This window comes from Mus caroli, unplaced genomic scaffold (genome assembly GCF_978045245.1).
Source record: "Mus caroli unplaced genomic scaffold, Mus_caroli_1 scaffold_11, whole genome shotgun sequence".
NCBI classification, from domain to species: Eukaryota; Metazoa; Chordata; class Mammalia; order Rodentia; family Muridae; genus Mus; species Mus caroli.
This window is the reverse complement of record NW_028227266.1, coordinates 33,908,539-34,052,717: the sequence shown is the minus strand read 5'-3', so window position 1 is coordinate 34,052,717 and position 144,179 is coordinate 33,908,539. Positions and strand designations below refer to the sequence as shown.

Below are 144,179 nucleotides of genomic sequence, written 5' to 3'. Positions count from 1 at the left end.
TACCTTTGACCCCTAAGTAAATTTCTCAATATCCACTATCCCAGATGCTTTCTGGTCACCATAACCAATCTCCAGCAATAACCCTGTTTTAGAACCTCCATCTATCCATCCATCCATCCATCCATCCATCCATCCATCCATCCATCCATCCTCCCTCCCTCCCTCCCTTTTGCTGACTCCCACCCTGCTGCTCAACTATAAATTTCCACTTGCCCTTGCTTTTTTGTGAGCTGAGATCAACCTTTTTCTCCTATGGCAGAAATCCCACTAAGGTAATCCCTATGCCTATTATGATGGTCCTACGGAAATTCTGCCTTTAACAAGTACTGCAATAAATATCACTGAATATTTTTTAAAGTGTGTGTGTTCAGGAGACGTCAGGCTTTCGGGCAAGTGCCTTTACCTGCTAAGCCATTCCACATACCCCACAATGTTTAAGTTCTCTTAAAAATATGAGAGATGAGAGATGAGAGATGAGAGATGAGAGGGGAGAGAGAGAGAGAGAGAGAGAGAGAGAGAGAGAGAGAGAGAGAGAGAGAGAGAGAGAGAGAGAGAGAGAGAGGAAAAGTTCAGTGTTGGCTGTAGATTGGAGGAGGCCTATGCTGTGAGAGAGAAGTCCGTGTTGTAAAACTGCTGTCTTAGAGACACACAAAGCCACTGGGCACAGGATGAATAGAAAGCCAGAAGCTTTGGGAGGCTTGGCAATCTCAGATTGTTGAAATCTGCATATTCAAATAAATCCAGATTCGTTCCAGGTTAAGAATCTGTTCATTGTGTGTAACAGTGAGCTAAGAATGAGAAACAAAACATACCAATCAAAGTCTGCTCAAGCATCACCTTTTAGAATAGATTCCACCCAAGTCTGGGAATAGCAACCTTCTTTTCAGTGGAAAGAAATGAGCAGAAATCACTCTTAAATCTTTTTGCTTACCTTGTTTAGAACAGAATTCTATCTCAATGTCTACTACTGCTTTTGAGACTTGGAAGAATTCCCAGTGTGGTGTTTCATGTAATTGTGTGGTTGTGGGTGACCCAAGCAAATCACATTAAAAGCTTTCCTGAACTAAAGGGGAAGTACAGGGCTCATTGGTAAGGGATTGGGGCTTCAACAGTTGTGTTACCATGTTACCACTAGCTATCTGTGTGACCTATGGAATCTTACCCTATCTTACTTTTTATTTTTTTCTAAGACAAGTCTGACTCTGTATTGTGAGTTGATCTGGAACTAATTTACTATATATCCCATACTGGCCTTAAACTTATAAAACTTATAACAACCTTTCTGCTTTAACCTCTTGAGTACTAAGAATTTGATTTTCAATTTTGTTTTTCTATGTTTTGGGAAGAGGGGCTATTTGTTCCTTGTTTTGCTGTTGTTGTTTTTCTCTTCCTTCTTTCTTTTTTTCTGTGTAGCCCTCCTGGATGTCCTGGAACTTGCTCTGTAGACCAGGCTGGCCTCAGACTCAAGGATTCCCCTGCTTCTGCCACTGTGGTGATGGGATTAAAGGTGTGCACCGACACCTTTCAGCTTGTTTCTTGAACATAAAGTTGGATGAGCAGGGAGGTTGGGAGGATCTGAACGAGTTGGGGAAAAAGAGAACATGACCAAAATATATTAAATAAAAAACATGTGTGAGACATTATACCAAATAAAAGTTTTCCAAATGTTAGTTTTCCTTAGATTATAAAACACACACACACACACACACACTCCACTAAATCAATAAATGTAGAAGAAAATATAGTTTAAATTAATGGATTTTAATAATAGACATGTGTTTAAATTTGTCTTTTTAGTTAGAGAAAATTATTGAAGAAAATGGAATTTGGAGCTAATTTATAGATTTAATTTTCTTGGCTCTTGACATAGGATATAAACCTTTCATTTTACTTCCTCTTAATATCCCTATGAAGTATGTGTGTACATGTGGAGAAACAAACACAAAGAGATTAGAAGATAGTCCATGATCACACGGTGGCTTTCATATGCCTCAGCACTGAGGATATAGCTCAGTGGGAATGTTGCCTCACCTAATCAAAGTCCTGTGTTCAATGTTTAGCACTGCAAAAACAAATCAAAATAAAATACAGTAAGAAAAGAGTTAAATTTAAATAATGTTGAAGGCAGTTTGGGACTGGGTTTATTTGATTTGATTTATTTATATATCTTTGAGTCAGAATATCACGTAGACTAACCTGGCCTTGACTTTACTATGTAGTCTAGCCTGATTTTGAATTTCTGATCCTCCTGCCTCAATCTCCTTGCCTGATTTTATGTGGTAAGGGGGATTCAGACTTCCTACATACAAACGAAGCAAGCCTTCTACCAACTAGGAACATGATGGAGGCTAAGACAAGTGGCATGTCTCAGGAGGTTACAGTACTCGTCACCAAGCCTGATGACTAAAGTTTTCAGGACCCACATAGTGAAAGGAAAAAAGTGTTGTCCTTGTGGCAAGTACCTATGTACTAATTTTTTAAATCTAAATATTCTGTTGTTGAAGTGGGAGGATCACAACCAACCTAGATTAGAGTGAGACCTTGTCTCAGAACACAAACAATAATAACAAAAATTTGAAACTTAGATAAACAATGAGCAGTGGATTTTTGTTGTTGTTGTTGTTATAGGGTCTCAATATGTAGTCAAAGGCTGGCCTTGATATTTCTCTGTAGCTGAGAATAACTTTTAATTCCTGACCTTCCCTGAACTTATCTCTCAAGCTGGGAGTGTACCTATGCCCTATTGCTTAATGTTTTAGAATGAATATATATTGGGGCTCAGAAAATGATTCCTAGTTTGATCTCTAGTGTGTGTGTGTGTGTGTGTGTGTGTGTGTTGCTCCTGTAAGCATTCATTTATTTGTATTTTATGTGTATAAGTGTTTTGCCTGTATGAATGCAAGTGTGGACCTCTGCTGACCACAGAGCCCAGAAGAAGACATCAGATGCCCTGAAACTGGAGATACAGATGGTTGTGAGTCACAGTATGAGTGCTAGGGTCCAAACCTGGATCCTCCACAAGAGCAGCAAGTGCTCATAACAACAGAACTGGCTCTCTAGCCACTGTGTGTGTGTTTGTACACATGCCCTCTGAAGCCAAAAGATGATATTGGATCCCTTGGAGCTGGAGTTACAGGCAGTTGTGTGCCTCCCAACATGAGTGCTGAGAAGAGAACTTGGATCTTCTTCAAGAGCAGTGCACACTCTTAACAACTAATCTGTCTCTCCAACCTTGTGGTGATTTGAATAGAATAGCCCTAGTAGGCTTATATATTTGAATGCTTAGTCACCAAGGAGTAACAGTATTTGAAAGCATTAGAAGAATTAGAAAGTGTGGCCTTGTTGGAAGAAGTGTGTCACCAGTTGGGCTGTGAGGTTTCAAAAATCCAAACCTACACTAGAGTCTCTCTCTCTTGGCCTCTGGTCCAGGATGTAGCTCTGAACTATTGCTCCAGAACCATGCCAGCCTGACACCATGTTCCTTGCCATGAATGATGATGATGATGAACTAACCCCTGAAAATGTAAGTAATGCCTCAATTAAATGTTTTCTTTTTATAAAAGTTGCTGTGGTCCTGGTATCTATTTAAAGCATTAGAGCAGTGACTAAGACAAACCCCAAGAATTTTTTTTTGAAAGATAGTCTCGGGATTAGAGAAATGGATTACTGGTTAAGAGTCCAGGCTGTTTTTCCAGAGGAACTGAGTTTGATTCCAAGTACCCACATACATTCAGGCAAAACACCTATACACATAAAATAAAAAAGTTTTAAAAGATTTATTTATTGTATGTATATGAGTACATTGTTGCTATCTTCAGACACACAAGAAGAGGGCATCCGATCCCATTACAGATGGTTGTGAGCCACCATGTGGTTGCTGGGAATTGAACTCTGGAAGAGCAAGCAGCCAGTGCTCTTAACCACTGAGCCATCTCTCCAGCCCATAAGAAAAAAATTTTAAAAGGGGGTGGGGTGGAAGACTGGAGAAATGACTTGGTGGTGAAGAGCACTTAAATGTTTTTCTAGAGGATCTAAATTCAATTTCCATCACCCACATAGGACATCTTACAACTGCCTGGGGATCCAACATCTCTGTCCTCTGTGGGCATCTACACCCAACACACACACACACACACACACACACACGATTAAAAATAAAATAAAAATGAATTTTTTTTAAAAAAGCAAATTTTCAAAAGGGATAGCCTTTCACATGCTCAGCTGGCCTTGAACTTTCTGTGTAACTTAACTAGAACTTGAACTTCTACTCTTTCTGCCTTTACTGCCCAAATGTGGGGATTACATGAGTATGTTGCTATCTCTGGCCTTTATAGTCACCATTTCTTTACCTAATCCTATTATGCAGCCTGTGATACCTCATATGCCATAAAATAAAATGTGTTCTGTATACATACACAAAACCTGGTGTCCGAATGCTCATAGCAACTTTATTTAGAATACCGCCATCCCTGTCTTAGTTAGGGTTTCTATTGCTGTGAAGAGACACCATGACCATACCAACTTTTAAAGGAAAATACGAAATTGGTTTAGTTCATTATCATCATGGCAGGAAGCATGGTGGGATGCAGGCAGAAATGGGGCTGGAGAGGTTGCTGAGAGCTCTACATCTGGATCTTCAGGGTGATGAAGGAGACTGTGTCCCACACTGGGCAAAGCTTAAGCACATGAGACCTCAAGGCCTGCCCACACTGTGACACACTTCCTCCAAAGAGGTCATACCTCCTAATAGTGCCACTCCCTATCCACCTATGGTGACCATTCCTATTCAAGCCACCATACCACACCATCCTCCCAAAAAGGCTGAAGAGATGGTTAAGATCCTGTATTGCTCTTGAAGAGCACCAAGGTTCAGTTCTGAGCATCCTCATGACACTCAATAGCCATGGGTAAGTCTAGTTCCAAGGGGTCTGATGCCTTCTTCTGGACCTCAGGCACGAGACATGCATTCATGCATACACCACCACACATACACACAGGCAAACATACATAAACATAAAATAAAAATAAATCCTTAAAACAAAGAACTTTGAATAACTCAAATGTCCATCAAAATATGAGTAAATACATATGGATATATATTTCCAGCACTTGGGAAGCTGAGGCCTCTAGAGTATGCCAGCCTGGACTAAGCAGGAAGATTCTTAACACACCCTCTTCAAAAAAAGTAATGTTATATCATTTTGGTGTGTTCTTGGCTCCTTTGTTTGTTTTGTTTTTATCATATCCCCAACCGTTCTCAAACTTATCAAAAGATTAATTTCTAACTTAAGTGCTCATTGAAGATTTCCTCATTCCCTAGACAACTGAAATAAAGATCCTTTTTATTTGGCAATGCAAATGATGAAATACACTAGAGATGTAGCTCAGTGGTAGAAAGCACTTACCTAGCAAGCATGAGGCCTTGGGTTCTATCTGCAGCACTACAAAAGGAAAACAGAACTTACAAAAAGCATGTGTCGAGATAGGATACAAGTACTGCAAAGGCTCACAGCCTTCCACCGGCTCTGACTGGTATTTGCATCTGAACCCAGCCTTTGGCCCAGTGCTCTGAGATCCCTCATTCTGTCTGGTAGACTCTACTCCCTTTCTGGTGCAACCAAATCTCACTTTAGAACCAAAGAACCATCAGTAGATTTAGGTCTCCATGCCCAGGTTGGCATATGGCTTTTCTCCACCAACCTCCTGAACTAGATGGAGATTTGAGGTTTGAATTCGAGCAGAGCTTCTTGTCAGTGCCAGTCAGAGAGAGAGCTAAAGGACCAGCTGGCCATTTTTCTCCTCTTTTTCTTTCCTCAGCACGATATAAAGCTGCATCCCCCTCCCCTCTTTCTCAGGACTACAACACTTCCCACTGCCTTCTTCCTTTCCACCCCCCACCCTGGCTGCCTCTCTCAGGGCTGCCAGGTTGCCATGCCAATAAGGTTCCCATGGTTACCAGGAGGCCACTGCTGCATTCCCATAGGCAGCTTCTATCTACTCAAAGGAAGGGGGAACGTTATTGCCTCCCGGGGTCAAACAAATAAATATATAAGTGAAAAAGGACAGAAGTTGTTTCAGCCCAGGAACTTCTGAAGGAAGAATGTTGTAAAAGTCCGACGTCTCCGGGCCATACCTCAGACAGAATCCTGCTTCCTCCACTCAAGTTGTCTCTCCTAAATCTAGAGAGAGAGGAGCCTGGCACTGCTTCAAGCCCATTGTTCTGCCTATGGTGGGGTCCAAATAGACACCACATTGTGATGATCATGTTAATATGTAAATAATGGATACATCTGTGCTTCTGTGTAGCAAGGAAACTGGCAATGCAAAGCAGGCCCTGGCCTCTCCTCTGTTGGGTGTCTTGTCTGCTTATTTCCACATGGTGCTTTGTGGTGGTCTTTCCTGCACTGGCTGTCTCCAGCCACACCTCGGGGGTTTTTCGTTTGCTTGTTTGTTTGTTTGTTTTTCTTTTTAAAACAAAACGTGTTTTCTTAAAATAGAAAGAAATAATTTTAGTGTAAAATTCAAAAATAAAATAGGAAAAAAAAATTTACAGTTTCAAAATGACGAGCTGTTTCCCAGCACTTAGGAGGTAGAGGCAAGGAGGGTCAAAGTTATCCTGGGCTACATAGTGAGTTCAAGGTCATTGTGAGCTATATGAGACTTTGTCTTAGAATGGAAAACAAGAGCCAGGCAGTATTGGCACACACCTTTAATCCCAGAACACAGGCGGTTAAAGCAGGAAAATCTCTAAACCACCCTGGTCTACATAATGAATTCCAACAGAAAAAAAAAACAAAAACAAAAAAACCAAAAAAACAACAACAACAACAAAAAAAACACCCCAGGCCTGGTGGCTCATGCCTTTAATCCCAGCACTTGGGAGGCAGAGGCCGGAAGATTTCTGAGTTTGAGGCCAGCATGGTCTACAGAGTGAGTTCCACGACAGACAGGGCTACACAGAGAAACCCTGTCTTAAAAAACCAAAACAAACAAACAAACAAAAGGAAGAAAACAAAAGAAAATAAACAAGTACAATATATAACTTAAAATATTTCATTTTGACTGCAGCACCGGGGTTCCTGGCCCAGGGAGTCTCCAAACACCCGCAAGGACCCACACAGGATCTCCCACGGGATCCTAAGACCTCTGGTGAGTGGAACACAGCGTCTGCTCCAATCCAATCTCTCGGGACCTGAGACTGCATTAACTAGGGAAGCAGATAACCAGGCCTGATCAGGGGCACAAGTCCCTTCTGGTCCACTGCAGTACCGGAGTTCCTGGCCCTGGGAGTCTCTGGACACCCGAAAGGACCCACACAGAATCCCCCATGGGATCCTAAGACCTCTGGTGAGTGGAACACAGCATCTGCCAGGAGGCAGGTTCGAACACCACATATCTGGGCACCTTCCCTGCAAGAGGAGAGCTTGCCTGCAGAGAGTACTCTGACCACTGAAACTAAGGAGAGAGCTAGTCTCCCATGTCTGCTGATAGAGGTTAACATAATCACCTGAGGAACAAGCTCTAACCAGAGACAACTATAACAACTAGCTCCAGAGATTACCAGATGGCGAAAGACAAACGTAAGAATCCTACAAACAGTAATCAAGACAACTCACCATCATCAGAACACAGCACTTCCACCCTACCTAGTCCTGGGCAACCCAACACAACCGAAAAGCTAGACCCGGATTTAAAAGCATATCTCATGATGATGGTAGAGGACATCAGGAAGGACTTTAATAACTCACTTAAAGAAATACAGGAGAACACTGCTAAAAAGTTACAAGTCCTTAAAGAAAAACAGGAAAACACAACCAAACAGGTAGAAGTCCTTAAAGAAAAACAGGAAAACACATCCAAACAGGTGATGGAAATGAACAAAACCATAATAGACCTAAAAAGGGAAATAGACACAATAAAGAAAACCCAAAGTGAGGCAACGCTGGAGATAGAGACCCTAGGAAAGAAATCTGGAACCATAGATGGGAGCATCAGCAACAGAATACAAGAGATGGAAGAGAGAATCTCAGGTGCAGAAGATTCCATAGAGAACATCGGCACAACAATCAAAGAAAATACAAAACGCAAAAGGATCCTAACTCAAAACATCCAGGAAATCCAGGACACAATGAGAAGACCAAACCTATGGATAATAGGAGTGGATGAGAATGAAGATTATCAACTCAAAGGGCCAGCAAACATCTTCAACAAAATTATAGAAGAAAACTTCCCAAATCTAAAGAAAGAAATGCCCAAGATCGTACAAGAAGCCTACAGAACTCCAAATAGACTGGAGCAGAAAAGAAATTCCTCCCAACACATAATAATCAGAACAACAAATGCACTAAATAAAAATAGAATACTAAAAGCAGTAAGAGAAAAAGGTCAAGTAACATATAAAGGCAAGCCTATCAGAATTACACCAGATTTTTCACCAGAGACTATGAAAGCCAGAAGATCCTGGACAGATGTTATACAGACACTAAAAGAACACAAATTCCAGCCCAGGCTACTATACCCAGCCAAACTCTCAATTAACATAGATGGAGAAACCAAAGTATTCCACGACAAAACCAAATTCACACATTATCTCTACACGAATCCAGCCCTTCAAAGAATAATAACAGAAAAAAACCAATACAAGGACGGGAACCACACCCTAGAAAAAACAAGAAGGTAATCCCTCAACAAACCTAAAAGAAGACAGCCACAAGAACAGAATGCCAACTTTAACAACAAAAATAACAGGAAGCAACAATTACTTTTCCTTAATATCTCTTAATATCAATGGACTCAACTCCCCAATAAAAAGACTAAGACTAACAAACTGGCTACACAAACAAGACCAAACATTTTTCTGCTTACAGGAAACTCATCTCAGAGAAAAAGATAGACACAACCTCAGAATGAAAGGCTGGAAAACAATTTTCCAAGCAAATGGTATGAAGAAACAAGCTGGAGTAGCCATTCTAATATCTGATAAGATTGACTTCCAACCCAAAGTCATCAAAAAAGACAGGGAGGGGCACTTCATACTCATCAAAGGTAAAATCCTCCAAGAGGAACTATCAATCCTGAATATCTATGCTCCAAATACAAAGGCAGCCACATTCATTAAAGAAACTTTAGTAAATCTCAAAGCACACATTTCACCTCATACAATAATAGTGGGAGACTTCAACACACCACTTTCACCAATGGACAGATCATGGAAACAGAAACTAAACAGGGACACAGTGAAACTAACAGAAGTTATGAATCAAATGGATCTGGCAGATATCTACAGAACATTCTATCCTAAAACAAAAGGATATACCTTCTTCTCAGCACCTCATGGTACCTTCTCCAAAATTGACCACATAATTGGTCACAAAACAGGCCTCAACAGATACAAAAATATTGAAATTGTCCCATGCATCCTATCAGATCACCATGGACTAAGGCTGATCTTCAATAACAAAATAAATAATAGAAAGCCAACCTTCACGTGGAAACTGAACAACACTCTTCTCAATGATACCTTGGTCAAGGAAGGAATAAAGAAAGAAATTAAGGACTTTTTAGAGTTCAATGAAAATGAAGCCACAACATACCCAAACTTATGGGACGCAATGAAAGCATTTCTAAGAGGAAAACTCATAGCTCTGAGTGCCTCCAAAAAGAAACTAGAGAGAGCACACATTAGCAGCTTGACAACACACCTAAAAGCACTAGAACAAAAGGAAGCAAATTCACCCAAGAGGAGTAGACGGCAGGAAATAATCAAACTCAGGGGCGAAATCAACCAAGTGGAAACAAGAAGAACTATTCAAAGAATCAACCAATCAAGGAGCTGGTTCTTTGAGAAAATCAACAAGATAGATAAACCCTTAGCCAGACTCACTAGAGGGCACAGGGAAAGCATTCTAATTAACAAAATCAGAAATGAAAAAGGAGACATAACAACAGATCCTGAAGACATCCAAAACATCATCGGTTCCTTCTACAAAAAGCTATACTCAACAAAACTGGAGAACCTGGATGAAATGGAGAAGTTTCTAGACAGATACCAGGTACCAAAGTTGAATCAAGATCAGGTTAATGATCTAAACAGCCCTATATCCCCCAAAGAAATAGAAGCAGTCATTAATAGTTTCCCAACCAAAAAAAGCCCAGGACCAGATGGGTTTAGTGCAGAGTTCTATCAGACCTTCAAAGAAGATCTAATCCCAGTTCTTCACAAACTATTCCACAAAATAGAAACAGAAGGTACTCTACCCAACTCATTCTATGAAGCCACAATTACTCTGATACCTAAACCACAAAAAGACCCAACAAAGATAGAAAACTTCAGACCAATATCCCTTATGAATATTGATGCAAAAATCCTCAATAAAGTTCTTTCTAACCGAATCCAAGAACACATCAAAACAATCATCCATCCTGACCAAGTAGGTTTCATCCCAGGGATGCAGGGATGGTTCAATATATGGAAATCCATCAACGTAATTCAGTATATAAACAAACTCAAAGACAAAAACCACATGATCATCTCATTAGATGCGGAAAAAGAATTTGACAAGATCCAACACCCATTCATGATAAAAGTCTTGGAAAGATCAGGAATTCAAGGCCCATACCTAAACATGATAAAAGCAATCTACAGCAAACCAGTACCCAACATCAAAGTAAATGGTGAGAAGCTTGAAGTAATCCCTCTAAAATCAGGGACCAGACAAGGCTGTCCACTTTCTCCATACCTATTCAACATCGTACTTGAAGTCCTAGCCAGAGCAATTGGACAACAAAAGGAGATCAAAGGGATACAAATTGGAAAAGATGAAGTCAAAATATCACTTTTTGCAGATGATATGAGAGTATATATAAGTGACCCTAAAAATTCCACCAGAGAACTCCTAAACCTGATAAACAGCTTCGGTGAAGTAGCTGGATATAAAGTTAACTCAAACAAATCAATGGCCTTTCTCTACACAAAGAATAAACAGGCTGAGAAAGAAATCAGGGAAACAACACCCTTCTCAATAGTCACAAATAATATAAAATATCTTGGCGTGACTCTAACTAAGGAAGTGAAAGATCTGTATAATAAAAACTTCAAGTCTCTGAAGAAAGAAATTATAGAAGATCTCAGAAGATGGAAAGATCTCCCATGGTCATGGATTGGCAGGATCAGCATTGTAAAAATGGCTATCTTGCCAAAAGCAATCAACAGAGTCAATGCAATCCCCATCAAAATTCCAACTCAATTCTTTAACGAATTAGAAAGTGCAATCTGCAAATTCATCTGGAATAACAAAAAACCTAGGATAGCAAAAACTCTTCTCAAGGATAAAAGAACCTCTGGTGGAATCACCATGCCTGACCTAAAGCTTTACTACAGAGCAATTGTGATAAAAACTGCATGGTACTGGTATAGTGAAAGACAAGTAGACCAGTGGAATAGAATTGAAGACCCAGAAATGAACCCACACACCTACGGTCACTTAATCTTTGACAAGGAGCTAAAACCATCCAGTGGAAGAAAGACAGCATTTTCAACAAATGGTGCTGGCACAACTGGTGGTTATCATGTAGAAGAATGCGAATCGATCCATTCCTATCTCCTTGTACTAAGGTCAAATCTAAGTGGATCAAGGAACTTCACATAAAACCAGAGACACTGAAACTTATAGAGGAGAAAGTGGGGAAAAGCCTTGAAGATATGGGCACAGGGGAAAAATTCCTGAATAGAACAGCAATGGCTTGTACTGTAAGATCGAGAATTGACAAGTGGGACCTCATGAAACTGCAAAGCTTCTGCAAGGCAAAAGACACCATCAATAAGACAAAAAAAAAACACCAACAGATTGGGAAAGGATCTTTACCTATCCTAAATCAGATAAGGGACTAATATCCAATATATATAAAGAACTCAAGAAGGTGGACTCCAGAAAATCAAATAACCCCATTAAAAAATGGGGCTCAGAACTGAACAAAGAATTCTCACCCGAGGAATACCGAATGGCAGAGAAGCACCTGAAAAAATGTTCAACATCCTTAATCATCAGGGAAATACAAATCAAAACAACCCTGAGATTCCATCTCACACCAGTCAGAATGGCTAAGATCAAAATTTCAGGTGACAGCAGATGCTAGCGAGGATGTGGAGAAAGAGGAACACTCCTCCATTTTTGGTGGGATTGCAAGCTTGTACAACCACTCTGGAAATCAGTCTGGCGGTGCCTCAGAAAATTGAACATAGTACTACCGGAGGATCCAGCAATACCTCTCCTGGGCATATATCCATAAGATGTCCCAACCGGTAAGAAGGACACATGCTCCACTATGTTCATAGCAGCCTTATTTATAATAGCCAGAATCTGGAAAGAACCTAGATGCCCCTCAACAGAGGAATGGATACAAAAAATATGGTACATTTACACAATGGAGTACTACTCAGCTATTAAAAAGAATGAATTTATGAAATTCCTAGCCAAATGGATGGACCTGGAGGGCATCATCTTGAGTGAGGTAACACAATCACAAAGGAACTCACACAATATGTATTCACTGATAAGTGGATATTAGCCCAAAACTTATGATACCCAAGATATAAGATACAATTTGCTAAACGCATGAAACTCAAGAAGAATGAAGACCAAAGTGTGGACACTGTGCCCCTTCTTAGAATTGGGAACAAAACACCCATGAAAGGAGTTACAGAGACAAAGTTTGGAGCTGTGAGGAAAGGATGGACCATCTAGAGACTGCCATATCCAGGGGTCCATCCCATAATCAGCTTCCAAACTCTGACACCTTTGCATACACTAGCAAGATTTTGCTGAAAGGACCCAGATATAGCTGTGTCTTGTGAGACTATGCTGGGGCCTAGCAAACACAGAAGTGGATGCTCACAGTCACCTATTGGATGGATCACAGGGCTCCCAATGGAGAAGCTAGAGAAAGTACCCAAGGAGCTAAAGGGTTCTGCAACCCTGTAGTTGGAACAACATGATGAACTAACCAGTACCCCGGAGCTCTTGTCTCTAGCTGCATATGTATCGAAAGATGGCCTAGTCGGCCATCACTGGAAAGAGAGGCCCATTGGACTTGCAAACTTTATATGCCCCAATACAGGGGAATGCCAGGGCCAAAAGAATGGGAATGAGTGGGTAGGGAAGTGGGGGGGGGTGTATGGGGGCCTTTTGGGATAGCATTGGAAATGTAATTGAGGAAAATACGTAATAAAAAGTAAATGAATAATAAAAAAAGAAGAATATGAAAAATAAATCTATAAAAGCAAAAAAAAATAAAGTTTCCTTCCTCTCTTAAAAAAAAAAAAAGAAATTAAAGAAGATCTCAGAAGATGGAAAGATCTCCCATGCTCATGGATTGGCAGGATCAACATTGTAAAAATGGCTATCTTGCCAAAAGCAATCTACAGAGTCAATGCAATCCCCATCAAAATTCCAACTCAATTCTTCAACGAATTAGAAAGAGCAATCTGCAAATTCATCTGGAATAACTAAAAACCTAGGATAGCAAAAACTCTTCTCAAGGATAAAAGTACCTCTGGTGGAATCACCATTCCTGACCTAAAGCTTTACTACAGAGCAATTGTGATAAAAACTGCATGGTACTGGTATAGTGAAAGACAAGTAGACCAATGGAATAGAATTGAAAACCCAGAAATGAACCCACACACCTACGGTCACTTGATCTTTGACAAGGGAGCTAAAACCATCCAGTGGAAGAAAGACAGCATTTTCAACAAATGGTGCTGGCACAACTGGTGGTTATCATGTAGAAGAATGCGAATCGATCCATTCCTATCTCCTTGTACTAAGGTCAAATCTAAGTGGATCAAGGAACTTCACATAAAACCAGAGACACTGAAACTTATAGAGGAGAAAGTGGGGAAAAGCCTTGAAGATATGGGCACAGGGGAAAAATTCCTGAATAGAACAGCAATGGCTTGTGCTGTAAGATCGAGAATTGACAAGTGGGACCTCATGAAACTGCAAAGCTTCTGCAAGGCAAAAGACACCATCAATAAGACAACAAAAAAAAAACACCAACAGATTGGGAAAGGATCTTTACCTATCTTACTTAAATCAGATAGGGGACTAATATCCAATATATATAAAGATCTCAAGAGGGTAGACTCCAGAAAATCAAATAACCCCATTTAAAAAATGTGGCTCAGAGCTAAACAAAGAATTCTCACCTGAGGAATACCGAATGGCTGAGAAGCACCTGAAAAAATGTTCAACATCCTTAATCATCAGAGAAATGCAAATCAAAACAATCCTCAGATTCCATCTCACACCAGTCAGAATGGCTAAGATCAAAAATTCATGTGACAGCAGATGCTAGTGAGAATGTGGAGAAAGAGGAACACTCCTCCATTGTTGGTGGGATTGCAAGCTTGTACAACCACTCTGGAAATCAGTCTGTCAGTTCCTCAGAAAATTGGACCTAGTACTACCGAAGGATCCCGCAATACCTCTCCTGGGCATATATCCATAAGATGTCCCAACCGGTAAGAAGGACACATGCTCCACTATGTTCATAACAGCCTTATTTATAATAGCCAGAAGCTGGAAAGAACCCAGATGCCCCTCAACAGAGGAATGGATACAAAAAATGTGGTACATTTACACAATGGAGTACTACTCAGCTATTAAAAAGAATGAATTTATGAAATTCCTAGCCAAATGGTTGGACCTGGAGGGCATCATCCTGAGTGAGGTAACACAATCCCAAAAGAACTCAAATGATATGTACTCACTGATAAGTGGATATTAGCCCAGAAACTTAGTATATCGAGATATAAGATACAATTTGCAAAACACATGAAACTGAAGAAGAACGAAGACCAAAGTGTGGACACTTTGCCCCTTCTTAGAATTGGAAACCATCACCCATGGAAGGAGTTACAGAGACAAAGTTTGGAGCTGAGACAAAAGGATGGACCATCTAGAGACTGCCATATCCAGGTATCCATCCCATAATTAGCCTCCAAACGATGACACTATTGCATACATTAGCAAGCGTTTGCGGAAAGGACCCTCATATAGCTGTCTCTTGTGAGACAAGGCCGGGGCCTGGCAAACACAGAAGTGGATGCTCACAGTCAGCTATTGGATGGATCACAGGGCCCCCAATGGAGGAGTTAGAGAAAGTATCCAAGGAGCTAAAGAGATCTGCAACCCTGTAGGTGCAACAACATTATGAACTAACCAGTACCTCGGAGCTCTTGACTCTAGCTGCATATGTATCAAAACATGGCCTAGTCGGCCATCACTGGAAAGAGAGGCCCATTGGACATGCAAACTTTATATGCCCCAGTACAGGGGAAAGCCAGGGCCAAAAAATGGGAATGGGTGGGTAGGGAAGTGGGGGGGGGGGCTATGGGGGACTTTTGGGATAGCATTGGAAATGTAATTTAGAAAAATACGTAATAAAAATATTTAAAAATATTTCATTTTATATTTAATTAATAGATAAGTGTACATCTTTGTGGACTATAATGTGATTAATTTAGATATATGTAGATACATAGACAAAATACAGTGGTCAATTCTGAGTAATTAGCATTTCCATCTTAAAGAGTTCTCACATCTGTGTTGAGAAACTTCAAACTCCTGTTTGTTAGAACTCTATAAAATTGGGGCAGCTGCTTTGGCTCAGTAGATGAAGGTGTTTGCAGCCAAGACTGACAATTGAGTTTGAACCCCAAAACCCACATGGTAGAAACACATGTTCATGCGCGCGCGCGCGCGCGCGCGCGCGCACACACACACACACACACACACACACACACACACAGCCACTTATCTCGCCCACATACAAATGAATAAGTGTAGTTTTTTATATGCAGAGGTCTAGCTTCAGCTCTGTGGGAGAACTCTTGTCTAGCATGTGCAAAGTCTTAGATCTGACATCCTGACCTCATCTACAAATGAACAAATGGATATGTGCATGGGTGAAGCAGTTCTACTGTATTCTATGATACTTGAACTTAATTCTCCTATGTCATCCCCCTAATTCCAATTACATTCTCCTAATGTGAATGCATTTTGATACTCGCCCAACTCCTACCATGTAATTGTGAAAAAATCATTTGAAACTTATTTCTTGTTGTATATATGTTTTTGTGATTGGGGAGGGGTAGACATGACACAGAACACATATACAGAGGTCAGAGGGCTACTGTAAAGTTGGTTCTCTCCTTATACCTTTATGTGAGTTTCCAGGGATTAAACTCAGGTCTCTAGGCTTATATGACAAGCTCCCTTATCCACTGAGCCATCTCTCCTGTCCCAACAGCTTTTTAAAAATTATTTTATTTTTATGTCTATGTATGTATTTGTGTCTCTCTGTGTGTGCACATATGTGCAGGTGCTCAAGAGACCAGGAGAGGACGTTGGCTCTCCTAGAGCAGGAGTTAGAAGTCTTTGTGAGCCTTGCGACATGGGTGCTAAGAACTAAATTTGAGGTTTTGGTAAGAGCAACAAACACTCATAAGCATCAAGCATTCCTGACTACAGAGCCAGCCCTCTGGCTGTCTGAACAGTTTTTGGAATGAGTATATTTTATTCAGAGTTTTGCCATTATGAAAATTATGAAAAACTCTTTCTTTTATCAGCAATAAATAAAACATGATGATTACTCAAATCAAAACCAAAACAAACAAAAACAGTTACTTGTTACCAGAATCAAAGATCTGGGTTGCCAGACACTCAAAATTATCAAATTTGGGAAAAGAGAATTGGTAGGAAAAAAAAGTCACATGGATACAAAATTGGCACAGATGTTGGTCCAGCTTCTCAGAACTCTAGCAAGAGGCTCAGGAGCCTGAAGGGCTGTGATGGCTGGAGGAAGGAGGGTCAGTGAGGCTGTAGATGGAGTGGGTAGGTCTTCCTGAGGCAGAACATGAAAATAGACAAGAGACCTGGGCTTTCAGTGGCTCCTGCTGAGGAAGCAGGCTACAAAGGCCATTTGGGTTAGGTGACTAAATACAGATTTGGCAGATAATGCCTTTACCATACGGACAGCTTGACAGCCAGGGGGTTAGGAATGTCAGGAAGTCAAAAGAGACAGAGGCTGAAGGCCTACTTCAAGGCAGCCTTTGTCACATTACTGTACCTTCTAGGTTTCATGTCAACTTGACACAGCTAGAATTATTGGAGAGGAGGGGTCCTCAATTAATAATTTGCCTCCATAAGATTGGGCTGTAGGCAGGCCTGTATGGCATTTCCTTAATTAGTAATTGAGGGGTGAGGGCCCAGCTCATTGTGGGCTTGGGGTGCTATAAGGAGTAAACCAGTAAGCAGCATTGCTCCGTGACCTCTACATCAGCTCCTGCCCACAGATTCCTGCCCTGCCTGAATTCCTATCCTGATTTCCTTGGTTGATAGAAGTGTAAGCAAAACAAGCACTTTCCTCTTCAACTTGCTTTTGGTGGTCTACAGAGTGAGTTCCAGGACAGCCAGGGCTACAGAAAGAAACCCTGTCTTGACAAAAAAAGAAAAGAAGAAAAGCAACTATTACTAAGACAGTTACCCTCTGACCTAGAAATTCTATTATTGGGTAAGCATACACCCATGACAAATGAAAGTGCATGTCAGCATTAAAACTCATACTGAAAGCCAGGTGTAGTGCTTGTGCTTATAATCCTGTTACTTGGTAGTTCAAAGCTAGAGGGTATCTAGAGGCCAGCCTGGGCTATATACTGAGTTCAAGGCTAGCCTGGGCTACTGAGTAAGAGATTCCATCTCAGAAAAAGAGAGAGGACAAATAGTCACCAACAGTTATTAAATTGACAAGGAAAATGTGGTATATTTAAATTAAAATAGTATCCAATCATAAAAATGAATTAAGTACAAACACATACTACAACACAGACAAACCTTGAAAAACAGTAATGTAAGTGAAAGAAATCAGACACAAAAGTCTTATTCTATTATTCCATGATATGAAATATCTAGAATAAAAAAAGAATAGAATCTGGGCATGGTAGCATGAAGTTGTAGTCCCAGACCTGAGGGTGGGGCTGACACAGGAGGATCTAGGGCTTAGGGTCAGTCTGGGCAATGTCACATGATCATGTCTTAAAACAACATGGGGATGAGACAACGCTATAGGAAGTAAAAAAGACTAAAGTTCATTTTATAGTGTATGAAAATATTGAAGAATAAAATGTAAACAAATAAAACAACAACAACAAAAAGAGGTTAGAACCACTCAGTGTCAAGGAACTTGCCTAAACGTGCACAAGACTCTGAGTCCAATCCTCAACATTGCAAAAAAAAAAAAAAACAGTAAAATTAGGCAAAACCAGAACACTAACAAAAACCATACATTCCAGAGGGTGGTAGATTCTCTCTAGTGTTGGAGTCCGTCAATAGACCCTCACTCACAAAGACCACAAAGACCGACACCACTGAAAACCGCAAGAGGTTTTCTTATTAATCCAGTCAGAGTGTTGGGAACCCCCCTCAGCACGCAGGTGAGAGGAGAGACCCCAAACAAACAAAGAACACACTTTATACCTTGTAAGGGGCAGATTTAGGCAACAGGGCTAGCTGGCTTATTCTAATTGCTTTAGCAAGTAACCCTTCCAGGCATTGCTTGGTTTGCATAGAGTGACTCCCTTTGGCCTGTTCCCTCACTCTGACTGCCCTTATGGATTTTTAAAAAATTATTTATTTATTATTATTTTTTAGCATTGTTTAGTCAGTCAGCTTCCTTATCTGGCTCTGTACTTGGCCTGCTAGTATAGTTTGGAAAGTCCCTTCAGAGGGGGACTTTCCAAACTAGGTGGTCTTGAATTTATTTTGGATTCTCTACTAGCTCAATAAAACTGATTTTGAGAGGTGAGCATACCTGCAACCCTAGCACTCAGCAGGCTGACACAGGAAGACCTGGAGTTCCAGGCCAGTCCTCTGGTCCTCGCTATACATCCCAGAGTCAAAACCAAGATAGCTCAGTAGGTAAAAGTACTTGTTGCTAAGCTAATGACATCCCAGGACCCACTGGGTGGAAGGAGAAAACTGACTCCTGCAAGATGCTCTCTGACCTTGAAATGGCTATTCCTGGCTGTCAACTAGACTATATCTGGAATGAACTACAAACCAGAAACAAAAGGCTCACCTGTGATCCAGCTCTTGAGGCTGGAAGTCACAGGTTTCTGACCTGGATCTTGGCATAGAGATCTTGAGGCAGCAGCCATGAAAAGCTTAGGTCCAGGCCAGGTTGTACATGCCTTTAATCCCAGGACATGGAGGCAAGCAGATCTCTGAGCTCAAGGTCAGCCTGGGACAAAGCAAGTCTCAGATCTAGGCATGGTGTTACACACCTTTAATCTGGGCTACAGCTTCTGCTGGAGACCTAAATAAGGACATTGGAAAAAGGAAGATTCATTCTTCTTTGCCTGCTTGCATTTACTTGCGAACACATCTGTTGGAACCTACTTCTACAGAAGACCAGCTGAAACAACTAGCCTCCTGGAACTGAGCAACTACTAGATTATTGAACTTCCCATTCACTGTTGGCCATCGTTGGGGTAGTTGGACTATAGACTACAAATCTTCACAATAAATGTCAATATAGAGAGACATTCCATAAGTTTTGTGACTCTAGAGAACTCTGACTAATACAGACCTCTACACACACACTCAAGTGCCTCCATCTACACAAGCTTTCACATACACATATGTGTGGAGATGTCTCGGGAGCTCCGGGCCAGAGAGTGTGCCAAGATGAGAATAGTCCACTTGAGCCATGTGGCCTACTGGTGCCCAGTGTAGCACTGGAACTTGCCAATCTTTTTAATATTTTCTGCAAAGCACACAAAACACACACACACACACACCAACTAAATAAATAAATGTGAAAACATTTAAAGACTAACCTTGTTTCATATTTTTATTTTTTATTTTTTTATCTATACTGTTAGAGACCAGAACCCAAGACCTTAAGCATACTAGCCAAACACTCCACTGTTGAGTTATATCTATATCCCTAACATTTCAGAATAGAGATAGGAGGACCGGAAGATTGAGGTTATCTTCAGCTAACAGAGAATCTACAGGCCAGCCTGGGCTACAACAAAGAAAAAGTCATAAGATGGTATTTAATTCTTAGTAAACTTCAGGGTAGGAAGTAGGGAGAGAGAGAGTAGGAATAGAGGTAGAAAGGGAAGAATGTGGAGGGTCAGGGCAGAGGAGGGGAGGGAAGGGGAGGAGTGAAGGAGGGGAGGACAAGACTATGAGTCCTGGCCTCAGTCTCTAGTACCTCAAACAACAAAATACCAGCAATAAATAACAAGCACTCCTCAGATCAGCTATACTATGGTATGTCCTTGGCTCATGATGCCAGTGACTGGAAGGTCCACACAGTGTGTGCCTGCTGCATCCTGGTGAGGAACCCATATCCGAATCACAGCATGGCCTAGAGGTGGAAAGGGAAACAACTGTGTGCAGAAATGTCCAGACACAGAGGTGCCCTTGCTACTCATTTGTTTTTGCCTTTCCTCTTATATTCTCACTCCCTTTTGTATCTATTTATGTACTGGGTTTTGTTTTGTTTGAGATGGCATCTACTCTGTGGCTAATCCAGAAAGATCTGGAATTCACTAAGTAGCTTAAGCTGGCCTTGAACTGGTGGTAATCCTCCTGCCTCAGCTTCCCAATGATGGGGATTCACCTTGATGAATGTCTTTACAACAGCCTGCTCTTACAAGAGCTGACTCCCTTCCAAGGACAGTCATAAACTAATCATCCCAGAGTAAGTGCCCTCTTTCTAAGCTTCTTCTACTCCTCACATGGGGGTGTGGACTAAACCTCCCACATTGAGGCAATCATTTCCAGATCAGTGCATTCCCAGCCACATACCATGATTTCCTGGCAAGAAAAAAATGTGTTGGTTTTCACTTCATTATAGCAATAAATGAAGATTAAAAATAAGTATAATATAGCTCAAGAAAGTTGAGGGGCTGGAGGTTTAGCTCATCAGTTAAGAAGCCTGACTAAGCCGGGCAGTGGTGGCACACGACTTTAATCCCAGCACTTGGGAGGCAGAGGCAGGCAGATCTCTGAGTTCAAGGCCAGCCTGGTCTACAAAGTGAGTTCCAGGACAGCCAGGGCTATACAGAGAAACCCTGTCTTGAAAAAACAACAACAACAACAACACACACACACACAAAGCCTGGCTAAGGACTGGGGATTCGATTCCCAGAATCCACACGAAGGCTCACAGCCATCTGTAACTCCAGCCTTAGGAAATCTGATGCCCTCTTCTGGCCTCACAGGCACCAGGCATGCACATGGTTCACAGTAATGCATAGGGACAAAATGCCCACACACATACAAATAATTAAATGCATAAAGTTGAAAGAGGAAGTATGGAATGAGCCAATGATGTTTAACTAATTTATCTAATGGAAAAAAGCTACCGTTTAAGGAATATCAGTGGTATCATGAAAGACACATATTCAGTTCCTGTTCCCAGCTCCCAGCACAGCACTCTAAAACCCTTGGAATTTACCAAACGGAAGCATCTTGTAAGTTGTAAGTGTTCATAATGAGCTTCTTTCAATCATACATGAGTTAACTCAAAGAATATATGAGGGGCTGGAGAGATGGCTCAGTGTAGGAGCCTTGGCTGCTCTTCCAAAGGACTCAAGCTTGGTTCTTGGCACCCACACTAGGCAGTTCACAACAAACTCCAGTTCCAAAGCATCCAACATCCTCTTCTGGCCTCCCTAGGCACTCTACACATGTGACACACACACATATACCCACACATATGCATGGACCACACATGTGCATGTGCTTGAACACACACACACACACACACCTCAGAAAAAATAATTAAAATCTAAAATTAACCTTATCACAGGATTTTTTTTTAAGTACAAAAGCTAGGAATGGCAGTGCACACCTTTAATCCCATCACTTGTGAGGTGAAGACAAGTAGATCTCTGAGTTTGAGGGTGGTCTGATCTACATAACAAGTTCTAGGACAACCAGGGCTATATAGTGAGGCTTCATCTAAAAACGAGGAACCAGCACAGTGGTTCAGTAGGTAAAGGCACTTGTTGTGAAGCCTGACCTGAGCTCAAGTCCTGTAACCCACATGGTGGGAGAAAGTGAACTCTTGAGAATAGTTCTCTGACCTCTGTGTGCTTCTAGTGATAGACTTCAAGGTACACACACACTTCTAAAATATGTATAAAGTTAGAAAAAATAGGGCTGGTGAGCTGGCTCAGCAGGTAGGAGCATTGACTGCACTTCTGAAGGTCTTGAGTTCAAATCCTAGCAACCACATGGTGGCTCACAACCATCTGTAATGTGAGATCTGATGCCCTCTTCTGGTGTGTCTAAAGACAGCTACAGTGTACTTACATAAACCTTTTTTTAAAAAGTTAGAAAAATAATATATGATATATACAAATTATAACCCATAATACAATGTGTGGCGAGATTATTCTTGCTGGGTCCCTAGATAACATCAGGATGTTCACCTGAAAGACCTCACAATGAAAGGGTTAGAATTTTCACCTCTCGCTACTCTTCTCAAAGAACAGGAAAGGGACTAGAGATTGACTTTACTACTGATGATTTAATAAATGCCTAAATTACAGGGGCCACACAATCTTCTAGGTTAGTGAAGGCATCCACATGCCAGTAGGTGGCATCCTATAGGGATGTGGGAGCTGAGAGGGAGCCTCTTACCCATACCTCTCTCTTTGTATCTCTTCTAATTGCTAGGTTTTTTGTTTGGTTGGTTTTATTTTGTTTTTTGAAACAGGAGTCTCACACTGTAGTGCAGGTTGATTTGGAACACAGTATGTAACCCAGGTAAGCCTTGACAGGTTAGCAGTCCTCCTACTTTAGTTTTCTGACTGCTGGAATTTACAAGCATGAGCTGCGATTCCCAATTCCACTTTGCTGATTGTACTAAGTTATATCCTTCTCACCCTTTCTCACCCCTTCTCTCTCTCTCTCTCTCTCTCTCTCTCTCTCCAAGGCCCACCTTGGTCTTGCTATATATCTGAGGATGACCTTAAACTCCTAACCCTCCTATCTCCAGGTTATACCTTTGTATACCTTTGTTTACTTGGAGATACAGACCTGCTATGGGTTTTAAGCTGTTTTTGACTGTTCCACATCAATCTTCTGGGTGCCAACAGAAATTATAGACACATACCCATCACCATGCCAGGCAGCATTTTATACTTCATATTAACCCAGTATTCACAGCATTCCCTTGAGTTCTGTGAGCCATTCTAGCAATTACCAATTCCTGGGGAGTATGTCATGAGAGCCCTCAGTTTATAGCTGGTTAACTGAAAGTACAGGTGTTGGGGATATTGACTAGCCTCACAAGTGGTTCTGTCTTTTGGGACTGAGCTTAACAAATGGCATTTGACTCAAGGTACAAAGTGTTAGAATTTAATTGAATTGTTGAGTCCTATTTGGTGTTAAATGATTGGAAAGCAGATGTGAAAATAGATATATTTATTCTTTCTTTCTTTCTTTCTTTCTTTCTTTCTTTCTTTCTTTCTTTCTTTCTTTCTTTCTTTCTTTTTTCTTTTTTTCTTTTTGGTTTTTCAAGACAGGGTTTCTCTGTATAGCCCTGGCTGTCCTGGAACTCACTTTGTAGACTAGGCTGGCCTCAAACTCAGAAATCCGCCTGCCTCTGCCTCCCGAGTGCTGGGATTAAAGGCGTGCGCCACCACTGCCCGGCAATAGATATATTTAGTACCACAAAGAACAGCAGCATAAGTTTGTGGATATCTAATTCTAAACTATCAGTTCTGAGACCTTACACTATTGGAAATTGTCAGTAACTGATAGTTGTGCAGATTAATACATGTAAATTAATTCTCTGAAAGTGAAGGATAACTTTGTCTTCTCTAACCCTTAAAAATGGTGGATTAAGTTGTCCCAGGAGTCCACCCTGGTGCTCTCGGCACATGAGTCGTGGAAACGGGAGGACTGAGAATTGCAGGCCAGATCAAAACATGGTACTTCATACCTGTAATCCCTGCCCTTGGAAAGCTGAACAGGAAGCTCACAAGATGATGGACAACCTGGGCCACAATAGGAGGCTCACAAGATGACAGACAGCCTAGGCCACACAGAGACCCTGTCTCACAGAACAGAACAGAACAACAGAACAGAACAGAACAGAACAGAACAGAACAGAACAGAACAGAACAAAACAAATGATAAAGACAGATTACTGTCTCTTGAAATTTCACTCCAACAGGGTGAAAGACATTGCTCAGTAGCATAACTCTAGCCTGTCAGTTTTTTATTCCATATAAATCTGTAGGGAGTTTTTTCTATTGAATTGTTTATAATACCTTACTTGTTTCTTCACTGATAATTTATTAAACCTTAAATTTAAAAAAATTCTGATAGATGCAAGGTGTAGTGGCTCACATTTAAAATCCCACTACTCAGGACACTGATACAGGAGGATCACCATCAACTGGATGCTAGCTTGGGCCACTGAGTTCAAGTCTAGCATGGGCTAGAGAGTGAAACCCTCAAAAAAATGTATAAGAAAAAGTAAGAACAACGAAATAGACGTATTTCTGCTTCCATTAATTCATTCATGTACTCTTTCCATAAATTTGAGTGTGCACTCTGACTCTAGATATCATTTATCATGAGCAGTAGAGATGTAAAAAATAAAAAGACAGTAAAACAAGACTTCACCTAGTCTAATGGGACAGACAATAATCTGTCTAAAATAAAATAAAATAAAAGAAAGAAAGAAAGAAAGAAAGAAAGAAAGAAAGAAAGAGTAGCCGTAACGCCACAGGATTAATATTTTAACACCAATTATTCAGGATGTTCTTGATGATCAAAGAAGGAATGGGGAAGTGGGTGGGGAGTGTCTTGGTTACTGTTCTATTGCTGTGATGAAAATACTATGACCAAAGCAGCAATTAAAGGAAGCATTTAATTGGAGGCTTGCTTAAAGTTTCAGAGGGCTAATCTATGACCATCAGGGTACAGAGCATTGTGGTACGCACGCAGGTAGGCATGGTGCTGAGAGCTCTATCTGGTGTGAGAACTAATATCTGATGTGCTAATTGCAGGCGGGGGGTGGGGTGGCTTTTGAAACCTCAAAGCCCACGCCCAATGGCATACTTTCTTCAACAAGACCACACTAAAGGCAATAAGGCCACATACTTCTTTTCTTTTTCCTTCCTTCCTTCCTTCCTTCCTTCCTTCCTTCCTTCCTTCCTTCCTTCCTTCCTTCCTTCCTTCCTTCCTTCCTTCCTTTCTTTCTTTCTTTCTTTCTTTCTTTCTTTCTTTCTTTCTTTCTTTCTTTCTTTCTTTCTTGTTGCTCTGACGGGATTAGTCGAAGAGACCGAATCCCATATCCTCATCTGATTCCTCCCACTCTTCCTTTGCTTCAGCTTTAGCAGGGGCTGCCGCAGCCACAGGGGCAGCAGTAATGGCGGCAGCTGCAGGGGCAGCAGCTGCAAATGCAGATGGATCAGCCAGGAAGGCCTTGACCTTTTCAGCAAGTGGGAAGGTGTACTCAGTCTCCACAGACAATGCCAGGACGCGCTTGTACCCATTGATGATGGAGTGTGGCACCGAGGCAACAGTTGGGTACCGGATCTGCAGACACACACTGGGCACGTTGCGGACACCCTCCAGGAAGCGAGAGTGCAGGGCCTGCTCTGTGATGTCGAGCACTTCCGGGTTATAAATGCTGCCGTTGTCAAACACCTGCTGGATGATCAGCCCGAAGGAGAAGGGGGAGATGTTCAGCATGTTCAGCAGTGTGGCCTCGCTGGCTCCCACCTTGTCTCCAGTCTTTATCAGCTGCACATCACTCAGAATTTCAATGGTGTCTCTGGAGATTTTCGTGGTGATGCCCAAAGCCTGGAAGAAGGAGGTCTTCTCCGGCCCCAGACCAGTGTTCTGAGCTGGCACAGTGACCTCACACGGGGCGATGGCACCAGCACGAGCAGCAGCTGGCACCTTATTGGCCAACAGCATATCCCTAATCTCAGTGAGGTCCTCCTTGGTGAACACGAAGCCCACGAAGCCCACGTTCCCCCGGATGTGAGGCAGCAGTTTCTCTAGAGCTGGGTTGTTCTCCAGGTGGCCCCTGATGGCCTTGCGCATCATGGTGTTCTTGCCCATTAGCACCACGGCCTTCCCTTGGAGGGACATGCGGATCTGCTGCATCTGCTTGGAGCCCACGTTGTCTGCTCCCACAATGAAGCAACTTTTGGATGATTTTGAGGAAGTAGTTGGACTTCCAGATCGCCCTGACTTCCCTGGGCATCACGGCAGTGTGTCAGGGATTGCCACGCGGGGTTTAAAGACGTTGTCACTCCAACGAGGATGCCTGGCGAGAGGCCACATATTTCTAATCCTTCCCAAATAGGTCCACTAAACTGGGGACTAAGCATTTAAGTATATATGAGCCAATGGGTTTTGTCATTCAAACCACCACAGGGAGAGGTCTACAGATAAGACTTATGGAAGGAAGTTGTAGGAGGAGGCAGAGGGGTATCAAATAGGCATCAGAGAGAAGAGAAACATTGGTTCATCTTAGAAATTATGACTAAAATATAGAGTTTAAGGGGGCATATGATCAGAGAGCGGTGGAATTTCCAAACGAATAGTAAGGATAGATAGGATGAGGAGTTATTTCTATGGAGATATGAGACATGGAAGCAGATGAAGTGTTTAAGGAAGAGAGATAAAGTATTGGCTTTTCATTTTCTAAAGCTCTTTCAGGGGTGTGGAGAATAAACTAGAGATGGCTGATAACAGAAAGACCTTTGCAATAATTTAACTGAAGGGCAATGGTGCCAGAAGATTCAGAAACAAGTGATGGACTCAAGGTGTGTGTGTGTGTGTGTGTGTGTGTGTGTGTGTGTGTGTGTGTGTGTGTAAGAAAGAGAGGACACACACAACACACACACACACACACACAGAGAGAGAGAGAGAGAGAGAGAGAGAGAATGAGTATCAAAACTTCTTGGTGATTGTGGATGCCAATAGAAGTAAAAGAGGAATTCAAACATAATTTAGTCATATTTGCACCCACACTGCATTGTTTCTGTGTCTGCTATTCAGCAGGCAGATTTTGCCCTGGTTGTTTATTGGAACTCTCTATGTGGACCAGGTTGACCTCAAACTCAGAGATTTACCTGTGTCTGCCTCCTGAGTACATAGATTAAAGACTACCACCACCACTACCACCACACCCTACTGACCTTAAATCATGACATAGCTGGTCTCCCTTTTCTCCTGAATTCAGATCTTAACATAGTCAACTGCTCAAGTGTGACCCTTTGGATAGCCAATGGCAGCTACCTGGGCAGTCATTTTGTATGGTATTTCTATGTTTTGTTTGTCATTATTTAATACCATTAAACATTATCTTGTTTTGTTCCTTTGTGTTTTTTTTTTTTCAATCTCAGAAATCCTCCAGCCTCAGACCCAGATTTTATTTCGTTCTGTTCTACTTTATTTCATTCTACGTCTACATGAACTCTGTTAAGGCAGACTTGCCGTCTGCTTTGCTTACCACTAAATGTTATTATTTGACAAGAGCCTGGCAATTAGAGCCTGGCAATAAAAAAAGGAAGTGTATCTCTTGCCAATTCTCCTCCTATTCTAAGTCCTAGACATAGCGAATAGATTCCAGTGCTCCAAAGAAACCCAATAGCTTTCCTGGTGCTGCTTGCATGGAGCATGGTTCCCTTTGTATCTAGCCTTTTGCTAACCTTATGTTCCCCTAATACTTTGTTCATTTCATTACCTTGTGTGTTTCCCTGTTGGAAGAAAGCAAGTTGAGAACATCGTGTGTCTGAAACACCTAGCTAAGAGAGATAACAGGCACTTAGTAAATGATTATTGGGATCACTTGGGAAACTGTTGGAACTACAGAATCTTAGCCCTCACCCCAGATCAACTGAATCACAATCAGTATTGTGCAAAGTCTAAAGGCATTTTCACATTAAAGTGAGAAGAACACTACCTTAGTGATGATGATATACAGTCTAAAGTTAATAAAGGCCTGTAGTGACCCACAAGGGAAAGTAGATGTGCTAAATAAAAGGGAATGACACTGGGCACTGGAAAAACCTGGTTGTAAACAATATAATAGGCAGTGCATGCCTGTTATCCCAGCACTTGGGAAGTAGAGACAGGAGTATTAGGAGGTCAAGATCATCCTCAGTTAAACAGCAAGTTTGAGACTACCCTGTGCTATGACACTCTGTCTCACAAAACAAAAGTGAAAAAGAGAAGGAGGAAGCAAAGAAAAAAAGAGGAAAGAAAGGAACAAAGAAAGAAAGAAAGAAAACAAGAGAGAAAGAAAGAAAGATAGAGAAGCAAAGAAAGAAAGAGAGAGGGGGGAAGAAAGAAAGAAAGAAAACAAGAGAGAAAGAAAGAAAGAAAGAAAGAAAGAAAGAAAGAAAGAAAGAAAGAAAGAAAGAAAGAAAGCAGAAGAGGAGGAAGATTCTGCCATGTTTGGCTTGGTGGCAAAAGCCTGTAATTCCAGCTACTCAAAAGGCTGAGGTAACAAGATCACAAATTCAAGGACTGCCTGGGCTAAAGAGTGGGATTGAGGCCAGTCACAGCAATTTAGCAAAACTTTGTATCAAAACAAGGAAATAAAAAACAAAAACAAAACAGGGAATATATAGTTTAGTAGTAATCTGCCTAGTATCCATGAGACCTTATGTTCATCCCTGTAAAATACACACAGACATACACACACAGACACAGACACGCACACGCACATGCATACACACACACACACACACAGAGTAAAATAAGGAATGTGAAAGGCCTGCTACATCTTAGATTCCTAATAAATCTTAGTATTGTTCTCCTTTGGAAGAGTCTAAGCCTAGAAGCTAGAGCATCTGGACTCTAGATCTGGTATTATTGATGGTTTACTATGCCGTAAAACCAAAGTAGGAGAGAACGTCTTCTAGATTCTATGCATGTAAGCAGCTTAGTGGGATATACACACATGTATATCTTGTTACTGTATTGGACCTTGACTATTTTTTATACTGAATTACATGAGCACATTTTCATGCAAATAAACAATATACTTTGAATATAAGAGGCTCCCTTCCCTTTTTGCCATCCTGCGTCCATTAACCCTTTGCTTCTGTTTTCATGTCATCTGTACATACATGATTTTATGAATCTATAAAGTCTAGGATACATACATGAGAGAAAACATGTTACATACTTAACTTTTGGAGATCGAGTTTGTTAATGTGCTTTTCTCTAGTTGCCCCCGCCATGCAATGACATAACTTCAATTCTTTATGACTGAGACATTTTCATTGCATATGTGAATAAACTCCATTTTCTTTATCCAGTCCTCTGTTGGTGGGCATTAGGTTGCAGACAATGCTGCGATAAAGATGGTGTGTAGGTATGTCTGTGATGTGTTGACTTGGAGTCATTTGGGTAAATTCCATGAATGGCAGAGCCTAGTCCTATGTAGGTCTATTTTTAGGTAAGTTTTGTTTGTTTGTTTGTTTGCTTGCTTGCTTGCTTGCTTTGAACATGAAGGGCTGTAGCAAGCCCGAACATGGCAAGCATTGCAGGCAGGTCTTGCCTACCCCACTTCCTTCTCCCTTCCTAACCTTTAGATTACATTCCTAAAGCTTGCCTACAAGGTCTATTCCCTTATCTGGCCACTGACTCATTCCTGAGATCAAACACCAAAGCCCAAACAACAAAATTCATTATTTATTTGGCTATACTGGCTAACCTGCCCAATCAGGACTTACCAATACATACATACATACATACATACATACATACATACCATACATACAAAAACATTCTGCTGGCTGGCTGCCTTTGCCTGGATCCAGAGGCAGCCCTACACCACCCCCAGCGTAATAAATCTCCTTTCTGTTGAGAATTTGGTGCTTCAGTGTGACTTGTACCTCGAGGAGCCACACCCCTTTCAGAAAAGTCTCCTAGAATTCACAGACTCGACCTGATGGACCCTGAACTTCTGATACTCTTGCCCAGGCTCCTAAAACTGGGATTACCGGCAGATAGCACCATGTCCATTTTATGAGTTGCTTGAGATGGAATCTAGGGCTTCGTGTATAGTAGGCAAGCACTCTGCCAACTGAAGTACATCTTCAGCCCTATTTTTAAATTTTTGGAGGTAGCTCCGTGTTGATTTTTCACAGTGGAAGGGCTAGTTTACATTCTTACCACCAGTGTGTAAGAGCTCCTTTGTCATCACTTCCCTGCCAACATCTTTCTGAATGGAAAAAAAAGAAAAGAAAGAAAGAAAGAACTGTGCCTAGGTGTGATGGAGGAGAAAGTTTATTATCTACATGTGAGATAGTAGCCAGAGACAGACACATCTGGGAGAGTTCAGAGTGGTCATGACCCTGAACCATGTGGTGAGAGGGGGAGGGGAGGGGAGAGCAGAACCAAGTATAGCAGCCAGAAGGTCAAAGGTAAAAATAAAAAAGCGTTGGCTAGCAAAATGTCAGGATTATACAGTGAAAGTCCTCTGGGGGAAGGGGACCCCAGCCCCTGGGCTAGAGAGTTCATCATAGCCAGCAGGATTTGCTTACATGCATAGAATCTAGAAGACGTTCTCTCCTACTTTGGTTTTACGGCATAGTAAACCATCAATAATGCCAGATCTAGAGTCCAGATGCTCTAGCTTCTAGACTTAGACTCTTCCAAAGGAGAACAATACTATGATTTATTAGGCATCTAAGATGTAGCAGGCCTTTCACATTCCTTATTTTACAACTTCCTGTGGGAGTGTGTGTGCATGTGTGTATGTGCGTGTATCTGTCTGTCTGTGCCTCTGTATGTCTGTGTGTGTTTTACATATCAAACATACCAAAGCAGACCTGCCTTCCAGGTTCTCCCAGCATCCTTCAGTTCCTACCTGTTACTGGGTATGTTAAATGGGCACCTCAGCCACTCGTCCATGGGTTTGAAACTAACACTTTCCTTATTTATTCTCTTGCTGGTTGCCTGGAAATGTCTATGTAGTCTAGATTGTCACTGAACTGGAAGTGTTAGACCCGAGGAAAAACCATTTCCACTACTCTCTGATTAAAGCAAGCTGTAGTTAGACTTGCACAAGGGGCTGGCTAGATGACGGCCTCCCTCTAAGTCAGGGTTTTAGAAAGCAACCCTTCACTGGCTTTTGAGGTCACTTTTATGGGGAAAGGTTAGAGTACAAAATGGCTCTTGAGATAATTGGCTGTTAGCACTTGGACAGAAAGAATGGAGGACTCAGGGTTCAAGGCTGACTGAGGGTAGATGAGGGTAGGAATACATCAGACAGAAAGGGAGCATCACAGAAGTTTTAGCAAGGCAAACGGCGTGGGTATACATCATGGGGTTACAGGATCAGCATAGGCTGAAAAACAAGGCTGGAAGGATACAGTAGGAAACAAAAATGTATAGAGAGTTAATAACAATGTATGGCAATGTGACTCTGGTTTGATTTCACAGAAGCAGTCCTTCTGCCACAGCCTGTCAAGCGGTTAGACCGGGGAGAATGAGCCACTATACCCAGGACTATCACCTAAATTAAAAACATGAGGGATTCTCTAGTGAATACGGGTATTTATTTTGGAATAGCATTATAATTGAAAATAGCAGAACATTGCAGTGAGAATGTTCATGCTGTAAACTGTGACTGTATTCAAGGTGGTGGAGGTGAGTCTTCTTCACCCTCTCCTCTTCCTCCCCGCCCCCCACAGAGCATTGTTCTGCCACCCCATCCCCACCCCCAAGGCTGGCTTGGAATTTACCTCAACTCCACTGCCTTCATCTCTCAAATACTAGGCTTACAAGCATGGTGATATCATACCTGGGTAAATGGGTTACTTTTAAAGACAGAAATCTAGAGGATTACATTGTATATGTTGAAATGACAATTCTTGGTCACAATGACTAATAACAAGAATGGCATCATTATCCCAGCACTGGGGATGCTGAGGCAAGAATATTTCTGTTAGTTCCAGGCCACCATGTTACAAGTTACAAGCCAGCTAGAGCTACATAAGTAAACCCATTTGTGTGGGTGTGGGTGTTGGGGGGTTCAGTCTGAAGTTGAGCCAGCACTTGATGAGCATAAGTACTTGTAGTCGAAGGTTTTGGCAGTCTTGTGATAGATAAACATTCTCTCTCTCTCTCTCTCTCTCTCTCTCTCTCTCTCTCTCTCTCTCTCTCTCTCTCTCATAAGGAGTCATTTATTTTATTTATATGATTACACCTTGACTGTCTTCGGACTCACCAGAAGAGGGCATCGGATTCCATTACAGATGGTTGTGAGCCACCATGTGGATGCTGGGAATTGATCTCATGACCTCTGGAAGAACAGTCAGTGCTCTTAACCACTGAGCCATTTCTCCAGACTGATAAACAGCTTGCTTGTTCCTCTCTGCCCCCTCCCCTTCCCCACCCCTTTCCCTCCCCTAACCCCCCCTCCCCTCTCTCTCATGGTTGACACAAACAACTCCATCTTTATTTTGACTCCATCTTTATTCTGACACCTTTTATATTACTTTGGCGTTTGTTTTGAGGCAGGGTCTCATATAGAGCAGGCTAGCCCTGAGTGCACTATTTAGCTGAGGATGAACTGGAGTCCTGGTCTTTCTGCTTTCCCCCTCCCCCTACGTGCTGCCGAATCCAGATGTGCACCACCAAGCTTGGCTGAAGCTTTTTTCTTTCATTTTATTTCTTTCATGAGCTCATCCAAGCTCCGTCACTGAAGACAGAGTCTTCTGAATTAAATACTGTTTTTATGAGCTTCTTCCATAGCAAAACCACTACAATAATGATCTCCCCTGCTTGTCTGACAAGTGGTGTCTAATTCTACAACAGTAAGTGAATGCTCTTTGGAAACAAAAGGTATTAAGGCAAAACAGAAAAACAGGAAAACAAAACAAAACAAAACAAACAGGGACACAAGAGGGAAAAGAAGCCTCTCACAATGGGATCCAGTTTGTCTTTCTGTTGAGAAGAATCAAAAATTTTAATACATAATCTCAGCCCTCAAAAGGCAGAGGCAGTTAGATCTTTGTGAGTTCAAGGTCAGCCGAATGCACATAGTGAGTTCCAGGACAGTCAGATCTATATAATAAAAAGACCCTGTCTCAAAACAAAAAGACAAAAAGAGAAAGGAAGAAATTTCTTTCTTTTCTTTTTATTAGATATTTTCTTTATTTACATTTTAAATGCTATCCAGAAAGTTCCCTATACCTTCCCCCCACCCTGCTCCCCTACCCACCCACTCCCACTTCTTGGCCCTGGCGTTCCCCTGTACTGGGGCATATAACGTTTGCAATACCAAGGGGGTATTGAGGGCCCAATGAGGGCCAACTAGGCCATTTTCTGATACATATGCAGCTAGAGATATGAGCTCTGGGGGGACTGGTTAGTTCATATTTGCTGTTCCACCTATAGGGTTGCAGACCCCTTCAGCTCCTTGGGTGCTTTCTCTAGCTCCTCCATTGGGGGCCCTGTGTTCCATCCTATAGATGACTGTGAGCATCCACTTCTGTATTCACCAGGCAAGGAAGAAATTCCAAAGTAGCTAATAAAGCCAAAGCCAAAGTGTGTTGTTAGCTAAGAATCCTCATCACTTGTCCTTTCACGTGCTTACTTTAGTGGAACATCCTTTCACCTGTGTCTGCTTCAGAGAAATATTCTTTCATGTGCTTATGGCAGCAAAACACTATCTGACACAACTGACTTTCCAAAGAACCCTAAGTTTCCACTTCAACCAATTTTGACCTCTGTTTTGAAGTTCAGGGAACTAAACCTAGAGCCTCCTTCATGTTAGGGTAGTGCTGTAGCATATAGCTACATCTTCAGCCCTATGTCTGTCTCTCTCTCTCTCTCTCTCTCTCTCTCTCTCTCTCTCTCTCTCTCTCTCTCTTCCTTTTTTTTTTCTAAACAGGGTTTCTTTATATAAGAGTCCTGGCTATCCTGGAACTCACTCTGCAGACCAAGCTGGCCTTGAACTCACAGAGGTATGCCTGCTTCTGCCTCCTGAGTGCTGGGAGTAAAGGCGTGTGCCACCACTGCCCAGCTTCTTTTTTGTTTTTTAAAGACAGATTTCTCTTTGGCTGTCCTGAAACTCACTCTGTAGAACACGCTGGCCTTGAGCTCTGAGATCCACCTGGCTAAATGCTGGGATTAAAGGTGTGGTCACCACCGCCCAGCTTCTTTTTATTTTATTTTTTTCCTTTATCAGTTAGATTTGATCTTGCTGCCTTTATTCTACCTGGAACTGAAATTGTGGGCTCAGGTGATCCTCCAGCCTCAGACTCCCAGTTTCTAGAGCTATACCTGGCTTTAAACTGTGATTTTATTTTATTTTTTTAAAGAAAGAATAAAATTTGGAGGAAGAGCTGCTGCTTTGTAATTGATAATTACAAGAATCAGTTTATTATTAAACCACTTAAATCTTCTTCTTCTTGTTGTTCTTCTTGTTCTTGTTCTTCTTGTTCTTGTTCTTCTTGTTCTTGTTCTTCTTGTTCTTGTTCTTCTTATTCTTCTTGTTCTTCTTGTTCTTGTTCTTGTTCTTGTTCTTGTTCTTGTTCTTGTTCTTGTTCTTGTTCTTGTTCTTGTTCTTCTTGTTCTTGTTCTTGTTCTTGTTCTTCTTCTTGTTCTTGTTCTTCTTCTTGTTCTTGTTCTTCTTCTTGTTCTTGTTCTTCTTCTTGTTCTTGTTCTTCTTGTTCTTGTTCTTCTTGTTCTTGTTCTTGTTCTTGTTCTTCTTCTTCTTCTTCTTCTTCTTCTTCTTCTTCTTCTTCTTGTTCTTCTTCTTCTTCTTCTTCTTCTTCTTCTTCTTCTTCTTCTTCTCCTCCTCCTCCTCCTCCTCCTCCTCCTCCTTCTCCTTCTCCTTCTTGTTTAAAATCAACAGATAACACAATTGCTGGGCGCAGAACCTAGCATCTTAAATTTATTAACTATTCTATGTTAGAAATCTTCCGGTGGATCCGCCACCTGAACTAACAGCCTCTGGCCTACATTGTTTCTGTCTTGCTCCTGCAGTCCAAAAACCACTTAAATGTTCTTATAATAAGATTTCTAGGGGCTAGAGAGATGGCTCAGCGGTTAAGAGCACTGCCTGCTCTTTCAGAGGTCCTGAGTTCAATTCCCAGCAACCATATGGTGGCTCACAACCCTCTGTAATGGGATCTGATGTCCTCTTCTGGGGTGTCTAAAGACAGTGACACTGTACTCATATAAATTAAATAACCAAATAAATAAATAAATCTTAAAAAAATATTTCTAAGCATCAGCAGATGAATTGCTTGTTTTAGTAAATATAAAACCCCTAAATAAAAGTCCAGAGGGTGGGGTGTCGGGGCAGGAACATGCTTTAATCCCAGCACTCAAGATGCAGAGGCAGAAGGTTTGAAGCCAGCCTGGTCTACATAGTGAGTTCCAGGACTGCCAAGGCTACACAGAGAAACCCTGTCTCAAAAAACAAAACAAAACAAAAAAATCCATTTTTTGTTTGTTTGTTTTGTTTGAGACAGAGTCTTTCTATGTAGCTTACATAGCTCAGGTTGGCCTCACTTTTCTTGCAATCCTCTTTCTTGGGCCTCCTGATTGCTAGGATTATAAACAGCCCATATGTGCCTGTTTTATAGCTTATGGGAATCATAGTGGTAGGGTAAATGAGTCAAAAGACTTATGAGAATAGAAACTTTGAGAGGAAATCCCCAGGTCCAGATCTATTTCATCAAAGAAGAGATTATTGTCCATGGCTGAATCAAACAAGAAAACAAGAGTTTCTCCCCTTAAGTGTTTCCATATGTAAATCCAGAATGATGATATGATTATCATTATTATGTTGAATCGGAGTCTCACTATGGAGTCCTAGCTAGCCTGGAACTTACAAATAGACTAGACTGGCTTTGAACTTACACAGCTCCACCTGCCTCTGTTTCTGTCTTCCTGTACAGGGCAAAAGTCTTGAACCACCACCATCAGGATATGTGTATATATATATATATATATGTGTGTGTGTGTGTGTTTAATATATATATTAAAAGCAGGGTTTTCTCATATAGCCCAGGCTAGCTTTGAACTTGGAATCCTCTAGTCTTTATCTTTCCAATGCTATGATTACAGATTTGTGCCAAACACGGAAACCAGCAGGGACTTCACTTCTGGAAGCTTTGATCCCTTATCCATTTTATCTTGCTGATTTGAACAGGAAGCTAAGATTTTGGCACACCAGGGAAAGGGGAAGTTTATTCTAGAATGGTTCTTGAACTTGGGTGGGGGAATAATGTTAGTCCACTGAAATAGAAGAGAGCTGTCCTGATTAGTTCTTTGTCAGTTTGTTAGGTAAAGAATCACCTGGGAAGAGGACCCTGATTGAGACTATGTCTCCATCAGATTGCCTGTAGATAAGTCTGTAAGGCTTGATTTTCTTGAATAATGATTGGGGTGGAGAGCCCAACCCCCTGAGGGCAATCCCGCACCTGGGCAGGTGGGCCTCCGTGTTATAAGAAAGCAGGCCAAACAAGCCTCATAAAAGAAGTCAGTAAGCAATGTTCCTTCATGCTTCACTTCCTGCCTCAAGTTCCTGTCCTGACTTTAACTCATTGACAGAATATGATATAAAAATGTAAGCCAAATACATTCCCCTTTTGGACATGATGTTGTATTGTAGCAATAGCCACCTCACTGATACCATATCTGAGAGGTCTGGACCCAGACTTTGACATCTGGGTCTCAGGTTCTTTCCACGTAGGTGGCTGAACTAAATGGCTTATAATAAGCATTTGATTCTATAGATGGCCTGATCAATAGCAGGTCTAAGCATTGGTGAAGGCAAAGGGAAATAAGAAGAAAAAGAAGTGAAGAGTCATAGAAGAGGTTGGGAGTAGGTAACAAAGTTTTCTAGAAGAGACAGAATAGTTCAGAGAGTAAGCAAATAGGCCACCCTAAATGATGCCATTTTTCCATAAGGGCAATTGTGAGCTAAGGGCACTTAAAAGTGAAACAAAACCAGCAAGAAAAGAGTTCTCTTAAAGGTAGGGCCAGAGGAAGACTAGTCAGGTTTCTACCACTGGGCTACACTGCCAGGCCAAGAGGGTTTCTCTGTATAGCCCTAGCTGTCCTGGAACTCACTCTGTAGACCAGGCTGGCCTCGAACTCAGAAATTCACCTGCCTCTGCCTCCCAAGTGCTGGAATTAAAGGCGTGCGCCACCACACCAGGCTTCGAACTTAATCTTAATCCTCAGCCTTCCCTGTGCTGGAGCTAAAGGAGTGAGTACATCCCACCACACCCAGCTTCGAGGACTTCTAATCAAGATCTTTTAAGGTGGAAAGACTCTTTTTAAATATGCGCCACACCTCCTGTTGGCAGCCTATATAAAGAACATGGATGAAGGAAACTCACACTTTGCCTGCTTGCTCTTGCTCTCACTGGCAAGTCCATTCCTCCACTGGCATTAGAGCCTACTACTTTGGGATTCCAGTGTGTACTGAAGACCAGCTTCAACACCCAGCCTTGTGAAGTGTACAACTGCTGAACTCTTGGACCTTCCATTCACAGGTAACCATTGTTGGTTTAATTGGACCACAGCCTGTAAGTCATTCTAATAAAGGCCATATATATTCATTAAGTTCTGTTCCTCTGGACTAAACTAACTGGGTGGTGGTGCACGCCTTTAATCCCAACACTTGGGAGGCAGAGGCAGGCCAGTCTGGTCTACAGAGTGAGTTCCAGGACAGTCAGAGTTATACAGTGAAGCCCTGTCTCCAGCCTCCCTCCATCCCCCTCCAAAAAAGAAAAGAAATCCCATCTCCAATCTTCTTCATTCTCTTCTCAGGGTTTATATGTCAGTCACTACTAACTCACTAGATAACTTGTATGTTTTTCTTATACTTGACTCTTTTTGGGTTTTGTTTCTTAAACTCAAAGGAGAAACCTGAAAAAGGTAAAAGTGGCTTTTCCTACAGTTTCATGACAAGAAATTATGGAGCCAGGCTAGAACTGAACCAGTTGGAAACAGCAATCTCTACTTGGTTTTTATCACAGCCATTCCATCATTACAATCCATACTAAATGCTGCCTAAGTGGTTGATGCCTTATATTCTGAATCACTCAAACTTCTGATCTCTTGCCTCCAAATCCCAAGTGCTGAGACTGTACTATCATGCCCTGTGTAATATAATGCTGGGACTTGAAGCCAGGGCTTTTTTTTTTAATTTTTAATATTTTTTATTACATATTTTCCTCAATTACATTTCCAATGCTATCCCAAAAGTCCCCCATAGCGCCCCCCACTTCCCTACCCACCCATTCCCATACTTTTGGCCCTGGCATTCCCCTATATTGGGAAGCCAGGGCTTTTTGCACGTGCATGATAACTGATTACTCTATTGAGTTTTTGTTTTTATTTTTTCTGAATCAAGATGTTGTTACACAGCCCTGCTAAGGGCTGGGCTCGAATTTGGACCATTTCTTCTCTTTAGTTTTCCAAGGGCTGGGATTTCAGGTGTGCATCACCATACCTGGTTTATTAGTCTTTATAGAAAACCTCCAAATTATCAAGGTGTCTCCTATTTTATTGTTTTCATCGTTTGTTCTTAAAGGACATCAGAAAGACCAGCACTGATGTGAAGATAAAGGAGGCTAATGATGGCTCAACAGTGAGAAGGGGTTTGACGAGGAGGCAACAAAGGGCTAGAATCCTGGACGTGAATACCCAGAAAGAGTCTGCACTCTGAGGTCTCCCCAACTACAATTCCCAGGCTCCCAGACCACGCCCCCCAGTATGGCCCCGCCCTACCTCGCTAGCCCCGCCCCTGCCCAGCGACCGGCAGGCTGCCCGCCCGACTTCCCAGCTGCCCCGTGCGGCCCGGGCATGCCCAGTGTGGGCGCAGCCCCGGCTCTCCGAGCGCCCGGGCGGAGCGGGCAGCCGGGCGCGGAGCAGGCGAACCGAGCCTCGGTGGGCGAGCGCCCTGGCTGGAGCTGCGGCGGTAGGGTGGCGGGGTAGGTGCAGGCCACGACGGGCAGTGGGCTCGAGCCGCTTGCAAATCGCAGCCTGGGCGGCAGGGCCCATCGAGGGCTGGCAGGCCGGAGCTAGTTCCTAAGGTTCTGGAAGGGGCTGCGGCAAGGACCCCGGCCCCCGAAGGGCCCGGGACGCGAAAGGCGGCAGGGGCAGGCCTGGCGGCGGCGCGCGGGGCTCAGGCTTTCCCCAGGTGCGGCGGGGCTATCTTTAGCTCCGGTGACCCCCAATGAGCGTGGTCCGCACCTTGTGCGCGGCAGTGGCTGGGGAGGAAGACGGGTTCTCACCCCAATTGCCCCGACGCTGCGGGAGAGAAGGGGCCGAGTACCCCAGGTTGCCCAGGAGGCAGCCTGTGGCCCGGTGATGCGTGAGGGTGTTTACCTTTTCCCTACCTGGAGTGGGAAACGCCGGCTTTCTGCCTTCCGGGACTTGAATCTGGTGGCTTCGAAATGAAAGTGCAGGAGTTTGTCTCAGTAGATGCTTAGTCGGTTCTAAAGACTGTCAAAGTTACTGGCCAGCAGTGTTTCAAGGTTTAAGGAAGGTGATGCTTGGGTTAAACAAAAATCCTCGTTGCAAAGCTTAAGCCAAAAAGTCCAGTCTCGGTTAGAACACTGAAGTTCCAAAGTTGGTTGTAATTAGCTTTCACTCACTGTTGACAAACCGTTTATATGTAAAATATTGTGAGCCAGATGATGCATCTTGGTTTTCTCTGTTGTCAGAGCCCTTTGTGTCAGTCAGTGTGTGGTCTCAAATTGTGGAAGGTTATTTTTCTGCATGTCTCAGCAATTTGTTAAACAGGGCAATTCATACCAAATGTTCTCTCCCATAGAAAAGCTGTTAGGCCCACAGTATAATAATGGCCTTTCCTTCAAAGGCTATATTTGGTCAGTGGTACTTTGTTAGTTGGTACATGAAGAAGCTGGGTATTAATCTGCCAAGGAGTCAAATAACACAGTGGTTCTGGGATATGACAGATTTTGAAGCTCCCTGTCTGGGCTGTGGGAGAAAACTAGAGTAATGAATTTTTTCACCTCAAATCGGGTGTGTTCTTTAACAGGATTACATTTATCCAGAATTTTCTCAGCTTTGTTTATTCTGTCGTACTCTATCCTGTAAAGAATTTTATTATGCTACCCTTTATTTGTAGATGAGCAAGTTGTTGCTTAAGAGGGTGGTGCATCTGTGATATACCTTAATGTCTTGCCTGCCCATCATTGGACATTTACTAGTCTCCTGGTCATGGACTGCTTTTTACCACACCTCGTAGAGCACTGGCTTTCTCTGTACACATAATTGAAGCTCTTGAGGTTTTCTTTTTCTGCTTTTTTAGGAGGGGGGAGTGGGAGTAGTAACAGATGTTTCCTAACCTTAGGAACTTCTCTCGGTGAGCACATTTGGGTAGGATTTGACGTAAGGAGCAGATGCAGGCAACCTTCTGACTGTACTCCCTGTTTGTCCAGTTCTGAATGGCATCAGTCCAGTTGGGTCAGTGTGGTGCTACTTGATGAAGTGGCCAGAGGTCAAGGAAAGTATCCTTTATGTTTTGAAGTTTGAGTTGTATACAAGCTGACTGTGAAATTATTGTATTTTATTATCTCTTAAATTGAAGATTCTAAGCTTGATTTAGTGGAGCTTGATAACTTTGGAATCCTAAATTCTCATATTTTTGCAAGCAGATTTTCCATTCACCTTAGAGTTCACTTTAAAGAAATTAAATAATTGAGAGACTTTTTTTTTTTTTTTTTGAACAGGGTTTCTCTGTATAGCCCTGGCTGTCCTAGAACTCACTCTATAGACCAGGCTGGCCTTGAACTCAGAAATCCTCCTGCCTCTGCCTCCCAAGTACTGGGATTAAAGGTGTGCGCCACCACTATCCAGCTGAGAGACTAGTATTTTAAGATTATTTATATTTAGGGGTTGTAGAGATGGCTCAATGTTTAAGAGCACTAACTACTTTTCAGAGGACCTAGGTTCAATTCGAAGCATCCACAAGGCAGCTCACATTTGTAATATATGACTGATGCATAGACATATGCAGGCAAAACACTAATCCTCATAAAATAAAGTTGTTTTGTTTAAAAAAAAAAAAAAAAGCTGGGTAGACCTCTTAGTTCAAGGCCAGCCTTGGAACTCACTACAGAGTGAGTTCCAAGACAGCCAGAGCTACAAGAGAAACCCCATCTTGAAAAACAAAAAGATTTTCTAGTATGAACCCTCTTATTATCCTTTTGGTACTAGAGACTTGCGAGGCAGGTTCTCTACTAAACTATTCCCAATGTTTTGTTTTGTTTTTGAGAGGTTTCTTTCAATTATCCAGTTGTTCATTAATTCAGCTTGTGCAGACCTTGAACTTGTGAGCCTATCTTAGCCTGCCAGGCAGCTGGGATGCTAGGATTTCATCACCAGCCCTGTCTCAGTTTAATTTCTCTTGGTGTTGGGAATGGAACATACCATGCAAGCACTCCACCACTGAACTGTACTTTTTTTTTTCTCTATCAGTTCTTTTCAACGTTTATTGTCTGTTTGCATCTGTTTGCATGACCTTGCATTTACATGTGAATGTGCCGTGGCAGTGTGCATGTGAAGTCAGAGGACAACCCACATGTAGGCTCTGCAGAAGACAACACCTTCACCTCCCCAGCCCCGACTCTGAGTTATTTGCAGCTCTGTCAATTTATTAATTATAAAGCTGGGTTTTCCAGTCAACTGAGAAATAATCTGAGAGAAACCTTCACTGTTCTTTAGTTTTTGCAACAGGGTCTCATGTAGCTTCCTTAAATTTCCAATTTAGTGGATGATGACCTTGAATTCCTGATTCTCTTGCCTCAGCTTTTCTGACTAACCCTTACCATTCTAACCCTTCTAATGACTGTTTACAAATGTGAACTTTATGACCTTTTGCTTCGTTTCGCTGGTTCCAATGCATATTGAGTTAGAACATTGAACTAGACCTGCCATTGAACTAGACCGTCAGCCTTAGGCTAGTTTAAAATTCATTGTTTCTTACATGATCCTTAACATGTGCATGTATATTTAAGATTAGAAAATGAACTGGCACTGTAGGCCAGTGGTAGAGTATTTGCTTATTACATGTGAAGTTCTGGGTTTGCTAGTTTAAGATTATGTCTTAAATTTTCCCATGTATTTGAGGACTATGAATAAAGTGAATCAAAATAAATTATTGTTACTGTATGAGACAGGGTTTTCAGTGTAGAACTTAATATGTATCTGCCTGGTGAGAAAACTGGTGATCCTCCTGCCTTTGCCTTCTGAGTGCTAGAATTACAATATATCATAGTGTGTAGCTTCTGTGTGTGTGTGTATGTGTGTGTGTGTGTGTGTGTGTGTGTGTGTGTGTGCAAGCGTGTGCATGCTCCTGCCTGTGTAGGTCCAGAAAAGGTTATTAAACTCCCGGGAGCTGGAGTTCAGATGGTTGTCAGTGGTCTGAGATAGGTGTTAGGAATCGATCTCTGGTCTTCTGAAAGAGTAGCCAGTTCTCTTAACCACTGAACCATCTTTTCCAGTCTCACATTCAAGTGCTGGAGACTATGTAGCCAGTATAAAAATTGCTTAAGAGAGTATTTCTATCTCCAGATTCTCAAAAGTGAAAGTGTTTGGGACGAGTGGTTTGGGAATTCAAGGCTCAGGGGAGACCACTTGTCCAGGAGCACATTTTGCCCCCTATCTAAACAGTCCTGTCGTTTCAGCAAGTGTGGGACTAGCCAGAACAACTTCCAGTATCTCATCTCTGAAGAAAACAGACTCTTAATTTTAGCAGTTAGAGGTCTAGCCTCTTAGTTGACGTTATTAGTGTCAGAGTCTATTACTCTTGTATTAGGGATACTAGAATGTCGTGTCATTTTGTAGAAACATCATGAAGTAATGGATCTTTAACATAAGTCTTTTTCCTCCATCTCTGTCTAGGCCCTCCATGATGAGTGGTTTGGGGGCACTTCCCTCTCTCTGTATTTGATAGTCTGGGCAGTGAAGAGATGGCTGACAGTGTCAAAACCTTTCTGCAGGACCTTGGCAGGGTGAGTATATTTTGTTTCAAGGAATTTGTCCCTTAACCCTTTTCTTTCTTGCTTTTTTGTTAAAGAAACAGACTAGGACATCTTCCTTTCGTAATTTTATATATTTTTTGGGTCTTTTACATAGAATGTCAGTTTTTAGTTTAGTCTACATCACTCAGTAAGTAGGAATTTTTGGTATTTTTGAGACAGTCTTGCTATGTATCTCAGTGTGATCTTGAGCTCCTGGTGATGCTCCTTCCTGCCTCTGTGTGCCAAATACTAGGAATGTATACTATCATGCATCTTTTTGGTTCTGTTACACAGCCTTGGCTGGTTTGAGTTCCTTTCAGTCCTGTTTCTCGTTCCCAGATATTGGAATTTCAGTTGTGAGCCTGTGCGTCTCTGTCTGGTGTCCCTCTGTGTGTTGTATGTGCATGTGGTTATGCAGGTGCAGTCCTATTCTCATGGGAAGGCCAAAACAGAACTTTAGATGATTTCCTGTATCACCTCTGTTTCTGTCTGCTTTCTTGCCTTGAGGCAGTATCTGTCACTGAACCTGAAGTTGGCTTATTTGTCAAGCCTGGCTTGTCAGGGAATTCTTGGGATCTAGCAGCAGCCATGCCTAGCTTTTTACAAGAGGTCTTGGGATTTGAACTCATGCCCTCATGCTTTCAGAGCAAACACTGATTTCCAGCCCTTCTATTTTGCATTCTTTGGAAAGTGACAGGCCTGTCAGCTGAGTGGATTGCCCACCATTTTTAGGATTCTGGTTAGCTTGGCTTCAGAGTCTTTTTTTTGTTTGCTTTTGAGACAGGTTACCTTCCAGCTGGCTGTATAGTCCAGGATGACCTTGAACTCCTGATCCCCTTGCTTTGAGCACAAGTGCCAGGATTATAAGAATGTGTAACCATGCTAGTTAGAGCCAAAGGTAGTAGCACACATCTGTAATCACAGCAGACATGCAGCAGTGACAGCAAAATAAAAACAAAGGTATGGTGCACATGTGACTGATCTCCCAGCAACTGAGAGATGGCAAAAGGGTCAGTAGTTCAAGTGTAGACTTAGGCTACATAGGGAGTTTCAGGCCAGCCTGGGCTACATGAGACTCTATCTCAAAAAAGAAAAAAAGAAAAAGATTTTGAAAATAATGGCTTTCTAGGTTTAGGGATGCTTGTTAAATCAGTCTTAGAAAGAACCATGGGCTATGAGATAGTTCACAGAGAAGGAAGTGCCTCCAAATCTCTCATCATCGAGGGCCTGGAAATGGAGGAAAAGGCTTATTTTAAAGTGGTGGCACACACCTTTAATCCCAGCACTCAGGAGGCAGAGGCAGGCGGATTTCTGAGTTCGAGGCCAGCCTGGTCTACAAAGTGAGTTCCAGGACAGCCAGAGCTACACAGAGAAACCCTGTCTCGAAAAACAAAACCAACCAAACAACCAAACAAAAAAGATATATTACTTCAAACTCTGTTCTACAAAATGGCTTCACATTCTTGTAGTCCTGATAGAAGCAGGTTATGAACAAGCCCAACTTGTGACTGCACAGCTCTGCCTTTGATCCTATTAGTTTTAGTTTATGTGCGTGTGCTTGGGCAGTATGTCAGTTTTTTTCCTTCTCCCGTGTTGTTCCATGGTTGTGAGCTTAGTGGCACGTAATTGTACTGCTTGTGCTGTCTTGCTAGTCCTTGTTTGTTTTTTGAGACAGTGTTTCTGTGTAGCCCTGGCTGTCCTGGAAGTCTCTCTGTAGACCAGGCTAACTTCAAACTCACAGAGATCTTGCCTCTGCCTTCTGGGAATAAAAGTGTGTGTCACCATCGCCTAGCTGTTTGTTTTTTAAGACATGTTCTTACTCCATAGCCCACATTGTGTTCAGATTTGTGGTAATCAACTTGCCTCAGTCTAGGCTTAAGGAAATATGCTACCACATCTAGCTGTTTGTTTGTTTGTTTGTTTTGGTGTGTTGGGGTCTTTTTCTGAAGTTGAATATCCTTGTGAAATTATTCTACTTTGGACAAATATCTACTCTGGATGTGTATGTCTCTCTCTCTCTCTCTCTCTCTCTCTCTCTCTCTGTGTGTTTGTGTGTATTTGGCTTTATTTGTATAATTTTTCTGTCCTTCTTTCAGTAGTGGGGATTGAACCCAAGGCCTCTCACATGATAGGCAAGTACTCTGCTGAATACCCAGCCTTTCCTGGCCTTCAATATAGAGTACTGTAAGCCCAGGCTGACCTAACTTGAGAGAGGTATACACAGTTTCTCTGTACTTCTCTGTACAGGCCAGACTAGCTTAGTATTTGCTATGTATCCCTGGCTGGCCTTGAAGTTGGGAATTCTCTGGGTTGAGGCAGACCTCAACCTAGAGAGGCATCTACCACCTTGCCTAGTCAATGGGTAGGGCTGTTGAGAGGGCTTAGAAGTAAAGACTTTTGCTGCCAAACCCGATGACTTGAATGTGTGATCCTAGAAACTCAAATGGTAGGAGAGAACTGATTCTCAAGAACTCTTTTCTGATCTCCATGTATCGCTTGCTACATGTTATGGAAAAGAGAATATGGACTGTAAAATATGTTAGTATTAAGTTTCTTGAACTGATACTACCCTATGGTTATGTAAAGTTCTTAGGACACCTCCTGAAAAATGACCATAAAGGGGCTTGATAGGCTGGTCATGTGGGTCTGTATGCCTCCAGCATTGGGAGCTGAAGCAAGAAGATCAAGAGTTTTAAGTCAGTCTGGTTTATGTAGTGAGACCCTGTCTTAGCCCTCACCAAGGGAAAACAAGCATGAGACATGATACAACCTACTTGAAAGATTTAGAACAAAGGATATACTAGTAGGAAAACAAAATATTAAATTGGAGATTCTAAAGTTCTCCATTGTTGTGTTTTTTTCTATAAAGATTGAGTTTCCATCCTGAGTTCTATCAGTTTTGACAGCAAAAGCCTTTGCTTCTAAGCCATCTCAACAGCCCTAGTCATTGACTGTGCATGGTGGCAGATGCCTCTATTGAGGCAGAAAAATCCCAAATTCAAGGTCTTCTCCAGCCCATCATCTCTCTCCCTCTCTCCTTTAAGATTTATTTTATGTGAGTACATTGTAGCTGTCTTACCAGAGGAGGGCATCAGATCCCATTACAGATGGTAGTGAGCCACCATGAGGTTGCTGGGAATTGAACTCAGGACCTCTGGAAGAGCAGTTAGTGTTCTTAACCTCTGAGCCATCTCTCTAGCCCCATTATCTCTCTTTTAAAATGTCCTTATCTTTAGGGAATCAAAGACTCCATCTGGGGCATCTGTACCATCTCAAAGCTAGATGCTCGGATCCAGCAGAAGAGAGAGGAGCAGCGTCGAAGAAGGGCAAGTAGCCTCTTGGCCCAGAGGAGACCCCAGAGTGTAGAGCGGAAGCAAGAGAGGTAAGTGCAGGAGCACATGTCAAAGGAGGGGCACTTGAGTAAATGACTGACCTTAGTTTTTAAAAAAGGCCCCACATAGTAAGTTATAATGTCAGCATCCTATTAGTTGTTTGTTTTTTTTGTTTGTTTGTTTTTAACTGACTTATTCAAATATCATGTTAAAAATCTGTGGTGAGCTGGGTGGTGGTGGCAGCTCACACCTTTAATCCCAACACTTGGGAGGCAGAGGCAGGTGGATTTCTGAGTTTGAGGCCAGCCTGGTCTACCACCAGTGAGTTCCAGGACAGCCAGGGCTACACAGAGAAACCCTGTCTTGAACTCCACCCCCGCAAACAACAACAACAACAATCTGCGGTGAGATAGCTTAGAGGGAAAAAATGCTTGCCAAGCAAGCCTGATGACCTGAGTTTGGTTCTTGGAACCCATGGATAGAAAGCTGAAAGAAAAGAACCAACTCCATAATAAAGTTGTCCTTGGTCCTCTACATGCATGTCTCATACATATAATGATAAACAACAACGAAAACAAAAATAAAATCAGAGTGCCAAATAGATATTTGTAGGAAAGTCTCTGTAGATTTATTGATAGATAAACCCTACTCCTAGACTTTGTTTTAATGTGCTCCTACCTCAGATTTTACAGGGGAGAATACACACACAGAGACAGACACACATAACAAAATAACAAACAAATTTTATTTTATTAGGGGGCTGGAGAGGTAATTCAGTGGTTAAGAATGTTTATTGGTCTTCCTGGGGACCTGGGTTCAGTTCTCAGCACCCATGCGGGGTCTAACAACTCTGCTTTCAGGGAATCCAAGATTCTCTTCTTGCCTCCACAGGCACTACACATGTGAAACTCAGATATACATACATGCAGGCAAAATACCCACAAAAAAAATTTAAAAAGTTATTTATCATTGGAGGGTGGGTCCATTTCTCACAGTACGTGTGTAGGGGTCATAATGACATCTTTGTAGATTTCTTCTTTCCTTCCAAACCTTTACATAGGTTCAGGGCATCAAATTCAGGTTTTCAGGCTTGTGTAGCAAACACAGTAAGCCATCTCATTAGCCCCTTTTTATGTTTTTGCTTTTTGTTTTGTTTTGCTTTGTTTTGTTTCAGAATAGCCGGTAGTGCATATCTTTAATACCAGCACTTAGAAGGCAGAGGCAGGAAGTTTGAAGCCAAATAGTTCCAGGCCAGTCAGGGCTACACAGAAGAAATCCTATCTCAAAAATGACAGTAGCAAAATAGAAGATCTGGTTTCACCTGAGTGTGATGGCACATGTTTGTAATCCCAGTACTGTGAAGACTGAGGCAGGACGATTGCCAAGAATTTGAGGCTAGCCTGAATTTATAATGAGGCCCTGTCTCAAAAATACCTGCTTCCTCAGAAACCTTTTCTTATTGGCTGAATTAAAACTTTAGAACACTAGGATCTTAAAGTTAATATGGTGCCAATAGAATCTATAAAATGGAGTTAATAGATAACATTAGGAAATAGCCTACATGCCTTATAAGCTAAATTCATAATTCATATTTTCCAGTGAACCACGTATTGTTAGTAGAATTTTCCAGTGTTGTGCTTGGAATGGTGGAGTATTCTGGGTAAGTTTTTTTTTTCCATCAAATTTTCGGATCTTTACAAGTATCTTTCTTTAGATTGTTATTAGATTATTATTTCTCAACTGTTTCTGTGAATTGTCTTTTATCTTTGAGCTGCTTATATATGCTGATGATTACCATCACATGGGTAGGGGATGGAGGAGGGGAGTGGGACACTGAGCTCTGTATGAAAATGTCAAAATAAAGCCCTTCATTTTGTAGGATAGCTAAAACAATAATTGACAGGTGTGGTAGTGCATCCTATGATCCTAGTACTTGGGGGGCAGAAGGAAGCAGATCTTTGTGAGACCAGGCCAATCTCATCTACATAATGAGTTTCAGGCCATCTGGGGATTACATAGTGAGACACTGTCTGGAGGAAAAAAGGAAGAAATAAAATTAATATAAAAAAAAAAACTGGGATTGGGAAGATGGTTCAGTACTTAAGGGTAACTGCTGCTCTTGGAGATGGTCTGGGTTCAGTTCAGAGTACTTATATTAAGCAGTTCATGACTATTTTTAAACTTCATTTCCAGGGGATTTTATATATTTTTCTGGGCTCCATAGGCACCTGTATGCATGTGGTGCACATACAGACAACCAAACACATACACACACACACACATCTTTAAAAAGAAATAAAAATACTGTAATGCCAGCACTTAGTAGTTAGGAAGATCAGGATCATCCTTGGCTACATAGTGAGTTTGAGATCAGGCTAAGATAGATAACACCCTGCCTCCAAAAAAAAAAATATATGATCCAGGAAAAGTGGTACATCTTTAATCCCAGTACTTAGAGGAGGCAGACACAGGCAGATCTCGATGTTGGATCTCCGGAGTTCCAAGCCAGCTTGTTCTACAGAGTGAGTTCCAGGACAGCCAGGACTGTTACAGAGAGAAACCTTGTCTGGAAAGACAAACTTACTAGCAAAACTACCCAAAACAACAAATGCACTTGGATTCTGTGCATATGTATTTTTTTTTTTATTCCTGTTCATTTAAATGTAACCAAAGTCCTGAATATATGTTTGTTGTATGATTCATTGACAGATTTTAGTATTGTTATAAGTAACTTGTGTTAACATTGGACATTTTGGCTGGAACATCTGTGGGATCAGAGAAGGGTAGATGTGGCCAGATAAGCAAGATTCTCCTTGTTTCTGGTTGTTAACTATTGATTGATTACCTATAATGAACTGAGAGCTATCTTAGTCTTTAGTGAGATTGAGATGTTTCAAGAATCAGAAAATACTGCTTTTGACCATGTGACTCAGATTATCTTAATGTAAACATTTCACTAATTTTCAGATACTAGCTTTAGGTTTATCTAATAAACACAACTGTTTATATGTATATATCTATACTTGGAAATGTTAGTTAAATGTTTTCTGTCCCTCTAATAAACACAACTGTTTATATGTATATATCTATACTTGGAAATGTTAGTTAAATGTTTTCTGTCCCTCAAGTCTCAGTGTTACGTAGTGCCATTTTGCTGCATTCCTAGAATATTTTCTCCTAGCCTCCAGATTTATAAATTATCAGTCTTAACTAGTAAGTCATTATACTAAAAGGTGAAATGCCTTGTTTTAATATTTAAATATTAATAAATATGTTTAGTTGGCCTTGAACTCAAAGAGATTTGCCTGCCTCTGCCTACTAAATGCTGGGATTAAAGGCGTGCTACTACGGCCTCGTGCCTTGTTTTCATTTAAAGAAGGGTTTTTGATTACTTTATTGCCTTTTTCCTTCAGTTCAGTCTCCTCTTGTTTTATCGAGTGTTTATTCCTGTACTTCAGTCAGTAACAGCCCGGATTATTGGTAAGTATGCAAAATCTTGCTCTCAATGGGGAAAGAGGTTTGAGATATTTGTTTAAGTCTTCCTCAATTTCCTAAGCACTTCCTAATATACCAGCAATTTGATGTTTTTGATTTAGACTGCTCAATAGCTTTTTGAGATAGGCATTTTTGGGCTGTCCATTTTATGTATAAGTAAATAGAAGTTAGTTAAACCATTAGCAAGTAGCAGTACAGATTCAAATCCAGGTGGTTTCTGGTAATTAGTCCCTATGACATCTCAGTAGTTACCTTGTAAGCAGGTTTGTTTTAAGAAAGGCAAAAGATAACTGATTACTCAGTTTAGAGCTGTGGCCAGAATGTGAAGCAAAACAGTAGTCACAATATTTCCATTTTGGGTCTTAAGGCTTTTTGTCTATTTAATTAAACTAATAACTCTCTGCTTTTTTAGGAGATCCATCACTTCATGGAGATGTTTGGTCATGGCTGGAATTCTTCCTCACATCAATTTTCAGTGCTCTTTGGGTGCTTCCCCTGTTTGTGCTTAGCAAAGTTGTGAATGCCATTTGGTTCCAAGTAGGTGCAAGACAAAATGGAGACTGGGTTCTACATGCTGGGTTGACTAGGTCACACATTTTAGCCTATGAAGTTAGTGGCCTAAAAAACTTAATCCTTAACGTTTTTAAGCCAAGCAGTTAGTCGGGTAATATTTGTGGTTTTGTAAAATGAAATTACTGTCTTGGGTTACTGAGACAGACTTTTCTCACTTGGCAGTTCTAGCAGCAAACCAGTGGCCTTAACTCTGGGGATGAACACTGGGATTATTTAATCCATATTTTGCTATATTACTGTTCTTTGTTTCAGGATATAGCTGACTTGGCATTTGAAGTATCAGGGAGGAAACCTCATCCATTCCCTAGTGTCAGCAAAATAATTGCTGACATGCTCTTCAACCTTTTGCTACAGGCACTTTTCCTTATTCAGGTGAGAGACACATGGAGACATTTTTAAAAAGAAAGGAAAGTTTAGTGGGACGGGGCTTCACAAAGATGGACTTTTGCATCTATACAAAGATGGGGACTATGCATATATGCCTCATGGCAAGTAATGGATTTTAAAGCACTCTGTGTGTGGGGGTGGGGTGGGGGGGTAGGGGGTATGTGTGCACTCTTTACCTTATTTTTTGAGATGAGATACTACCGAACCTAAAAGTCACTATTTTATCCGGGATTTGTCTTTCTCTGCTTTCCATCATGTTTTGGTTATTGTCATATACATATATGCCTGGCATTTGTGTGGGTGCTGTGGATTTGACCTCAGTCATCTTGCTTTCACAGCATTACATATTACCCAGTAAACATCTCTTTAAGAAGCTAAATTGAAATAATATTAGGTAGAGCTAAAAATTGCTGCACAGTTGAGATGTAAGAGGACACACACATACACAACTCACTTTAAGTGGAAGCTGAAAAAAGTGGCTCACGGGTTGAGAGGACTTACTGTCCTTACAGAGGACACAGGTTTGGTTCCTAGGACTCACAGCCATCTGTAACTCCTGTCCCAGATGATGCCTCATCTTGTTATGACCTCCAAGGGTACCAGGCACACATGTTGTACATATCCATATATGCAGCATAATACTCATACATACAACATTTTAAAACCTTTATTAAAAAAGAAGGCATGGCGAGGACAATAGTACTGAGGCATGGGTTTTGGGAGAGGGGAGAGCAAAGGAGAAAAAGAGACCTTAAAGGCGTTTTTACCAGAATCAGCTAGAGTTTAAATTATAAGACCCATGTATTTACTTCTTCCCTTTGAGATTCTGATCCTACCATTAAACAGTGTTTGAGGCCGCTGGGGGGCTCTCTGATTGGAGCCATGGGTGAGAAGTGTCTTAGGTTCTAGGATTTAAGATGTGCTGCATTTTGTTCCTCAGGGGATGTTTGTGAGTCTCTTCCCCATTCATCTTGTGGGTCAGCTGGTTAGTCTGCTGCATATGTCTCTTCTCTATTCACTGTACTGCTTTGAGTACCGTTGGTTCAACAAAGGTAAGTCCATGTTAAGAAACTCTAGAAGAGTGTAGAAGGAAGCCCTGGTGCTATACAGACGAAGCTGTTCAATACCTAAGCACTCAGCAAGTTTCTGAAAGGTCATTGGCCCCCATTGGTGAGAAGGAGATTCCATTTGGCCTAGTGTGTTTACTAACCTTCAGGGCCAGGGAAGTGGCATTGTAGAGTTAATTGCCATTTTAGTGTTTAATGTGATGTAGCTCTGTCAGAAGTTGACAGAAAAAGCACAAGTTGTTTCCAAGAAGTAGATGCCTGTGGGTTTAGAATAGTAATAAATTTGATTTTACTTGGTATTGCTATGTAACCAGGCTGGCCTTGAGCACTCACTCATGTAGTTCGGGCTGGCCTTCAACTTCCCAGCTTCCTGCTTCTGCCTCCCAGCTGCTGGGATTGCATATGTGCAGTATCAAATTCAGCTCATTTGATTACTTTGGGATTTATTTTCATTCTATCATTTTTAAATTTGTTATTTTCTTTTTAAATTATTTCATTATCTTTTAAAAGTCAAGATTTCATGTAGCCCATGCTACCATTAAAGTTTTATGGAGCTGAGGGTGACCTTGAACTTTGATCTGCCTTCAACTTCCAGAGTGTCATTATCAGGGTGCATTCTTTTTTTCCTGTGTGTAGCCTTGGTGGCCTGAAGTTTTTTTATGGTCCCAGCTAGTATCCAACTTCAGTACTCTTAGCATCTTGAATGCTGGGATTACATGTGTGTGTCACCATACCAGGCTGGGAATCTTGTAAGAACACTTTGCTTCATGTGGAGTCTGGCACTTGTAATTCTTGCACTCACTTTGATATAGAGATAGGAGGGCTTTGAGTTTGAAACTAGCCTGGGCTGTATATAAGATCCTATATTAAAACAAACAAACAAAATATTCTTCTTGGTGAGTGTGGTTGAAAAAGTAGGTAACTTCTTTCAGTGGAGATGCCATTTGATTGTGAGACGGAGATTGTGTGTGTGTGTGTGTGTGTGTGTGTGTGTGTGTGTGTGTGTGTAGCTTTGGCTGTCCTGGAGCTTGTTTTGTATACCAGGCTAGCCTTAAAGATTTGTGGCCTCTGCCTCCTGCATGAGTCCTAGAATTAAAGGCACTACTGCCTGGCATGATGCTATCCTATTTTTTTTTTAATTAGATATTTTCTTCATTTACATTACAGTTGCTATCCCGAAAATCCCTATACCCTCCCCCCCTGCCCTGCTCCCCAGCCCACCCACTCCCGCTTCCTGGCCCTGGCATTCCCCTGTACTGGGGCATATGATCTTTGCAAGACCAAGGGCCTCTCCTCCCATTGATGGCCTAATAGGCCATCCTCTGCTACATACACAACTAGAAACACAGCTCTGTGGGGTACTGGTTAGTTCATATTGTTCCTCCAATGCCATCCTTTTTTGATACTTTTCTTTATAGACTGTCCTGACAGAGGATGCTGGTGATTAAAATTAATGTTACTTTGAAATTATGATTATTGTAAAATCTTTTCATTGAAGCACTGTATCCCATTTGTAAAGTTCTTTGAGACAGGGTCTTACTATATAGTCCTGGCTGGTCAGTAGCTCCATATGTAGACCAAGTTGCCTCTGCCTTTCAAAGTGCTGGGATCAAAAGTGTACACCATCAAGAACTGGTAGATTTGGGGCTGGTGAGATGGCTCAGTGGGTAAGAGCACCCGACTGCTCTTCCCAAGGTCCAGAGTTCAAATCCCAGCAACCACATGGTGGCTCACAACCATCTTTAACGAAATCTTACTCCCTCTTCTGGAGTGTCTGAAGACAGCGATGGTGTACTTACATATAATGAATAAATAAATAAAATCTTTTAAAAAAAAAAAGAGCTGGTAGATTTGTGTTTTATATGCTGTGTCTATGTTCCACATGGTAAGTAGCTCTGTGTCTAAAGCCCAAGCCTTAAATAATTGTCTGGCAGTTAGTCTTGTAAATAAAATGAACCTTAAGTGTGCCAACTTCCCCTTTTTAGGAATTGAAATGCACCAGCGATTGTCGAACATAGAAAGGAATTGGCCTTACTACTTTGGGTTTGGCTTGCCCTTGGCTTTCCTCACAGCAATGCAATCCTCCTACATTATCAGGTAATTTGGCGAGAGAAAGAATTTGAAAGACTAAGACAATTAAGACTCATGTAAAGTATGTTCCAAGTGGTATCTTTTATTGTTCTGCATCTGTACCAGCATGCTACATCATTTGACCATCAGGAAGATTTGTTGTTGTTGTTAATATTAAGTGACATTTGTCATTATTAAGATGAAAAAAAAAAAAAACTTCTATGCTGCCTCCTGGAGGAAAATACTTAGAAATTCAGAAGTGAAGAGATGTGGGGCTTATAATACTTTTTCCTAAAGTCATGCCTTGTAAAGTTGACTTTTTTTTTTTTAAACAGTGGCTGCCTCTTTTCTATCCTGTTTCCTTTATTCATCATCAGCGCCAATGAAGCAAAGACTCCTGGAAAAGCATAGTAAGTATTAGTGATGAGACTTATGCTCTGAATCTCTTAGGCCAATGGAAAACCTTATGTCCTAGATAGGGTTACTTACTATTGCTGTGTTAACACCAGGACCAAAAGCAGCTTGAGGAGGAAAGGGTTTATTTGGCTTATACTTACATATCATTGTTCATCATTGAAGGCAGGCAGGACAGGAACTCAAACGGCAACAACCTGGAAGCAGGAGCAGGCATTGGAGGGGTGTTGCTTACTGGCCTATACCACATGGTTTGTCTAGTTTACTTTCTTAAAGAACTCAGGACCACCAGCCCAGGGAGGGCCTCTCTCACAATGAGCTGGGTCCTCTTCCATCAGTCACTAAGAAAATGCTCTAGAGTTGGATCTCATGGAGGCATTTTTCTCAATTCAGGCTCTCTTTTCTTAAGTGACTCTAGCTTGTTTCAAGTTAACTTTAACCATCAAAACCTTAATATATAATTTACTTATTTATATTTTAAAGATTAATTTTTATGTCTGAGTACACTGTTGCTGTCTTCAGACACCAGAAGAGGGCATCGGATTCCATTACAGATGGTTGTGAGCCACCATGTGGTTGCTGGAAATTGAACATAGGTCCTCTGAAAGAGTAGTCAGTGCTCTTAACCACTGAGCCATCTCTCCACCCCGTTATTTATTTATTTATTTATTTATTAATTATATGTAAGTTCACTGTAGCTGTCTTCAGACACACCAGAAGAGGGCATCAGATCTCATTACGGGTGGTTGTGAGCCACCATGTGGTTGCTGGGATTTGAACTTCGGACCTTTGGAAGAGCAGTCAGGTGCTCTTACCCACTGAGCCATCTCACCAGCCCCCGTAATTTATTTTTATAAGATTCATTTTTTATTTAATGTTTTTGTATTTTGCCTGTGTGTACCATGCATGTGCAGTGCTCATGGAGGGCAGTAGATGGTGTCAGATCCTGTGTGCCTAGATTGCAGGCTATTGTGAGTTACTGACACTCATACATGCTTGTTTTTCTCTTTCCCTGTATGGCCCTGGTGTCACCTGAGTTTGTGGTTTTGCTGCCTTGTTCCCAACGCTGTGACTAGGTGGATGCCACCAAACCTGTCCATTTATCCCTGCTCTTAAAACTTAATAGTTGTACCTGGTGTGGTCATTCGTTTCTTTCTTTCTTTCTTTCTTTCTTTCTTTCTTTCTTTCTTTCTTTCTTTCTTTCTTTCTTTCTTTCTTTTTTTGTGGTTTTTCGAGACAGGGTTTCTCTGTAGCCTTGGCTATCCTGGAACTCACTCTGTAAACCAGGCTGGCCTCAAACTCAGAAATCTGTCTGCCTCTGCCTCCCAAGTGCTGGGATTAAAGGCGTGTGCCACCATGCAATCATTCATTTCTTAATCCTTGCACTTGGAAGCCTGAGGCGGGAGGATTAATGAATTCAAGGTCAGGTTGGGATACAAAATGAGTTCTAAACCAATGGTCACTGACTATAAGTCCTTTATAAACATCTGAGTAAAGCCCAATTTTGTAATCATGGCCACTTTTAAACAAAGTAGGTTCTTTGTGATCTGACCATACAAAGGTGCTCTTAAGATCTGGATTATGGGACTGGAGAGATGCTCTCATTGATTGGCTCTTCTTCTAGAGGGTTCAGTTCAATTCCTAGTATCTGGTGCCTCACAAGCATCTGTACTCTAGTTCTAGAAGATCCTATACTGTCCATACCTGCTTCCATGGGCACCAGGTACACAAGTAGTAAACAATCATACTTGTAGGCAAACATTAAATTCCACAGAATTTTAAAAATCTAGACTAACATAAAATATAATTTTATTTCCTTTAAAAGTCCCATCCTGGGGCTGGAGAGATGGCTTAGTGGTTAAGAGCACTGACTCTTCTTCCTGAGGTCCTGAGTTCAATTCCCAGCAACCACATGGTGGCTCATAACCAACCATCTGTATGACCTCTTCTGGTGTGTCTGAAGACAGCTACAGTGTACTCATACATAAATAAAATCTTTGAAATCCCAATACTTAGAATGCTGGTTGTAATGCATTTGTAGTAGTAACAGGACATGCTACATTTTTTTTTTCCAGTGGTGTAATTAAACTTAGAGCCTCAGGCATGCTAGGCAAATAGTCTGACCTGATACCTGCTCTACACTCCTTAAATATTTTAGCTGATCAATGCATGCATCTAATATCTATGCTCTTTTGAATTCTGCTGCCTATGTAGTTTTAAATTTCAAACAGTCAGATAAGATGTAATAGGCTTAAAGCGGTTATTTTGATCAACTGGGAGCTAATGAGTGATCTTTTTTCAGTCTTTTCCAGTTGCGCCTATTCTCCTTGGTGGTCTTTTTAAGCAACAGACTTTTCCACAAGACCGTCTACCTGCAGTCAGCCCTGAGCAGCTCGTCCTCTGCAGAGAAATTCCCTTCACCGCATCCTTCTCCTGCCAAACTGAAAGCTGCTGCAGGACACTGAGCCCTGCTGTCAAAGGGGTGGGTGGGACTGGGTGGAGGATGTGGCAGCTCTTTTCTCTGTTTTCCTCCCCCTGCTGTGGAAGGCAGAACCCACTGCCAAGGGCCCTCTGCATATTCCCTTGTCTTTGAATTGGAATCTTCCTGACTCCAGTATATGGATTTTTACCACCACCCTAGGTCTGTAAGGACCAGAGTTTTCCAGCTGTTTTTTTTTAGCATTTGCCAGCTCCTGTGCCTGGACTGATTGATTTGAGTACTCTTTTTCCCCTTTCCTTGTGTCATTTACCCTCCCACTTCCTCCTGCCTTCCAGCACCCCTGGATGAATGGGCTTTGTAATTTTAACTGTTGTATTTTGTGAATTTGTTGTTACTGTTTTTCTGTGAAGCACATACATTGTATGTGGGAGGTAAAGGGGCATTCCAATTGCTCCAGTCACTCCCTCTATAGCCATTCACTGTCTTGTTTTCTGTAACTCAGGTTAGGTTTTGGTCTCTATTGCTCTGCTGCAGAAAAGGAAAGAAAGGAGTGGGGGAAATGGAGCCTGAAGAGTTGGGGCAGATAGACCTCAGCCAAACTGGCTGGGTTTTGAGGAGTCATGTTCTTTCTTCCCCTTGAAGGGGAAACAGGTTTTTTCACTGGTCCATTTAAAGTTTCCCAGCTATGGGATGGTACCAGTTCTGGACAAGTGCCACTGCATCATAGTATGCTCAGAGAATCTGAACTTAACTCTGGAGATGAAATTTACTGTTGGCCACTGCCAGGTCAGACTGGTGTTTTAAGGAATACTGGGTGCTTCATATAGGAACTGAAGGGGTAAACTTACTAAACCATTCAACCTGTGATTGGTGATGTTTTCCTGTTATTTTAAGAGTCGACACATGGGGTGGGAGGGCAGATGTAAAAAAAACTTGTACAATTTTAAAATATCACAATTAAACGTGAGCTGGTTTCCCAAAATATGTATAATGTTTGATTTCTAAATCACATCCTTGAGATATATACATATATTCGTAGATTGAATGACTTTGTCTTGAATAATCTGCTTATAGGTTTTAGAAATTAGGATTGAAAGATGTTCTCAGGCTGAGCTTGGGTCATAGTGTTATAACTGTATTTACCTTTTTTGTGTGTGTGTGGTTTTGTTCATTGTTCAAGTGTGTTCATTTCTACTGACATCTATTAGGAAGAAATCCTAGATTTCAATGTATTAAAGCCATTCTGTAGTTAAGGAAGAAGTTAAATATTTTATTATATAGAAACCTGTAGCCGGGCGTGGTGGCGCATGCCTTTAATCCCAGCACTTGGGAGGCAGAGGCAGGCGGATTTCTGCATTCGAGGCCAGCCTGGTCTACAGAGTGAGTTCCAGGACAGCCAGGGCTATACAGAGAAACCCTGTCTCGAAAAACCAAAAAAAAAAAAAAAAAAAAAGAAACCTGTAATATAACAATAGCTAAGCCAGGCAGTGGTGATGCACACCTTTGATCCCAGCACTTGGGAGGCAGAGGCAGGCAGATTTCTGAGTTTGAGGCCAGTCTGGTGCATAATGTGAGTTCCAGGACAGCCAGGGCTACACAGAGAAACCCTGTCTTGAAAAACCAAAACAAGAAAAAGAAAGGAACCTGTAATATATACACATGACAACTGTAGTCAAAAGTTTTAAGTGCTTATATAGTTGATAGACTAATGAGTCTTGGAAGTGATTGCAGTTGCCAAATTGTGCACAAAAATTCTAACAAATGCCTTTAACAACTGAGCCATCTTTCTATGTCCTACTTTATAAGAAGGTTCAAAAGGGCTTTCTAGGGCTTTAGGGTAGCTCATCAGTAAAGAACTCTGGCTGTTCTTGCAGAGGACCTGGGTTTGGATCACAGCACCCATATATGGTGGCTGGAACTTCAGGGGTAAACTTACTAAACCATTAGGGTACACGGATACAAGGCAAAACACCCATACACATTTTTAAAAAGGGGTTTCTACTAGCCAGGTGTGGTGGTACATGTCTGTACTTCTACCACTTGAAAGGTAGAAGCAGAAGTAACAGGAGTTCAAGGTCATCCCCAGTGACAGAGGAAGTTTAAGGACAATCTGACCTGGCTGGTGCATGCTTCAAAATTAAAGTTTTAAAAATTTAGCTGGGCATGGTGGCATGCCTTTAAAATAACCCCCCCAAAAAAAGTTTTAAAAATTTAAAGAATTACACTTTAGTAAACCAACAAGCAAAAACGTGAAGATTTGTCTTTTTTGTTATTGCACCTGATGCCAGTATTGTAAAGGCTCAAAGACTACAGTAGAGATTGTGTAGCAATCAAAGTATGTACACACATTGTTTTGTTACCATGTGTGTGGGAAGTAGTTCATCCCATGATACAGGTGTGAAGGTCAGAGGACAGACAGCTTTGTGGACTTGGTTCTGTGCTTCCATGTTTATTCTGTGTATTCTGGGGATGCATCTTAGGTCTTCAGGACTGCTTAGCAAACACTTGCTCTCCCTCATATCTTGCTGCTGCACTTGCAGAATTTTTTTGTTGTTGTTGTTGTTTGTTTTTTTTTTATTTTTGTAGTGACCAGGCTGGCCTACAACTCAGAAGTCTGCCTGCCTCTGCCTCCCAAGTGCTGGGATTAAAGGCGTGCGCCACCGACTGGCTTTTTTTGTTGTTTTTTGTTTTTTTTTTTTTTTGTTGTTAAGACAGGGTTTCTCTGTGTAGCCCTAGCTGTCCTGGAAGTCACTCTGTAGACCAGGCTGGCCTCAAACTCAGAAATCCTCTTGCCTCTGCCTCCCAGGTGCTGAAATTAAAAGAGTGCACCACCACTGCCTGGGCAAAAATAAATCTTAAAAAAAAAAAGCAAAACTACTCATAAATACATAAATCTTCAAACGTGTGTGGATTAGTGTTTTGAATCATCACAGTTGCCTACCCAAGTTGTGGTGTCTATTTCTCTTTAACTATCACCATGATTTTGTTTATTCTGGTGCAGGAGAACCAGTGCTGCAGCAGAACACAGGTCAAAATCAGAGGATAACTTTGTGGAGTTGGTTCTCTCCTACCTTTATGTGGGTCCCAGGGATCCAACCCAGCTTGCCAGGCTTATAAAATGTCTTTACCTACTGAACTAACTCACGGGCCTGTGAAATCTAAAAAATACACGTTGGTAAACAAAACCATTTTTTTTTTTTAAATTGATTTTGAGGCCAAGGCCAGGAGAGAAACGACTTCTGAAAGTTATCCTATGACCATAAACATACCATATGTACAAACATGTGTTTTTGTTTTGTTTTGTTTTTTTCTGGCTATCCTGGACCAGACTGGTCTCAAACTCAGAGATTCACTTGCCCCCCACCTCTTAGGTGCTGGGATTAAGCTCTTTTCTCTTTCTGTAAATCTCAACATAACTTTCAGTTTTTGTGAAGTGCCGCTGTATTCAGTTGATAATTACTAGTTTGTCTCAAACTGCCACTCAGAACTTGGCAGCCTACTATCCCTTTGAATCATTTCCTAATTATAGCTCAGTGCCAATGCCCTAGTGAAGAAGGTTCACACTATTTTCTGGGATGGGCATGTGGGTGCATACCTAAAACTCCAAATATCAGGATGAAGCAGAAAGGCTGCCGTAAGTTCAAGTCCAACAAGGTCTACACAGTAAGATCCCATCTTAAAAACACAAGTACAGTCGAAAAACAAAAAAATTTAATGTATATGAATACACTGTAGCTATCTTCAGACATACCAGAAGAGGGCATCAGATCCCATTACAGATGGTTTGTGAGCCATGATGTGGTTGTTGGAATTGAATGAGGGACCTCTGATGTGCTCTTAACCGCTGAGCCATCTCTCCAGCGTGTGTGTGTGTGTGTGTGTGTGTGTGTGTGTGTGTGTGTGTGTCTGGGTGACTGCAGAGCCCAGAAAAGGGAGTTACAGTCAATTGTGAACCATTCTTCATGGCTGCTGTGAAATGAACTTGGGTCCTCTGGAAGACCCCTTACCTAGTAAATATCTCCAGTCCGTAGTACAGTTGTTTTAATTTTTCTCCAGATGTCTGTTAGAGGAACTTTTTCATGGTCCTAGGGATTGAACATAGGACATTTTAATGCTAGGCAAGGGCTCTATAATTAGCTATATGCAAAGGGTTTCTCTGTGTAGCCCTGGCTGTCCTGGAACTCACTTTGTAGACCAGGCTGGCCTGGAACTCAGAAATCCGCCTGCCTCTGCCTCCCAAGTGCTGGGATTAAAGGCGTGCGCCACCACGCCCGGCCTGTTTAGTCATTTCTGCCAGCTAACCTTACACATTACTTTCTGGTTATTTCCCCATTATCAGTTCCTCCATAGGATGAAAGTCTGCTCATTCCTCATTAATATAATCTGAGGTTAGTGTCCGAACTTTGTAACTTTGAGAACGATACATCAGTGAGATATGCTGGCCTGGCCCTTAGGTTAAACTACAGACGAGTAACAATTAGGTGGGAGGAAGACGGCATTACTATGTAACGAGTACTTGGGCACTTTCTGTCAGATATTTGCAAAGTATTGGTAAGCCAAGTAAGATTACTGCCCTCCTGGGCCAGATACTCCATTAAGTGAGACTTGTAAATGAACAGCAGAACACATGGCCATGGAGAGAAAAGTGATTATAGAAACAAAAGTTCTAAACTGGGTGTGGAGATCCATGCCTACCCAGAGCTCAGGAGGGAGAAGTGGGTAGGAGATTACTACAAATTCAAGGCCAACCTGGTCTATGTAACAAGTTCCAGGCTACCTAGGGCTGCTACATTTCAGGACCCTGTCCTTGGGTGTGGGAGGAGAAAGGTAAATTCTAGTGTTTTCATAGAAATTTAAGAAGTTACTATACCCACAAAGTATAAGTAGTTTAAAATGAAAAAGAAGTAGGAACATAAGAAATTAAAGCTGTTGTGGCATGGTGGTGCATGCAGTTAATTTCAAAATTTAGAAAGCAGAGGCAGGTGTATGTCTGAATTCTAGATCTACACAGTTGAGTTCCAGACCAGCCAGAACTACAAAGTGAGACGCTATCTCAAACAACAGAAGTGATACTGAGGGGGAGATGGCTTAGAACATAATGTTCCGGTAGGAAGCCCTGGTTTGGATTCTAGCATTCATGTTAGGCGGTTAAAAACCATCTAACTTCTGCTCTAGGGGATCTGACACACTCTTCTAGACTCCACAGGCACCTACACTCAAGTGCACACACAAGAACACAATGTTAATAATGATAATAAAGATGTTTTTAAAAAATGGTATTGAGGTTAAATCAGTGTCATGATAAAAGTGGGGACGTTTTCAAATATTAAAAAAAAAAGGCTGGGTGCACCCCTTTATTTCCAGCACTCAGGAGGCAAAGGAAGGTGAATCTGAGTTCAAGGACAGCCTGATCAGTGCAAGTTCCAGATCTATCAGAATTACACAGAGAAACTGTCTTGAACCCCATCCCTCAAAAAAGCAAAAACAAGCAAGCAACCAAACAAACCCTCAAAACAAAACCCAACCAACCAAACATGGGAAAAGTTAAAAGAACTGGGGTATCCAAGAAACGAGAGATCCAACTTTATTTTTTTAAACAAACTTAAAAAAATGACAGCAGCTGGGCGTGCGCCTTTAACCCCAGCACTCAGGAGACAGAGGCAGGCGGATTTCTGAGTTTGAGGCCAGCCTGATTTACAAAGTGAGTTCCAGGACAGCCAGAGCTACACAGAGAAACCCTGTCTCAAAACAAACAAACAAAAATTACAAACTTACTTCACCCCTGTGAAATTAAAAATAAAAAGGGCAATCTCAGTACCTTTGAAATACACTTAGAGAAGTGGGCTCTGTGACTAATTTTCCAGAAGAGACTAGATATATACACAAGGCACAGAAGCTTGAGGGTGTGTCTGTGTGTACACACCTGTCACGGTCAGCATATGGAAGACAGGACAATCAGCAGGAGTTAGTTTGTTCCTTCTATCTTGTTTGGGGCTGGGGCAGTCTTGCTTCTGCTGCTTTGATATGTACTGTGGGGTGAGCTGGATTTTGATTTTTGGACCTTTCTCCTGCCTTATTTTCCACCTCCCATTTTACAGAGGAACTCTGGGATAACAGACATGGGCCACTGAAACCAGGATTTGTGTGCAACTGAGCCTCTAAGAATATGAACTCAGGGGCTGGTGAGATGGCTCAGCAGGTAAGAGCACTGACTGCTCTTCTGAAGGTCCTGAGTTCAAATCCCAGCAACCACATGAAGGCTCACAACCATCTGTACAGCTACAGTGTACTCATATACATAAAATAAATAAATCTTTAAAAAAAAAAAAAGAATATGAACTCAGGCCATCGAGCAAGTGCTTTTCCAGATACATCCGGGGCCCTGGGCCTCTTTTAGTCAATGCCAATGCTACAGTCCTTTTCTTTCTTTCTCTCCAGTTCAAATGTAGGAAGGGCCACATACAACCTAAGGCCTTTGAAGTTTGAATGCAAAATATTCCCCAAAGATATGCATAAATATTTTCTTTCTCAGTTGTCATGAAGTGTTAGACTCCTTTCATGATATGTTATACCAGCATGGACCAAAATAACAGTGCTAAGTGATGATTTCATTTCTTTTCTCCTTTTTAAAAAGTAATTTATTTTTATTTTATGTGCACTGGTATTTCACATGCATGTATGTCTGTGAGAAGGTGTCCAGTCCCATGGAACTGGAGTTACAGACTGTTGTGAGTCATTATGTGGAGGCTGGGAATTGAACTTGGGTCCTCTGGCAGAGCAGTCAGTACTCTTCATCAATGAGCCATCTCTCTAGCTCTACCTTTTTTCCTTTAATACCAGTTATTTATTTTGTCATAGGAACAAAATTTAAAATGGACAGAAAGGTGAGGGCCAACAAGATGGCTCAGCAGATAAGAGCAAGTCTTAAAACTTGAATTTGATCCTTGCATGGTGGAAGGAGAGAACTTGATTCCTCCTCAAGTTGTCCTTTGACCTCTACATGCATTCCATGGCATGTGTCACCAGAAATACTCTTTTGTTTGTTTGTTTGTTTTGTTTGTTTGTTTGTTTGAGACAGGGTTTCTCTGTGTAGCCCTGGCTGTCCTGGAACTCACTTTGTAGACCAGGCTGGCCTCAAACTCAGAAATTGGCCTGCCTCTGCCTCCCGAGCGCTGAGATTAAAGGCATGCGCCACCATGCCTGGCTACCAGAGATACTTATACATAGTGAATTAATTTTTAAAATTAGAAATGTAAATATACACTTCAGGAAAGGTTAACAGCTCTATTTCAAAGTCTCATCTCCTACAAAACATGAATTTTCAATTTACATTATATTTTAATTCTTATTATACATATTAGTTATATGAATTCATAGGATTCACTATGATATCCCCATACATTTACACTGTCCACAGTGTATATTCTTTCATCCTTTCAAAACAAAAAAGTACTAATTATTTATGCACGTGTTTGTGTTGGGGTAGGTGCCCTTGAGTGAAGGTGCCCTCAGTGGCTATCGGATCGCATGTAGCTGAAGTTACAAGTAGCTGAAAGCCACATTGACTACTGGGAATCAAACTTGTGTCCTCTGCAAGATTAGTACACACCTTTACTGACAAGCCAGTACCACTGCCCCCACTTTTAAATTTATCACATAGGAAAGTACATGCAATGTTCACTGTTCTGTGACTGGTTTACTATGTGAGGAGTTGGGGAGCAGGGCTGGAGAGATGCTCAGAGGTTAAGCACACTGACTGCTCTTCCAGAGATCCTGAGTTCAATTCCCAGCAACCACATGGTAGCTCATAACTATCTTTAATGAGGTCTGGGTGCCCTTTTCTGGGCTGCAGGTATGCATGCTTCTATGTATCACTGTTCTATGATGGCTTAATGTGATGGCATCTAGTTGTATTAATCTTCCTGCCAATGACAGGACTTCATTTTTTTCCTTTTTTTTTTTATTAGATATTTTCTTCATTTACATTTTAAATGCTATCCCGAAGGTTCCCTATATCCTCCCCCCACCCCCGGCCCAGGACTTCATTTTTATAATGCTCCATTATGTATCTCCTCTGTAGGGTTACTCTTGCTGTGATGAAACACCATGACCAAAGCAACTTGCAGAGGCAAGGGTTTATTAGGCTTATTCTTCTTCATTGCTGAAAGAAATCAGGACATGAACTCAAACAAGGCAGGAACCTGGAGGCAGGAGCTGATACAGAGGCAATGGTGGAATGTTGCTTACTGCATTCTCTGTATTGCTTTGCTCAGTCTGCTTTCTTATAGAACTCAGGACCACCAGCCCAGGGTTGGCACCATCCCCACTGGGCTAGGGCCTCTCACTAATCGAGAAAATGTACTACAGGCTTGCCTACTGCCTGATCTTACGGAGGCACTTTCTAATTGAGGTTCCCTCCTTTCAGACGACTTTGGCTCATGTCAAGTTGACATAAAACTAGTCAACACAGTGTACGTGTGTGTGCTTTCTTTGCCCATTCATCTATTGGTAGACAGTGAGTCCAATTCCCAATCTAGGCTATTGCCATAGTGCTGGCAAACATTTTAGTAACTGATAAAACAGTAAAATCATTGCTTTCTAAAACCAACAACTCAAAACTGAATTCATATGTAATCTGTTGGCTGACTTATTGTAATTTTCCCTTTCTGAGTTGATTTGTAATACAATTTTGTGCACATCTTTTGTGCATATCTTTTGTAAATATCTTCACTGATAATTACAGATTAGCTATAATTATAATTAGCTAGTCTGCTATCAAAAATTCAACGTGCTGTTTTTTGTTTTGTATTTGAGAAGAGACAAGTTCTCACTATGGTTCTCACTGACCTAGAACTCTCCGTGTAGACCACATAGCCTGCACCTCATAGAAATCTTCCTGTCTCTGCTCCTCACCATGCCACCATGTCCACTCTCCTTATTAATTAATTAATTGAATTTAAGATTTATTTATGGTCTGAAGAGATGGCTCAGTGGTTAATAGTACTGACTTCTCTTCCAGAGGTCCTAAGTTCAATTCCCAGCAACCACATGGTGGCTCACAACCATCTGTAATGAGATTGGATGCCTCCTCTGGTGTGTCTGAAGACAGCTACAGTGTACTCATATACATATTTATTTAGTTTGCTTTTTTTTCGAGACAGGGTTTCTCTGTATAGCCCTGGCTGTCCTGGAACTCCTTTGTAGACCAGGCTGGCCTTGAACTCAGAGATCTGCCTGCCTCTGCCTCCCAAGTGCTGGGATTAAAGGCGTAAAATATTTATTTATTATGTATACATCGTTCTGCCTGCAGGCCAGAAGAGGGCATCCGACCTTATTATAGGTGGTTGTAAGCCACCATGTGGGAACTGAACTCAGGACATCTGGACTAGCAGATAGATTAGACATCTCTCCAGGATACCCCCACCCCCACCCCGTCTCCTTTTGTTAATAGGAATATTACTCCTAAAAACGATGACTTTATCACTTAGAAACCTAAAGGTAGTGTCTTTTAGAAACAGGTTCAATAAAAAAAAACCAGAGCTTTCAATAATCTTCATATCCCCCCCCCCCTCAACGGTCTTTTTTATTCCCTTTCAGGGTGCATGCAGATTAAGGAAAAGGGAAAATTCCTGAGTGGGAGGGGCTTCAAGGGAGGAACACCTTTTTTTTTTTTTTTAAGATTTATTTATTTATTATATGTAAGTACACTGTAGCTGTCTTCAGACACTCCAGAAGAGGGCGCCAGATCTCGTTACGGATGGTTGTGAGCCACCATGTGGTTGCTGGGATTTGAACTCTGGACCTTCAGAAGAGCAGTCGGGTGCTCTTACCCACTGAGCCATCTCACCAGCCCGAGGAACACCTTTTTAATATTTTTTGATATATATATATATGTGTGTATATATACATATATATGTATATATATACACACACACATATATTTAAATTTCTTTTAGCTATTTTACCTCTTTTGCTATGTGAAACTTAATCTAGGACCTCATGCATGCAGGGAAGCATGCAGTTACTGAATTACATCACCAGGCCTCTGTTTACTCTTTGAGATAGGGTCTCATTAAACACCCAGGATGGCCTTGAACTAGCTACATGACAGCCTTCCACCAGGCCTAGGCTAGCATTCCTTAAAACTTTTTTTTAAGATTTATTTATTTATTTATTATACGTGTGTACACTGTAGCTGTCTTCAGACACTCCAGCTTTTTGTTACAGATGGTTGTGAGCCACCATGTGGTTGCTGAGATCTGAACTCAGGACCTTTGGAAGAGCAGATGGTGCTCTTAACCTCTGAGCCATCTCACCAGCCCCCTTAAAACTTTTATTATTACTGTGTGTATGTGTACAAGTGTGCACATACATGCCACAGTGGAGGTGTGGACAACTTTGTGGGGTCAGTTCTCTTCTACAACCTTTAGGTGGATCCTGGGTAATCAAACGCAAGATTGTAGATTGTAAGGGGGCAACTGACTTTACCCACCAAGCCCTAGCATTGTCCCTAGCCCTGACCCTAGCATTTTTTTTTTTTTTTTCCAAAAATAAAACTTCTGAGGTGACCTCCCACCATATAATGGCGTGGTAAAAGTCTTGGTCAGTTTCGGGCACTGTAATCTTTTGTTTCCCAGATTCTAGAACTGTGAGAAATAATTTATCTATGTAAGAAATTAAGCTACGTTTTGAAGCCACAGGAGTTTGAATGTATGTAAAGTCCTCATGCTTATCTCCCTCAGATTAAGATGCATGGGATTAGCTCTTCCTGCCTCAGCCTCTGGGAGCACTGCCATCACAAGTGTGTGCTTTGCCGTTATTCTTGCTAAAATAAAACTGCATGGAACATTTACTAAAAAAACAAAAGAGAAGAGGTATTGAGTTAGGTCCTGGTGTAAAAACTGGTCATGAGAATTTTGAGGAAATACATTATTGTAATAAGTACTGATTTCAATAGTTGGTGGTTCCCTTCATGGGAGAGGAAAAGAGAAGCCAGCGTCACTGGCACCAAATATGAATGGTATCTGGATGGTCTAATCTTACCGTAGCCTTTGTTTTGAGGCTTGTAAGGCATGGAAGTGTTCGAATACGTACATCCGTGTATATGTATATATCGGAAAAGACTGGAGTTTGGCAGCTGAAACCCCTTCCTGTGCCCGTTCTCAGTACCGTCCTCGGAGGGTCCGGGAGGAAAGGTCACCCTCGCAGGGGCCGGGCGAAGCTAAGGCTGCTCCTGATTGCCCAGAGCTAGCCGCTCCGAGCCTTGAGATAATTTCTGCAGGCTATTGCCGGCTCAGCCCGACTCGGGCGGTTGACACCCTAAAAATTAGGCCTCCTGGGCACTTCCATAAAGCCAGACATGAGTGAAACGTTTCGGTGAAATTTGTCAAAGGTCCCTTGATCGAGATTACTGGAAACACAGAAACAATTCTTGGGCTTATTAGTTGACACATCTTACACAAGGTGGGTTCGTGTGAACCATAGAGGCTGAGAGTTTTCACAACATGTCTTCTCTCCTTTAAACGTTTACTAGGTAACGGACCATTTCTACCTTAAAAAACAAACGGATCTGCAGCCCAACTTTTCCGGACGTGGTACGACTGCCGCTTTCTCTACGTATTTCCGCTTCTGCTCATGTGACCAGAGTACAGCGTCCACTCCTTCCTATCGCCGCTCCTTCCTGGTCCGCAGACCGACACGTCACTGCTCGGCTCTCAACCAAACTGTTCAGAGCACGCTCTTTCCGCGCCTTTCGCTCCCCCGCGCCGGCCTATCACAGTTCGGTGGGACTTCATAGACACGCCTCTCAACAGGGTGAATGAAAGCCACATTGTCCACTCAAAAGGAGGAATCCAGGCTCAATCCACGCCCTCGAAATGACAGACAGAACCGTTATCCTGTCGGTCCCCTGAAATATACATAGACGGAGGCAAGCCAATGCGGAGCGGGCAGGGAGGCGGGCCTTGGCTGCTGTCAGGGTTGAGTGCGCCGCTGAACGGATGGCAGGGGGAGCAGAGTGGGTTCCTGAGGAGCATCCGTGAGGTGAGAAACTCTGGGGTAGCTCTAGAGGATTAGCGGCAGGTGCCGCGCGGGGTGTTGGCCGGCCCGAACGAGGTGCTGGAGACAGGCCTGTAGAGATGGGGAGCAGAGCCTGCCTGCGGCCTGGGCGGAGGAGGGGGCGTGGGGTGTGAGGTGGGGACGTCTAGGCACTGGGGCACCAGACGATCTGAGGAAGGGTCTTGGCAGAGCAATGCACTCTGGCCATGAGGGCGTGGGGCACAGGATCCTGGGACTAGCTTGGAAGGGCCACGCGGAGTGTGCTGAGATAGTGGGTTCGAAGTCAGCGAGGGTGCACAAGATGACGTGGAAACGTATGTGAGAAAACCACCGAGGCTGCAGCCCTAGAATTTAGAGCTCGGGTGGGTCAGGATGTCAAGGCTTGCAGACACAGCTGAGCAGCAGAGAGATGATGAGCAGATAAGAAAAGCGTTCCTTTCCCTTTCTGTACCCTGTCGGTGTGTGGAGATTGCCAAGAACGGGATGAAAACTCGCAGTGTTTAGCTTGAAAGTCCAGGTTTTAGCACTCTCGCTGCCTTTGCTTACTCTTCAGGTGTGTGGATCATATCAGCTCAGTGGTGTTTAGTTTCCATGTCACTTATCTCCTGAGAACAACTACAAACCCAAGAGATGGGACCGAGTTGTTCACTTCCCAGAATTAGTGCGTGATAAACCTTCCCTTTGGAATTATAATTAATCACACCAGCCCAAACTGCTCTCTTGGTATAGTTAATTAAAGGAAAGATGTTAGACTTCGCAGTGTGAGTCTTCGTGTTTTCCATTTTGTCCAGTGTTTTCCTTTTGCAACCCCCTGGTCTCTGGAAAGAAGGGAACAAGATAATGCTGTTTCCCCTTTCCCAGCATAGTTTTGAACAATGCTACGTTTTCTCTGTTGCTACAGTCTTTGTTTCTTAGTCCTTAACACACCAATTGTTTATAATTGATCACCATTCTGAACTGTCTGCAGATTGCTTCCCTTACCACCATTCCAAAATTTATTCTGGTCCAGAAGAAACAAAATTATTATTATTATTGTATTTTTGCTCTAGATTTTCATCTGGTGCTCCAAGTTGTCTCTGGGTCATGGAATGAGTTATAGGGAAATAGACCTGAGCAGTAGTTACAGTTTGAACTTTGAAAATGAATATGTACTGGGTGGGCTGAGTATATTTCTCTCTTGAGTGCATGGATTGAACTTGCATTAGTGATCACCTGCTCTTTAGTTGGCCAGGGAGCATGCACGCTAGGATTTGGAACAGAAAAAAAGCTTGTAGCCAATCAATTGAGGCTTAGATTTATAGCTGGAAATTATCTCTAGTCAGTCATGATTTCTAGATTTCTCTTTTCACTTCAGTAAGTAATGTTCATTTCCACCTTCCCTCCCTTCCTCCCCCCCTTTCCCCCACCTTCAGCCCCACTTAACTTTTTCTGTGGCAGGGTCTCACATTAACCCAAACTGACTCAGAACTTAACTGGGTCCATGCTGAATAGTACGCTGATCCTCTTCCTCAGTGTCACCAAGTGTTGGGAATCTAGACATGGGCAGTGTACCTGGCTTGGACGCTCTCCTCTCATGCCCACTCATGTTTCCGTGATTATTTTCTTTTTCCCCTTTAACAAGTACCTTTGTTTGGTTTTCCATCTTTCTATTTTCACATCCTTTCTTCTACTTTCCTTTCTCCTCCACTTCTGTTTCTTTCTGATCCTTGGGTCTTACTTTTGCTAGTTGTACTTGGCTGCTGTGGAACTAGGAAACAGAATTGTGGGTAGAATATATATTTCTTTTTGTAGTACTGAAGATGGAAACCAGGGCTTTTTTGCCTTCTAGGTAGGCAAATACTCTGTTGTTGAATTACATGGGCAGCCCTTTTAAATAATTTTATCTTGGGACAGGCTCTCTCTAAACTGGAGCCTTTGATTCTTCTGTCCCAGTCTCTTAAGTACCTGGGATTATAGACATGTGTGGAGTGTATGTTTTGAATATTCTTTTTGGTCTTTTATTTTTGGCAGAGAAGGCAATATAACTAACTAGGTTACTGGTAACTCTGACTAGCCTAGAATGTGATTTGTAGATCAGATTGGCCTGCCTCTACCTTCTAAGTATTGGGATTAAAGGCATGTGCCACTAAGCATGGCTCTACCTTTTTCATTTTGACATATAAACCTAATAATGTTTGCTTCTTCCCTGTACATCAGTCTGTAGTCCCAGGTTGGGTTACCTCTGTGGTGTTTTTTGTAGCTCATGTATACTCCGTGGTTCTTAACTATCATAAAAGATTAAAGCTAATTTAAGTAAGTTTAGGATATTCAGTATCTTACAGTCTTGACTTTTTTCCATTTTAGGTATTTGAATATCATCAGTTGCTACCCATTGATGTCAAGATGACTAAGCTTGGATTTTTGCGATTGTCCTATGAGAAGCAGGACACACTTCTAAAGCTTCTCATCCTGTCGATGGCTGCTGTGTTATGTGAGTCTGTGTACGCTTCTCCCCTTGGAGCTGGGATGATGAGAACATTAAAAACAGCCTTTAAAAACTTGGCTTATTCTTTTAGCAGATTGCGGCTCCTTTTTTTTTTTTAATTATTTACTTATTCTATATATATGAGTATACTGTTGCTGTCTTCAGACACACCAGAAGAGGGCATCAGATCCCATTACAGATGGTTGTGAGCCACCATGTGGTTGCTGGGAATTGAACTAAGGACCTCAGGAAGAACAGTCAGTGCTCTCAATGGCTGAGCTATCGCTCCAGCCCAAGATTGCTATTCTTTTTGTCATTTCTCAGTGGTATAATTTTTTAAAAATTTTATATATTTTTTACTTTACATCCAGTTCACTGTTTCCTTTCTGTCTCACTGGCATAATTTTATGAAGACAAAATAACTCAAGAAATGTAAACCTTAGGCTGTCGATAGGAAAAACAGGAAGTATTCTGGGTTGGTTCTGTTTTCTCATTGGGTGAAAGAAAGTAGAAGCTATCGGATGTTGAATTAAAAAAAATGTATTCTTTTTAAATTTTATGTGCAATGATGTTTTTGCTTATATCTATCTATCTATCTATCTATCTATCTATCTATCTATGCATATGTGTGAGGGTGTTGAATCCCCTGGAACTGGAGTTATAGACAGGTGTGAGCTGCCATTTGAGTGCTGGGAATTGGACCCAGGTTCTCTGGAAGAGCAGTCAGAGCTCTTAACTGTTGAGCCATCTCTCTAGCTTCCAGGTGTGCTGTAAAAGATTTATCTTCAACTCTGTTGTCTCTAATAGTTACTAGTACTATCTTGACATGATCTAGGATCACCTAGGAGACAAGCCCAGGGCACTGCAGTGAGGAATTACCTGGATGAGGTTTATTGAGGTTGGAAAGACCATCTAAATGGGATGATGCTTTTCTGTAGGCAGGGGCCCTGAATTGAATTGAAAAGAGGAAGAGAGCAGAACAATTAATGCTTCTTCCTGATTGGTCTCAGTGTGATCTGTTGCTATAAGCTCTGCCATTCCTCTTCTCTGCATATTGCTCCCTCATCCTAGAACTGTGAGCCCAAATGAACCTATTCTCCCTTACATCAGGGTATTTATCACATCACTAGGAAAAGTAATTTGTTTGAGGCAGAGTTGCTACATACCCAGTTTGGCTTCAACTCCTCTCTTGGTCGGTCTTCCAAGTGCTGGCATTGTAAGCAAACACAACTGCACCTTAGTATTTCTCAAATTCTTTTGAAAATTTACTGCTTTTAAAGCTTTCTCAGCTCTTCATGAGTCAAATATATATCCTTGCTTGATAATATCCCAAGATTAAAATAAGAGGGGGATGAATAAAAGATGTAAAAATGGGCAAAATCACGTAAAAGATGGCCAAATTCAGTATTAGGTAAATATGATCTGATAGGCTTTGTGTAATACAACAGTTAAATGTATCCCATTTAAGTGAAAACATGTAGACACTTTTGTCAGACTTGTAGTGTATCCTCTAGGTGGTGAGGAGTGGATGAAGATTTCATTCAAGAACTATTTTGCATCTTCTGACTCCAGTGCTAAAGAATTGTAGCTTCCCCATAATGCTGTTGTTTAACTTCTGTTGTTCTGTAATAGCTTGCCACTAATTAAAATATTCATTCTCTGGATTTTGTAGCTTTTTCTACTCGTCTTTTTGCTGTGCTGAGATTTGAAAGTGTCATCCATGAGTTTGATCCGTGAGTACCTTTGCTCTGATATTATTTCCTTCTAGAGATGTTGAAGTTTGTGCGTTTTATATGTTTATGTTCCAAATAGTTCTTCAGTGGTGGAGATTTTTTTCAGCACATTTAAAGGAAGACTTTGTCAAGGTTTCCAAGTGAGTCTTAAGATCTCAAAAATGTAATAGACTTTGTTGTTAAGCCTTGAGGTCTGGCTAGGCTAAGAGAAATCTGGCTTTTTATTTTGATCAAGTGCAGTAGTGCACCTTAAGGGAAAGAGTCCTGGAGTACATTTAAATCTATAAAGGATATTACAAGTCATGAACTTGAGATCATAACTTCTTTTCCATTTATTTATATAGTAGAAATTGGGGTTATTATTAAATTTGATGGCATTAAAAATATTACAGCTATGAGAACTTGGTATTGTGACAAATGCCTATCATCCTGGACTGTAGCGTGAGAGTCTGTCTCAAAAAATTAAAAAAAAAACAATACAAATTAAAATTTAAAAAAATTTGGGCTTAGTGGCACATGTCTTTTTTTTTTTTTTTTTTGGTTTTTCGAGACAGGGTTTCTCTGTGTAGTCCTGGCTGTCCTGGAACTCACTCTGTAGACCAGGCTGGCCTCGAACTCAGAAATCCGCCTGCCTCTGCCTCCCAAGTGCTGGGATTAAAGGCGTGCGCCACCACGCCCGGTGTGGCACATGTCTTTAATCCTAGCACTTGGGAGGAGAGGCAGGCAGATCTCTGTGAGATCAAGACCAGGTTGGTTTACATAGTGAGTTCCAGGCCAGCTAAGCCTTCAAGGCAGTACTGTGAAATCCTGTCTCAAAAGAATGAAATGAAACAAAAACCAACGTGGGGCTGGAGATGGTTAAGAGTACACACTGCTTTTGCAGAGGGTCCACATTTAGTTTCCAACACCCGGGTAAGATGGTGCACTACCACGAGGCCTCTGACATCTTGAGACACCTTCATAAACACATAGTTTAAAATATATATATATCCTCCCAAGACCTAAATAAAAAATCTAAGATTTTGTTTATTAGATTAAAAAAGATATGGTAAAGCCTTCAGTAACATTAGCTGCATATGGTGGTGATGCCTATAACCTTAGGACCCTAGGGGCCAAGAGGCAAGAGGATTTTGGCAAGTTGGAAGTCAACTCTGGATACATAGGTACTAGGTCATCTGGAGCTACATAGAAAGCCCCTAACTCAAACAAACAAACAAACAAAGAAACCAACCCAAATGGGCCAACAGTGTGGCTCAGTGGGTGAAGGCACTTGCTGTTAGGATTCAGTTAGATCCCCAGAACTCATGGTACAAGGAAAGAGTTAATACTCAAAGGTTGAACTCTACTTTCCACATACAGCATGACACCACCTCCCCCACACCCTTTACATAATTTTTTTTTAAACCTAACATTTTCTAAGCATCTTTTTTTCTTCTGAGAACTATTTTACAGATTTTCTTTAAATTCCCCAAACAATGAAATCCGGCACAGTTTTTCCTTCTGCTGAGGAGAAGACTGGGACCGTGTCCATAGTTCCACATTTACTAGATGGGAGCCACGGTTTGAATGTAGCTTTGTCTGATTGCAGACTGTGGTCATTGTTAATAGTGCCTAAAATTGAGGCTTATGAAACACTTGGAAATGAGAGGTACAGATTTTTGACTTACTGAAAGCTTAAAAATAACACATTCCTATTTAATAACATTACTTCAAAAGTTTAAGGCCTGTACTTTGTTTGCAGACTTGTCATTTTGTTTTGTGTACGAGACAGGGTTTCGCTGTATAGCCCTGCTGGCTGTCTTGGAACTCACTTTGTAGACCAGGCTGGCCTCGAACTCAGAAATCCGCCTGCCTCTGCCTCCCAAGTGCTGGGATTAAAGGCGTGAGCCACCACCGCCCCGCTTGTGTATGTATTTTAAAGAATTTCTCCAAATTCTTGTATGTATTTTCTTTGGGGAGTTCTGAGTGATTTTACTTTTTTTTTTCTCATGAGGACACTTTCTGTGTTGGTTAGTTTTGACTGTTAACTTGACACACTAGAATCACCTGGGAAGAGAGTCTTTTTGTTCTTTGTGTTTACTTTGTCACCCTATCTGTCCCGGAGCCCTATGTAGAACAGGCTGGCCTTGAAGTCACAGAGATCTGTCTGCCTTCCTCTGCCTCCTACTCACTGGAACTAAAAGTGTGTGCCACCACAGTAGCCTTGGCAGAGAGTCTGGATGAATTATCTAGATCAGACTGGCTTGTAGGCATATTAGTGGGGACTGTCTTGATTGCTAATTAGTAAGGAAGACCCAGTAAATGACATCATTCCCTAGATCTTGAATAGTTTAAGAGAAAAATAACTTAATAGCAGAGAAGCAGGTAGACAAGCAGGCAACCCAGTATGTGTTTGCTTATTTCTCTGCTGTTGCCCGAGGATGTGACTAGATGTTTAACTTCTTTGCTAGCATGGACTGTTACCTGGAATTGTAAGCCAAATATTTGCTTTGTCACCTTTGTTGTTTTTGTTTTAATCTAAATACATTACTTTTTTTGTTTTGCAGTTTTAAAAAATAAATGATAGTTAATGTCTTTACTCTCTGTCCACTCTAATGCCTACTGTTTTTTTGTTGTCAGAGTATTTTATCACAGGAACAGAAATGAATATACAACTCATACTGTTTTCTTTGCTTTCCTTTTTTTTTTTTTGAGATAGAGTTTTATGTAGTTCAGTGTAGTTCTAACCCGCTCTCTAGCAGGCTGAGCATGACTTTGAAGTCCTTATCCTCCTGTCTCTATCTCCCAAGTGCTAGAATTACAGGTATGTGCCACATGCCCATGTCTATCTAAGTTTTGTCTCTTGATCAGACTGTTAGAGCTTCATTCTTAGACTTCCAGATGGGCAAATCTTGAAGTGAGCTAATCAGGGAGAAGAGTGTTTGCTGTAGAGCTAGAAGACACTGTACAAATGAGGGCATTATTCAGGTCCTCTTTCTTAGTCTGCATCCTCCTTGTAGGTAATGTACATGATTACAGTAGCACAGTGACTGCCTTCTAGAACCCTCATCCTTTCTCTCTCTCTGATAGTTACCAGAAGAACATATCTGTGAGGAACAGGAGGACAGAGCTCTTTGTCATCCGCTGCTTCTCCTTACCTCAGCTGTCAAAACTTGATAGATCAAGGAGAAAAATAGGGTTAGGGAGGTAGGCTGGGAAGTGATGATCCCTAGTTAGAGACCCCATTTATTTACTTGGTTTTGTTCTACCCTTCTCTTCCTTTTCACTTAGAGAAAGGCTCTAAAAAACCTGTTTTCATATATAGTCCTTAACATTTCTTGTTAAACACTTTTTATGTAATGTTATGCTAGGCTGGTGTTCATATATATTTGAAATAACATGAATGGACTTTGTTAGAAGTTTAAACACTCATTAGGAAGTTCTTGTTATTACGTGGTTAACTTTTTCTTCATTGTTCATTTGGTGTTATACCAATATCTTTATAGGTGTTTATTACTTAGAGGTTTCTATGTGTCCGTATGTGTGCTAGAGGAAGAAAAAGTATGCTAGTCAAATCTACTAGTTCATGCCTCAGAAGTCCTGTGTTTTGGGTGATTGAATTCTTTTGCTGGCTTTGTTATCTACCACAGGCTAGCCTCTTGAAGTGTCCTGTCTGAGTGCTTTGTTGTGGACATTAGATTTCCAGTTCATTTCCTTCAGAGAAAAGCAGTGCTGTAATTGATACAAGTGTGAGATAGAAGTAGAGACTTAGTTAGTATAAATGATTTTGATGGCTGAAGTTTTGGTAGTAAACCTTTTTCAAGTAATGCAGTATCCATCCCTCAGTGTCCTAATCTGAAAAACAAACTCCTTGCAAAGTGGGGCACATTTGAGAGCAGAGGCCCGGGGACATGGTTCTTTTCTTTCTTGCTCTAGGTACTTTAATTATCGGACTACCCGCTTTCTGGCTGAGGAGGGCTTTTATAAGTTCCATAACTGGTTTGATGACCGGGCTTGGTACCCTTTGGGCCGAATCATTGGAGGAACAATTTACCCAGGTGAGGGGGCCAGGATCTGTTGTGTTTGTAAGGATGGTGTGGTGTTTGTATGCTGTGAAACAGCTCTTTCTGTACTTGTAATTTCATTCTGATCATGGATTTCCAGAAGTTGATCTTATGAAGAAAATGTGTGAGATGGTGGAGATGGGGGAGGGGGGATGTCTTACACATTCTGGATCTCTGATCGAATCCTTGATAGAGAAGTGTGGAGACTTAGTACAGTGGCTGTGATAGTGTTTCTAATGGTTGGTCAAGACTTGGACTGATGCTTTCTTGTTATTTTCTTACCAGGACAACCTAATGGGATTACTTCTTCCTGTTTCAGGTTTAATGATCACTTCTGCTGCAATCTACCATGTACTCCATTTCTTCCATATCACCATTGACATTCGGAATGTCTGTGTTTTCCTGGCCCCGCTTTTCTCCTCTTTCACCACCATCGTTACGTACCACCTTACCAAAGAGCTCAAGGTAAAGGATATGAGTGACAGGAAGCTTGGGATTGAATGTTGTTGAATCTCTAGTAGATGCTGGACGGGTGGGGGAATCTAGAACCTTAGAAGGACAGGGAGTTTTGAGGGGAGATGTGTACAAACATCTACTTACACCACAGATAGGGAACTCAATGACAAACCAAAGTAAGGATACCTCCAAAGTTCAACTTGGCGAACTGATTATTTTTATTGGGATTAAAGAAATATGGGTGAGGGGTTACTTAAATAAAAGCAGGAATGATTTAAAAAATGCCAGACACATCACCAAAAGTCTACCCCAGTATGGGTGGCAGCTCACAAAAACTGGAATCCTAGAGCTTACTGCATGACTTGCAAGCAGCTTGACAGATTGGAGAGTGTTTCTTCCAAGCAGCTCAGTTTGTCTGAGCCTCTTCTAGGCTACTCTGCTTTTCTGAGAATGTCTCTGAACAGTTCTTACTGTTTATCTACACTTGGGGAGCCAGGGGCCTAGTGATTCTCATTTGTTTCCTAAAGCTTTTGAGTTGTTTACTTTTGGAATTTAAGCTACTTCCCTGCATGGTGGAATGCCTCTCTTTAAAACAGTGGTTTTTAACCTGTGGGTCATGACCCCTTTGCAAATCTCTGTCTCCAAAAATACTTACATTACAGTTTATAACATAGCAAAATTACAGGTATGAAATAGCAACAAAAAATAATTTTATGGTTTGGGGTCCGACAACATGAACTCTATTAAAGGGCTACAGTATTAGGGAAGGTTGAGAACCACTGTTGTAGAACTTTTTTTGTCTTAAGGAGCTTCCCTTCAGTGTGGCTTGTTAGATCTTGAAGGAAATTGGAAATTTTTACATACTGGGGAGCCAGAGGCTAAAGACAAAGTTGAATTAGTGGAGAATATGTGCTGTCTTATCATTTGCAACTGTTTGACCTTTTAAGGGGACATTTGAAACTCAGACATAAATTGCTAAGTAAAGAAATTAAAACAGCAGTTAATATGTAAAATTGTCATGTTTAGATTTTTAATCCCTCACCAATATTAGGAAGAAGAAGAAAAAAAAAACCTATGTGTTTTCCACAGTGGTTATTTCTACTGGAAATAGGCGTTTAGCAGTTATTTGTTGATACATTTTAAAAAGCATTTTGAAATTCTAAAGCATTTTGTCTTGGTAATGCTGATTCTCCCTTTTCAGGTTCCTTGCTAACCTTGATTCTTTGGACTCTGTTCTTAGTCTGTAGCCTTAGTTTTAGGGAGGTACCTGAGAAGTGACCAGCTAGCAGGAGGGCTTGGGAAGCCAGGGTCAGTGTGCAAGACTTCATCCTTCAGTGTGATAATCAGCAAACAAGTAGTTTTGTTTATTTACTTACTTATTTCTGAGTATGGTTTTATTCTGACCGTACAGGTTGCCTGGTAGCCCTCCAACTTTATGGTCCAAGCTCCTGACATCTTTAGTCTAGGTAGATTCTCACTTTTTATTGAGTTGTTGTTTGGAGATAAGGTTTTCATACGGTGCCCAGGCTGGCCACAGAATTGCCGTCTTTATGTCGCTGCTTTCCAAGAGTTGGGATTACATTTATTTGCTATCATGCCTAGTTCTTTTTTAACTTAAATAATAACTTTATTCCTTTGTTTTAGATTTGGCTTTTTTTTTTTTTTTTTTTTTTTGTGGTGTATAGTCACTGTTACAGGAGGGGATTAATAAGCCTGTAGCAAAGTAAGCCATTCTGTTGCAAATTCTGTTTTTGTTTTTGTTCTTCTTTTAGACAGAGTCTTACTGTGTACTTCTGGCTGATCTCAAACTCACCTGCCTCTGCCTCTCTGCCTCTCTGCCTCTCTGCCTCTCTGCCTCTCTGCCTCTCTGCCTCTCTGCCTCTCTGCCTCTCTGCCTCGGTTAAAGGTGTCTGTCGTCAGATCCAGTAGGCTCTGGTTTTGACAGCTTATGTAATTGTTGGTATTATTTTGAGGCAGGGATGTAGTCCAAGCTAATCTTTTGTAGCCAAGGATGACTTTGAATGTCTAGTCTTTACATAATCCTACCAGCTCTCAAATTCTGGGATTATAGGCATATGCCACCTTGCTTGGTTTATGTGGTTCTAGGGATCAAAGCAGGGCTTCATATATGCTAGGCACATAGACACAGTACTAGCTGAGCTACATCCCTAATTACCTTCCATTTGTATTTTATGTTTTTTGTTAGTTTTAGAAAGAATCATGCTCTTACTTAGGTTTATCTTTTCTTTGCCTATTTCTGCTGAGATTACAGGCCTGTTCTACTATAACAGCAGCTCATATGATGTATTAGTCTCAGTGTGTTTGTACTCAGTGTTTGGTTTGATGTCCTTATTCAGAATTGACTATGAAGGTTTTGGCTTTGTTGTGTTGTGTGCATTTCTAGCATCTCTTATCAACCTTGGAAATAATTGAATGCTCTCAATGTGCTCCTGATAAACAGAGTAGACTCGTAGGTCCTCAGTTATCTTAGAGTCATGTCAGTGTTGACTTCTACTCTTCCAGGATGCAGGAGCTGGGCTTCTTGCTGCTGCCATGATTGCCGTAGTTCCTGGGTATATTTCTCGATCTGTAGCTGGCTCCTATGATAATGAAGGTAAGATTTAGAATGCTGAAGGAGATGTGTTTACATTATCTACTGAAGTTTCACAAGGTGCTGAATTTAGGTACATTTCTATTGCTTAGCAATAATAAAACTGGAATTGGCGAGCTGATTAGAATTGGGCAGGAAGGGATCTTAGGTAGGTACTCTCCTATCATCTGGTCTAGAAAGGTAGCTAGGAACTTTAAAAACTTAATATTTATTGCTTATGTACCTGCATGCAAGTATATCCATGCTTTTATGTCAGAGGACATTTTGTAGCTTTCAGTTCTTTTCTATCATGTAGTTTTCAAGGATTGACTTTAAGTCATTAGACTTGGTATCAAGTGCCTTTACAGACTGAGAATTCCTGGTAGCTCTAGCTGGGAACCTCTTTTATTTATTTATTTTTAAAGATTTTAAAATTTTATTTATATGAGTACACTATAGCAGTCCTCAGACACACCAGAAGAGGGCATCAGATTGCATTACAGATGGTTGTGAGCCACGATGTGGTTGCTGGGAATTGAACTTATGACCTCTGGAAGAGCAGTCAGTGCTCTTAAGCCATCTCTCCAACCCTAGCTAGGAACTTCTTAACAAGCCTTTGTTTCCTCTCTGAACTCACATTTAATTGTTGTTTTAACATTAAGATCATTGTTCTTATTTTCTTAGTGTGTCTTTAAATTGACAGTAACTTTTATTGGCTTATATTCAATGCAACATATATTTGTTTAAACACATTCGGAAACATGTTAGTTATTATAAAGAAAGGTAATGAATTAGATTATTTTGTTCTATAATTATGAAACTAAGAGATAGATAATAGCTGTTGTCTCATAGTCTGTTAAGGCATATAATAATGGGTTTATAAAAATAACTCTAGCTGAGTATGGTTGCATTTACCTATAATTCTGGCACTTAAGTAGGAAGATGGGGAGTTCAAGGCCATCCTTGACTATATAGTGAGCTTTAGGCCAGCCTGGGCTGCATAAGACATTGTTTCAGAAAATAAGAACAAATTTAAAAACCCCAAAGCTGGACCTGATACTACATTCCTGTAATCTTGGTATTGAAAATGAAAAGGGAACATAGATACTGAGTTCAAGTCCAGTCTGGGCTTCATAGTGAGTTTGAGTCTAGCTTTTTCTACATAGTGAATTTTAGACCATCCGGGGCTGCCTAGCACAAAACCCTTATTTTATTTTATTTTTTTTAAAGCTCTCTATCACTCTACTTTGATGATGTCTAGTGAAGAGAAATTAATTTGATTTTGGGTGTCAAAGGGAAGCTTTTTGAAAATGGTTAAAATTGATCTGGGCCAAATGTGGGAATCCATGAGACAATTTTTTTCCAGGGGCAGGGAGTGTGTGTGGTGGTAGAGCTGTGGAGTGAATCTAGGGCTTTAGGAATGCTAGATAAGTAAGTGTTCTGCTTTGGAGCCAAGTCACCCACCAGTCAGCTGTGAAGCCAGCAGCATCAGAATAAAAGGTTTATCTTTATTAACATATATTAGTGGTGCTGTGACCTTCCATATACTTATGACTAGCTAGATTTACTGCCCACAAATAAAACAGTGTTATGGCCAATATATACCAGTTGCTTTCTATATTCTACGTATTATTCTAGGTGCTTTATGTGTACTGCGTTTTTCTTTACAATGACTTCAATAAATAGGTATTTACTGAAAACTCCTTGGGCTGGAGGTGCAGCTTGGTGGATGAGCATTTGCCTAGCATGCATGAGGCCCTGTGTTTAATCCCCAGCACTTGGGGGATAAAATTATACTCAAGACTCCTTCTTACAGGAAGCAGAGGCAAAGGGAAGTAAAATAATTTGCCTAAAATTATACGTGTACTGAATAGTAGTTTAGAAACCTGAATCTAAATAGTGTGCTCCAGAATTGTCTTCTTTTTTTGAAGGGTTATTACCTTTTTGATTATATGTATGTAAGTGCAAGTGCCTGAAGAGGACAGAGGAGGGGCTTAAATCACCTGGAACTGGAGTTACAGATGGTTGTGAGCCAGCAGATGTGGGTGCTGGGAACCAAATTTGGGTTTTCTGAAACAACAGTATTTGTTCTTAACCATTGAGCCATTCCTAGGTATGTTTTCTTAGATATTCCTAAGTAGTTTTTTTTTTTTCCTCCCCCACGGTTGTAGGTATGTTGAGACAGGGTTTCTCTATGTAATCCTGGCTGTCCTGGATCTTACTCTGTAGATCAGGCAAACCGGAAATTCAGAGATCTACCCGCCTCTGCCTTCTATGTGCTGGGATTAAAGGCCCAGTTCCTGGGATTAAAGGCCCAGTTCCTAAACAAGTATTATAACATTGTGTTAGTATGGGTTTTGAATCTCTGTTGTCTTCTGCAGGAATTGCTATCTTTTGCATGCTGCTTACTTACTACATGTGGATCAAGGCAGTGAAGACTGGTTCCATCTATTGGGCTGCCAAGTGTGCCCTCGCTTATTTCTACATGGTAACTTGTGTGTGTGTGTGTGTGTGTATGTATGTATGCATATACATGTCTGTTTTTCCTTTTTTCTGGTGCAAGGATTTGATTTATCACTGTGTTACATCTCAGCTTGTCTACATATTTTAATTTTTTGTGGGGGGTCAAGATGGGGTTTCTCTGTGTAGCCCTGACTGTCCTGGAACTCACTCTGTAGACCAGGCTGGCCTCGAACTCAGAAATCCGCCTGCCTCTTGTCTCCCGAGTGCTGGGATTAAAGGCGTGTGCCACCACGCCTGGCTTAAGTTTTTTTTTTAAAGATTTATTTATTTGATATATATGATGAGTACCTTTGTAGCTGTCTTCATACATACCAGAAGAGGGCGTCAGATCACATTGCAGATGGTTGTGAGCCACCATGTGGTTGCTGGGAATTGAACTCAGTACCTTTGGAAGAGCAATCAGTACTCTTAATCGCTGAGCCATCTCTCCAGCCCCATATTTTAAATTTAAAATTTTTCTTTTTCCACCTAGTTCTGTTTGGTATGCGGTCTTATGTATCCTTGGTTGTCCTCAAACTCTGTGTAGCTGAGGATGACCTGGTCCTCCTGCCTCTACTTCTTGAGAGGTGGGATTGCAGATGTGTACCATAATCTATGCTTGGCAAGCTCTCTACTAATTAACCTAGCTACATCTTAGCCCTCTGTTTTTTTTTTTTTTTTTTTTTTTTAGTCTGCTAATAAAATTTTCAAATTCTGTATTACTGTACTTCCTATGGGTATATGTTGATTTTCTCATATTTTTGTTATATTTTCCTTAAAATTTCCCTTTCCTAATACATATTTTGTATAATTTTACATCTATCTCTTGACTTTCTTTACATCTCTGCTTCTCCTTAGATTTTGTGTGTGACATAATTATTAGTTTCGTCTATATTTTCACTGTAGCTTGGTATATACAGTTTAACATGGTGTGAGTGGTGCTCAAAGGGACTGTTCTATCCTCACAGGTCTCTTCATGGGGAGGCTATGTGTTCCTGATCAACTTGATTCCTCTACATGTCCTGGTGCTAATGCTGACAGGCCGTTTTTCTCACCGGATCTACGTAGCCTACTGTACTGTTTACTGCCTGGGCACCATTCTTTCTATGCAGATTTCCTTTGTCGGTTTCCAGGTAAACCTGAGACTGTAGAATTTTCTGCAGCCAAATGTTTCTGAGTAGCTTCAACTGGATTGACTTAGGATGGCTTCTCTTAAAAATATGAATTACAGTTTGTATTTGAGGCTGTTTTTAACTGAAACAACAGAATCGTTGGTTATTAGAATCTGCTTCTAATAGCATGTCAGTATTTGCTGTATGCTCTTTGAATTTAGTGGCTCTTTGGCTTGAGTTTGTGTGAGGAGGAGGAGGAGAGCCTGTTTAGTTAAACAAGGTTGACTTTAATAATCAAAGTTTAAATTTCAAAAAAGATTAAAATTCCAGCCCTTTTAGTGGAAATGATCCCATTTCGTAGCAGTGAACTCTGATCATCTTAATGGGGCCAGTGTGAGCTCTTGAAACAGTAAAGCTTTGAGGCCAGCCTGGTCTACAGACTGAGTTCCAGGGCAGCCAGGGCTATGCAGAGAAACCCTGCCTCCGAAAAAAGAAAAAGAAAAAGAAAAGCACAAACCTTTTACCCAAGTTCCAACATACAGTTAACAGCACACTGTGTGTGTTTGGTTTCTTGTGTATAGTTCTCATCTTTAAAGATAAGTACTTTTAGTCACTTAATTTATAAAGTTTGCTATTTGGTGGACTGTGTAAGAGATGTAATATGCTAATCCTTGAAGAAGCTGGAGAAATACATACAGCTGTTTGTCGTCTACACAGTTCACAGAACAGTAGTTACAGAAGGCTGTTTCCAGAGCATCAGCATTATTAGTGTCTGGGACTTGTTAGAAATGGGAATTCTGTAGAGGTAGGAGGATTAGGAATTCAAGGCCATCCTGCAATACCTAAAACCTTATCTCAACAAACAATAGAATGGACACATCAAGACCCCAGGCCAAACCAAACTAAGTGAAATGATAAGAGACCTGTTGAATGAGAGACTCTAGGATGGGGCTTAGCAGCCTGCTTTAACATTGGTTAAACCAGTGCTTAGCCCATTGGTTATGATGCCCACTAGATTTAGAGAACCATTGTGTATGGAAAAGAGTAATTTATATACTAAAGAGATCTAGTGCTGTGAGACATAGGAGTCATTGATTTGTCAGGTTTGGAAATGATAATTATGTTGAATGTTAAATGGTCAGTTTTAGTGAAAGGGAATTTGGGGAAAATGCCAGTCTGCACTAAGGAAGTAGCCTAAGCAAACGGCATAGATGTGATTATGATGGTGCATATGCTTTGTTGGCCTCCAAACATTCCTTGGAAAATATATTCGATAAATTAAACCCCTTTAATATTGGTCCTCATTCACTTTGGAACTTCAGAACTCAATTGATTCCTTGAGCTAAATAGATCAGGAAAATGCCAATCTTGGATGAACTCATTCTGGGTTTTTTGTTTTGCTTTATTTTGTTGTTTTGCTCCTAATATTGCCATATATGATCACCTACCTTTCCCCCAGCCTGTCCTTTCTTCAGAACACATGGCAGCCTTTGGAGTGTTTGGTCTCTGTCAGATCCATGCTTTCGTAGATTACCTGCGCAGCAAGTTGAATCCACAGCAATTCGAGGTTCTTTTCCGGAGTGTTATCTCCCTGGTTGGCTTTGTCCTCCTCACTGTGGGAGCTCTCCTCATGCTAACAGGTAGAGGATTCTTTTATTTTGCTTTTTATTTCAAGTTATAAAGTTCTACTTAAAATTAACTAATTTAGTTTTATGTGTATGGGTGTTTTGCCTGCATGAATGCCTGTGTAACACATGTGTGCCTGGTCCCTGAGGAGGCCAGAAGTGGGCTTCAGATTTCCTGGAACTGGATTTGCAGTCAGTAGTGAGCCACCATGTCTTCTGCAAGACCAGGAAGTGCTCAGTCCTAAAGTCCTACTTTTGTTTGTTTTGTTTTTTTGGTTTTTTGAGACAGGGTTTTTCTGTATAGCCCTGGCTGTCCTGGAACTCACTCTGTAGACCAGGCTGGCCTCGAACTCAGAAATCCGCCTGCCTCTGCCTCCCGAGTGCTGGGATTAAAGGCATGCGCCACCACTGCCTGGCCTAAAGTCCTACTTTTAAACTTATTGTGCTTATCAGTCTGTTTGGATTCTGCATAGCATAGTATTTTGGAGAGCTGCTAAAAGGACTGTCTAGCCTTGCCAGTCTTTTCTCAGTTTCTGTCCTATTGGTTAACTTAGAGAAATTTGTACACCCTTTCTCATATTTTAAATCATGGCACTGGTCTCATTCTATGGAAACTAAATCCTGATGTCTCAGTCAGGGTTTCTATTCTTGCACAAACATCATGACCAAGAAGCAAGTTGGGGAGGAAAGGGTTTATTCAGTTTATACTTCTACACTGCTATTCATCACTAAAGGAAGTCTGGACTGGAACTCAAGCAGGTTAGGAAGCAGGAGCTGATGCAGAGGCCATGGAGGGATGTTTCTTACTGGCTTGCTTTCCCTGGCTTTCTCAGCTTGCTTTCTTTAGAATCCAAAACTACCAGCCCAGAGATGGTACCACCCATAATGCCTCCCACCGCCCTTTAACTAATTGAGAAAATGCCTTACAGCTGGATCTCATGGAGGCATTTACTCAAGGGAGGCTCCTTTCTCTGTGATAACTCCAGCTTGTGTCAAGTTGACACAAAACTAGCCAGTACACATGACTACATAGTTTAGATGATATTCTCTTTTTTGGTTTTACTTATATTTCTCAGAAGCTAATGTGGTATTTCTAATTCATAGCAGGATGAAGTACTTAGTTCACTTAGATTCAGGAGTTGGCCTTGATTTGTTGATTTGAGCAAATCAAATCTAAGATCTTCCTTTCCAGTAGGCTTCTTTGACCCTCACTCCCAACCCTGTGAATTTATATAAAGCCTAATTATTGCATTAACAAAAATACTCTCGAGCCGGGCGTGGTGGCGCACGCCTTTAATCCCAGCACTCGGGAGGCAGAGGCAGGCGGATTTCTGAGTTCGAGGCCAGCCTGGTCTACAAAGTGAGCTCCAGGACAGCCAGGGCTACACAGAGAAACCCTGCCTCGAAAAACCAAGAAAAAAAAAAAAATACTCTCAAGTTAAAAAGAAAAGGAGTGAAATTCTGTAAGTATAATTAACAGTAGTAAAGCAAAAACAGCCCTTTTTTTGCCTCAGAATTTTACTGCAATGTAATGCTGTGGGCTGGTGATATGGCTCAGTGGATAGAAGTGCTTTTTGTTCAACCCTGTACTCCTGGGATGAAATGGGTAGCTAAAACATTTTAGTTCAGCCACCCAGAAGCTTGGAGGTAAACTAGTCTGGAATATAAAGCGTGGCAGAAACAATCAGAGAACTCCTGCTTCAGACAAGGTGGATGTCAAGAACTGGCTCCCACAAGTGTCTTCTTACTTCAACACTTCTGCACACACTCAGACACATTACACAGACACACTAATAATAAAAGTGAGATGGAATGTTAGTAATTAGCATTTTAGCTTAATGTTTTAGGGATATATGTTAAATATTGTCTTTTTTTTTTTTTCTTTCAGGAAAAATTTCTCCCTGGACAGGACGTTTCTACTCTCTGCTGGATCCCTCTTATGCTAAGAATAACATTCCCATTATTGCATCTGTTTCTGAGCACCAGCCCACAACCTGGTCCTCCTACTATTTTGATCTACAGCTCCTTGTCTTCATGTTTCCAGGTCTGTCTTGCATTTTGAAGTGACCATAAGAATTACTCTTTGAATCCAAATATATTAACTATTCTTTTCATTTTTTATATATTTTTACATATTTTTATTACAACACTACAATATATTTTGTATTTGTATTATAAAATATTACAATATTATAAAATACTACAATAATTTTTATTATATATTTATAAGTATTTTATGTATATGTATGGATATGTTCATATGTGTCCAGTTCTCTGCAGAAATCAGAAGAGGGCATTGGATACCCTGGGAGTTAGGGGCAGTTGTGAGCGCTCCCATGTGGCTACTTGTTATACTTAATATTCAGTAGCATATTTTTCACCCAACTCAGTTTTCTTCTTGGCTTGTTCAAGTTCTTTGTTGAGTTTTTGTAATTAAAGCAATTTGTCATTATAAAAACAATAAGTTAAAAAACACAAACAATTGGGTTCAAAAAAAAAAAACACAAACAAGCAAATTTACACTAGATCTGACTACTTGTTCTACCACTGTTAACATTTTAAATTTGATATAGTGCTGAATGTTCATTATTTTAGCACTGGGACTCCTGAGGCAGGAGGATTGTGAGTTTGAGTTTGCCCTGGGCTACATAGTGAAACATTCTTAAAAAGTCATAACAAAAAAAATCTCATTGTTAATATTAGTTAATTTCGAGACAGGATTTATTCCTTGCTAACCTGGAACTTGCTACATATGGCAGTCTGGCTTCAAACTTACAGAGATCTGCCTGCCTCTATCTTCCTTGCAAGTGCTGGGATTAAAGGCTTTGGATCAGATTTTTTTTTCATGTATTCACATGTGTAAAGATGTGGAAAAGGACAAAGGACTTATAACTTCTTGTAGCAGCATTTTTTTTTTAGAGATTTATTTATTATTTATTTTTATACGTAAGTACACTGTAGCTCTCTTCAGACACACCAGGAGAGGACGTCAGATCTCATTAAGGATGGTTGTAAGCCACCATGTGGTTGCTGGGATTTGAACTCAGGACCTTCAGAAGAGCTGTCAGTGCTCTTAACCACTGAGCCATCTCTCCAGCCCGTAGCAGCATCTTAATATATTTCATACTTAATATATGGTATAATTAACCATCTCTTCTGCTAGGCATAAGATTGTTTGTGTTCATTTGGTTTGTAAAAATATTATAGTAAACATCTTTGCATATTTTTTCTGACAGATTCCTAGAATTACTTACTGAGATAAATGTGTGAAGTCATCCTGTCATAATGAAGATATTTTCCCTTGTAGATGTCTGTTTACAGGGCTCAGCTACTTACTTTTCTTTCCCTCTTTTGTAGTTGGCCTCTATTACTGCTTTAGCAACCTGTCTGATGCTCGGATTTTTATCATCATGTATGGTGTGACCAGCATGTACTTTTCGGCTGTAATGGTGAGGAATTCACTCAGTTTTAGCGAAACCTTATCCCTGACTTGGGGGTCTTTTCTTTTCCTTTTGTCTGGCTGAACTAGAAAAACTAGAAGATATGCAAAGCTGCTTACAGTTGTTAACCCTTTTTTGGAATGCAAAGAGACTCATATTCTGTTCTTGGCATCTAATTTTCTTGGGCTCATAATCTTGTGTTAGATACTTCATTGAATTTGGAGCAGATTAAAGAAAGACATTTGCATGGAACTGCTGTTACAGGCAGTAGTGAGCCACCTGATGTGGATGCTGCAAACCAACTTAGGCTATTCCCCAGAAGAGTGGGAAGAGTGAGCACTAAGCCCCTGGGGTGGACTTTAGTATCTAAAGCCTTGAGTAATTGTCTCCTGCTCTGTTGTTAAGGCAGAGAAGATTTTATGTAACGTTATGATATATCTTATCTACTTCAGAATAGTTTTTTTTTAAATTTTTATGTGTATTAGTGTTTTGTCTTAGTGTGTGTCTGTGTACTGTGTGCATATTTGGCACCTTTTGAGGTCAGAAGAGGTTGTTGGATCCCCTGGATAATCTGAGTTATTGACAGATATGAGCTGTCATGTGGGTTCTGGGAATTGAACCCAGGTCCTCTAGAAGGGTAGTGCTTCTAAGCACTGGGCCATTTCTCCAGCCTTTTCTGTTTGTTTATAAATATATATTTAAAGGTTATAAACAACAGTAAAAAAGTATTTTAGCTGAGGTTGGTGGTATAGACTTGTGGTCCCAACACTTGGGAAGTTCAAGGATGGTCTAGGAAATGTGGAAACTCTCTATCTTGAAAAACAAAATGAACAAAGATAAGTTTTTTTTTTTTTTTTTTTTTTTTGAGACAGGGTTTCTCTGTGTCGCCCTGTTCTGGAACTCACTTTGTAGACCAGGCTGGCCTCGAACTCAGAAATCTGCCTGCCTCTGCCTTCCAAGTGCTGGGATCAAAGGCGTGTGCCATCATGCCCGGAGCAGTCAGTGTTTTTAACCCTTCTCTCTGGCCCCCAGAAATAAGTTTATAAAAAAAGTAAGTTTTAAATTATAAATTATGTAATATATATATATATATACATATATATATATATATATAATTATATAAGTAAGTTTGTAAAAAGTTATATTATTTAAAACATAAATATATATACATTTAGATCTGCAGTAGAGATTGCTATTTATATTTATGGTTTCGAGGCAAAGTATTTTTCCCCGAGTGTCTTTTTCTTTTTAAGATTTATTTATTTTTATTTATATGAGTACACTGTAGCTATTTTCAAATACACACCAGAAGAGGGCATGGATCCCCATTACAGATGGCTGTGAACCACCATGTGGTTGCTGGGAGTTGAACTCAAGACCTCTGGAAGAGCAGTCAGTGCTCTTAACCGCTGAGCTTTCTCCAGCCCTTTCCTTTCCGCCAAGTTTTAATTATTTGTGTATATGTGTGTGTCTGTGTGTGGGTATGTGCATTTTAGTAAAGGAGCCCTGGGAGCCACAAGCAGGCTCTTGTGAGCTGCTGCTTGTGTGCTGGGAACTAAATTCAGTAGATGATCCTAAACCACCTTTCAGCTCCAAAGGTTATCATTCATTATGTTTATTTATATGTATGTTTATGTGTATGCTACATGCTAGCAGGTGCTTCCAGAGTTCAGAAGAGAGCATGGCTATTGGGAACTGGACTCCAGTCCTCTGGAAAAGCAACACATGCTCTTACTGCTGAGTCATCCTCCAACCCTTGCTTAGACCTTTTTTCATTTTCTTTTTTTTTTTTTTTTTTTAACTTTTAATGATGTACATGTGTTCAGAAGAGGATGATAGATCCTCAAGCTGGAGTCCTAGGCATTTATGAACTGCCTAACTGAAGAATTTAGATCTGGAAAAGCAGTATGTGCTCAGAGTCACTGAGCTAATTCTCTAGCCTTGGCATTGAATTTTCTTTCTCTTTTTTTTTTTCTGGTTTTGCTTGTTTATTTGTGACAGGGTTTCTCTGTAGCCCTGTCTGTTCTTGAACTCATTCTGTAGACCAGGCTGCCCCTGAATTCAGAGATGCACCTGTCTCTGCCTCCTGAGTGCTGGTATTAAAGGCATGCACCACCAATGCCTAGCCTTTCTCAGCATCTTGATTGCTGGAATTACAGGCTTGCACTGCAACTGACTCAACTGCAACAAAGTTTAAAAAGTACATACTTCTCTCATGCTATAGCTGTATCATATAGTTTCTATTCCACTTTTTCTGGAATAGAGTGTTCGTTGGAAATTGCTAAGTTGACATAGTCTACTAAAAGATTGAAGTTTGTCATTTGTGAAACACTGATTATACTGATATTATTCTTGTTCCTTTTAGGTGCGTCTAATGCTGGTATTGGCACCTGTTATGTGCATTCTTTCTGGCATTGGTGTTTCTCAGGTGCTGTCCACATATATGAAAAATCTGGATATAAGTCGCCCAGACAAGAAGAGCAAGAAGCAACAGGATTCTACTTACCCTATTAAGAATGAGGTGAGGGGCTGGAGTGATTGCTCAGTGCTTGAAGGCACTGACTGCTCTTCTAGAGGTTCTGAGTTTGATTCCTGGCAACCACCTGTGGCTCACAACCATTTATAATGGGATCTGATGCCGCCTTCTGGTGTGTCTGAGGACAGCTACAATGTACTCATATATAAAAAGAAAATCTTAAAAAAACAAAAGAATGAAGTGAGGTTTAAGTAACATGTTGGCTTGGAAAAATGTGTGTGCGTGCATGCATGTGTGCGTGTGCTTGTGTGCGTGTGTGTGTGAATGTGTGTTATTTGCTTATGTTCAAGAGGTATTAGCTCAGTGTCTTGAGTGGTCAGAATTAATTTATGCAGCCTAACATATTTTGTTCTCACATAAGGGCTGTCTGTGTGTTTGGCTTACTGCACAGTTCTTCATTCTGTAGGTGGCAAGTGGGATGATCCTGGTCATGGCTTTTTTTCTCATCACCTACACGTTTCATTCAACTTGGGTAACCAGTGAAGCCTATTCTTCTCCCTCCATTGTACTGTCTGCTCGTGGTGGGGATGGCAGTAGGATCATTTTTGATGACTTCCGAGAAGCATATTATTGGCTCCGTCACAATACTCCAGAGGTAAAACTTTGGGAGGAGTTGGGTACTTGGATAGTGGTGAAGACACTTGAAATTGTAGTAAATCTGACAACTTTGATATGGATGGGAAGCTTAGAAAAACCAAAAATTCAGAAACTTCGGGTTTTTTTTTTTTTTTAGACAGGGTTTCTCTGTGTAGCCCTGGCTGTCCTGGAACTCACTCTGTAGACCAGGCTGGCCTTGAACTCAGAAATCCTCCTGCCTCTTCCTCCCAAGTGCTGGGATTAAAGGCATGCACCACCACTGCCCGACTAGAAATTTAGTTTTTAATAAGTTTTAAAGACCAAGTGTCTTCTAGAGTAGTGGCTCATGGGTGATGGTCTCTTTGGTAAACTTGTGTTTCTGAAAATATTTATATTACAATTCATAACAGCAAAATTACAGTTATGAAATAGCTATGAAAATAATTTTATGGTTGGGGGTCACTACAACATAAGGCGCTGCATTAAACGGTTGTAGCATTAGGAAGTTTCTGAACCACTGGGTTAGAGTAACTTAAATTCTGTATTCTGTTTGGACACATGTGTTGATCTGATAGTGGTTTTAATATAACGCAGATCAACCCAGTTACAACAGAAGAAAATGTTTTCTGTCTGCTATAGAAAAAGCAGATGCTAGAATAAACAGTTACCACTTAATAATGGCATATAGCAGTTTAGTTTATGTCTCTAGAGGCTCTGATTTCAGCCTTTGAGATTAGCATTTCAGAGTCAGATTTGCTCAACATCCAAACCAAGAGTGCTTTTTAACGTAGTGTTGGGGATTGAACCTAGAGCCTTAGCATATGCTAGGCACACAGTCCACCACTGAACTGTTCACCTTTAGTCCTTGCCATCATAGTTTGTGATTTGTGTTTTCCTTTCTACCATTGCATTGTAGTAACTGATTTTATAATGTAATTAAGAGTCATTTAAATTACCTAATGACAAACTAGGAGTGTTGGCAAATGTATTTTATCCCAGCATTGAGGATGCAGAGGCAAGTGAGCCTCTTAGTTTGAGGCCAGTCTGAGACCAGGTTTCAGACCCTGTCTTTCAAAAAGACATTTAAAGTACCTAATGACACTAACCTTATTTATTTAGTTATACTTCATAGTCTTCCCTACATCTCTTGATGCACTGTTCTTGTTTCAATGATCTGGAATTAAGATATTTGGGAGTGTTGGATTATCCATAATTTAAATTATTTCCTGGCTATATATAAATGGAGGAGTAGATGCCCCAAGTTTCTTTTCTTTTTCTTTTTTTCTTTTTCTCTTTGGTTTTTTGAGACAAGGTTTCTCTGTGTAGCCCTGGCTGTCCTAGAACTCACTCTGTAGACCAGGCTGGCCTCAGAAATCTCCCTGCCTTTGCCTCCCCAGTGTTAGGATCAAAGGCGTGTGCCACCACTGCCTGGCTCAATTTTATTTTCTTGTTAGGCGTACATTACTTTGTAAAGAAATTGATTAATTGGGCAAGTCTTACTTGCTATTGATGATGCCTTTCCACTCTTCCTTAGCATTTGGATTTTAAGAGCAGTGAGATAAACATCTATTTTCATCTTGTTTTAGGATGCAAAAGTCATGTCATGGTGGGATTATGGCTACCAAATTACTGCAATGGCAAATCGGACAATTTTAGTGGACAATAACACATGGAATAATACCCATATTTCTCGAGTAGGGCAGGTAAGGTAAAGGGGTCCTTTAAGTGTCTGTCTGACATGTGAAGTCTCTGGGAAGTGTGTCGCTACGAGAGGAGGTTGACTTGAGATTTTTTTTTTGAGAATTATACATTTACTTTTCTAGGCAATGGCGTCCACCGAAGAAAAAGCCTATGAAATCATGAGGGAGCTTGATGTCAGCTATGTGCTTGTCATTTTTGGAGGCCTTACTGGGTATTCTTCTGATGGTAATGTACTTGATACTGTATCTAGCTGCAGGGCATAGATTCTTTAAAAATTTAGTGAATCAGTTATTGTTTTACTTATTTATATTTGTTTTTGACAGAGTCTCATGTGACTCAGGCAGGTCTTGAATTTGCTGTATTCATAAGGATAACCTTGAACTATGAGTCTTTCTGCTTCTACCTCTGGTGCTGGAGCTACAGGCATACACCATTTGTCTGTATTTTCTCTCTTTTTAAAGAAAAAGTTAGGTGTGTGTATGTGTGTATGTATGTATACAAAGGAAAAGTAACTTTCACAAAACTGAAGTTGTTAATATCTGTTTTTGTTTTTGCTTTTAAAGTTAAACAATTCTGGAGGTTTAAAGTAAGTGGTTGTCTCATGGCCCTAAACTTAAGTAAGCACAGCACCCTTACCATCAGTCTCCAGAAGCAGTAATTCCTGTCTTCAGTTTCTTAGGTTTTTATTTTTTGTGCTAGGCATTGATTCTTGGAGCTTACATGTGCTAGGCAAGCACTTCACCACTAAGCTATACTTTCAAATCTTTATATTTTAAAATTCCTGCTATTCTGGGGTTGATTAGTTTTAATTGTACTATATCAATGTCTCTTTAAAAGGTTGTTTTACTTCATTTATTTGTGTGTGTGTGTTTGGGGGATGCATGTATGCCATGGATGTCAGAAGGCAATTTGTGGAAGTTGGTTCTTTACTTCCACTGTGTGGGTCATGAAGCTTGGAAGCAAGCACATTTACCTGTAAGCCATCTCACTGGCCCTCTGTCAGCTCCTTACAGTTGATGAAGTGTTTTACCCCTCACCTCACATTTCTCCTCTTTTCTGTGTTTTTATATAGTTAATCTGCAACTTTTAATTAAATCTAGGTGTTTTGAAATTATGACTGTAAATACTTATTGCTCAGTCAATCAATCTGTGGTTACTTTCCTTCCTATATCAAATAGTTTCTTTTCCTACAGCTAGTGAGTATGTTGTATTTCTATGTTAATTTTCTTTGAATGTGTGGCTTCTTCTACACAGTTACACAATTTGCTGCTACAAATCCAGTTCTATGCCTGCTTCTGAAAGATGCTTCTATTTTTTTTAAATAAGACTATTTCAAGTGTATCTTGTATAAACAAACTGAAATTGATAATAGCAGGAATAGCAGACAATTGCCCCAGTACTGTTTGGTAGTAATTATTATATATATGTATATGTAATTTAGTACTATATAAATATATATTTGTATGTCTACATTTCTGCTTATTTGTGTGTGTGTATGATTTGTGTGTGTATGTGTTTAGTAGGATAGTTCTATAGGATGTGATAGTACACATCTGTAGTTTCCACTCTTAGTGGGCAGGAAGGTCACTAGTTTGAATCTACTTTGGGCTGCATAGCAAGATCTTATCTGTTGAAAAGAACCACAAAATGTAGTTTCTTGAAGTCTTCTTACTAACCAATAGTAAGTAGTAACCACTGTCAACTGAGTAGAATATGTTGGATGTTGGAATAAATGTGTCATTATTTGTAACATATTAGAAAATTGTTATGAAATTTAGGAAGTGAGCATTAGTAATTTAGCATGAAAAGAAATACTGCTTAGAGTCTTAGTTAGGGTTTCTGTTGCTGTGACAAAACATTCTGACCAAAAGCTACCTGGGAAAGAAAGCATTTATTGTATCTTACAGATTTTCTGTTTACCAGGGAAGCTAGGGAAGGAACTCCAGTCAGGAGCAGAGGGAGGAGCTGATGCAGAGGCCATGGAGGAATGTTGTTGCTTGCCTGCTTTCTTGTAGCACCCTGAACCGACCATCCCAGGGTGGCCCTCTCCCACTAATCATCAGTCAAGACAATGTACCTCCTGCTTGCCTATGGGTTAATCTGATGGGGACATTTTCTCAGCCAAGGCTGTTTTTATTCAAGTGATTCTAGTTTATGTCAAGTTTACAAAACAAAAACAAAGCAAGTGACCCCAGAACAAAACTAACCAACACACTTGTCAAGAGGTCTTGATTGGAGATTTTGTTTGTTTGTTTAATTTTATTTTGTATTTGTCTGCATGTGTGCAATTGCAAGGTTGACTTCTTTCCAGTTTAACAGTACTGGCTGGTATGTGAGTCTTTAGGGGTCCACCAGTCTATCCCTAGTATTGGAATTATAAGTATGTGCTACCATGCCCAGCTTTTATAAGGGTACTGAGTATTGAATTCAGGTGCTCATGTTTTTGTGGCAAACACTTTACTGACTGATGCCTTAAGATTTTCAGTTGTTGCTTAATATTGTCTAGTCTCTTACATGTGAGACTGCATCCATCAGGTTTAGAGCCTTTTGAAGTTACTGTACCCATCTACTTGATTTTTACGGTCTCCGCATTGCTTGTGAAGGTGCTCTGTAGATTATATTGCTTACAGTAAGATGATTTAACTTAACTTGTCTTTGAGTGTTTGGTGACAGCAGTGGTTTTTGTACTTACCACAGTAAATAGTTATAGCAAAACCCAAGATTGGGAATTAACAACTTTTGTTTGCATTTCAAATACCCTATCTGTGGTTGATGAATTTTAAAACAGTGTTTTGAAAAATAAACCTTAAGATATACTTTGTTTTCTGCTTTATCATGTCCAGAGCTTAACTGAAAATATCTTTCCGTTTACTCTGAATTAATAAAAACAAGCTAGGCACTGTTGTGCTTACTGGGATCCCAGCATTTGGGAGTAGAAGCAAGAAGATCAGGAGTTCAAGGCCTGCCTCAATAAGACAAAGAGTTTAAGATCAGCCTGGGCTATATAATAAGACTGTCTTTAAAAAAAGGCAAACAAATTATTACATGTATAACAAAAAGTAGTCTCCATTAAGCATACTGATACATTGTTATATTTATCTATGTGTTAATTTGTGTGATTTGTGTGGGGATGCATGTGTCATACCATACATATGGCCATCTGAGGACAACTTTGTAGCATCCATTTTGCTTTTTTTTAAAAAAATTGGTTATTTTGTTTATTTATATTTCAAATGTTGTCCTCCTTCACAGTTTCCTCTCCCCAAATCCCCCATCCCATCTCCACTCCCCTTTGCCTCTATGAGGGTGCTCCCCCACCTACCCACCTATTATTCCCTCCTCACCACTCTAGTATTCCCCTTTATACTGGGGTATCAAGCCTCCACAGGACCAAGGGCCTCCTCTCCCACTGATGCCAGATAAGGCCATCCTCTACTATATAAGGAGTTGGAGCCATTGGTCCCTCCATGTGTACTCTTTGCTTGGTGGTTTAGTCTCTGAGAGCTCTGTGGAGGGGTGGGGGTGGGGGTTTGTCCAGTTAGTTGGTATTGTTGTTCTTTCTGTGGGGTTGCAATCCCCTTCAGCTCCTTCAGTCCTTCCCCTAACTCATTTGGGTCCTCCAGCTCAGTCCGATATTTGGCTATATCTGCATGTGTATTGGTCAGGATCTGGCAGAATCTCTCAGAGGACATCTCTACCAGGCTCTTGTCAGCAAGCACTTTTTGGCAGAGTTTGGTGTCTGCATGTGGGATAGATCCTTAGGTGGGGCAGTCTCTGGATGGCCTTTCCTTCAGACTCTGTTACATTTTTTTTTTTTTTTGTTTCTGCATTTCCTTTAGTTAGGAACAATTCTGGATTAAAAGTTTTGAGATAGGTGGGTGATGCCATCCCTCAACTGGGGGCCATGCCTATCTACTGGAGATGGTCTCTATAGATTCTATCCCTGCTTTGTTGGGAATTTTGTCTAATGTTATCTCTGTTGGGTCCTGGTAACCTCTTGCTTCCCTGGCATCTGGGACTTTCTAGTCCCCCCCCCCCCCCCAGTTCCCCATCCACCACTGCTACATATTTCTGTTCAATTTTCTGACCCTCTGGACTCATCTCCTATCTCTTGCCACATCTGATCCTGCCCCTCCTTTTTTCCCCCCCTTCCTCTCTCCCTCCCAGCCCCTTCCTCCTTCTACCTCCTATGATTATTTTGTTCCTCCCTCTAATGCTGGACTGAAGCATCTACATTTTGGTCTTCTTTCTTATTAAGCTTCATATGGTCTGTGGGTTGTATCATTGATATTCTGAGCTTTTGGGCTAATATCTACTTATCAGTGAGACTATATCATATGTGTTTTTTGTGTGTGAGTTACCTCACTCAGGATGATACTTTTCTAGTTACAACGATTTGCCTAAGAATTTCATGAAGTCATTGCTTTTAATAGCTGAGAAATACTCCATTGTGTAAATGTACCACATTTTCTGTATCCATTCTTCTGTTGAGGGACATCTGGCTGTTATAAATATGACTGCTATGAAAATAGTGGAACATGTGTCCTTGTTACATGTTGGGATATCTTTTGGGTATATGTAGAATCCATTTTCTCTTTCCACCTTTACATAGGTTATAGAGCTTGAACTCAAGTTTCCAGACTTTCACAGCGAGCTCCTTACCTCCCCACTAAGCCCCTTCCCCAGGCCGTCTCACTAGCTTACATTACTATTCTTTAGAAATCATTTAGGGGGTTGAGGAGATGGCTTAGGAGATAAGAATATTTGCTTCAAGTATGAAGACCTGAGTTCAAATCCTCAGAAACCAACTAAAAACCAACTCATCACTTTCACTGGGGTGGGGGGATAGGAGAATCCCCAGGCTTGCTGGCATATCTCCAAGTTCAGTGAGACCCTGTCTCAAGGGAATAAGGCAGAAGGGATAGAGTAGGACATCAGTATTGTCTTACACACACTTCACACACTTGTATTTTATTTATTTATAAAATGAAAAGTTTTATTTCTTCTTGGCTACATCTTATTTTGTTTTTAGTGTTCTTAATCTCGCACCCACCCCACAACCAAAAAAAAAAAAGGATCTCACTATGTATGAATACATACTGTGGAACTTACTATGTAGACTAAACTAGCCTTAACTTAACAGAGATTCATCTGCCTCTGTTTCCCAAGTGCTAGGTTTAAAGGTGTGCACCACTGTACTTGGCTTCCAGTTTAACTTTTTATTGAATGCTTATGAAGGCTTAGAATACAATATTATAGTACAGATCCATTTATATAAAAGCTTGAAGCTATGTAGCCTAGGCTTGTCTTGAATGCAGAAAACTCTTCCCTTAGCTTTCCAGTGCTGGGATTATAGACAGTCACCACTGTGCCTAGTTTCCACCTTGTATTATATTCTTACAGCACTTCTAAATTGGTAAGAATCATACTTCAAGTGCTTATTTAAGTATATGTGGCTACTGGCTACTTCTTGCAGTAGCCTAACCCTATGTAATTTGTAGGAATACTTTCAGTGTGGCTTAAGACTGGACCAGTAATAGCATACAATTTCATCAATTAACAATTTCTAATAAAAGTTTTATATTTTTAGGAAGTGTTTTGCTTGCACACTATCTTGTCTTTACAGTTGAGTGATAGCATTCCTTATTAGGAAAATACAATGGAAATTTCTTTAGAAATAGTGATATTTTCAGTGAGTTCCTGAGAACCAGCAGCCTTTCTCATGCAGCAGTGCATTCATTTTTTTCTCTAGATATCAACAAGTTTCTTTGGATGGTCCGGATTGGAGGAAGCACAGAGACAGGAAGACACATTAAGGAGAATGACTACTATACTCCAACTGGGGAATTCCGTGTTGATCGTGAGGGTTCTCCGGTGCTGCTCAACTGCCTTATGTACAAAATGTGTTACTACCGCTTTGGGCAGGTCTACACAGAAGCCAGTGAGTGTGATTCATAATGCTAACAGCAATTGTAATAGCTGACACATACTGCGTTTTCCATGCTCTGCGCTTAGTATTTTAACTCATTTAGTCCTCACAGCAACCCAGAAGATAATTTAAACTAATGTTAATGTCATTTTTATATTTGAGGAAGTTGAGCCCACGGGTTACTGAACTCTTGCTAATAATCATGTGATAATTAGGATTCAAACTCAGTCTGCCTTTAAGTTCTGTGCTTTAAAACATTATCTTTTATTTTGTGTATATCAATCAACAAAGAATATCTCGGTGTGAGAAAGAATAAAAGAAAAGAGTGCTTTTTCACTATTTAGATAAGTACATTGAGAAGGATTTGGTCAGGTTAAATCCTGTCTTTCAGTTTTCTTTTTCTTTTTGTTTTTTTTTTTCGAGACAGGGTTTCTCTGTATAGCCCTGGCTGGCTGTCCTGGGATTCACTTTGTAGACCAGACCTCAAACTCAGAAATTCACCTGCCTCTGCCTCCCAAGTGCTGGGATTAAAGGCGTGTGCCACCACCGCCCGGCTAGTTTTGTTTCTTCATCATGGAAAACTTTTGCAGTATATACAAGTCGTGGACTTGTGGTCCATAGAAGGGTTACTAGTGCTAGATTTTTGGATAACAGTCCTCAGGAGTAGAGTGCCTTAAAAGTCATCTTGTAGATTTAGAAGACAGATGCTACTTGGACCCTGCCAAGCATCACATTGGACAAGACTCAAGTAAGGTAGCGCTTGATTTGCCCTATCTATCTGATGCTCTTCCTTACAGACTCTAGTCAAAGTGCAGGCTGGGAAATAGTGCAGTCAAAGTGCAGTCAGTGCAGTAGATGATATGCAGCTTCCATCTCTTTAGGAAATCAACTTGTATAATAGATGTTTTTTCTCGTTGCTTTTAGAGCGTCCACCAGGCTTTGACCGTGTTCGAAATGCTGAGATTGGTAATAAAGACTTTGAGCTTGATGTCCTGGAGGAAGCGTATACCACAGAACACTGGCTAGTCAGGATATACAAGGTGAGGAGATGCTGCAGGTCTCAGAAGTTGCTCTTGTGATTATAGGTTTGTTTGTTCTAGTAATCAGTTTCCCAAATAGGGACATTTTTAATAAATGGCACCTGGTTTCAAAGTAGCTTGTAAGTCACTTGAAGTGCTAGTTATTTATTTGAGTGTGTGTGTGTTTTCATCTTTGTGGAGTTGATTCTCTTTAGTTTTGTATAGGTTCATCAGACCTGTATGGCACTTTATCTGCTAAACCATCTGACCAGACCAAAATACTACTAATTATATTTTTTGATTACTCTTAAGAGAGGAGACATCCCAGTTGGTGGTTGTTATGGCAACATTTCTTTTTCTTTAAAAAAACATTTTTTTACTACATTTTTATATGGGCGGGGGAGAGGCATCTTTATATGGGGAGGCAGGTATCCCATGTATTGAGGTCAGAGTACAGCTTGTACTGATCAATTCTTTCATTGTGATGGGTCCTGGAGATCAAAATCAACTGCTCTTACTCACTGAACTGTCTTGCCAGACTAGCTAATCCTTTTTTTTTAGTTTTAGGGATAAAGTCTCAGGCTGACATCCAGGTTGGCATTAAAATTACTGTGTAGCCCAGGTTGACTTTAAACTTAGATCCCAGTTCTTTATAGCCTTAGGTATGGTAGCATTACAGATATGGCTACTGTACTTGTTGCAGCAATACTGTTCCAGGTAGGGATTGGAATAGCTTGGGGACTAGGGGAAATGCATGTGTTTTTGTTTTTAATTACTTTTTTTAAAAACAGCATTTTTTAAAAAAGAGATTTATTTATTTTATGTATATGAGTACACTGTAGCTATCTTCAGACACACCAGAAGAAGGCATCAGATCCCATTACAGATGGTTGTGAGCCACCATGTGGTTGCTAGGAATTGGAACTCAGGACCTCTGGAAGGACAGCCAGTGCTCATCTCTTCAGCCCCAAACTATGTTTTCTTTTTGCTGAATTTATGATACATAATCATATGCCATGTAAGAGTGTGTTACATCTCTTATATGAGAAATGATTGAACCACATATCTAGAGGAGCAGAGGCAGGGGGATTGAGTATGAGGCCAGTCTAGGCTACAAAGCAAAACCCTATCTCAAATAATAGTGAGGAAAAGAAAACCCGAATGATTGAAGTCTTTTGGTCAATGTCAAAGTTAGTCTATAGAGGTACTGGTTCTTAGAGGTACTGGTTCTAAAAGGCTAGATTGACAGTAGGTAGGCTTTATCTCATACTAATTTATTCACATGCCAAACATGTGTAATCCTTTCTGCTTACAGTGGAACTTGTAGATCTTTCCAAGTTAACCTTTTGGTAAATATTGAAGTTATGTCTTTATGTTGCAGGTAAAGGACCTGGATAATCGAGGCTTGTCAAGGACATAAATGTCACATTGTGCCCTGAGCGTTATGCTTCGCACTGAGCGCGTCATGTTGAGGACGCTGAAGATTTTTTTTTTATATGCAGTTTATAAGAACAGCCGGATGGGGTTAGAATTGTCTGCAAGTTTTGCCCTGGACAATATGGGCTGGGCCAAGTGAAATGATTTTTATAATTCTGAGCAGGTTACCAAATGAAATGTTATGGCTTTACTTTGGTCAATTAAAAGGGGTGGGGGAGGATTTTTTTTAAATGTGCCTTATTTGTTTTGACTTAAATTGGCTGATACGAGGATCACAGAAGTGAACGGATGGAAGACTATATCCATGCTCTAGGTCCCCAAATGAACCAAATAGGAGCATTTTTTCTCCTATCAGCAATCTCAAGGACTAGCTCTGGTTCAACAAATACAAACAACTTTGTCACACTTTTTTGTTTTTTAGCACCCAGGTACAATGCTTTCCTGGGGCTTAATAAATTTTTATCAACTGAATAAATGTTTCTGGGACCAGAGGAGTGCTGTTTCTGGGCAAGAAAGAGCTTTCTTGCTATTATGTCTATGTTCTCGATGTCTATTTCTTTAGAAGCTCTTTGGCTTTATAAGGACAGAAAGTTGCTGAGTATTCCTGATCTCACCAGTATCCTTTCAAACTAATGGCAGTTATTCTTTTTCTAAGTAGAAATGTGAAGCAAAAGTGACTAATCCAGTAGTTCTTAAGATCAGTGAAACATCAATCCTAGAGGAAGACACTCCTCCAACATCAGGTTGATGATCAATAGATGTTTCTGGAATCAGATGTAATTATGTGGACCTATATGAAGTTTAGGCATTCAATACTTCACTAAACCTAAAACACAGTAAATGGCTCTTTGCTCATTTTCTCTAGACTGCACTAAATCTCTTAGGGTTCTCCACCGTGAGCTTCTGTTTTTCTTAGTGTCGGTCTGCTGTGTTCATACACCACTTTGCGGCTTGATTACTTGGTTTTGAATCTCTTGCTAAATATATACATAGGAAGTGGGAAATATTGCTACTAGCAGGTACTTTGATATCATTGCCAGTCTGACTGCAAGAAAAGAGACTTCAAAAACTACAAAGCACAGAGATCCCATAGATATTTTGTGTCAGGATAAATAGCTTTCTGTTCTGTACAATAGGATATTTCATGTGTTTTACAACATAGGACATAATCACTGATGTATATAAACAGTCTTAAATTAATTATAGTGTTTCTATTTAAGAAAACAGGAGGAATTATATGACTTTTAGATAGTCACAGTGGTACTCAATGCATATGTGCTTAGGTGTACTTGTATACCTAAGGGCTTCTCCTTCAAACCGGTGTATGTACTGTGTATTTTAACTGTGGGTGAAATTTTAGATTTAACAGACGATTTGATATCCTATATGTAAATACATTGTTTGATTTATATACAGAACTACTGCCTAGTGGGAAAGGTTAACCTGAGACTTATCAATATGATTAACATTACAGGCTATTAGTAAGCTTTCTTTATAGTATAAATGGGATACCCTCTTTTCATATCATTTTGACTCCTGGGATCTTGATATTTTCTAGTCTACAGAGATTTTTAAGTTGATTTCATTTTCAGTTGTAGTCTTCTTAGTGTAAAAAAAAAAATCCACCTCAAAAGCAACAATAAAATTTCACACACATGCCCACCCACACACCCACCTAGCACTCTCCAGAGACTCTTACTTCCAGGTCTGGTGAACCTCAAATTGTGCCTCCTGCCTGATCATTAGTTTACTTGCTTTGTTATGTTTTGGTGTTTTAGTTTGAGGTAACATTGATTTTTTTTTTTTTTTAAATCAGTGGCTTTCAACATTGTGTGTCATGTTCTCTTTGACAAACCTTTATCTCCCAAAGTATTTACATTGCAATTCATAACAGCAAAATCTTAGCTTATGAGGCCATAATGAAAATACTTTTATGGCTGGGATGTCACCACAAGATGATGAACTGTATTAAAGAGTTGCAGCCTTAGGAAGGTTGAGAACTACTGCCTTATGTTTTGTGACACCATTTTTACTATCATCTGTTACTGTTCTAATTACTTTTTTTTTTTTTTTAAAGACTGTTCCATGTAGCTCAGGCCAGCTTTGAACTCAAGATATAGATGATGCTAGCTTTGAACTCTTGATCTTCCTGCCTCTACCTCCCAGTTGTGGGCTACTACAGCTAGTTAGGTACTATTTTTCCTATATAATTTTTTAAAGGAAATACTTTAATTTTTTGGTACTTGTTATCTTTCCTGCTCCCTTAGCACCCTAGCTAGTTCTCCCTCATTTGTGCTCATTTTTTCTTACTGTGATCAAACTTATTCATTAAACAACTTTGGGTGTTTTGAGACAGTATCTTTTGTCGCTAGGGCTGGCTTTGAATTCCTGATTCTCCTCTCTCTATTTGCCAAATGCTGGTATTAAGATGTATGCCACCATACTTAATTACATTGGGTTTTTCAAATGTCTTTGATTTTTCAGCTTGAAATAACTCTTCAGGTTTGTTGAATTATATTATTTTACTGTTGTATTTGTTGGTCTTTGCCATTTTCATTGATTTGCCATGTCTTAGTACCTTCTTTTTTTTTTTTTGGTTTTTCGAGACAGGGTTTCTCTGTATAGCCCTGGCTGTCCTGGAACTCACTTTGTAGACCAGGCTGGCCTCAAACTCAGAAATCCACCTGCCTCTGTCTCCCAAGTGCTGGGATTAAAGGTGTGCACCACTACTGCCTGGCGGTACCTTCTTATATGTAGGGGAAATACATTTCTGGAGCTCTTCTATATCATACTCAATGCATAGCTGGGTATAGCATTCCAGACTGGCGCTGTTTACATTATAAAGGCACTGGCCCATTGTCCTAATGTTGAGAAATGATAGTTATTTTGATGAGTATTTGTCTATTCTTTGCCCCAGATCTTTTTTTGCATCTTTTTTTGTGGGTGTTCACTGTCCTGGGTACTCTGGATTTTCATGTGTGCATAGTCAAAGTTTTCTGTTTTTTTTTTTTTTTTAAACAGTTATATATGGATTCCTCCAACTCTCTGGTAAAGCTAATTAAAACTCATATTTTAGGCAACATGGTATGACACTTTAAATACTTAAATTTCTGTGTTTGGGCTTTTTACCACATATATGTGTATCATGTGCATTCCTAGTACCCACAGAATCCAGAGGAAGACATCAGATTGCTGGCACTGGAGTTATAGACAGTCTTGAGTTACCATGTGACTGCTGGGAATTGAACCCTTTGGAAGAACAGCCATTGGTTTTAACTGTTGAATTAACCCAGTCCATGATGAAGTTATTTGAGTATGGGATTTTCTGAGTCAGTTTTCTAATAGTTTCTTAGTTGCTCTTCTTTCTTCTACCTTTTTGGAGATTTCCTCAGCTGTATTTGTGGTCTTGCTCTGTTTTCCCCTCTCTCCCTCTCTCCCCCTTCCTCTTCCTTCCCTCTCCCCTTTTGTATGTTGTGTGTAGGTTTAAGCCCAGGGCCCTGTGCATGCTAGGTAAGCACTCTAACCAGTGAGCAACATCTCTTAATTTCAACCATATTAAAAAATAACTTTTTTCTTTTCTGCTTTCATATTTCTAAAGTCTTAAGCACTCTTGTGTAGAGATCTCTTTTGTCCCATTGTTTTGCTGCCTTTCCAATTAAAGACTTTTCCAAATTCTTGGCTGACTGCTTTTTTCAGACTGGGTGGTCTAAAGGGTTATGTAGAATGTGTGCGTATGCGTTTTAATACACTATGATCAGGCTGGGCTGGCACACTGAGAAGTTGTTGATATTGGTGTTAGATTTCCTTTTTCTTCCATAATATGTGTTAACTTTCCTTCTTTCTTTTGTACATAAGATTCAGAATTTCTGTCCTTTTATTCAAGGATATTGGCCAGGCTCTTGCCTTTCTAGGTTAAAGTAGAAAAGGAAAGCATATTGGTTCAATTCTCAGTACACACACTTAAATTTAAATGCTATTTTCAGGATAGCCACACCTTTTACTATGTCTACTTTATAGTTTAGCAATCATTTACTATCTCAAACCTTATTAGTAGCTTTGGGGAAGAGCTCTTCCTTGGTTATACAACAGGAAGTGTTTAGAGATCTCTGCTTCGCAGGTAGTCGTGTGACTGCCCCATTTTGACCTTCATATTTAGAGTTGCCTGGTGTCCTCATTTCAATTCTGGGCTTCCCACGATGCATGTCAAGTCACTTTCCTGTACTGTCATTGGTGTCTTTGGGATTAATCATTATTTTGTATTTGTTACCTTCTATCTTCAGTAGGCTTTCAGTTTTCCCAAAATTTCTCATACTCAGAAAGGAATAGAGGGTATTGTTTATGTGGCCCCTCCCTCCTTTAAAGTCAGTCTCATGTAGCCTAGGTTGGATTCAAATTGAGGGTGGCTTTGAATTCCTGATCTTTCTCCATCTTCCTCCAAAGTGCTGTGATTACAGGCAAGTGTTATGCCTCCTGTTTTCCTACTATTCCTTCCTAACTAATTTTAGGGAGTTTTATGAGTCCCCCTACTCCCCACCTCTCTTCAATTTTAGTTACTCCTTTGTGTCTGAACAGATTTCTTTTAATCAATTCAGACACATTGAGTTTTTTGAGACAGTATTTAATTTATTCCAGGTTATCTTTGAGCTTTCTATATAACCAATGTGAACCTGAACTGGTCTTCCTACATTCATCTCCCTTGTTGTTTGTATAGGTGTACACACACACACACTTCTCCAAGTCAGAACTCTGATACTGTGTCTTTTCCAGGAAATAAGACATTGATTCCATTTAAGACTAGAGGAACCTAGATTCCATTTAAGACTAAATCAACCTCTTGTAGATTTCAGAATATACACAGGAAGTCACAAAGAAATGGAAATAATCTAATAGCTTGTTTTTAATCACATGAATCCTAAACTGATACCATGGTTTAAGTTTAAACATTTCCAGGTTAGATTTCATGGCGATGGAGATGTAGCTCAGAGGCAATGCACTTGCCTAGCCAGCACATGGTTTCATTGTTTCCTTATTTTTTGTATCCAAGTCCCTTTTCTTAGAATTGACATTTCTCTATTATGAGACTTTTGTGTACTTGGCAGGCATCCTACCATTATGCCATAAGTCTAGCCTAGTAAGGAATATTGATTGTGCTCCCCAACCCATCTCCTTTTTTTTTTTTTAGATAAGATCACACACACACACTCCACACACTCTTGGCTCAGGCTGACCAACCTGAATCACTTTCCCTGGCTCAGCCTCCCTAGACTGAGATAATAGGTGAGTCACCATTAAGTCTACTTTGCTGTTTGGGTATCTCCTGCTTAATCTCTATAGTGTGGTGGGCCACCGTGCTCGTTTAAGAAAGCTAGTACAGGCAAATAGTCCGCGCCCCCCCCCCCAAAAAAAAAAAAAAGATTTAACTCATTCTGGAGCCTGTGCAGGCAATATTGGTGACCCTCACTGCACTTTTCCCTCACACATCCGCGGCGTTGTGGGTTTTTTTCCCCTTCGTTCTTTTTGGTAAGACTAACCCTGAATAACTCGGATTGCCTTGAACTCACGATTTTCTTGCTTACGCTTCCCAAGTTCTAGGTCTACAAGCATGCACCACTACACTTGCTTTCCTTCATTTTTTTTTCAGAATTCCAGCAGCAGTTGCTAGCTTCTCAGTTCCAATATTAATGGGGGCACAATTGAGAGTTTACAGGAGCACTCTGTGGCGCTTAGTTTGAGCCTCATAAGCCCTTCCTCCCAGGGGCTCCGAGGTCACGAGCAGGTCGGTTTACGTACCTAACGGTGCAGCCTTTGCAGGCTCTAAGGGGCAAGGAACCTGGGTTCTTGGCCAACTGGTGGCGCAGTCTGGATGGAGGCTTCGGTGCCTCTGTAGAGCAACGCAAGGCGTAGCACACGCCCCGTGTCATTTCATTCGGACTCAGAGATCAGTTCTCACCAAACCAGTTGTCAATACCAAATCTGGTCAGCTTGTGTCTTACTACGGCCACATCAGAATTTCAGCCAGTATTAGAAGGAAGGGTCCTTGCGCGGTCGGTCTACTGAAGTCGCTCCTCTGCAGAGCCTGGGATAGGACAACGCGCGCCGGCCCGCTTTACGGCAGAGGTGTGTGCTTTTGCGACAGCATGACGCAAGCAGGTCTTGGCGGGAAAAGTTGTGCATTTGGATTCCTGTGGCAGCTGGCAAAGAACTGCTTGGTGAGAAGGGCGTCCTGAACAGTGGGAAAGAACTCCAGCAAAGGACCCAGAGGGCTTGTTTAGTGCGGACGGGCGCGGTGAGGGAGTGGTCCAGACTAGCAGAGAGTGGGGAGGGCCGCCCGGAGCCCGGGCTGGTGCGGGTGGCCGGTGGCTCTCCAGCATAAAGGGACCAGAGCGATTGTAAAGCTCCGGGGTTCGCATGCTTTCCCGGCTCTAGGGGTCCCTGCCTCCCGCTTCTCTCCGCGGCATGGCCCCGCCCTGTTCCCTCCGGGTGCTGGGGACACGTGCCGTTGGGGTGGGAATTGGAAGTGAGCGGGTGGGAGGAGGGGCTGCTCTGGCAGTAATGACCGTAGTTACACCCAGCTGCTCCCCACCCCCGCACCCTGCCCTGCCCGCATCTCCCTTTCCGGATCATTCACCCGAAAGCTCTTGTCTTGCAACCCTCGAGCCAAGCAAGTGCTCAGTTTTGCATAAAGGCGGATGGAGGACGAACGTGGAAACAGGATTTGTGATAAACAGGACAAAATGTTCAAGTTTAGTATTATGACGTGGGTAAATATGGTTCAGATGTAAGATGAAAAGAAAGTCGTGCGGAATCATAGCAGGAGACATGGCTCAGTGGCATTACAGGTGATGAGAGTTTACACTCATCCCCAGTATTTTCTGGGATCCTGCATTTTACAGTCGCTGTGCTTGGAGTCATGGCAGTGCCTTTTGTGGAAGACTGGGATTTGGTGCAAACTTTGGGAGAAGGTGCCTATGGAGAGTAAGTTTGAGTCCTCATTTTAATTTCTTATTGCAGTGTGTGTGTGTCTGTCTGTGTGTCTGTGTCCGTCCTGCTATGGTGCCTGCACCTGTGGAGGTCAGAAGAGAACTTGCAGGAGCTGGTTCTTTTGAAGGTTCGGAGGGATCGATCATTAGGCCTGACAGCAAGAGGCTTAACCTGCCTAGCCATCACCATGGTCTTCCTAATTTAAATATTACCTGTTTGCTTGCTTTAGTTTTCCACCTGTTGTCTGAGTACACACTTAAAAAAAGTCCTTTATTTCAAGTGGCAAAGAGCATGGATTTGTACACCAAGGCTCTGAGTGAGTGAAGCACATCCACACCTGTTCCTCCTCTTTTGTGATCATGGACATTGAACCTAGTGCATCACACATGCTGGGCGTAGGCTCTGCCACGAGCTACATTTCTAGGCCTGTAAAACAACAAATTTCTTCTTACATTTGTTTTTGTTCAGATCAAAATCTTGTTAAATTGCCTAGGTTGGCCTTGAACTTGTACACTGTAGCCTCCCAGGTAGGTATGACAAGCCTGTGTTTGTCAGTCCAGTTTCTTTCTTTCTTTCTTTCTTTCTTTCTTTCTTTCTTTCTTTCTTTCTTTCTTTCTTTTTTTTTAATTTTACTTTTATAAAATTTTCTTTTATAAAAGAATCGTTTTCCTAACAAATCTTAGAATTTTAAATGAGATAATGAAAAGACCCTGGCGGCATCCTGCCTAATTTCAGATCTTCACACTCAGCTGATCCTGGTTGTACTTGTGTTCTTGAGCAAGCTTTATGTGCCTTTGCTTCTCCATCTGTTGATAGAATTAATGGTTCTTACCTTAAAGATGTGTTCAGTAGTTGGCTCAGGCATATATGCATGCGATTAATAAGTATAAAGCAATGCTGTTGTATTACTAGATCATGTATATATGTGATGCATTGTAGACTTGTTATTGTCTTTCAAAACATGGTCAGTTATTAGATAACTTGCAAGCACAAGGTTTCCAAGTTTCCAAGACTTTCTTGGAGCATTAACTGCAGTGCTTCGCATTTGTCTCAATGCTTCTGAGAACATAGCAGAGACCATTTCATTTTCCTTGATGAAGAAAGGAAGAATAGTTTGGGATGTGTTACATCTAACTTTTTGAAGCTTTTTTTCTTCTTAAGACTTATGTATTTTTAAAATATGGATGAGTGTTTGCCCACAGAGGGCCAGAAGTGTGGGATCCCCCAGAACTGGAAATTACAAATGATTGTGAGCTACCATGTGGGTGCTGGAAACTACTGAGGTCTGAAGCAAGTGCACTGAAATGCTGAGCCTTCTCTCCAGGCCACCCCTCAGGCATCCTCACCCCCCTAGTTTTGTTTGTAGAGTGAATGTCTCATTGGCACCAAACTCCAAGAGCTCTGCTTGCCTCTGCTTTTCAAAGACATGTGCCTCCACCCGCTGCTAGGGTTTTTTTTTTTTTTTCTTTGAAAGTTTCTTTGCAGTCTAGGCTGGGTTTGAACTTGAACCCTTTTGTCTCTAGACTGCTGGAATTACAGGTGTGTATCAGTAATCTTTTGAAGATTTAGGAGAAAGGGAATTCTGAGGTGAAAATGTAACTTTTTCTCTTTCTTTTTAAGAGTTCAACTTGCTGTGAATAGAATAACTGAAGAAGCTGTTGCAGTGAAAATTGTAGACATGAAGCGGGCCATAGACTGTCCAGAAAATATTAAGAAAGAGATCTGCATCAATAAAATGTTAAACCATGAGAATGTGGTGAAATTCTATGGCCACAGGAGGGAAGGCAATATCCAGTATCTGTTTCTGGAGTACTGTAGTGGAGGAGAACTTTTTGATAGAATAGGTATGGAAAAGATTTAAGATAAATATTTTACTGAACACCTTTATACGTTGTGTGTGCTGCTGGACATGAAACCCACCATCTTTCCACAGGCCCTTCAACTGGTCTACTATGAAACCACGTTGTCAGCTGTTTATTTGGTTTTTAGAGAAAAGGTTCCTCTGTGTAGCCCTGGCTGTCCTGGTACTCACTCTGTAGACCAGGCTGACCTTGAACTCAGAAATTATCTGCCTTTGCTTCCAGAGTGCTGGGATTAAAGTGTGTATCACCACCACCCAACTCTCTTAGCTGCATTTTTAAATGTTAGTTAGATCAATTTTATTTCAGAATTGGTTATGTAACAGTAAAATTGGAGGAATTGACTTTGTGATGTAAAAGTTTTATGATTTAAGTCTGTTATGTAGTGAAATTGTACATGACCTCTCTGTTGGCAGTCATTGGGAACTATTTAACATTATTTATTTATTTTATGGCTGTTTTATATTCTGTGTACCATGTGCACACCTGGTGCCTATGGAGGCATGTCTGTGCTATCAGAGGCTTGAAGAGGGTACTGGATCCCCTGGAGCTTACAAATGGTTATATGAGTCATGTGCGTGCTGAGAGCCAAATTTTGGTCTTATAGAAGTGCAGCTAGTGCTCTTAACTTCTGAGCCATCTTTCCAGCCCTGAGCTTTGTGTTAGAAGAAGTAGGGAGACATTTGAAGGAAATGAAGTCCACTGGGGTTAGTATAAGATTAAAATCCTTTGATACTTTTAAATTACTTTCCTATGATGTTAGCTTATTTTTATTATTTAGCTTCTAGGGAGATGTGAGTTATTCAGTGATGTATTTGTTAATGGACTTCAGTCTTTTGATAATATGCATTTCCGTTTGCTTAAGTATAAACATAGTGAGATATGAATTAAGAGCCTGTATGGTTGATGCCTGATTATAATCTTTCAGTAGACTATAATTGTTTCTTCCAGAGCCAGACATAGGGATGCCTGAACAAGATGCTCAGAGGTTCTTCCACCAACTCATGGAAGGGGTGGTAGGTACTACAGCCTCTTTCCCCTTGCTTAAAATTAGCATCAATAATGCGAGTTGCTAAATTCTACTGTTTTGACCTCCCACTTAGGTTTATCTTCATGGAATTGGAATAACTCACAGGGATATTAAACCAGAAAACCTCCTCTTGGATGAAAGGGGTAAGATTAATATTTTGTTAATGCTATCTATCTATTGCATGAGTACTGTGTCTGTATGTACACCTGCCTCTCAGAAGAGCACATCAGATCTCAGTTTAGAGGATTGTGAATCACTATTTTTGGATTGCTGGGAACTGAACTTAAAGATCTCTGGAAAAGCTCTTAACTGCTGAGCCATTTCTTCAGCCCTGTTATATTTTAGGTTAATCATATAGACCTGTGTCTTAGTTACAGTTTTACTGCTGGGAACAGACATCATGACCGAGGCAACTCTTATGAGGACAACATTTAATTGGGGGTGGCTTACAGGTTCAGAGGTTCAGTCCATTATCATCAAGGAAGGAACATGGCAGCATCCTGGAAGCCATGGTTCAGGAGGAGCTGAGAGTTCTATATCTTCATCTGAAGACTGGTAGCAGAATATTCTTTTCCAGATAACTAGGACTAGGGTATTAAAGCCCACACCCACAATGACATACCTACTCCAACAAGGACACACCTCCTAATAGTGCTACTCCCCAACCCAAGCATATACAGACCATCACATTTCACTTCCTGGCCCCTATAGACTTGTTCAAATACATGAGTCTATGGAGGCCATACCTAAACATTGCATACATACATTTCCCCATAGTCTGTAGCAGTCTTAACAATGTTAAAGTTCAAAGTCTCTTCTCGGATCCATCCAATCACTTAACTGAAATCCCCAAAGCAAGATAGAGAACCAACTGGGCAAATGCCAAACTCTGCATCTCCATGTCTGATGTCAGCAGTTTTCAGATTTCCAATTCCTTTTTCATTTTTGTTTACTGCAACAAACTTCTTTTCCTGGGCTGGTTCCACTCCCTGTTAGCAGCATTCCTCAGGAGATAACCTATATCTCTGACATCTTGAAAATCTTGGGGTCTCCAAGGCAGCTTAAATGTTACAGCTTCTTGTATCAGTGTCTGGGATCCTCACATGATCTTCTGGGCTCCTCTAAAGTGCTTCTCCAGGTCTGCCGTTTGTAGCATTCTAAGCTCAGGTTGATCCACTCTACTGCTGTGGTCATCTCATGGTACTGGCATCTCCAAAACACTGCTGGCTTCTGCTGCAACTGGGCTTCACCAATAACTTCTCATAGGCTTTCTTCACAGTGCCAAGACTCAACTCCTTTGCATTACCCCTTCAGTCATGGGCCATCAACTGCAACTGAGGCTGCACCTTCACCAATGGCCTTCTTTGGCCTCTCACAGTGCTGAGCCTCAGCTACTCTTCATGACCCCTTCATGCCTTCAAAACCAGTACCACCTGAGTAACTCTTACACATTACCAAGTACAGCTGCAGCGAGAGGTACAACCTTGGCTATCTCTGGAACACAGCTTCTTTGTGCTTTCAGAAAACACTTCCCAGAAGATTTCACCTCAGTGATGCTGATCTTTCTCTCTCTCTCTCTCTTTCTTAAATTTTTTAATTGGATATTTTATGTATTTACATTTCAAATGTTATCCTCTTTCTTGGTTTCCTTTCTGGAACCCCTCCATCTCATCCCTGCCCCCTGCTTCTATGAGGGTGCCCCCAAGACTCCCACCTCACCATCCCAGCATTCCCCTACATTGGGGAATTGAGCCTTCATAGGACCAAGGGCCTTTCCTCACATTGATGCCAGACAATGCCACCCTCTGCTGCATATGTGACTGGAGTCATGGATCTCTTCATGTATACTCTTTGGTTAGTGGTTTAGTCCCTGGGAGCTCTGGAGGGGTCTGGTTGGTTGATATCGTTGATATTTGTTATGCTATTAGCCTTTTTCTTATATATCTGATCTATATGAGTATGTATATACTTTGTTTTTGTTAATTACTTCTATATTCATTGTATATATATGAGATCTTGTTGTTTTTTGATGGACATTTATAACTGATATTACAATATCCTTACATTTGTGAATGTGGAATTTCTGCTGTGGGTGGGTATGGTCTCAGTGAGAATTGTTAGTTCAAAGAGTGAATATTTCAAATTTTGACACTTTGGCCAGAATGCTTTTTAAAAAGACTGTACTTATTGATAATCCCTCATTATAGGATTTCCCTTAATTTCTTAAATCCTTTTGCTACAACGTTCTCTGATGTCTATATTTTTATAATCAGGATAACCACAGTTTATTATTAGTGTCTCACTGATTTTATTTCCTACCTGCATTGGCTGACACAGTGCCTGTTACTTGCATGTTAGGAAGCCATGCTTAATTACCAGCTTTGTCGTTGACTCCTTATCCTCCACAGTCTCAGTGAAGGGCTTTACTATGCTGTCTTCCTGGGTTTGTTTCCAGGAGGGCATCTACAGCATCCTTATTTAACCTGTTGCCAACTAGTTTTTCCGTTGATGATATTTCTCTTTCTGTAAGAAGATAAGGACTTTGCTAAGTTGAGTATAAATGATGATGCCTTTTACTTTTTCTTCTTTTCCATATACATAGATTTATTTTGTATTAATTATTTTACTTATTTACATCTCATATGTTGCCCCTTCCCTGTACCCCGTTGAAGAGTTCTTCCTCCCGTCCCTCCTCCCCTTCACCTCTGAGAGGGTTTTTCCTCCATTATCCTTCCACCCTGGGGCATCAAGTCTCTACAGGACTAGGCACATCCTCTCCTACTGAGGCAGCCCTACAAGGCAGCAACATATGTGTTGGAGGTGGGGGGGGGGTGAATCAGACCAGCCTATGACATACATAGATTCCTTTTGCTCATTTTCAGGTAGAAAAGTTCTATAAGCCCTAAGCAAAACCAGTGCTACTTCCAGTAATTTATATATGTGTATATATATATTTGCAAACCTTTTACTCCAAAGTTGTCTTTTTTTTCTTTTGGTTTAGATAACCTCAAAATCTCTGACTTTGGCTTGGCAACAGTATTTCGGCATAATAATCGTGAACGCTTACTGAACAAGATGTGTGGGACTTTACCTTATGTTGCTCCAGAGCTTCTAAAGAGAAAAGAATTCCATGCAGAACCAGTTGATGTTTGGTCCTGTGGAATAGTACTTACTGCAATGTTGGCTGGAGGTAAGGCTATATAATCATGAGAAAACTTCTTTTCTCTGAAAAGTCAGATTTCTTATACCAAAATAATAAAGATTAAATAACCCTAGGGAACCTTAATTCTGTAATAGAAAAGGTTGTGAGCCCAGCCTTTAATCGTGGGTGCATCTTTTCAGCTCTTTAATAGTTTTATGTTAGTGTTTAACTTATCGCCTAGGGCTATAGTTACTAAGCCGGTTACTCACTGTTCAGTGAGTGGGTTATATACAGATTTATTCCATATAGAACTTGAAGGCTTGAAGTCTGGGTGGTGAAGTTGCCAGCATGGTCATTTTCTGAGGGCTCTCTCTCTTCCTGCCTTACAGTTGAGCACCTTACTGAGAGGAGAGACAGACTCTTTAGTGTCGTCATAAGGACCCAAATCCCACTTTTGAGGGCTTTCATACTCATGACCCAGTCACCCCACAAAGGCCCCACCTCCAGAATCATCACACTGGGAATGGGAGTGAGTGATCTGGCTGCAACAGCGTCCCTTCATTGATGGCTTGGGTTGATTTGGTTGATTTGCCTGGTGAGGCTGATGTGGGCTCAATTGAGGAGAACAACTTTTCCTGGATAGAAGAGAGCCTTCAGGCAGTGTATTGAGTAGCTTTGATTCCTGCTAGATCCTCCAAATAAGCTCTCATATTCATTATCTTGGGGGTTGAGATTTTGGTATAAACTGTAGTGGGAAATAAACTTTTAACCCATTATACTTTATATCTTATTCTTAACGACCTTGAAACTTGTAACCCAGAGGTTTATTTTCATGAAGTATAACCATTAAATTAAAAATCTCAACACTTCCTTTGGGGTTGTTGGAGATTAAACCCAGGGCCCAATACCTGACAGGCAAGAATTCTGTCACTAAGTTGTATCTCCATCTTTAATATGATCCCTTTGAAAAGAGTAAGTTTCTATGAAACTTAGCATGAAAACCATATTGAATTACTGTGGAGAAAAAGTGTATTCTTTTTATGTTGTTCATTTTCCTTTTATGTGCTTATTTTTCTTGACATATTTGTTACGTAACTTTATGAACACTCAAAAACTGCAACTTGTTTTATTTTTAGAATTGCCGTGGGACCAGCCCAGTGATAGCTGTCAGGAATATTCTGATTGGAAAGAAAAAAAAACCTATCTCAATCCTTGGAAAAAAATCGATTCTGCTCCTCTGGGTAACTAACTGGGATGTTTGAAAGGATTGATTCTGTGCGTGATAGTGTCGTGTTGGTTGATTTTTTTCTTAACTTTCTCCCCTACTTCTTCTTCTCTTCTTCCTCCTCCTCCTCCTTCTTTTCTGACTTCCTTCTTCCTTTTTCTTCTCTGTAGTCCTTTTAACTACCTTAGAAAATGTAGGTCGAGAGGGAGGAAGGGAGGAAAGGAGGAAGGGAACAACTCTATAATTGTGGCATTTGGAAATACACTTTTAAAAATATTTTTAAAAATCTATATATGAAATGTATACTGTATGTATATTAGTTATAAGTATATGCGTTTGCAAAAGGTAAATCCAATTTCATAACTCTTTAGTTGTGATGCTCAGCATTTTTCCACATCTTTAATTACGGGCCTGGATCATATTTTTAAAGACTGATGGTACTCATTATGTGGATATATTTTACTCTTTCAGTTTAGAGATTTGGGTTTCTCCTTAACTTTACTTTTAGAGAAGAAGTATGATAAGTGTCCATGTTGCTTGATGCTTCTGTGTCCTTTATTTGATTAAAGTTTTTTCTTCTCCTACAAGCAAGACTGGAGGGCTAAGAGACTATGTATTTCCCCTTTTAAGTGTTGCCCCTTATTTCACAAATTTACTTTTTAAAGTTTGTACCATTTTGTCATTTATTCATGTTACTTTTTGTTGGATTTCGAAACACTGGGTTTCATTGTATCCTTGGGTGGTCTGGAACTTACTATGTAGACCAGGCTGGCCTGGAACTTACTATATATAATAGACCAGGCTGACTTTCATATTCAGAGATATTGGTCTGCCTCTGCCTAATGAATACTGGCATTAAATACACTACTATGCATGGCAAAAATGAGTTTTTTTTTTAACCAATAAGACTGTTTTTTAAAGCTTTTTAAGCTTTTTAAATTTTGCTCTGTTTGAGCAAAGAAGTTTATAGTTTTTCTTAATCCTTTGAGGGTTTTTTCATAACGCATTAATGTATATAATGTTTGTTGCAGTATTTCCTAGAGTTTATTATTTATTTTAATTTTGCTGGATATTTTAATGTGCAGATGTTTTGAATTTTTCATACCTGAATTCTTGTCAATTCTTGTCAATTTTGGTTTTTGACTTACATTGTCATGCTTTTTAGAAAGGTCTTTTCTACTCTATTTTTTTTTTTTTTTGTAAAATTATTTGCATTCTCATTTGGTGTTTCTGTGGGTTAATTTTTATGTTTGATTGTTGTTGGCTTTGATTTTGAAACAGTCTTGTTTAGCCCAGGCCGAGCCCTGAGCTCAGTTGTGTAGGAGAGGATGATTTTGGTTTTCCAGACTCCACCTTCAGATGCTAGCACGCTTGTCCTGTCTGTTTTGGGAGACAAGGTCTGTGTTGGCCCATGCTGGCCTGAATCTCAGGCTGGACCTGAGTGTGGCAATCCTCTCAGCCTTCTGAAAGCTGGGACTAAAAGCTGAGTCACTTTTCATTCCTGGTTTAAAAGAATTGATTTATGTATGAATTTTTTTTTAAATGTAGGAGTGCTCTTCTGTATGTACACCTACATTGCCAGAAGAGGGCATCAGATCCCTTTATAGATGGTTGTGAGCTTAACTCCCGAGCCATCTCACCAGCCCCCTGGATTATGTTTTTGATGTTGGGGATTGTACAAGTTCCTTTTAAAATTAATATATATTTCCCAAGCTGGCCTCAAGCATCCTGCCTGTGCCTTTCAACTATTAAGGTTGTAGGCGTGTATCATGTTTTTGGCTTTTATGTCTTATGGTTTGTCTAATCTGCGAACCCCATTTACAAATACTGTTTTATTTTCTTTTCAGCTTTGCTTCATAAAATTCTAGTTGAGACTCCATCAGCAAGGATCACCATCCCAGACATTAAGAAAGATAGATGGTACAACAAACCACTTAACAGAGGTAAACATAGATACTTACAAAATACCACAAACCAGTGTTGTAAAATAACTATGGTCTGCTGTCGTCGTGGCACACGCCTTTAATCCCAGCACTCGGGAGGCAGAGGCAGGCGGATTTCTGAGTTCGAGGCCACCCTGGTCTACAGAGTGAGTTCCAGGACAGCCAGGGCTACACAGAGAAACTCTGTCTTGAAAAACCAAAAAAAAAAAAAAAGATTTTAATATCTAATAGGAAAAACAAATGTGAAAACTATTTTTGTTTATTAATAGCTAAAGAGAGTGCTATATCTCAATGTTTGATGGGACTCTAATAAAACAAGAAAGATTTATTTTCTTCATGAGGAAATGATGTAAAGTCTAAATTTTGAAGATTAAAGTGTTAATAGGTGAGGCATGTTTGACTTGAGCAGAAGCAGCAGCATTTGGACAAATCTTAGATTTAGTGGGTCAAGTGTATTTGAAGGACTTAAAAGATCAGGTCAGTATAACACAGACATTGTGTTTCTTGTTTATCATTAGCCAGTGGTACTCAGGAAATGCTTGCGGAGTGAGTGGGTAGAGATGCAGGGGAGGTTTGAATTGATTTGGGAAAGGCAGATAACCAAGTTATAGGAGGGCCTTTCTGGAATGTGTTTAGAATTTATCCTGGAACTCACCATCACTAGGACACGTTTGAGGGGCTTTAAGCAAGAAAATGACAAGCTGATGTGTTTGGTTTTAAGAGTGTTTCTTTCTGAATACTTCATTATTTTTGATGAGTAGGAAGAGATTAAGTAATGTGGGATTTGGGACTGGAGAGATGGCTCAGGGGTTAAGAGCACTGACTGCTCTTCCAGAGGTCCTGAGTTCAATTCCCACCAACCACATGGTGGCTTACAACCATCTATAACAGGATCCCATGCCCTCTTTTGGTGTGTCTCAAGACAGCTACAGTGTACTACTCATATATATAAAATAAAAATATAAAATCTAAAAACAAATGTTTTAAGAAAAAGTTATGTGGGATTTTACAGTAGGGGTTTAGATGTGAGAAGATGGTAGCTTGGAATATGTTAGTGGTAGTGGCATTGTAGAAAGGTGATGGGTTTCAAAAAGTTGAAATGATTGGACTGGTGAATGCTTAGATTATAATAGATTATGAAGATTTCATGGTGACTCCCAAGTGCTGTTCTGGTAACTTTGGAGGAGAAACTTTCATTTTATGGAGCTGAGTAAGCTCTCCAGGAGAGAGAGAGAGGGAGGGAGGGAGAGAGAGGAAGGGGGAAAGGGGAGGAGAGAGGTGGGGTGAGAGAGGGTCAGGTTGGGGGGTAAGGGGGGGGGGAGAGGGAGAAAGGGAGAGAGGGAGAGGAGGGAGCAGAAGGGGAGGGAGACAGGGAAAGGGGAGAGGGGGAGGCAGGTGAGGAGGGGGAGAAATGTGTATGTGAAGAGAGGCATAAGAAATATATTTGCAGATTTGGTAGTGACATACTGTGTTATTTTATGTCTGTTGACATTATGACATTAATTTTTCTAAATACAGGATAGTATATCATGCTAAGTAATGGAATGGTGGGTGGTATCAATTTCAGAAGAGAACAGAAGTTTTGAAATAATTCTTTCTTAGAAAGTGTGAGGAGACAAGTAGCATGCCCTGATGTAGTCTAGCTGAGGGCCTTATTCTGTATTGATTGTCGTTCTTTACTGAGTTATTTAAAAATTTTAAAAGTTCTGGTCATTGAGCTAGTCTTTTGTTGACCATCATGTTACCCATAAAATATGGCATTAAAATTGTGGCCTTTGTGAAGCATTAGTGTAACATTCCTTTATTTAAACATAAAATTGTTTTTAAAAAGTTTATATTACTTTGCAGTCAATAAATGGATTTAGATGCGGCTTTATTTATTTAAATTGCTAGTTGGATTAAATACTTGAATAGAAGATTTGTATTTGTTCCTTTTTTTTAGGAGCAAAGAGGCCACGCGCCACATCAGGTGGTATGTCAGAGTCTTCTAGTGGATTCTCTAAGCACGTTCATTCCAATTTGGACTTTTCTCCAGTAAATAGTGGTTCCAGGTAAAACTTACAAAAATTAAATTTTTCTAGCCCCCCCCCCCCTTTTTGAGATAGTGTCTTACTAAATAACCTCGACAGAACTGGAACTGGGTAGCCCACTCTGGTCTTGAACTTGTATATTGTATTGATCCTTCTGTGTCTGCTTCCTGAGTGTTGTGATTACAAGTTTGTACTACCATGAATTGGCAGATTAAGTCCCTTTCTTAAATGTAGTTATTCCCCACAGAGAATAAAACATGTATATATTTTACTTAATAATGCAAATAATTTTACCAAAATGAGAATGATTGTGTGATATAAGAAAATCCTGGTAGGTTTTATTTAAAGACATTTTTAGTCTGACTCTGTACCCTATACACTTATAGTCCCAGGTAACTGCTAATTGGAAGGCTGAGGCAGGAGGAAAGATTGCCAGGCCAGGCCAATCTAGGCAACAAGATGTAATCTTGTCTCAAATAAACAAACACAAAAATGAATAATTAGAAAGAATGAAGCCACCTTAAAAACAGAGACTTGAAGCCATTCTTTTCTTCTCTTTTAATGTCTCAGTGAAGAAACCGTGAAGTTCTCTAGTTCCCAGCCAGAGCCGAGGACAGGGCTTTCCTTGTGGGACACTGGTCCCTCGAATGTGGACAAACTGGTTCAGGGCATCAGTTTTTCCCAGCCTACGTGTCCTGAGCATATGCTTGTAAACAGTCAGTTACTCGGTACCCCTGGGTCTTCACAGGTAAGGAACTTGATTTTTTCAAATAACTTGCTTTTTATTTTTGTTGTCTTAAATCTTAGGTATATGGTATTAATACTTTTAGTTGATACATATTATTTGGATAAGTAAGAAATAATTAGAGGAGGCCATAAGGGGAAGAAGCCTAAGCTAAAGAAAAGAATTTCAGACTAATTGCTGTAAACTGGTCACACTGGATTGATTCAGTTCTCTTCTCTGATGTGCAGAACCCCTGGCAGCGCCTGGTCAAGAGGATGACACGATTCTTTACTAAATTGGATGCGGACAAATCTTACCAATGCCTGAAAGAGACCTTCGAAAAGTTGGGCTATCAGTGGAAGAAGAGTTGTATGAATCAGGTAGGTTTTGTTAGTTTTTGATACTTCTTTTCCCATAGAAAATTAAATATTTGAGTAAAAGTTATTAGTGATCAGTGAGCATTCTAAAAATATAAATAATTTGAAAAAGAAACAATTGAAAGTTTTAAGAGTTTTTTTGTATGTGTTTTTTTGTCTTGTGTTTTCAAAAACCTCCGAAGTTAGTATTTTATATTAAGCTGCAGTTGAAGATGTGCCTGCCTCCATGTTTGGGGTCTTGGTGCTGGCTCTTGGCTGCCCTCTTTCTCTCCCATCGGTCATCTTGCCCGAGCTGCTTAGAGCTACTTACTAACAATATCATGTCATTATTGTTCTAGTTTTTCAGCCTCAAATAGCTTCCCATTGTCTTTCTTGTATTTTTTTTTTTTTGTTGTTTGTTTTTTTATTTCTTTGAGATGGGTTTCTCTGTGTAACAGAGCCCTGGCTGTCCTGAGCCAGCTAACCTGGAGCTCACAGAGATCTGCTTACTCTGCCTCCTGATTGCTGGGATTAAAGGTGTTTGCTACCATGCCCGGCTGCTCTTGTACTGTATATAATAATCTTGTTTTCTTTCTCATATATGTGACTGATTGATTGGCTACAGTATTGGGGATTGAACCCAGGCATTGTGTATGCTGGGCAAGTGCTTTACTACTAAGCTACACCTCCAGTCTTCACTCTATTCCTATTCCTTTTGATTGGTTTTTCTTTCAATTCTGCTTTGCTAAAATACCTTTTTTTTTTTTTTTAAACTAAAAGTTCACTTAGACTAAAGTTCTAACTTATAACTTGGTTTAGGTTGGAGAGAGAGACAGCTTTCTTTCTTTCTTTCTTTCTTTCTTTCTTTCTTTCTTTCTTTCTTTCTTTCTTTCTTTCTTTCTCTCCTCTCTTTCTCTCTTTCTCTCCTCTCTTTCTCTCTTTCTCTCTTTCTTTCTCTCTTTCTCTCTTCTTTCTCTCTTTCTCTCTTTCTCTCTTTCTCTCTTTTTCTCTCTTTTTCTCTCTTTCTCTTTCTCTCTCTTTCTCTCTTTCTCTCTTTCTCTCTTTCTCTCTTTCTCTTTCTCTCTCTCTCTTTCTCTCTCTCTTTCTCTCTCTTTCTCTCTCTCTCTTTCTCTCTCTTTCTCTCTCTCTCTTTCTCTCTTTCCCTCTTTCCCTCTTTCTCTCTTTCTTTCTTTCTCTCTTTCTCTCTTCCTTCCTTCCTTCCTTTCTTCCTTTCAATAAGGTTATTTATTTATTTTTTAATTTTACGCTTATGTGTAAAGACTGTGCCGGTGTACATGTGTATGTCAGTGACTGTGGAAACATCAGATCCTTTGGAGCTAGAATCCTAGGTGGCTGAGAGCCCCCTGACATGGGTGCCAGGAGTGGGAGAGAGAGTGGCAAGTGCTTTTAACCTGAGCCATCTCTCCAGCCTTGAAATGTATGGTGTTCTTCATGATACTCCGTTAACCAAGAACTGTTAAGACTATTTTCTGTTCATGTGTGTTTGTGGCTTGACCTTATTTTTTATTGTCTTAGGTTACTGTATCAACAACTGATAGAAGAAACAATAAGTTGATTTTCAAAATAAATTTGGTAGAAATGGATGAGAAGATACTGGTTGACTTCCGACTTTCTAAGGTATTTTTCATAGATTTTATTCATAGTATTTTTCTATGGAAATATTTCTATGTAGCTTTTCAAAATGGCTTTATATTTTACTTACAGTGGTCTCCCTCCCTCCCTCCCTCCCTCCCTCCCTCCCTCCCTCCCTCCCTCCCTCCCCCCTCCCCCCCCCCTCTCTCGCCTGTCATTTAATTTTGGTTTTCATAATAACTGTGGAAGTACTATATGGTTTTTGTTTAGTGGTAGCTTTAGTAATGACTCCAAAGGGTAAGAGTGGTAATGCTGGCAGTTTTATTATAGACTATTGTTATAATTGCTCTATTTTACTACTATTACTCTTACTATGCCATATTTATAGATTTAGCTCTGTATACATAGGAATGCAGATGGTATATGCCATGTGAAGCTCCATCCTATGTGGTTTCAGACTTCCTCAGAAAGTTTTGGAGTATATCCACATGAATATGTTATAACTAGTTAGTTGGCATTTGCAAATATAACTCAATTTTTTTCATTTAGTGTTATAAACATTGACTTTTGCTCTCATCTGCTTTCCTAAAATGTTATTTGGTTGTTTCTCTCTGTCTCCCCCTTCTTTCTTGCTCCCCTACATCTTCCTTAGTATAAAAATTTTGAGGGCTAGGGATGAGTTACAGTTTGTAGAGTGCTTGCTTTAGCGTGCACAAGCTCTGAGATTGGATCCTCTGCACAGATAAGCCAGGTGTGGCAATATCTGCCTATATTCCCAGCACTCAGTAGGTGGAACTATCAGAAATTCAACCAGTTTTCAGACCAGCCCTACATGGGACTCTGTTCTACCTAATTTTTTTTTTTTTTTTGTAATATATACAGATAAATGAAAACTAAAAGAAAAATTTAAATTATACCTCTTGACACTTACAATTTATGATATTTTAGAATACTAAATTATTTTGAGTCGTATATAATATCTATTTTTTTAATTATTCACTTTACACCCTGCTCACTGCCCTCCTCCCAAATCCTTCCCCATCTCCCTCTCCCTTTCTCCTCTGAGAGGATGGGGGGGCGCCCTGGGGCTCCCCACACCCACCCTGCATGTATGTCTCTTTGAGGCCAGGCACTTCCACTCCCACTGAGGCCAGACTAGGCAGCCCAGCTAGAAGAACATGTCCCATGTATAGAAGACCTACTATTTTTTTAAAATAAAAGTTATGACCTTAAAAACTTGTACATTATAATGAACTTCACAGATTTTGTGATTAATATCGTTTTGCTTCCCTATTATTTTTAGTTTAAAAGTCTATTCTGTATTAAAAGCAATATAATGTCTGTTTTCTGATAGTTTATGTATGGTTCTAGAAAAGATTGAAGAGTAATTTATGTTCTGTATGTGGGAGACTGGTTGAAATAATTCTTTTCTAGATTTTTGATATAGTTAAAGGTTTCTTCTCTAGTAAAACCCATAAATTGTTATAAAACACTTTTCAAACAAGTCAGATTTATATGGAATGCATAACTAAGCTGGAATGTTGGTGCATACCTACAATCCAGTGTTCTCAGAGAAGAACATTGAGGAGGCGGCAAAGAGGAACTGGACATGGTTAAGGGTGTTTGTCTCTCTGATCAGGAATGAGAATGTGCTCTTTGATACAATCTTTTTTATATTTTTAAAATATTTTTCCTAAAATAGGGTGATGGATTAGAGTTCAAGAGACACTTCCTGAAGATTAAAGGGAAGCTCAGTGATGTTGTGAGCAGCCAGAAGGTTTGGTTTCCTGTTACATGAGGAAGCTGTCAGCTCTTCACATTCCTGGTGAATATAGTGCTGCTATGTGACATTTTTCTTCCTAGAGAAGATTATCCTATCCTGCAAACTGCAAACAATACTTGTTGAAGAGTTCTCTTCCCATTACCCAAACATCTGATTTGTAGTGTTTGGCATACAAATACTACTGTATTTTAATTGTATGTAATGCTTCGGGGAAAGGATGGATCAAATTCATTTGGTATTTCTCCAGCTGTGTTTAAATTGTCTGGATTTGAAACCAAGTTATGGGATACTTGAGTTTGCCAGCTTTTATATCCATGTAGTAGTATCACTTCTGAAAAATCAAAAGCTTGTTTCATCTCAAGCAAAATATTTTCTTCTCTGTCTATTTAATTGTAAGGATGAACAAACACAGACCATGTACAGTTGATTGGTTCGTGAATGAGGCCAGCCACAAAAACGTGTATGTTAATGTATGTACTATATTTTCAGTTTGGGTATATGTGCTGCACAAGGGCTTGACCAATTATAAAACTTTTTTGAGTTAAAGTGCTTTAAATTGCAAATTTTCCCCCTCGTGTAGCTTGTCAAATATAAAGCCTAATTTGGTTGGATTTTCACAAAGTTGATCATAAGCTCTAGTGCTTAAGTGACTTTACTTTAAAAATTACACACTTAAACATTTTTTTCTACATTCACAGCCATATTTTAATTACTCTAGAAATAAACTCTATTTTTAAAATCAATATCTAACTCTGAGCTTATTGGCTAGCCACCAAGTTTCTAGATGACACTGACTGAAAAGGAGACGTGAGTAAGGAAATACAGGAGTTGACCGGATCCTTGTTCCTCACCTTGTACACTCACTTAAACTTTGATTTGTTCATAAAATTTATATTAAAATATGAATATATGATTGGGGTCCTGTATTCCTTTTTGTAGATAAATTCCAACATTACTTAGTCTGAAAGTTGAGAACATTTAAATTTTATGGCTAAAGTTTATTACATGTTGGTGTATGCTGTTGTCACCCACTTAACTCTCCCATCCTCAGAAGTTAACGTGAACCTACTCTATTCAGTCTCCTGTTTCCCACTTGTAGTCCCACTGTGGTTAAAGTCAGCCATCTTGTTAAAAACGCTACTTATTCGAACCCCAAGACTCATCTGCGCTGTACTGTTTTATGTCATCGTCTTCTTCATCTGATGGTATGCAGTACTGTCTTCCGAGCCTGTATCTCTCAAGTCATGATTGATTTCCGCCATTACTTGGCACCTACTCAACTGTATTGCTTTGGTCTCCATGATTTTTGAATATTCTTGTACTTCATATAAGTAGAATTGTATATTTGCCTCTTAGTGTTTGGCTTACTTCATAACAACTGTTTTCAGGATTTATCTATGTTATAACATATCAGGCTTCATTCCTTTTGGTGACTAATACTCCATATTATGTAGGTCTGTGCGTGTGTGTGTGTGTATATGTATACTCTTTCATATGATCATGTATATTTGGATTGTTGCCACCTTCTGTCCATGTAATTGATTACTGGTGTGAACATGAATATATAAGTACCTGCTCAAGTCTGTTTTTAATTTTTTTGTGTATATACCCTGAGGTAGAATTGCTATGTCATGTGATAATTGTGTGTTGTTTATTTTTTTCTGCTTATAAAATACAACAATTTATTTAAAATTTGTAACAACTGTTTTTTGAAACAGGACCTCACTGTGTAGATGAGACTGGCCCAGGTTGTTTCTTTTCTTCCTGACTCTGTCTCCCATAGCATGCCTGGCTCAACTTGACTTTGACAGGACAACTATATTTACAGCTGTGTTGTCTTTCCTGTATAATTTTATTAACACCAAAAGCTATATCTTTAAATGTTGTATGCACACTACAGTAAATCTGTGTTTTATTTATTTTTTTCTTTTGAATCAAGGTTTCATGTAGACTAGGCTGGCCTTTAACTTGCTATCCATGAGTGGATAGCTTTAAATTCCTCATCATTCTGCCTCTACCTCCTAAGTGCTGGGATTACAGATGTATGGTACCATGCCCACTTTTACTCGGCGTGACAGCTCATCTACATCTTCCCCATCCTTGGCTTTTACATAATTGTTGTTACAATTGTTGTTGCTGGGGATCCAACCTAGGACCACATTCAAGTCATGCAAACACTTTATTACTGAGCCAGATCCTTAAGCAGGGGTTTTTAGTTATGCCTTTTCAGAGGTATTTGTATTGTGGTTTTTTACTGCTCTCTAGCATCTTTTCATCTAAAGTTGAAGGGCAATCTGTAGGCACGATTTTTTTGCAGCCTATTGTAATAAGGGTTCAACCTCTCCTCTTGCCCACCATCTGCTAGAGGTAGCAGAAAAGTTATTAGATATGGGGGACGTAGACCTGTTAGCAATAGTTTTTAGCCCTTTGGGGGTGAGCTTGATCTTCTTTGTCCCCCGTTCAGTCCCATAGCAAACACCAAACAGAAGTCAGCAGCTACAGTCCGGTCTTCTCGGCAGGCAGACACCAATCTGTAGTTCAATCCTGAGGAAACCACAAGGCTTGCCAACTGGTCCGGGGCTGTGGAAGCAGCAAGAATTAGAGCAGTTCTTTGGTGAGTTTCTTCCGATGGCAGCATTACCGCAAGTGGAGCTCAACAACAGTATGTAGGGCCAACTAATACATGGGTGTCATTAGTGAAGAGTAGCTAGGCCGAGCAGCCAAACCAACGCTCTTGCTCCCATTGTCTGTGGGATCATATTTATACTCCTTCATCATGTGTCCTTTCACCTGTGTCTGCTTCATGAAAACATTCTTTCACATGCCTGCTTTAGCAAGATATTCTTTTACCGGTGTGCCCCAGCAAAACATCATTTGACATAACTGACTTTCCGAAGAAACTAGAAGTTTCCACTTTAGCAATCTTAAGCATTTCGTACGTAGCAGTAGTAGTTATAATCAGTTCCTTTAGCCCAGTCTGTGAATCTTAATTTTGCCTTCATTTCTATGGGACAATTCTGTTTCACCAGACACTGAGTTTTTAGTTGATAGTGTTTGGACATTTTTTTTTTCCATTAATGTATATATCACCTCACTGCCTTTTGGCCTACAAAGGTTCTGCTGAGAAATTAACTGTTTTTATGAGACAGTGGCACTAAGTAGCCCAGGGTAACCTGGGCCTCACTGATAGTCCAGGCCTACATTAAACCTGCAACTCTTCTGCCTCAGCTTCCCAATGACAGGGTTACCAGGGTGTACTACTGCACCCAGCTAACTGATAATCATATTTAGGATCCTTTCTCTTCAGTGAATTGCTTGGATGCTTTCCAGAGTCCTTTTTCACCTTCAGTTTTCGATAGTGTTGTGACAGTATGTGCGTCTCAGTGTTAACCATCCTGAGGGCTCATTGCATTCCCTGTGTTTGCAGATCCATGCCTGTCTTCTGATTTGGAAGCATTTCATTCAACTAAACTAGTCTCTGCCCATCCCTTAGTCACTTGTGAGATAGTACTGACTGTGTGATAGTGTTGTTTAAGTCCCAATTTAAATTGCTTATGTCAGGCTTCCCTTCCTTCTTATTCCTTAAATTCAATTTTGAGCCTTCGGAGTTGGTGATAATCCGTGGTAGGAATGTGTGTCAGTGCTAGAACATCTGACATGTTACTTTAGTCAATTTGTAATTACATGGAATAAATAAATTATTAAATAATGCTATTTCCTTATTTGTATAATAAAATAAATAAATAAATAAATAAATAAATAAATAAATAAATCTTTCCTAACTTCCCTTCTCTTTTCCTGAGATAAGGAACAACTGTACTCATGAAAACACCTTGAAGTAAAGTATAATAAATAAATAAATAAATAAATAAATAAATCTTTCCTAACTTCCCTTCTCTTTTCCTGAGATAAGGAACAACTGTACTCATGAAAACACCTTGAAGTAAAGTATAATAAATAAATAAATAAATAAATAAATAAATCTTTCCTAACTTCCCTTCTCTTTTCCTGAGATAAGGAACAACTGTACTCATGAAAACACCTTGAAGTAAAGGACTGTAAGGTGTTGAACCTGTTCCTCTATAGCTAAGTAGATGATCCTCTCAAAATGATTTAAGGATTATGAATTGCTTAAATGAAAAGGAATATTTTGTAGAGAGACTCTTATATGCATCACCTGTCAATAAGAAACGATGGCCAATGAGCTGAGGCAGGGTATAGGTGAGCCATTGGCAGAAAGAAAGAGAATTCTAGGAAATAGTGAGAGATAAAGGAAGAGAAGCACAGGGGATGAGATGAGGGACAAGTGGGGAGATAGAGGTAAACCAGCTGGTGAGACCAGACTGACATAAACTAGGAGGTAGAGGATTTCATGCTATGGAGATGAAGAAGTGGGCCAGGACTTAGGAGATGTAACTAACCAAGTGGTAGACTTTAGCAGTAGAAAAGAAGAAAAATCAAGAAGAACAAAAAAGATAAAGTGTACACTGATCCCCCTACAATGAAAAGGAATTTGAGACTGAGACATTAAAATGTCTCCAGTCCAGATCTCAAGCTAAGCATAGCCAGTGTCTTGCTGGCTCAGGAATACTCAAGGCTTATCATGCCATCCTTTCAACTGGCATAGATAGACATTTAAATTACAGTTTGGTTATGGAGTCCAAACTAACTTGTAAAAAAGACAGATGCCTGCTCAGAGAGAAAATAATCATCTTTAGCTGAATTGTGCACATGGCACATTCCATATATCCGTTAATGCAGAAATGTGTATTACCTCTGAAAGCTTATATATTCACAGGAAAAAAATAACCAAAAAGACAGCCCTTACAAGATTCACCCTCTGAGATGCTAAGATACATTTTGTTCCATCATCATGCCTGATCCTACCTCAGACTGCCTTAATAACTGTTTCATAAGCACTTGTTTCCAGAATAGCTTCAAAGAAAGCTGCTGACCTCAAATGACCTCAATTTGTCCAGCCTTACAGACTGATCCACTCAGGAAGTTACTTGAGTAAGCCTGAACTTTCTCAGCATCCAGAGGCTGCACAGCAACTGTTTTAGCTAGCTTTAAGACTAACCAATATCCCAATTTTCTTGTCTCCCCTCCCCCATCAAAGAAAAACGCCCCAAATCAACAGGAAGCAATTTTATGAGAACTATGCTCAATTCCCAAGATGTGGGGTGGATGGTTTTGATAGTTCAATGGATGATGAATATTGTCATTTAAGGGGGTAGTAACAAATTGGAATGGTCTTGGATCAGGGAGGAAACAGAAAGGTTAGACTCAGGGATTTCCCTTTCCTTTATCCTTTTCTCCTATCTAATGTTAGGGAGAAAATGGGAAGAATGGATGAAAAGAAAAAGGGGAAATAATAATATAGAAATTCTAGAAAGAAAGGGTAGATTATTGAACCTACTCTTAGACCAAAAAGTATTAGCAAACCAAAAATTTTACATTGGTATAGATCTTTCTATATTGATAAAAAATTAAGGTCATAGGTGGTTACAACATACATATGTATCAAGTATGTTTAAGGTATTATATCTATAATTCTTTAAAAAATTTTTTTTAAAAATTTTATTTGTAGTTCAGTTTTTACACTCCATATTCCATTCTCCGCCCCTCCCCTCCCACCCTCCAATTGCTCCACATCCCACACCTCCTCCCTACCACCCCCAGTATCCACATGGATGTCCCCACCACCCTCCACCCCATCTGACCTCTAAACTCCCTGTGGTCTCCAGTCTCTTGAGGGTTAGGTGCATCATCTCTGAATGAACATAGACCTGGAAGTCCTCTACTGTACGTGTGTTGGGGGCCTCATATCAGCTGGTGTATGCTGTTTGGTGGTCCAGTGTTTTGAAAGATCTTGAGGGTCCATATTAAGGCTGCTGGTCCTTCTATAGGATAGCCCTTCTCCTAAGCTTCTTTCAGCCTTCCCTAATTCAACAACAGGGTTCAGCTGCTTCTGCCCATTGGTTGGGTGCAAATATCTGCATCTGACTCTTCAAGCTGCTGTTTGGGTTTTTTGGAGGGCAGTCATGATAGATCCCTTTTTGTGAGTGCTCCAGAGCCTCAGTAATAGTGTCAGGCCTTGGAACCTCCCCTTGACCTGGATCCCACTTTGGGCCTGTCATTAGACCTTCTTTTCCTTGGGCTCCTCTTCATTTCCATCCCTGTAATTCTTTCAGACAGAAATAATTGTGGGTCAGAGTTGTGACTGGGATGGCAACCCCATCCCTCACTTGATGCCCTGTCTTCTTGCTGGAGGTGGGCTCTGTAAGTTCCCCTTCCCTACTGTCGGGCATTTCTCAAAGGTCCCTTCCTGTAAGTCTTGGGAGTCTCTCACCTCCCAGGTCTCTTGTGTACTCTGGGGTTTCCCCCCCACCCCCAACCTTCTATTTCCTGAGGTTGCCTGTTTGCATTCTTTTTGCAGGCCCTCAGGGCACGTGCTCCACTATGTTCATAGTGGCCTTATTTGTGATAGCCAAAATCTGGAAACAGCCTAGATGTCCCATGACAGGAGAATGGATACAGAAAATGTGGTTCATTTTCACAACAGAATTCTACTCAGCTATTAAGAACAAGGACATCCTTACTTTTGCAGGCAAATGGATGGAACTAGAAAATATCATCCTGAGTGAGGTAACTCAGACATGCATGGTATGTACTCACTAATAAGTGGATATTAGCAAAAAAACAAAAACAAAAACAAAAAACCATACAGAATACACAGGATACAGTCCACAGAATTCAAAAGGCTCAACAAGCTGAAGTGCCCAAGTAAGGACGCCTCAGTCCCACTTGGGAGAGAGATGAAAGCAATCACAAGTGGGGAGGGAAGGAGGGAGGGTCTTGGGAGGGAAAGTGTATGGGGGCTGGGGAGAACCCGATCTGGTATTGGGTAAGGGAAAAGGATCTATGTAATTCTTAAAAATGTAATGTTAAATTCTAGTCCATTTAAAACATGCTATTACAAACAATTTAGGATAAATAAGAAATGCAAGTAAGTAGTCAGATAAACTTATGGTTATGTTAGATACTAGTTTATTACAGTTTTCAAAATTGAATAGATAGTAAATAATTAAAAAAACAATGTAGATATACTGTAGATAGTCTTAAAACCTCATATCTGCAGAATATGACATTTTAAGATGTTTTATTATTAAAAGATCTTTTTTGACAAGGAGACAGATCTGCTCCTGGCAGTTCTACTTCAATAAAGATGATGAGCATTAAAGAACCGCCTTATAGCATTTGCTTCCAATGTGGTAAATTAGTCATTTGGCAAGAAAATGTCCTTGCCTCAATTGCAGACAGAATACTATTCAAAATGGACAAACAAGATGCAGGAAAGTCAATTGCTGGACTTTGCAATGACAAGGTAGGCAAGTCCTTCATAATTCCTGCTTCAGAAAAATGTCTGTCATATACTGGGCCAGAAGGCTGAAGATAGTTGCTTCAACAGTATAGACACAATTTATAGATGGCTGTCCAGGCAGCCAGAAACTTCTATCATTTCAATAGTTTTGGAATCTGCTTGGTCTGCACTCAAGTAATATGTATTCCTTCTCAGATCTATGATGGGGTTTGAAGACTAGATAGTCTCACAACTTAGCTTAAGTTGTTTAGGATTTAAAAAGGTGTTATAAGATCTATACAAGTTATGTTAGAAAACGATTTAAGTATAGAACTCTAACTCACCAAGATAATAGAATACTTTATCCAAAGTTGTCAAATACAAATGGACTTGGCATTGTAAAAGTAATTCTTACCTGATGGTTTTTATAATTGTTAATACTGTATATAATTTATTGATGTCAGAGAAAGAGCCTTTCATTGAACTAAAAAGGGGGGAATGTAGAGAGGATCTCTTATAAGAAGCTGGTGGCCAATGAGCTAAGGCAGGAAGTAGGTCGGACACTGACAGGAAGAGAGAGATTTTGGGAAATGGTAAGAGATAAAAGAGTAGAGTACAATGGGGGATGAGACAGGTAAACCAGCAGGTAGAGGAACTCAGGGTGATGCTGAGGAGAAAGAAAGCAGGCCGGGACTGAAGGAGAGATAACTAACCAAGTGGTAGACATGGAATAGATTAAATGGTTAAATAAGTCAAGAACTAGTCAGGGAATGAGCCAAAGTTTATGACCTAGGCATTTAACAATAAATAGTCTCAGTCATTCCAGGAGCTGGGGCTGGGAAAGGAAAATTTGGAATTTAAAAATATTTTTACAGTATTTTGTTCCCATTATGTTGATAGTAGACTGTAAGACTGAGCTCAAAACAAAAGGGCTAAATTGTGTACCTATTATGAGTAGAAGGATGTGGGAGACAATCCTACCATATTGTTTATGTCACTGAAAGATTAATTTGCACTTTGTATTCTCTATTGTATCCACTCTAGGAGACCCCTTTAACTTTCACAAATGATTGTGCATAACATTCACTTTGTTCATGGACAGAAACAATAACTTTGCAAACTAGACTGATGAAAAACAATCTGACTGAAGCCTGTGTTCTTTAATAGCAATTTATTGCAAAAAAGAACATCTGCAGAAGGATGGGAGCAAAGTAAGGCAGAGGACATAGGCAATGGGGTATCAATAAAGACAAGGTTTGAGCTTCTTATCTGGTGATCAGGCAGAGCCCGATGTGATTACTTGTTGAAGTTGAATATAAATTGAGCCAAGTAGAGTGGTGAACCTGCCTAAGTCAGAGCAAGAAGTAGGACACGGGCATCTAGACCTTGTTGCAGAGAGGTTCATTCCGACAGCACATAATTTGCATTCTTGTTCCATGAGAGAAGAGGTTCATAGATGGGCACATGTTCTCACACCCTTGAACCATGAACTGGAGTTTTCCACCTGAAAGAGACAGACTGGCAGTAACAGAAAGCTTCTAACCATATCCTTTATCCATGGCCCATGGTTCCCCATGTTCCCATGCAGGGATGACCAGGACTACTACTCTCTATTTTTCTATAGCCCTCTTTTTTCTTTCTTTACCCATCCCTCTTGTTTATGTCTTCATTTTCTTCCTGTAATGGTGAAATTTCACCAAGCTCATCATTTTCACTTGACCATGCTACTCTGCCATTACCCTTCTCTGCAAGTCTCTAGCGAGCTGACTATCCTCCTTAACTTCCATCTCATTTACAGCGGAGCCTCGGGTACTTGGAGTTGAAACTTTTTCCTTCTCAAATATGCACTAGAAAAATTCTAGTAACCAACTTCCTTAGCCATTTTCCATGTTTTTTTCCCTTTCTGTATGAACTTGATACTATTTACGTTTTCTTGATACTCTTCTCTCAAGATTTCCCCTGATTTTTCTGACTTCTGTTTCTGAGTTCAGTTATCTCTACTGACCTAAGTCAAATTCCCTTTCCACTTAAGTGAGCACCTTCATGCACATATGCTAACAACTAAGATTTTTTCTGTCCTAAGTGGAACTCTACCAACCTCCCTTTAGTCCTTGCTTTCCTACCTTTTTCTGCCATTGAGAATCTTGGGTGACTGCTTTGGCCAGTCAACATTTATTTTCTTCATTGCAAACCCAAAATAGTTTCACTCTGATGCCTGTCTACATTCTATATTTTTCATTTTGACTTTGTGTTTGTTTTTTGGGGATATCTTTGTATGACTAAATCAATAGTTGTCTTTATTTTTGGAATTTCACCGGTGCAAGCTTAGCATTAGGATTTTAATGTTTTTAGTATTTTTTGTGTGTGTACGTATGAAGGTTAGAAGACAACGTGTAAGAGTTGGTCCTCTCCTGCTGTGTGGGTTGCTGCACACTAACTCAGGTCAATAGGATTGGTAGTAGGTGCCTTTATACATTGAGCCATCTTAGCCATTCCTGAGCATCAGTAGTTGTCTAGCTCAAACTCTGTACTCTTGGAGTTTACATGTTCTATCTGTATAGCCTTTCCTCTCCAGACTCACCTGCTTTCCTTTACCTGTGAACTTCCAGCACTCATGTGGTTTGCCTCCTTTTTCTTCTCTTTAGACACCGTCTTGCTATATTGCCCAGGTTAAGTCTCCTACTTCAGCCTCCCAAGTACTGAGAAGAAACATATCGCCTCACCAGTTTTCTCTGTAATATTTCTTATGTTAGGCTACAGTCTTTCTGTACACTGTTTTTGATGCCCCTTTCTGTAAGGCTCATTGTATGTATTGTTTATGTTTATTCAGTAGTGGTTAAATGTACAATTATAGAACTATAGGGAAAATATTTCTGTCTAGGGGTTGGACAAAGCAGAGCTGGGCAGTATGGATCATGGAATGGAAGTAGCCAAGAGCCCTTGTTTCGGAGATGGAATACTAAGCATAGGGTTGCAAGATCTGAGAATATGCACTCAGATTTGTTACCCTGTGCACATAGGTTTGTAGACAATTGCTGATTAGTTTATTCAGTGTCTACTAAATGCCTACCATTTGTTATGCACTGTGCTATGTCCTAGGAAGATTGAATCATGAACACACTAGACATTTCTGAATCAGTGTATGAGTAGCTTAAGGAACAACTTAAGAGCTCAGACCTTGAAGAAATGCAGTTTTCTCAACCCCCAAGTTCATTGATTCCTACTGTCCCCATTCCCCAATTTTGTTTAAGAGGCGATCGATGTGCTCTCTGGTGAATTTATCCGAGAAGTTCCTACTACCTTCAAAGATCTTCTTTAACATGCACTGCTGGGAGTTTTGAGTGGTGCATACTCCTTCTCCACGGAGACATTTTGCATCATCATTCATATAAGCACATGTGTGGCAATTTATTGTTATGGCTGAAATGTGAAGAAAACGTGATGACATTTCCATACAGACTACTTAGTTAAGTTACACTTATGGGGGATGGGGGTTGTAAAAAGTGAGACACATTTCTTAGTTCTTTTTGGCAGTACTAGGGATTGAACGTCTAGGACCTTAGGTATGGTAGGCAAGTGTTCTGAGCTACAAACCTAGTCCTTTCCCCCCTCCCCAACTCCCCTTTACCTTTTTGTTATTGAAGACATGGTCTTGCTTATTGTCCAGTGATGAGAGTATAAGTCTGGACTACCATGTTCTCTTTTCTGAGTCAGGGAATACCTTCTCTCTCATTTGTAACCTTTATTGCTGATGAATACTAAATTTATCTGAGTAACTTTTACCCTAGTCTGTATTCCACTGGCTTCTTGAAATTATACGTAAATGTTCTTCTGTCATGGATTACTCCATAGCAGAAAACTTATGTAACTGAATGCCTGTCATACTCTCTCATGACCCAAGAATCACACACTCGGGGTCAATTTAACTAAATAAGCAATATTGAAAGGCTAGAGTGCTGCCAGCCCTGTGAAGAGTTATCCTTCCCTTCCCTCCTTCCTTTGGTCTTTCTCCTTCCCTCCATCCCCCCCCCCGCCCCCGTGTGTGTGTGTGTGTGTGTGTGTGTGTGTGTGTGTGTGTGAGTTTGAGATAAGGTTTGAGTATTTAGCTCAGTCTGACCTCAAAGTCATACCAATCCTCCTGCCTCAGCTTCCCTGAAGTAACAGACATGAACCATCAGGCAGTTTCCATTTCAGGCTTATCTTGAAGATGAGTGACAAAATTCTGAAATGCTTCTGCATCCTTATACGATCTCTAGTGTTAATCCCTTAGTAAGAAGCATAACTTTGGGCAGACCTAATTTTGATTTACTACTTTCTAGAAATGTGACTGACATTGGCGATAATAGTTTTACCTGACTACTCATCTAAAAAATGTTCGATAATTAACAAAATTGGGTGAAATGAAATATTTGTATCTGATAGTAATTTGAGACATCCACCTTAATTTTCATTATTTCCTTACTGTGAATGGGAGCATGTAAAGAGGTCAGAGGACAATTTGAGGGAATCAGTTCTATGATGTGGACCCTGGGTATTGAATTCAGGATCTCAAGCTTGGCTCAGTTGCCAGCCACTTAGCCATCTTGCCGATCCTAATTTCCTATGAACAGTGGAGTTGGAGAGCTGAGTAGTAGCATTCTTTTCTTAAAAGAGGGTTCTCTAAGTTGTGCTACATTTAGGGCTGAATGAACCTGAAAAATGCTTTCTTTTGATACTGTAAAGAAACTTTTTCTTTCTTTTTTAAAAAAAGATTTATTTATTATATATAAGTGCACTGTAACTATCTTCAGACACACCAGAAGAAGGCATCAGATCTCATTACAGATGGTTGTGAGATACCATGTAGTTGCTGGGATTTGAACTCATGACCTCTGGAAGAGCAGTCAGCACTCTTAACTGGTGAGCCATATCTCTATCCTTCTTCCTTCCTTCCTTCCTTCCTTTCCTCCCTCCCTCCCGTCCTTCCTTTCTTTAATGATAACATTTCTCTGTCTATCCCTGGATGTCTTGAAAATGGCTCTGTATACCAGGCTGGGCTTGAACTCATAGATCTGCATGTCTCTGCTTCTCAAGTGCTGGGATTAAAGATGTGTGCCACCAGCACCAGGCTGAAACAGAGTCTTTGACAGAGCTATTTGTGACATTAATGATTCTTTTATGTGCTTCCCTAAACTTGAGTTTGTTCCCCCCTTCCCTGCTTTTCTCTCCTTCTCCTTCCTTTCTCCTATTGAGTCAGGGTGTCATCTAGGCTCGTGTTGAACTATGTAGCCCAGGTTGACCTCAACCACTACTCAAAGACTAATACCCTTCCATTGTGGCTTACCTGCAGATGTGCTTGGAAGTGGTGTACTCATAGCATCATTTTCTTTGTCATTTGTCTCGCCAGACATCTGTTCACCTGCCTCGTCACCTGAAACTTCACCTGTAGATGCTTCGGAGGGCTGGTCACTTGAGGACTGTTCAGTTGCAGGTTGTTCACCTGAAGTGTGCTCGGTGGAAGTGTGCTCGCCCGAGGAGTGCTCCTCTGAAGTGTGTTCTGACAAGTGCTCTCCTGACATGTGGTCACCTGAAATGTGTTCTGAAGACTGATCTCCTGAAGAGTGCTCACCTGCAGAATGTTCAGCTACAGTATGCTCACTTGATTCGTGTTCACTTGAACTATGACCACTCAAAGTCTTCTCACCTAAAGGAGTTTCATATAAAGCCTCGGCATCTGAAGGGTTTGCGAGTGAGAGATACTCACTTGAAAGTTGCTGAACCGAAGCTTGTTGATCTACAGAGTCAAGAAGCTCCTCAGGCTGACCTGGTGGTGCTCCTAGGAGGAGAAGAAATACAAGAATGGTGAAGACAGAATGGGATCAAGACTGATTTCCTGTGGAGGCCAACAAGTGGGACTGTTGCGACTCCTGCCTGGCAGGTCTAGATGAGACACTTAAAGATAGTTTAGATGTTGGAAGAGGTCATCTAACTATTCCAAAAAACCAGGTTTAAGACAGAAGTGTTTAAATAAGTTGGAGACTGTTGCTAAGACTTAAAGATACAAGAATTACACGTGGAATCCTCTCACCTAAGCATGGAAAGCACATGAAAAGAAATGAATGTCCCTACCTGACAAAGGCAGAATCAGAAATCAAAGGACCCTCATTCATGTCATCAGAAGTCAGCCACCAACCCTTTCTCCAACTCCTCTCTGGGTAAAAGGCAAGAAGAATAGAGATAGGGAAAGAGAAGGCAAATAGTCCTCTTCCCCTGCAACAAGGTCTGGCTGTGAAATCCTGGGTCCCTTAAAATTACATTCTCCCACGTCCACCTCTTGACTGTAGGAGTTACAGGTGCCACAGTGCCTAGTACAGATTGCTTTTAATACTGATTAATTCCAGCCTAAATTGAGGTTAGGTTCTTTTTGGCACTGGTGATGGGACTCATTTTTTTCTCAACAGTAGGAAACTTTAATCTTTGGGTAAGGGTAAATGTTAAACTAGAACATCCATAACCAGGGGAAATCAGTTGGTATAGAAGTTCTCAAAGTTGTTCTTGCTTCGTTAACTCTTGATTCTAGGTCATGTTGGTTTGGGTAAGTTACACTTGTCTTTCATCAAGGGGGCAGAAATACATTAAAAGAAGTCCCCCTCTGATGTCGACCTAGTGTTTGTTTAAAGAGAAGACTTACCTTTGGCAGATCCAAGCAGATAAAGACCCAGAAAGATTAACTCCTTCATTTTGCTTTAGGTAAATAAAGATCTCTAATGTGGCACACTCAAGAGCTGAGAAGAAACTGAGCAAATGCTCCCAGTGTTGAATCAGAGCCTCTGGGAATTCTAGAACTTGAGAAACAATCTATGTGTCCTCACAATGGGTTGTACCTCTTACATCCTGTTCAGGCAGGCTGGCCCTGTAACCCAGGGCAATGCCACTAGTGAAGAGCATTTTCTGTGTGTAGAATAGTGTGTTAGGGGTAGCTTCAAAAACAAACAAAAAATGTTACCAGAACACACATGTTCTTTTAGTGAAAGTTTAAAAGATAGCACTTCTTTGCAGAGGGTCAACAGTGAAGTGTGGTGACCTGGTTACTTTCTGTTTGACTAAGTGTTTCATGGCTCTGGTTTGCACTCTGGAAGACTGATCTTTGCTGAGATTAGCTGAGTACTGAGTAGTTTTGGCTTCAAACTGAGGTTAGTCCTAAGATTGGAGGGCAGAAGGTACTACAGTTGGCACAGGCTGAGTCTTTACACTATGTCCTTTCTCCCAGGACCCCAACTTTGACTAGGCCATAGTAATATTTTTTCTTCCTTCCTACTTCAGCTTAGGGATAATAATGGTTTCCAGCTTCTAAACTCCAACTGCTCCAAGTTTCCTTTTAAAGTTTTCTATAACACCACATATTTTTTTTAGAAAAGTCATTTCATATGTACTTGTGAGGGCATGGTTTTTAGGAATCAGACAGGCAGCTCAATGGTAACTAGAGTTTACACAGAATAGATGATAAAGGGACAGGAGGTAGCCAAGCTGAGTAGATAAGGTGAGACCTCTATCTGCCATAAAGCTACAACTCAGGGTGGCAGAGATCCTCTAGCCACCACCTCAGACTCTTCCCTATCCCACTTTTTATACCATGTGCCACTGAATGTTGGACCTAAACTTAAGTGTATCTATTTCTGTTATAATTATGATTCTTTCCCCCATTGAACTTTAAGCCCTTAAAAAGTAGGGAACTTTTCTGTCTCTTTCACCATTGTAGTCCTAGTACCTGGCAGCATGCTTGCTATATAATACATACATAGTAAATTTCCTGAGTGAAGGAATGAATGACTTGGCTTTTCTGTATCTTCCTCTGCTTCATAGAAGAGAATCTATTGAGAACTAGATAGGCTAGCTTTGATTTGTATCATCTGAAGAAAATGGTCATTCTGGATTTGCACACCATTTCTAAGATAAGCCAAGGAGGCTTGCTATATCTTATCATTTGTCTTTGTTTCAACTATACAGAAGTAGTGAGCTATAGAGAGCTGAATGGTCATTTGGGCTTAATCTGTCCTACCTTGCTTGAGTTGGAAGTCTGAATTAGGATTTTTGAGCTTCAGACTGGACTCCTTTAGAGAAATATGTGAAGAAACATATCAATAGCTCATTTTCTTCATGGGAAATAGGCTCTTTTTATTAATAGAAACTGTGGAAATTAGTCTAAAAATGTGCTGTTGGTACCATCTATGAGTGTAAAGTTGTCAGCACCCTTCCTTGGCAGTTATCAGAATCTTCTAGGACATTCCTTTGCTTCTCCCTTTCTTGCTGCCTCTTGAGGTTGACTTCATAGCACCAATTTCAATGTCCCTCAGATTGGTTTTCCCTAGACTCCACTTTGGACAGTTTCTCCCTGTACCCAGAAATCTGGTGCTTTGAAATCAAACCTTTGAGCCTTTAGGCATATTATGTGAAGGGGAAGACACATGGTGATAAAATTTGAATGGCTTAGGCATCCAGAGGTATTCTAGTTCCCGACTCCTATCACTGGCCCAATTTCATACAGAGAAGCTGATGTTCTAATTTCTAAAGATCCTAAATTGGTGAAAAAAAATTCAGCCATTCATGTCCTTATAATTTTTGTGGGCTGCTTCAAAATGGTCTGAGCCTAATGGAACTCTCATAGGAATTTGTTAACTTAGCTCTAGAGAACTGAGTTAAAAGGCCATTTAGACTGAGGGGCTGAGACTATTGGAGGCCCAAAGTAAGCAAGCCAAGAAGTCTAGGAATGATAACAGAAAAGTATACAGAGGTGAGATATATCATGCCTCCTGGAACTTATCCTGAATAAATTATGTGTGGTCATGTATTCCATTGGCCAGGCTTCATGGAGACTGCAACATAGTCTGTGACCTCCAAGGTGAGTCTAGATATACAATAGATCTAGGGATTTAGTTTCTTTCTCCCTCTACTTGTGTGTGTGTGTGTGTGTGTGTGTGTGTTGTGCTGGGGAGCAAATCCAGGATCTTGTTTCTGCTAGCCAAGTCCTCTATTTCTGAGCTGGATCTCCGCTATATAACTTTACCCATAATGTTCTTGAACTTGTGATCCTTCTGCTTTTGCATCCCAGGTTCTGGGATTACGCATGTGCTACCACCCCTACCGTCTATGTTCTGTTTATCTTGTGACTTATGCTTACTTTACTTTAATTACTTGTACTTGTTGTTTATTACTTCTTACTCATAACTTTTGCTTATTTCTGGCTTATATCTATTCATAACCCTCTTTGGCATAGCATGTGCTTCTCTGTATTTTGGTTTCTGGTCTTGATACACATTAGTCACTCTTCTCACATACAGAGTTTTGAATCCATAACCTGACTGACTTAGCCTCTTGTCAAACTTAGTGCAAAAGCTGGGTAATATCATAAAATTCATGATAGTCACAGTAGTAGACAGGCTCTGTAATCCCTAGTGTGGCCATTTATGTTATGTTGAGAAACCTGTTGAAAGTCTTGACTGTGTAGACATTATAAGGCTTCACATAGGTTGTAGGGAAGTACTGAAACCAGAGAACATATTATTTCATCCATTCATTGCTATAGTCAAGGGGGAACATCAAGATTTTCTCAGTCCATTCTTACATATTCTTTCTCAGTCTTAACTTTCTACTCTTCCCTTGTCTCCATCTTTATCCCAGAATATATTCCAAGCCATATCTATATACAACTTACTTGCCCTCTAAATATGTAGCACTAACTATATTTGCATCTCTCCCTCTTTCATGAAGATATGCCTCCATTGTATCTTCCTGATAATTATCTCCTCATGTTCCCTGAGAAGTCTTCCATGTTAATCACCACCTCCAAATGGAAAACTTCAAAATTCTACTGCTCTGGCCCACAAACCTCCCTCCTTAGTTCAGATGTACTTGCTGAACATTGTTCTCTGGATACCATGCAACATCTAAAACTCAACATCTATAATATATAATTACCATTTATATTCTGACTCTGTTCCCTCAGTTATCAGACCTGTCACAAACTCAAGATACTCAAGCCTGAATTCTGAGTGCCATACTGACTTTCTCCCTTGGCTTCATTTCACACATGATAGTTTGCAGCTCCCCTCTTTCACTAATACCTGTCATGTTCAATGTTCCCATCTTTCTCGTTTCCCTTTGAAAACAATAGATCTTTTTCCTTATCAGAATATTTATTTATTTATTAATTAACTTTTTTCTGTTGCCAAACTGTTTGTAAAACTAAATTTTATTTATGTATAAGTCAGAGTGTTTTGCACACAGAGGACACTGGAGTCCTTGATGGTTGAAAGGGATCTGATACCTTGTCTCACTATTTGATTTGAGTGGTAAATGAAAGACCAACGCTTACAATAGTCTTGAAGGAGAAACTCATAAATAACACTTTATGTGGAAGATGGATATACACTTATTAGCGCTGTGAAACTACATTTATTCATTACTATTTTTTCTGGTCTTGAGGTAAGCCCAGAGCCTTGAGCTGACATTTCAGAGGCCTAAATATCTGAAAGCATGTATATGAAATTCTTTTATCTTTCTCCTTGTTCTTGTTCATAGTCAGCAGGTGGCAGCACAGCCTTGGGTATTACATCCACACAGCCAAGCTTGTCTATTGCTGTGTAACAACGGATCACAAACATTTTGCAGGCAAATAGATGGAACTAGAAAATATCCTGAGTGACTCAGAGGGTACATGCATGTATGATATGTACTCACTGATAAGTGGATATTAGCCATAAAGTACAGAATACCCATACACCCTGCAGACCCAAATAAGTTAAACAAGAAGGAAGGCCCAAACAAGGATGCTTGAATCACTTTTAGTAGGGGAAACAGAATAGTCATAGGATGCAGAGGGAGGGAGAGAAGTGGGTAGGAGAATGGGGAGGCAAGATGAGCTTGCAGGGGTGAGGTGGGGTGGAGGGGAGGACAGGAGAGAGGCTCATAGGGCCAGGAGAATGAATAGAAACCTGCAGCTGCCTAGGGAGAGGTGGGTAAGGGGTGTGGAGGGGAGGAAAGAATCTCTGGGAAGTCCCAGAGACCTGGGATAGGGGAAGCTCCCAGGAGTCAATGTGGGTGACCTTAGTCAAGATGCCTAACAGTGGGGACATGGAACCTGAAGAAGCCACCTCCTGTAGCCAGGCAGTACCACCAGTGGAGGGATAAGAACACCAAATCACCCACAAAACTTTCCACCCCAAATCTGTTCTGTATAAAAGAAATACAGGATGTAGCAGAAACCAAAGGAAAGGCCAACCAATAACCAGGCCAAATTGAACCCCATTCCATGGGCAAGCACCAATCCCTGACATTATTAAAGACACTCTGGTATGCTTCCAGACAGGAGCCTAGCATAACTGTCCTCTGAGAAACTCTACCCAGTAGCTGACTGAAACAGATAAAGATAACCACAGCCAAACATTAGACGGTGGTCATGGACACCTATAGGAGAGTTGGGGAAGGATTGAAGACCCTGAAGGAGATGCAAACCTCACAGGAAGGCCAACAGAGTCAACAAACCTGTACCCCTGGGAGCTTTCAGAGTCTGAGCCACCAACCAAAGAGCATACATGGGCTGGACCGAGGCCTCCTGGCACACATGTAGCAGACAGGCAGCTCAGTCTTCATGGATGCCTTGTTTGGCCTCAGAGGGAGAAGATGTGCCTAATCTGGCAGAGACTTGATGTGTGAGGGTGGGGGGATACCCAGGGCGTCCCACCCTCTCAGAGGAGAAGGGGATGAGGGGAGGGCTTCTGGGAGGGAAGGTCTGGGAGGGGAAGCACCATGTGGGATATAAATAAATACAAAAAAAAAAAAAAAAAAACCAACCCTCCAAACTTTGTCACTACAGTTAGTGTCCTGCTACCATACAGCTCTGCCAGTCATCAGGCTTGACTGGATTGCTACTGACTGCAAAGCCAACATGGAGAGGCAGAGCTGTACTCTTAGTTAGAAATCTGGGAGAAACCTGCTTTTGCTTTCAGTCAGACTATAAGAATTCAAGTCCATGCAGCTATAGGACTTCAGTCCTTGCGTTCCTGAGGGCCTAAAGTGGGAAAGAA

General features: G+C 40.6%; 4 protein-coding genes and 1 pseudogene across 4 annotated transcripts; 3 read left to right on the top strand and 2 right to left on the bottom strand.

Moving 5' to 3' along the window:
• Positions 1-25,364: 25,364 nt before the first annotated feature.
• On the bottom strand, positions 25,365-26,310 carry LOC110302154 (large ribosomal subunit protein uL10 pseudogene; annotated as a pseudogene).
• A 12,551-nt stretch (positions 26,311-38,861) lies between these two features.
• On the top strand, positions 38,862-57,850 carry Ei24 (EI24 autophagy associated transmembrane protein). The gene is made up of 11 exons (XM_021171763.3): positions 38,862-39,031; positions 42,972-43,081; positions 46,327-46,472; positions 48,022-48,082; positions 49,836-49,902; positions 50,330-50,454; positions 50,743-50,862; positions 51,818-51,929; positions 53,930-54,041; positions 54,350-54,424; positions 56,731-57,850. Exons 2-11 carry the CDS (start codon positions 43,040-43,042, stop codon positions 56,891-56,893), a joined length of 1,023 nt encoding a protein of 340 aa, XP_021027422.1. The 5' UTR covers positions 38,862-39,031; positions 42,972-43,039; the 3' UTR covers positions 56,894-57,850.
• Positions 57,851-68,788: 10,938 nt separating this feature from the next.
• Stt3a (STT3 oligosaccharyltransferase complex catalytic subunit A) lies at positions 68,789-102,579 on the top strand. The gene is made up of 18 exons (XM_021171394.3): positions 68,789-68,910; positions 71,269-71,395; positions 73,062-73,122; positions 77,038-77,159; positions 77,485-77,630; positions 80,145-80,235; positions 82,593-82,699; positions 83,682-83,846; positions 85,285-85,465; positions 87,339-87,494; positions 88,808-88,899; positions 91,256-91,411; positions 91,833-92,021; positions 93,589-93,705; positions 93,826-93,928; positions 99,456-99,644; positions 100,557-100,672; positions 102,033-102,579. The coding sequence occupies exons 1-18, from the start codon at positions 68,806-68,808 to the stop codon at positions 102,069-102,071; spliced, it is 2,262 nt and encodes a 753-aa protein (XP_021027053.1). The 5' UTR covers positions 68,789-68,805; the 3' UTR covers positions 102,072-102,579.
• A 6,100-nt stretch (positions 102,580-108,679) lies between these two features.
• On the top strand, positions 108,680-126,364 carry Chek1 (checkpoint kinase 1). Its single transcript, XM_021171962.2, has 12 exons — positions 108,680-109,063; positions 110,690-110,913; positions 111,880-111,944; positions 112,032-112,101; positions 114,960-115,148; positions 116,237-116,341; positions 118,173-118,268; positions 120,211-120,319; positions 120,869-121,046; positions 121,271-121,402; positions 122,915-123,016; positions 124,674-126,364. The coding sequence occupies exons 1-12, from the start codon at positions 108,999-109,001 to the stop codon at positions 124,767-124,769; spliced, it is 1,431 nt and encodes a 476-aa protein (XP_021027621.1). The 5' UTR covers positions 108,680-108,998; the 3' UTR covers positions 124,770-126,364.
• A 6,948-nt stretch (positions 126,365-133,312) lies between these two features.
• On the bottom strand, positions 133,313-138,903 carry Acrv1 (acrosomal vesicle protein 1). Its single transcript, XM_021172749.2, has 4 exons — positions 138,788-138,903; positions 137,441-137,932; positions 135,418-135,537; positions 133,313-133,621 (listed from the first exon to the last, which is right to left on the bottom strand). Exons 1-4 carry the CDS (start codon positions 138,834-138,836, stop codon positions 133,497-133,499), a joined length of 786 nt encoding a protein of 261 aa, XP_021028408.1. The 5' UTR covers positions 138,837-138,903; the 3' UTR covers positions 133,313-133,496.
• Positions 138,904-144,179: the final 5,276 nt, after the last annotated feature.

Coding starts and splice junctions, on each gene's coding strand:
- Ei24 (XM_021171763.3), top strand. CDS start 43,040: ATGGCTGACAGTGTCAAAACCTTTCTGCAGGACCTTGGCAGG. Junction 49,903..50,329: donor AGTAACAGCCCGGATTATTG/GTAAGTATGCAA, acceptor CTGCTTTTTTAG/GAGATCCATCACTTCATGGA. Junction 54,042..54,349: donor CAATCCTCCTACATTATCAG/GTAATTTGGCGA, acceptor TTTTTTAAACAG/TGGCTGCCTCTTTTCTATCC.
- Stt3a (XM_021171394.3), top strand. CDS start 68,806: ATGCGGAGCGGGCAGGGAGGCGGGCCTTGGCTGCTGTCAGGGTTGAGT. Junction 82,700..83,681: donor CCCTCGCTTATTTCTACATG/GTAACTTGTGTG, acceptor CTATCCTCACAG/GTCTCTTCATGGGGAGGCTA. Junction 88,900..91,255: donor TGTACTTTTCGGCTGTAATG/GTGAGGAATTCA, acceptor TGTTCCTTTTAG/GTGCGTCTAATGCTGGTATT.
- Chek1 (XM_021171962.2), top strand. CDS start 108,999: ATGGCAGTGCCTTTTGTGGAAGACTGGGATTTGGTGCAAACTTTGGGA. Junction 110,914..111,879: donor AGAACTTTTTGATAGAATAG/GTATGGAAAAGA, acceptor TGTTTCTTCCAG/AGCCAGACATAGGGATGCCT. Junction 121,047..121,270: donor GTACCCCTGGGTCTTCACAG/GTAAGGAACTTG, acceptor TCTGATGTGCAG/AACCCCTGGCAGCGCCTGGT.
- Acrv1 (XM_021172749.2), bottom strand. CDS start 138,836: ATGAAGGAGTTAATCTTTCTGGGTCTTTATCTGCTTGGATCTGCCAAA. Junction 137,933..138,787: donor TCTGCTTGGATCTGCCAAAG/GTAAGTCTTCTC, acceptor TTCTCCTCCTAG/GAGCACCACCAGGTCAGCCT. Junction 133,622..135,417: donor GTTAAAGAAGATCTTTGAAG/GTAGTAGGAACT, acceptor TGTCTCTTTCAG/GTGGAAAACTCCAGTTCATG.